Raw genomic sequence first — 128,934 nt, forward strand, 5'->3', positions numbered from 1 at the left:
AGTCCTGTTCCCTTGCCCCCACATCCAGTCCTGTTCCCTTGCCCCCACATCCAGTCCTGTTCCCTTGCCCCCACATCCAGTCCTGTTGCCTTGCCCCCACATCCAGTCCTGTTGCCTTGTCACGTCCAGTCCTCACCTGGATTCGGAGTCCGAGTCCGAGTCAAGACCCAGGATCCGGGTCTCTGTCCAGTCTCTGGCTCGGAGTCCTTGTCCAGGTTCCACTTTCCTACTCTAGTCCTAGCTCATGCACTGTCTCCTAGTCTTGTCCAGTGTCATTTCTTCCCCACTTCCCTTGCTTTCTTGATACACCGAGTCCTCTCCCTAGTAAACACAAAGTACACTGCAGATGCTGTGGTCAAATCAACATGTACAACACGCTGGAGGAACTCAGCAGGCCGGGCAGCATCTGTGGAAACGAGCAGTCAATGTTTTGGGCTGAGACCCTTCATCTGTCCTGACGAAGGGTCTCAGCCCACAATGTTGACTGCTCATTTCCACGGATGCTGCCTGACCTGCTGAGTTCCTCCAGCATGTTGTACGTGTTGACCTCTCCCTAGTACTTCAGTGTCTGTGTCTTGCATTTGGGTCCATTCCCAATGCCCCCTTATGACACAGACAAGTGTGAGGTTTTGCACTTTGGGAACACAAACCATGTGGGACCTACACAGTGAACGGTAGGGCACTGAGGAGTGCGGTTGACCAGAGGGATCTGGGAATACAGAATTTTTTGAAAGTGGCATCACAGGTAGGTAGAGTCGTGAAGAGAGTTTGTGGCACTGGTTTTCATAAATCAAAATATTGAATGTAGGATTGCGATGTTATGTTGAAGTTGTACAAGAAGTTGGTGGACTCAAATTTGTAGTACTGTGTGCAACTTTGGCCACCACCTACAGGAAAGATGTAAATAAGGTTGAAAGAGTACAGAAAAAAATGTACAAGGATGTTGCTGAGTCTAGAGGACCAGGGTTATAAGGAAAGATTGAATAGGTTAGGACTTTATTCAATGGAATGTAGAAGACTGAGGGGAGAGTTAATAAAGGTATACAAAATTATGAAGTGTATAGATGGGTAAATGCAATCAGGCTTTTTCCACTGAGGGTGGTTGGGGCTACAATTCGAGGTAATCGGTGCTACCCTCCTGTGTTCAAGTGGTGGAATGACAGGCTAGATTACGTGCATCAGTGCACTGTCAGGACACTGTAACATCAATTTCATGACATGTTGAGTGTCTTGGACTGTATACGTGTTTCCTTTTTGCATGAATATGCTTCTTCTCTTGCTATTTTGAATATGCTATTTTGTTTGTTTTTGCACCTTGGCCCCAAAGGAATGCTGTTTCATTTGTATCTGTTATGGTTAAATGATTTATTTATTTTTTTGATTTTGAGTGGGATGAGCTGTCAGGAGAACTGGTGGATGTGGGTTCAAATGCAAGATTTAAGAGAAATTTGGTTAAGTATATGGATTGCAGGGTTATGTAGGGCCATGGTGCGTGTCGATGAGACAGGGCAGAGCAAGCTTGGCACAGACTACAATGGACAAAGAGTCTGTTTCTGCGCTGTGTAACTTTAAAGCAAGAAGTGAATTTATCAAGCAGTTTTTATAACTTCAGGGTGTCTCGATGGGCTACAGTTAATTTATCTACGCCACTGTCCCAAAGAAATGAGACAATGATCAGGTAAACCATTTGGGGCTATCTGTTTTCTTCCAGAGGCCTCTCACCAGCTACAACAAATAATCTCATCACAATGTTAAGATTGCCTGTTAATAAAAAAGGCTGAAATAGTCCACTTCCCAGCAGGCCAATAAGAAATTAGCTTCATCAGTAAGTGAGCATTGGAAGGGTAACCACTCAACAGGTGAATTTTTAAATCACTCAAGACCTGATGAAAGGTCTCGGCCCGAAATGTCAACTGTAAACCTATTTCCATAAATGCTCCATGGCCTGCTGAGATCCTCCAGCATTTTATGTATATTATTTTGATTTCCAGCAGCTGCAGATTTTCTCTTGTTTTTTAAATCATTTATTTGAATTTCTATTATTCACTTGCACATTTACAACATATCCCAGATTTGAATATGACATTCTTTATTGGCCTTTCTTAAAGTCAAGCCTTCCATAAAATATAATTTGTCTTAAAGGTGAGATTTAGATAAGACAATCGAGTATGGAAATCAGAAAAATATGAATAGTCGAATCTTCAATCTGCTGTTCATCATGTTGGTGTGGTTGTGATTTTCAATGGATGAGCAGTCATGTTTGTAGCAGTAACTACAAAAATGATTCATAGCCTTCAAAGCATACGAAATGATCTGATATTGGAAAATGCACTGCATACGTGCAGTTTCTCCTTTCAATCTTCTCTTTCAGCTTATTTTCAAGATTCAAGATTATTTATTGTCATTCTCCAGTTCATGAATGTAAAGGAGAACAAAATAATTGTTACGCTGGATCCGATGCAGCATAAAAAACACAATAAAGAACACAACAGAAAAGTAGAAAAACACACAATGAATATAAATCCAAAAGCAATCTTATAAGTAACTGTTATATACATAGACTGACTGATGCACTCAAAGTGATACTAGGTGATGTGTATGTAATGGTGGTGTTTGGTAGAGGTGTTGATCAGCCAGACAACTTAAGGGAAGTGACTCTCTTGGAGCCTAGTGGTCCTGGTGTGGATGCTGCACAGTGCCTTCCCTGATAGGAGTGGGAAAAACAGTCCATAAGCAGAAGTGGGTAGGATCCTTCCTGATATTGCTGGCCTTTTCTCTGGCATCTTTCTGTATATATGGCCGTAGGTGGCGGGCTGACAAGTGCTGGTGATGCATTGGGTGGTTTTCATGGAAACCTGCTGCCAGTTTCTGTACACATAGTGATACAGAATGATTCACTGATTACTCATAGTTACCCATGCCTCACTGGCCTGGTACAGAAACAAAGCATATAGCTAAGTTAAGAATTTGGCCAACAGTACAAAGTCGAGGAATGTACAGTTCTAAATGCGCCATGATTATAAATAGGAACAGAAAATGTATCTTCTTAAGAATTGATTTTACATACTCGTTTGCATTGACCAAGGCTGGACGAGATGTAAGTGGAAATGGAATAGTGGACCTGGAGGTAGGAGAAGGGTGAGTGACAGCATCTGCCATCCCTTTGAAGGATGGCCAAATAAATGTACACAGCACTGCTCTGTTTGGTACTTATCAGCAGTGCATTGAATCTGTGAGCAGGCCTGCAGAATGCACTACTCTGAGTACATTACCCTGGGAAAACACATAGGTACCATGCCATCAGGTTGGATTCCCCATTCTGATATGTTTGTCTATGGCCTCCTCTACTGTCAAAATAAATCCAAACTCAGGTTGGAGGAACAACACCTTATATACCAACTGGGTAGCCTCCAACCTGATGGCATGAACATTGACTTCTCTAACTTCCGTTAATGCCCCTCCTCCCCTTCTTACCCCATCCCTGACATATTTACTTGTTTGCCTGTTCTCCATCTCCGCCTGGTGCTTCCTCCCCCCCTTTCTTTCTCCTGAGGCCTCCCGTCCCATGATCCTTTCCCTTCTCCAGCTCTGTATCACTTTCGCCAATCACCTTTCCAGCTCTTAGCTTCATCCCACCTCCTCTGGTCTTCTCCTATCATTTCACATTTCCCCCTCCCCCAACTACTTTCAAATCTCTTACTGTCTTTCCTTTCAGTTAGTTCTGACCAAGGGTCTCGGCCTGAAACGTCGACAGTGCTTCTCCTTATAGATGCTGCCTGGCCTGTTGTGTTCCACCAGCATTTTGTGTGTGTTGTTGTTTGAATTTCCAGCATCTGCAGATTTCCTCGTGTTTTGTAAATATCTTTTGGGTTGTCCGATGCACCACACACTGCAGAAGTCACTTCCCACTTGTGATAATTATATATAGGAATAGGAACCCACAGTAACTACATTCACAAACACTCAGGTGTTGACTAACACCATCAAATCACGGCAATTACACTGGATAAACCCACTTAGTAATTTACCACAGAAATTTTCGGAAATCTGATTTCAATGTTCTTATGGATTCAAATGGTTATTCATTCCTAACCATGCAATCTTTGAATAGTTTGCAACACAATGCTGTCTAGAAATATTATATCTAAAGAATGATAACATTTCTATTAAGTATTAGGCATATTTTGTAAATTAATACAAGACATATACTTAAATGCATCCCTGAATTTCCAAGGATACTTTAATATAATTACAACTCAAAAGCAGAATTGTATTTTTCCAAGGATATCAACCTCAATAGGCTGATGCATTAAGAAGAGAAAGGTTTTCTGCGGTTACATTTTCAAATATATGTTTAATGTGCATAAATAATGATTTGATTACTTCAAACTTTACTTTTCATAGCATACAGCAGTTAACATGGGAAAATATGTTGTACAGTTCAAACTTTTCCATGTAGTGGTTGTTTAGGCTGATTTTAGCTCGCTTATGATAGTTTAATTCTAAAGCATTTACACATGAAATTTTCAGGAAATTCACATCAAAAGTGAAAATGACATCGAAACTGAATTAATTGCAAGGTAAGTTAGACTGCGAAAATGCCAATGATGTAACATAAAATGCCAAGCTTTATATTTCTTGTACTTTATGCTTTCAAATAACATTACTATGATCACCCTATTGGCATTGTCATCTCACATTTGGAACAATAAAAATCAAATATGAAATCAATATTTCCACAGTCCAGTGAATCATTTCAAAAATGTGATTTATCCAGTGTTTAGATTTGCTGAAATCCTCGAGACAACGTTGATGAATTGACTATAACAAAACACGGCAATAAATATAACTAATTTAATGCTAGTTCAAGCCTAGCTTAAGAGTTGCATCGTATGAGCAACTGCTCCTTCTGTCTATTTGCCGATAATGTTTAGAGAGAAGATTTCAGTAAGTCGGTCAGTCTGCAGAGTGGCTGTCCAGTTTTCTGATTGTAGTCAGCATACTGTAGTCAGCATACATGTCTCAATATAAGTTTGTTTGTGAGTTTAACTTGCTAGCTATCCTCTAGTACGTTTGAAACAGACACTGTAAACTGATAATGTTGCTCTTAAATTTCAACTCAGTGAGAGGGTCACATATAAGAAAACATGTGAAAATGAGCTGAAAGACAGTGATATGTGAGATAAAATTAAGATGGTATCTGTGCTATCATGTGCCGTGTATGGTGGTGCCCTCTATACACTGAAACAGATACAATAAAGAGACCTGGCATTTTCAAACTTATCGAAGCACACTACATAATAAACACCAATTCAACCACTTAAGGGTAAACATTTGTATTTCCTATTAAAGTTAATATTAAAATTTGTAGGACAAACATTTGGCAACTTTATACATAATTTACAATAACTGTTTAAAAGCACAAGTAGGCATCAATGCCTATTCCAATCTAGGGCAGATGAGATAAATCTACATTGAGCATAAACTTCAAATTAAGTCATCGAAAAGAAGAAGAAATCTTGAATTTTGTAGCACAATGCATTTTCTTAAATCAGTATTTTTAACCTATACTATTTAGTCATTAATTGAAAGGTATGACCTGTGGAAAATAGTTTAAACAGAGCTATTTTGATCAGCTGGGATCACTCTGACTCAATAAATATTGCTGCAGTTTTCCATCCACTGATATAATTTCCTTCATTAGCAAAGTAATGGCTGAATTGCTGTTGCATTTGGACTTAAGTCATTCCATTGCTGACAGCCAGGTGTTGAACTGTCAAGGAACCCAAGTTTTGATTTTCCTTACCATTCTTCTCCATATCATTTTCTCTTTAAGAAGCTACTCAAAATTTTCCATTTACTGAACATTTGGTCTAATGTATGCTTCTTGAAATGGTGTCTTTTTGTCTAATAACATACTTGAAAATTGCTTTTGGATGTTTAAAGCAAGGAGGCAATGAAAATTATTATCTAGAGGTGGGGTTGGAAATTAAAAGGTTTTGAAGTTCTCCTTGATTTACCACAAGTCCTCACGCAATGACTCCCTTCTACACAGTGAATAGTATGTCTAGAACTTACAGGTTGTCTGTCCAACTTCTTCTCAAAATTCAACTGAATTTCTTTAAAACTTGGCTTAAAATCCATTTCTTTAACCACCTGTCCTGGCTTTTCCTGATGTGGCTCAGTGCTATAGTCAGATTGATAATACTATTTGATGAAGCCTTTTGAGTATTTTACCCAATAAACTTTGAATTTTGCATTTGCTACATTACAGTTTCAGGACGGGAACTGCTAAACTAGAGCAACATGTGGTGTATAATACTTTCCATAATATGCTTCAGGTGCCTAAAAACATATGGCACAGACATTTTTATCATGTTGTTTGGTGGGTTGAGGGTAACCTATTTATGGTGAACAGAAAACCATCTACCTTTGGACTGAATAATTATAACTTAGTGTCAATGTTCTCTCACTGAGATATGACTTCCAATCAGTATATTAATGACACTCTCCATTGACTAGATCATTTTCCTACATGTGCTTTGGAAGGATGGTAGAACTGATCCACCTTTAATGCTTTGCTTTAACAAACATGTTCAAGACAATTAATATCCAACTAAGAAAATAACAGGATATGAATACAACATTACACTAGAATGCTGCTATTTAAAAGGAACTTACATTAAAAACATTATGGAATATAAACACTTGAAATCCAAGTGCAAGTGTTTTCATTGCCACATGTAGGAATTAAGATACAGAGAGCCATTGTGAAGCCCAATCACCCAATTGGTATGACATGTCCAATGAATGATGAGCATTGAAAAGCAGAGATAAGGAGCTGATAAATTACAAAATGCTGAACAAGGTGGATTAAGGGCTATTATATCTTATTTTACCATTATAACAGCAGAGATTAAAAATGCTCATAGTTCATAGGATAAAACCAGCAAATTTCAAAAGGACAAGCAAATTAGTCAGTGCGACAGTATGGATCAGCCAAGGCATTTTGATGGTTGGCTAATTTCACACAGTATCTAGCACATACATAAGCTTTCTATGTATGTTTTTCATTGCTTCCATATGGTTTTTGATTTTATGTTAGGAAAAGAACCCAAATGGTTAAGGGATTTATAGTTCTAACGAGCAACAATAGTATATTCTTGTATTGCCTTCCATGAGCTTTGCCAGCTACTAGTCGCAGGTTGGATGTTTCTGTAGCATTAATCTGCAACAATACTATTTCATTTAAAAGAGGCTAGGTTCTGTGTATAAGCATGATAATTTGGTTTAATATAAATTAAGGAAAAGAAATTAATATTGACTTTGTTCCTTAATAACCATACTATTCCCAACTCACCTTTCAGGGTCCAATATTTTGAGTACTTAACAGAGTGCAATGAGATGGGACATCAGAACATTATGTTCCCTATGTAAATGAGTACATGCAAACTGAAGTCAAACAAATTAAACAAAACATTTTATAGTCTGCTTATAAAATACCAGAGTTCAAGGGATATAAAAAAAATCCCCAGCTATTTGTATGGCCGCAGAAATCTGGAAACCTTTGAGCGCAACAGTCGAATAAATGACCTGGGGAACATTTCCCTGGATTCTTGTGCTGTGTATTTAAAGTAATTCTGTGGATGAGCTAAAACGTCAAATAGGGCCTTGATGAGTTTCTTGTCCTATGGAAAAAAAATCAGAAGAGTCAATCTAAACCAAAATGCGTAGTCACAGACACAACAGCATTATACATCAAAACTGTATATGTACTTACATACTAAATATAACTAAGGTTTACACACTCTATGTATTTTCTTAAAGTAATATTTTTACATTTTGTAGCAAGTTTACCAAAAAAGTATTTTTTGGACAGAAAGTCTTCTCCAGCGACTGCTAACTAGAGACCGCGACAGAAACATGAACATGTGTGAATAGTGGGCGGAAAGAGGATCAGTAAAGGGCTGCCTTGCTAACCGTACTTGCTTCAGAGGAAATGAAAATAAACAGGATAGCTGAATTGTAGGGTGCATGATTTCCTTACATAAAATTTTGCAGCCCTTCACTGTGATAACAATTCAGATTGACTGCCTAGCTCATGGGCAGATGCATGGGTGAGTGGCTGCAGCTGGAAAATATAGGGTTAGCTCAGGGCACTTAATTGGTTTCAGGACTGCCATCGGTATGAATAGAATGAACTTTTAATGGGAATGCGATTGATGGAAGCTTTGTGTCTGGGTCCATTCACATTTGGGTTTGGGGGAAGGAACACACATACAAAATGCTGCAGGAACTCAGCAGATGAAGGCACTATCTATAGTAAAGAATAAACAGTCGACATTTCGGACCCATACCCTTCACCAGGACAGTGGCGGTTTTGGGCCGAGACCTTTCTTCTGTGCTGTTTATTCATTTTCATAGATGCTGCCTGACCTGCTGAGATCCTCCAGCATTCTCTGTGTGTTGCTTTCGATTTCCAGCACCTGCAGAATTTCTCGTGTTTATGATTTGGAAGAGGAAGCCTGTACAGAACCAGGATTACAAGGTGAAGGTGTTGAACACATCCACAATTAGGGTTCCACCTGTTTCCTCAGAAGTGCAGAATGACATGGATACATCAGCAGGAAGGAAGCTGAAATATTAGTAGAATTTTTTTTTGTTTATTTAGAATCATGATAACATGACCCTTCTGGCCCAATGAGTTTGTGCCACCCAATTATACCTACGTGACCAATTAACCTACCAACCAGTACATTTTTGGAACGTGAGAGGGCACCAGAGCACCTGGAGGAAAACCACATGTGTATAAGGAGAACATACAAACTCTTTACAATCAGCAGTTCTTCAGAAGTTTTCTGATGACACTGCCATAGTTGGATGCATCAACAAGGGAGATGAGGCGGAGTACAGGGCTACGGTGGGAATCTTCATCACATGGTGTGAGCAGAATCACTACACCTCCAAAATCTGTAAGATAGGAAACTTTTTTTTCTAATGTACCTTTAGTATTTCTTGATGATTCTCAGATGCGTACAAGCGACCATCTCGAACTATATCTTCAATCAGTTCTTGGTAATCCTCTAACAGAAGAAAAAAAGTATATAATGGTTTTGTGGACTACTGCTGCAAAACTGCCTTCTGAATGGAGATGATATGACTAAACCCCACAATATTTATTTTTCCTTTCACTTCCTTTTTTGTTTGGTCTTCATGTCCTTGCCTTGGGAAAGGATTTTAATTTCTTTCTCTAACTTTTCCTAATACAATCTTTTCTAAGTGAACTGTTCTCTGTCCTATTAACATTACATTTAAATTTATTCTAAGTAGTGATATATAACAAAATGATTTCATCCACAATCAAGTCTCCACAACTTAACAAAATCATAAATCTGAAAAAGAAACAATGGAACAAAAATGAATCAGTGATCTTATCCTTGGCTTTTATCCCATGGTCCTTGCTAGAAGTGGAAATATACAAAACTGGTTCATGGCAGGTTAATCGTCTCAATTTTGCTGGGAAATGCATCTAGTTCCATTAAGAAAATACAGCAGGTTGCTGTTTGCCTACCAACAAGTCTGGAGATTCCATGCAAATGCAGGCAAATGCCAAAGTCCCAAACTTATTCACCAGAGGCTAGTGCAATTTTTTTCTAAAGTTCTATCCTTGATCATCCCAAAGAGTTGTGCAATAAAACAGGATGTTGCTGTATCCTCAACATTTAAGATGAGAGTTTGGCTCTCAAACCCTGTGCCAATTTCAATTGGAGCAACATGCTGTATGTGCGACTATCAATTTCAATAGGGACATCATTGCTACACGGGAAGGTATTCAATGTTTTTTTGCTGTTTGTTGAATGTTTTAGGTATTAAAAAGTATTCTTACTGGCTAATTTTATTTTTCAATAATATTATAATAATATTTTAGAAAACCTATTTCATTTAAAATAATATTTAAATGATTCTGAATGTCAAAGACATGCAGGCACTTTAAAAATTTTATGCCATCCGGTGACAAAGCTTTGTCAATACTTGCAGCAGTCCATGGACCTTCATAGAGTTTCTCCATTGTGACCTTACAATTGCAGACTTCGTGCCAGGTTGCAGAACTTGCCTGAACATCCTTCCCCTGGGAGAAGGGTGGTGTGCCTGCGCCAGCACAAACCAGGCAGATGATACCATGTCTGCCGTGTTTGTAAGTCAACACTTAAAATATAAATCTCATAGTTTAGCCTAAGATCACTTGGCAATAGTGTTGAACAATGTCCTATGCTGTGGAACTGTATCCTATTAGGTTCACAAAATTGATGAGAAGTTTAATTTTGTTTAACAGGTAGAAGTGCTGTGCCACTGATATACACATCATCAAGTAGGCAAAGTGACAAGATCTATAGACTTGTTATTAGTAGAGATGTATGAGGAATATAATATGAAGTAGAAAGATGAATTGGACAGTTATTATAAAATAGGCCGCTGTATTTACCATCATATGTAACGTATGGAACCTGAAATCCTTTGCCACTATTCCCTTCATTGGACTTGAACTGAATCCATAATTTCCTTGATCTTGAGGTAAATGCAATGGGCCGCTCATATGTCTGACATGTTTCATAGGTTGTCACTGAATTAGACAAAGCTGATCAATAACACAAGAACACATTTAGTCAGAGACATACTGTACATAAGTTTTTGATCTCAAATCAAATATTATTCATATTGCCACAGCAAGTAGCAGTAGATTCATTAATTATCATTACAAAGGGTAGGTCTGCAATACTTTAAACTTTATAGCCACTATTTGCTGCATGGTTTAATACGAAACTCATTTGCAGCTAACATTTATATTTTCAATTCTATACCACTGAACTTTTGTTGTAATGCATTTAAAGCACATCACTTATTAAATTCATGTGACATTGTCCCTCAGGTAATAATTACACACACAAGAATTGAACTCCTCGATAAAGTACGTATTTACTGGAGATGCAAAGTTATAGAATTTCCTTGAAATTTGAAGTAGAATACATTTTAAAACTGAAGTCATAATCATATATAAATTGTGTAGACCATCATATCTCAAGGAAATAGAGTAAATTAGTAAATTGATTTATTATTTAGAACAGTGAGAAACTTGCATACTGTACATTCAGATCAATTCATTACAAATGTGCATTGAGATAGCACAAACTAAACCAATAACAGAGTTCAAAATAAAGTGTTACCATTACAGAGAATGCGCAGTGCAAGTAAACAATAAAGTGCAGAACGAGGTAGATTGTGAGCTCAAGAGTCCAACTCTTCAGTTGTTTAATAAGAGTGGAATAAAAGCTGAGTGCATCCAGAGATGTCATTAACACAAACTCAACAACCTTCCACTGAAATGAAGAGGGAAGCTTGAGATCTGGTCCCACTGTGTGTCAGCCATATTTCCCAGAGACCTCAATGGAGAAATGCACTGCATGGGATAGTACTGACCAGTATGGACCAGGAAGATTTTGAAGTTGATATTTGGTTTTTGCTTACATCTCAAGCTGAGTGAATACTGATGGCCTCAGCATCTGCAAGCCAGTTTTAGACTCCTGAAGGAAATACTAAACTCCATTGTGGCAAGGGATTTCCAGGAGGACAGAACAGACAATTCAAAGATAATTTAATCTTCTTGAATAATATTCTGTCCTTACCAATTCTGAGAATCCCTGGCCCATGACCTCTCAAAATTGGGAAGGAGCATTCAGAGAGGCACTGTGTTGGATTTTTCAATGACTTGAACACAAGGGAGGTGAGGTATGGATAACATAACCGAACTGCCCTGCTAAGCACCAACTCATCCGCTTGTTTCAGGTAAAGATCCTGTTAAGGACTCTTCAGCTACCTCACTATCCAGAGAACCAGATTGTAAACTGGGATCCTCAATTCTGCTGGAAGAAAGAGGAAGAAAATAGAAAGAAGGAAGAAATAAGACAAAGGAAGAAAGAAGATGGAAAAGGAAGAAAAACAACAAGGAAGGAGGAAGAAAGAAGAAAAACTAACTGACCTCAGTGGCAGGGGAAAATGAGGGAGGGATGAGTGAGGGAAAAGGGAGATTGCTAATGGATATAAATTGCTCAACATTTCCACTTCTCTACATAGGCAGTAACCTTTGCAGCCTATGTAGGTGTAGGCCTCCATTAGTCTCGATAGACCATGGATTTGCGTCTTGGAAAGTTTTCAGGGCTCAAGCCTGGGCAGGGTTTTTTTATGGAAGACCAGCAGTTTCCCAAGCTGCAAGTCTCCCCTCTCCATGCCACTGATGTTGTCCAAGTGAAGGGCATTACCGCCTATGTATCTGTACTTTGGTATATAGAGTACATTATTTGACTCCAGACTTTCATCATCAGCTTCTGCAGTACGAAATTATAAATTAGGATTTGACATTACAACCTGGAATTTGCTCAAAAGTCAGTCGTGATGACTGGGCCCGGCCTGAAACATCAACTGTTTATTCTTTTCCAAAGATGCTGCATGACCTGCTGAGTTCCTCCAGCATTTTGTGCGGGTTGCTCAAAAGTATTGATTATTTAATCAATCTATCAGCTTGTTATTAAATGTTCAATTGTGTAACATATAAGAATAAAAACATGTTGAACTGTTCTTACTCACAGCTCTTTCTCATGACTAAGTAGTCTCCACACTCATCATCAATTGGCAGGAATATTTCTGGTACGACAATGAGAATACGCCGCTTTGGAGGTGGACTTAAATTCCAGGTGCACTCAACGTTAGCAGGGTAGTCACCAGGGTAATTTGGAGACTCAATATATCCAGTATAATCTCCAAGTTCTCCGCCGCATTGTCTGTCTGATGCACAATAACCACAAAGAGTTTAAATAAGTGACTCACAAAGAAGGCATCTCAAAACAGAGTTGGCAAGGGTTCTACAATATCGGCACATCCATAAGCAAAGATCATCAAATCTGATCATCAGCCCATTCCTCCCATCCACCATCTGAATTGTTCAAAAAAGTGCATCACACTGCTGATTACTCAGCTCGAGCCAGCATTATCTTTAACTGTTTCCATGTACATTGCTTTTTTTGCATATTCCCTGTCATTTTTACCTACCCCCTCTCCATAATCTTCTTTAGTTCTATAACCCTCTAAAATAAATGCCCCTTAATGCTCGTCTCTTGCCCATTTCTGAATTTAAGTTAACACCTGTGCCTTTAATTATCATGAATCCTGAAATCCCCCACCAAAACTTCTTTAATTCACTTTCTCATCAAATTAATCTATTTGATCGATGAAATGGGGCTTTTCTATACCTGATTTATGGATTAAATTTAAAATTTGAGAGAGTTCAATATATGGGCACAATATGTTCTTCACCGGTTTCCTATGCCACTTTACAAACTGCTGACTAGTGTAGCCATAAGCTGAACGAAGTATGTGTTGTGCCCGGTTTATAATGTATTTGTTGGTTTTGGCATCAGGACGTTGACAAGTTGCCCAGTCGCTCATTCACCTACAGTATTCAGAGTCCCTGAGGCCAACATAACGCAGGAGCCACGAGAAGTTGGTGTCCATTAGGCAGTGCATTACCACATGGGACTGGGCGACAGGCAGCGTGAGAGCAATGATGAACTGTCCACGGCTGCCATCATAGATGGCAACTTGCATTTGTAAAGTACCATGTTAACAACACACCAACCTGCTTCACAAGAGAACTATTGAACAATGAGTGTGATTGGAGCAGAAGTTTGTTCACAGAGACAGATTTTAAGGATAATTTTGTAGTAGAGGAGGGGATTTCAAATGATGAGAGGTTTGAGGTGGCAGTTCCAAACTTGGAAAAGGACACAAAACACAGTGATAGTCACAATGTTAAAGTTCATTTTATGACAATGGTGCATTTAGAAAATCCCTGAAGAACTCTCTTTCTTCACTTCGAAGGACGGAAAATATTAACTACTGATTATTGGTGAATAGAACTCCAATATTTGCTTCCAGCATACCATCACACCATAAATGCTCTCTGACCCACCTGGACGTTGTACCAAAGCATATGCAAGAGACAGTAGATGACTGTAATTCTGTAATATCGAAAGCACCTACTTTTACACTGAGTAATATTAGTTGATCCATCAAAATCTGTGGTGGTATTTCCAGGACAAGCAATGCAGTGATTTTGCCCAAACTCTGGCTGGTACAACCCCAATGGACATCGAATGCATTTGTGTGCATTTGTATCATAAAAATGGCCAGCCGAACACTGAACTGTGAAAAGATAACAGAAAATCCAAATAATTATGAGATGCAAAAATGTTATTTATTTAGCCAGGCCCTTTGAGCCACATCACCCCAGCAACTCTCGCCAAACCTGATAAACCCTAACCTAACTATGGGACAATTTACAATGACTAACTAACCTACCGAGTATGTCTTTGGACTGTGGGAGGAAACCAGAGCACCCAGGGAAAACCCATGCATTTTACGGGGAGAATGTACAGACGGCGATGGAATTGACCTCCTAACTCCAGAGCACCCTGAACTGTAATAGCTTTGCGCTAACCACTGCGATATTGTGGCACCCTGAATTACTTAGTGTTCCACCAGACACAAAGTCTGTCAGCAGTCTGGGAGAACCCACTGCCAAATCCACTTGGCTGTCTGAGGACATCACAGTCAGCTTTTGTTCAGGGTAAAATCTCAGTCTATTTCCCACTCCCCTGCAAGCTCATTTTCCAACAGCTTCATAAAGTTATCTACCTTGACAAATTAACACTTCCCCATCTTCCAGCTGGGTACATGCATCAAATATAACCAACAATTCGATGACAAACTCTGCCATCTTCATCAGGAATGACGTCTAGTCCAATGGTGCTTCTACCCCTGTAGTCCATCCCTCCTGACTTACCTTTAGTTTCACAATCCTGAAATGTTGCTGATCCTTCATGTTTAGTAGTTAGACCTCCTCCACAGGAAAAGCAAGAAGTTCGTCCAATTTCTGGCTGATATGTTCCTAAAGGACATGGTTGGCATGGCCTGAACCCATCCAATGAAAATTCTCCTTCCTGACACTGTCCTGAAAGCAATTTCAAAAGTAAACTATTTCAGGAGTTTAAAAGAGAAAGCAACAGCAATTTATGCAGATTTTATAAGAAGCTCCTAATCTAACTACATGCCATCTATAAATAAATAAATTGGGCTCATGCTAATTTTACAACTTGATTGTTTGGTGAAAATATTTTATAAAAAACTTAATTCGCAAAAAAGCTCGTCTGCAGTAAAAATAATTCCTATTTCAAGTACACTTCAATTCCAAAACCTATATACAAAGGAAGTAAGGGTGAACTTCAGCTAGCCAATGATGAAAGATGTTAATGGAGATTTTTGCTTACAATGGTGAATTTGCTTACAATGGTCAATTGCTCAGCCATTGCAACCACTATACTGTGTACAGTCAAATTAAGAGGGACTAGTACACACTTTGCCTGCCTATTTCAAACAATAATCCTCTTTTAATATAATAAAGCAGGAAAATCAATTTTCAAACAGAGTTGGTATTGTTATTCTGCTGATTATCTATTGTCCTGATTTAATTTTTAATGGTGATTTCTAAAGGGTAATATTATTTACATTAAAATACAATCACAAAAAGTAGGTGCAGCAGTGCCAAATAGAATTCAGCCTAGACATTTTGGGTGTTTAAAATGGGGTGGACAGATACAATAAAAGAAAGGGCACCAAGGAAAACTGATGAACAGAAAGGCATAGAGATCCAAGTCAATGCGTCCTGCTGAAAGGTTTTGGCCTGAAACAATGACTGTACTCTTTTCCTCGATGCTGCCTGGCCTGCTGAATTCCAACATGTTGCTCGAGATCCAACATTCCTCTGTAAGTGTCCACGTAGGTGGATAGAATAGTGAAGAAGTTGTATGGCATGCTTGGCTTCGTAGGTCGGAAGAATGAATAGAAGAGTTGGGACATTTTGTTGCAATTTTACAAATCACTGGTTAAACCACACTTGGAGTACTGTCAGCAGTCTGCTTGCCACATTATAGGAAGGTATTGGAATTGGTTCATTATTGTCACATGTGCACAGTAGAGACAGTGAAGAGCTTTGACTGCGAGTCATCCAAACAGTGTATTCCATATATAAACAGTAACAACAAACAACGTAGAATGTAGTGTTATGGTTACAGAGGAAGTGCAGTACAGACGGACCAGTAAGGTGCAAATAAAGGATGTAATTGTCTTAGAGAAGACCCAGCAGGATGCTGCCTGGATTGGAAGATTCAGTTACAAGAAGGCAATGGATAAGTTGGTCTTATTTTCCCTGGAGCGAAGGAGGCTGAGTACTAATATGATTTAAAACTTTATGAGAGTCATCCTTTCTCCATAACAGAGGTATCAAAAACAAGAAGGCATTGTTTTAAATGAAAGGTAGGGGATTAAAGGGGATCTGAGGGCAAGAATTTTTGTTCAGAGTGGATGATATCCGAAACCCTCTGCCAGAGTCGGTGGTGGATTCAGATACAATCACTGTGTTATTTAAACAGAAGGATATGGTTCTAAAATGGGCAAATACTCTCGGTGTAGCTGGGCAAAAGATTAGCATGGACACGGTGGGCCAATGGGTCTGTTTCTGTGTTGTACAATTTTATGGCTCTATGAGGTAAAGGTTTACTATGGTAAGAAGGGAACACAGACAAGTTCACTGACAGATTTTGAAAGGCCTTGACAAAGTGAATGCGGAGAGGATGTTTCCTATGGTGGGACAGCGTAAGACCAGAGGACACAGCCTTAGAGTAAAGGCGCAGGCATCCTTTCAGAATGGAGATGAGAAGGGTTTTTTTTTTAGCCAGAGAGTGATAAATCTATGGAATTCTTTGCCAGAGACAGCTGTGGAGGCCAAGTCTTTATGTATATTTAAGGCAGAGGTTGATCAATTCTTGATTGGTCAAGGCAGGAAGGGATAAGGGGAAAAGGCAGGAGATTAGAGCTGAGAGGAAAAATGGATAGGCCATGATGAAATGGTGGAGCAGACTCAATGGGCCAAATGGCCTAATTCTGCTCCTATATGTTATGGTCTGATAGATCATCCATGAGTTCAATAAATGACAGAACAGGATTAAGAACTGATGGTATATACATGCTCTAATTCTGATGTTTGGATGTTCATAATTCCTGAATATATATTTTGTTCTTTTGAACCTCAGCAGTTCACAGGCAGACTGCTAGATGGGGCACTTCACTATACACAACACCCAGAGTCTGGTCTCATGGGCAACCATTTTCCCCAATAAACCCACACCAGTCAAAGCTGGAACATAAGAAAAAAATTTTAAAAATCCACGGCTCCATTTCCAGTCTTCCAAGTAAGTGTACTGGAGGAAAAGACCACAAAAAATATAAATTACTAAAGAAAAATTTGCAATAATCTGTATATTCAAAAATAGCTACATGCATATATAATTTTGTTTTATATCCAAATTTGTCAAAATGAATGATAAAGCAATTGTTCTTATAGCACTGATAATTCCATCACCTTTATAGGAACGAACTATCATATCTGCTAACAAATAACCTAAAAGCCTTATTTAATGCTTACACCTAATTTATTTCCTCAAATGCTTGAAAATAACGCTTTGTAGTTTTTTATTTATTTGAGCAGCACCTGTGTGGAAGCAGTGACCATCTCCATATCAGTCCAATGCAGTACAGCAGCGAACTAACAAATACACAAGCACTATGATAGGACCTTCAACTTCAGCCTTGCAATCTCAGACTGTTGTCAAGCTAACTCTAGAACCTGATGCTCAGATGTGCTGTGAGAGTTTCACACAACTCCAGCTCTCTCGCTGCAAAGATTGCTGAGGCAGATACGTTGTAATATCATGGAGTAGAGATCAGCTTTCCTCTCTCATGATGTCACCATTCCTGATTGTCCCATTGCCATTTAATGCTGTTGCCTGTCAGTAGTTAGACCAGATTCCTGCCACTGATGGAGAGGTGTTTCAGTGTGAACCAGGGCTTTAAATTTGTTTCAATTATCCAGAGAACCAAGCAAAGCAAAATATGTAAACACAACAGAAAAGTTAAAATTTTAAAAATTCAGAAAATTACAGATCAATGGAGAGAGAAATAAAACTGGCAAAAATTATTATAAAATTAATTGAATCATTAAATGTATTAATTCAAGACGCAATCTTTTCTTTTGTTTAAATATATTTTCACAAAATGAATGTTTACTTAGGACAAAAGTTAAATCTTAGAAAGCGGTAAGGAAACTCCACAGTTCAAAGTTCGAAGTAAATGTATTATCAACGTACATATTTGTCACCATATACAATCCTGAGATTCATTTTCTTGTGAGCATACTCAATAAAGATCCAAGATGGCGGCACGACACAGCTTGCAGCAGCCACTCCGGAGCTGATTATCTGTTATTTGTGAAGTGGGGTGCTGTGCACAATCATAATCGATTGAAAATGGATGTGGGAGCACGGAGGAACATCGGGAAATCTCCAGGAAGACCTTCTTCGTTGCTGCTGCTGCTGTGAGGTCCAGGACTCTGCTGGGAAGAACAGGCCCCCAGTCCTCGGGGTCGCGTTGCCGATGGCCGTTGGCGGTGCCATCTTAGTACGCTCGGCAGAGGATGGTGCTCGGAGAAGCTGTGCCAGAGGGGATGGTCATCGGCTCGGAGGTTTGACGGACTCAGAGTCCACTGCAGTCAGGTCGTTTTCGGTGGGTGCTGCGTCTGCGAGGCTGAGTCAGGCGGCACCGTGGAAGTCCATAGCGGGGGTATTCCCTTCTGCCACTGGTGTGGGATGGCAAGTCTGTCGGGACCCTGGGGACTTGTGAAAACTGTGTGTTGATTTCTTTTGAACTTATAGTCTTTTAACATCTTTGGACTATTTTTACTGTGCCCATAGTCTGTTTTTTTTAATCAATTATGCTATTGTTTGCACTGTTGTAACAATATGTTGTAACTATGTGGTTTTGTGCAGGTCTTGTAGCTTTAGTTTTTGGTCTTGTTTGGTGAATTTGGAGCTCCTTTCTGGGGAACGCGCTAAGGCGGTAGCGCGATATTAATACGCAACAGCCTCTCCGGACTCTGGATTGGGGATTGCCAAACGTTATGTGGATTTTCTGGTGTAGTCTGTTTTGTCATATGCTTTTGTGATATCATTCTGGAGAAACGTTGTCTCATTTTTTAACTGCATTGCATTTGTGGTTTCTAAATGACAATAAACCGAATCTGAATCTGAATAAATCTATAGAATCATAACCATAACAGAATCAATGAAAATCAGTGAAACTGGGGTATTCAACCAGAGTGCAAAAGACAACAAACTGCAAATAGAAAAAGAAGAAATAATAATCATAATAAATAAACAAACAATAAATATTCAGAACATGCAAACAAGATTTAACAATCCAATAATATGGCAAATAAGTAGAGCAGCTGTGTAAAACCACAAATTAAAAGCAGGGTTGACAACTGTTAAGAGTAACCGATATTTCTGAAGGTGGCTCAAAAAAACCTTAAATGATCAACACTATCTCAGCCAAGCATTTATATTCAGAAAAATTCCCTGGGAGCAGCTCCTCACTTGAGTTTGGAGACTGATGCTGGAAGTTACGTTTTTATGTTTAGGGACCAGTTTCTGGCACGTCACACAGGAGATATTCTTCAAGTGTGACACTTTGTCATGACTTTGGTAGCAAATTCAGTTAATAGTGAGTGGGAGATGACAAAACGGATAAGGGTAATCCTTATCATCCGACTCTGTCATCAAACAAGCCAAATCTGGAAGTAGTCACATGAAGCTACAGTACCTGAGAGTTAATGCCAGATATAATTATCCTCTCACGTGCAGGGGCTCAGGGGCCAACTGAACAGTACTGCACAACTGACTGAAAATGGCAGATAAATTGTCTTGTAATGATCCCTTTGTTCAGCAGGGCAGCACAGAGCACATTTCAAAAGTAACTCTCTAAAAATAATTTGTGTCATTATGTTTCTGTTCTATCTTTCACAGACACTGTAGGCTATGCATGACAAGCCAGTCAACTCACTTTTGGCATCAAGCAGCTCGTTCGTGTGTGCTGTCCAGAAAAAAAAGTCAGGATAAGTTTACATCCTTGACAAACTTGTAGATCACAATCGTGATTCAAACCAATTCCATGGCGTTGACTATGCTGACTGTGTCACAATGACATTGTATTATTTGTATTTCAGTTCAATTGACAACGTTTTATTTACTTATTGTTTGATTGAGACACAGTGTGTAATAGGCCCTACCAGCCCTTTAAGACATGCTGTCCAGTAATCCCCAATTTAATCCTAGCCTAATCATGGAACAATTTACAATGGCCAATAACCTACAAAACCAATATGTCTTTGGACTGTGGGAGGAAACCAGAGAACCAAGAGGAAGCCCATGCGGTCATGGGGGAACATAGAAACTCCTTACAGGCAGCAGTGGGAAGTGAACCCCCATCACCTCTGCTGTAAAGTGTTGCACTAATCACTATGTTACTGTCCTGCCCCATTTATGGCAAGCCCTGCACCCTGAGAGCTTCTGGAGAGACTAACCCAACAAACAATCCAGAAATTCTCAACAGTGGGCCAAAATCACAGGGATGTGCACACTTAAAATATGTCTGCTTGGAAACAGTAAAAGCGTCCATCCAATATCAAGTTTCAAAAGAAAATCTCAGTTAATTGTCTACATCTGCCAATTCTGGAAATCCGTGGAGTTCTCTGCTCAATGAAGCAGCGGAGGCTACCTCAGTAAATATATTTAAGACAATGTTGGATAAATTTTGCATAGTAGGGGAATTAAGGGTTATGGGGAAAAGGCAGGTAGGTGGAGATGTCCATGTTCAGATCAGCCAGGATCGTATTGAATGGCAGAGCAGGCTGGCTTACTGCTGCTCCTATTTCTTATGTTCTTATGGTGCGGGACGTGGGAAAGAAGAGGAAGGCTGAGGGAAGTATAAATGAAGCCAAAGGAAATACAGGAGAAAATGTAACTAAACAATGACATTGATCGGGAAGTAGAAGAGAATTCTAGAATAATGGCTTAACTTTAGTTTACATCCTGAAAAGTGAGCTCAGTATCATGTACAGTATATTATCTGCAGAACTCAAGAAGAATTGCTTAAGAACAGTGGCTGGTTTTAAGTTTTATTCATCTGCACATAAAATACAGCAGCAAGAGTGGCATTCACTGCTCATCTCTAAATGAGAAAGTAATGGCAACTGGTTCACTTGAACCAATGCAGTCCTTGTAGTGGAGATGTTGCCACAGTGTTGTTGGATAAGGAATTCCAGTGACTCAGTGATGATGGCTGATGATCAAGCTGAATGGTGCATGAAGAGAAGCTAGCAGTCTTGTTCCCATGTGTATGCTGCTTCTATCCACCTACATAGTGGATAGGAGCCCTTGGTGATTTACAGCACCAGGCGAGCCCCTGGTGATTTACTGCAATGCAGTTTGTAGTTATTGCACCTTGGAAGCAGACTGCTTTGTCCTGTATTGTACTGAGAATGTCAGATGTTGCTGCCATTATAGTCATCCAGGCAAGTTCACTGTATTCCCTAATGTTCCTAGCTTCTGTTCTGTTGGTGATGAGCACAGAACTGTGATGTCATGAGGTGATTCCGTCAGTGTAGGATGACCTTTCCTTGTCCCGTCATGTCTGTGTGAATATTTCAGTTCATTTCTGGTAAATAGCAGCTCACAAGAGACTGGTTCTGCATTTCCGCTTAATGTTAAGTGCAGCACATTAATCTTCTATCCTTTTGAAAATATTTCTTGCCTTACATGGCATGACACATCTGTCACTTGCCACACATCACCCTACAGTGATATTTTGTCCAGGTCTTTCTGCAGACTGTCTCTATTATTTGGAGAACAGCTAACAAATGTAAGCTTTACAGAAAAGGCAATGGATGAAGTAAATGAAGGTGGAACAGCCCAGGTCTCTGTTCCATGGAATTCCTCCAATAACATTCTGGGGGCTGTCACGACCAAACTTCATCCTCCTGAGTAGCTTACCGACTTTTGGGAGGATTATACATCAATTACCAATGATTTCAGTTTTACCAATTCCTTGATGTCGAGGACTATCAACTCACTTCGCTTTGGCACTGTTTAGACTTTGTCCATATTTAGACCAAGGAGGTGATGAGAGTCAGGAGTTGTGTGGTTCTTGTGGAATCAAACTTGGCACTGGTGAAAGGTTTTGTTGAGTTGATAATGCCTTCCATCACTTTGCTAACAAATGTGTTCGGAATGACAGGGCAAGTAATTAGCTAGATTGTATGTGTTCAGCTTTTTGACAGCAGGGCATATTTAGTGTCCTCAACGTGAGCATGAATCATTGTCTCCAGTAGTTCTGTACAATGACTAATCCTTTCAATACTATCGCTGACAGATGCATTAATTAGAGTCGGGCATGAGCACAGGTATACATCCAGCATGTTTACAATACATTGTAAAGTTAGGATCTGAAATTTAATTTATGTGAACTATTGACACTAACGTTCAACAGGTATGAGGGAGAGAGCAGAATTGGAGCTGATGCCGTTGAACAATTTGAATTCAAGACATCATTGTCAGGATGTTGTACCTGGATAGCACTCGGAACTGCTTTCTCAGTATACAGCAAGTCCCGCAATATATTTTTTATTTCAACAAACTGACAAAATTGAAATGTTTAGGAGCAAGACAACATTCGAGTCTTCCATCTTTGCGTATGCACTGATGGAAACCCTGAAGTTGCTGGCATTTATTTGAGGATAAGCCGGTGTCTGTCCACCATAAATATTTTCCATGTGAAAAAGTGCTGCTGTACCACAAGCACCACACAAAATGCTGGAGGAACTCAACAGGGCAGGCAGCGTCTATGGAGAGGAATAAACTGTCAACATTTCAGGCTGAGACCCTTCATCAGGATTGGAAAGGAAGGGAGAAGTCTGGCTTCTTCCCCATTTCCTTTCCAATCCTGATGAAGTCTCTAGGCCTAAACTGTCAACTGTTTATTCCTCTTCATAGATGCTCTCTGATCTGCTGAATTCCTCTAGCAATTTGTGTGGTGCTACTCTGGATTTCCAGCATATGCAGAATCTCTTGTGTTTATGCACCACAGTAGACACATTAAGCAAATGTCCTCCTTCTGCATTGCATATTTCAATGATTCCACATCATATTAGTATTTCTGATGTCTTGGTTGAAGAGTTAATATTTTCTGGAAGAGGTCCTGTGAAAGCTTTAGCATTAACTGAATATGAAGAAAGGCTATTGGTGCAAAGATTCATTGAAAAATGACACTGCCTCCAATGGAGCACTTGCTTGGCATTGCGATAAGCTGCCTAGAATGTGTATTTATTTCATGGGGCCAACACACAACATCCCAAATGACAAAGCTCATACTTACTTCCAAAGACGAAATATTTGAAAGAAAGGCTGCTTGCATTTTATGGAAGTTACAGGATCTCATTTTACCTTTCGGTCTACAAGAGGTCTGCTGCAAATGGTAATATTTTAATTGTAACACCATATTTCATAACCATGCAAGTTATTTATCACATTGCCTCACCTCCACATTCTGAAACATTACGAGCACCAGTTGACCTTTGGCTTCCTTGACTTTCAGGGTTTGGGCAGGGCTCACATGAAAGCTGTCCTTCTTCGTCTTGATAGGTACCAGCAGGACATAATATACACCTCTCCTGTTCACCATCGTAGTACGTGCCGGCGCTACAACTAACTAGCAACAGAAGGTTGAAGAAACAGTCTTTACTGATGGATGAAAACATATTTTTAAGTTTTAACAGTATAAGAGTATACCTCATCCTGACTGGTTGAAAATCATAAAAATAGTTTTTATGGAGATATGTTAAAGCACTGTTGGAAGGTAACTTTAGCAGAGCGAAAGCCACCAGAAAAAGTAGTTCCAAACAGATTTAAATCAGCTTTATGTAGAACGTCAAGCACACTTCTGAACTTCCACGCTGATTCTAAATGTTTTTTTAATCTCAATTTAATATTAATGTACAGTATACGTCATTGCTGAATGTTAAACAATAGTGATACACTTCCACAGATTTATTCAATTTGTGTTAGTTTTGCTTGAACGTTTCCATTTGTATAATATCAAGAGAATGTTTTATCTTATTGTATGTAACCAGCAAACTTATTCTCACAGTCCCACTCTCATGTGAACTAGATGGCTGTGTGCTGCTCAATACAATTTTGTCTCTGTATTTATAAATTTATTTTAAACTAGCCAGAATTAATTTTATTTTCATCATTCCATACAATGAAAACATTTGAACAGGATTTGACTTTATCCCCCTCATAGATTTGGTAAGACCAAAAAAGCACAAGAGTGTCTCTTCCATCTCATGCGACTGAAGAAGTTCCGCATGGGCCCCCAAATCCTCAAGACCTTCCACAAGGGCACTATTGAGAGCATCCTGACTGGCTGTATCACTGCCTGGTACAGGAACTGCGCCAACCTTAATCACTGGGCACTGCAGAGAGTGGTATGGACAGCCCAGCACATCTGTGGATGTGAACTTCCCTCCACTAAGGACATTTACAGCAGCAGGTGCAGAAGGAAGGTCTGGAAGGTCATCGGGGACTCCCGTCACCCCAACCATAAACTGTTTCAGCTGTAAACGGTACCGCAGCGTTAAAGCCAGGACCAACAGGCTAAGGGACAGCTTCTTTCTACAAGCCATTAGACTTTTAAATTCACATGTCTGTACATTGCAATAGAGTCATAATGGAAGGATTTCTACTCCCTCACGTTGTGGGATGGATGTAAGATTTAAATAAATTCAAATACCTTGAATGTGTTATTATCAATGCAACTGCACATCACTGTTATTCCACATAATAATCACCATTCAGCAGATATAATGCATTTGCATGTGTACACTAAGCTCTGTTTTACAGTGACAAGATGTGAAATCACAGGCACAAATAAGGATGCACAAATTCCTATGCACCCTGACAAATTGCCAAGCAGAAATCACCAAACATATTCGACACTTTTCCACATGGAGGAAAGAAAACCAAAAGATGAATCACTTCAATTAAAATTCATGATTGCTGATTCAAGCAACAGTCATGGAAACCAATCGGGAAATCATCTCTGTGATATTTCACTCATCCAGGCTGCTTCCCATATGCTTCAAATCAGCCTCCATCATCCCCGTTCCAAAGAATTCTACACCTTCAGATCTGAACAACTGCTGCCTGATGGCACTGATGATAATCATTGGCTGGTAATTGCACACATCAAAACTCCATTTCTGCCATAGCGGACACTGACCAGTATGCTTACTGACAGAACTGCTCTACAACAGACACCATAGCAACTGTCATGTAACTTGCCCTGACACACAGAGAAAACAGGGACACTTATGTCAGAATGCTGTTTCTGGATTTCAATTTGGCAATCAACACTATTGTCCCACAAGTCTTGGTGACTAAACTCCTACTCAACAGTTTAAATATACCACTGTACAACTGTGTGTGGAACTTCCTAACAAACAAACCTCAGGATGCACAACCACTCCTCCCTCCCCATCACAAGTGCTCCCCAGGGCACTGCGCTGAACCCACTCCTCACACATGACCAAACTCCTGATCAATCACATAGCCAATCATCGCCAACAGCGATGAGAAAGCCTACAGAGAGGAGGTGGAAGAACACGAGGCCTGGTGTTGGGAAAATAACCTCTTCCTCAATGTCAACAAGACAGAGTAGGTCATCAACTTTGGGAAAACTCGCACCATTCACACCTTTCCTTACAACAGCAGCACAGCCGTGGAAACTGCGAGCAGCTTCCAACTCCTTGGAGTGCACATCACACACAACCTCTCACCGTCCAGTAAACAGCCTCGCCAGCACCTCAACTTCCTGAGGAGACAGAAGGGGGCTGGACAATGGACATCTACAGGTGCACATGGAGAGCACCCTAACATGCTGCATCATTGTATGGTGCAGAAAGTGCATTACAGCAGACAGGAAGGCTCAACTACAGGTAGTCAAAACTGCCCAAAGCATCACAAGCACCAGCCTACCCACCATCAAGGACCTATATACAGAAAGGTACCAGAAAAAAGGCCAGCAACATCATGAAGAATCCCATCTACCCAGCTCATGGAATTCGTCCCACTCCCATCAGGGAGGAGGCTAAGCAGCATTAACACCAGAACCACCAAACTCAAAAACTGTTACTTTCCCCAAGCAGTAAGGCTGATCAACACCTCCACTCACTGACCCACCCCTCCACACGATCATCACCACTATTTATCATTTCCTGTCAGAATCACCTTATATACAGTCACACCTGTGCCTAGCGCCACTTTATGGACATACAATTAATCTATATATAAATAAAAACAATCTTATGTATTTATATTTATAATGTGTTTTTATTATTGTGTTCTCTATCTTACTGTTTTTTTTGTTCTGCATTGGATCTGAAGTAAAAATTATTCTGTTCTCCTTTACACTTGTGTACTGGAAATGAGATTAAACTATCTTGAATATTGAAAACAGTTGTACCTGGTGATCAGGTAGGACTTTGAAAACCTGTGCCAACTAACTGTCAGGAGTATTCAGGGACATTCTCAGTCACTCACTGCTGCAGTCAAAGTTTGCCACCTGCTTCAAAAGGGTGACAATTTGACCAGTGTTCAAGAAGAGCAGATGAGCTGCCTCAATGACTATCACTCAGTAGCACTCATATCTACTGTGATGAAGTGTTTTGAGAGGTTAGGCACAGCTAGAATCAACTCCTGCCTAGGTAAGGCCCTAGACCACTGCAATTTGCCTATCACCACAATACGTCTACAGCAGATGCAATCTCACTGTCTCTCCACTCAGCCTTGGATCACCTGGACAATAGCAATTACTTATGTCAGGCTGCTGATTATTGACTACAGCTCAGTGTTCAACACAATCGCACCCTCAGTTCTCATCAAAAAACTCCAAAACCTGGCCCTCTGTACCTCCCTCTGCAACTGGATCCCTGTCTTCAGCATCAGGAGACTAGTCTGTACAGGTTGTAAATAACATCTCCTTCTTGCTGACAATCAACACTGGCACTCCTCAAGGATATGTGCTCTGCTCTACTTTCTTCACCTATGACTGTGTGGCTAGGCACAGCTCAAACACTATCTCTAAATTTGCTGATGATACAACTGCTGTTGGAAGAATTTCAGATGGTGATGAGGAGGCGTACAAGAGCGAGATGGATCAGTTGGATGAGAGGTGTTACAACAACAACCTTGCACGCAACATCAGTAAGACCAAGAAATTGATGGTGCAATTTAGGAAGGGGAAGTTGACGGAACACACACCAGTCAGCGAGGGATCAGAAGTGGAAATGGCGAGCAGTTTCAAATTCCTGGCTGTCAACATTTCTGAGGATCTAACCTGGGCCCAACATATGGCACACAGAGTCTTTCAAATATTTGGGCATCATTATGTCAAAAGATTTGGCAAAATTATCAGAATGTAATTATCAGCCTTTATATAAAAAAATTAAGGAAGAGCAAACACGAGGAAATCTGCAGATGCTGGAAGTTCAAACAACAACACACACAAAATGCTGGTGGAACACAGCAGGCCAGGCAGCATCTATAGGAGAAGCACTGTCTACGTTTCAGGACGAGACCCTTCGTCAGGAAGATGTGGCAAGATGGAGCCTGATTCCTTTTTTCAGTCTCAGTTCAAGGATTGAGTCTATTAAAATGAATATACTGCCCAGACTGTTATATCTCTTTCAGACCCTACCAATAGAGATTAATCAAAATCAATTCAATGAATGGAACAAGATGCTATCAAGGTATATTTGGCGGGGTAAAAGGCCTAGAGTTCATCTCAAAACTTTGCAATTAGCGAAGGAAAAGGGGGAATGGGGCCTACCTTCTCTTAGAGATTATTATTTTGCAGCATAGTTGAGAGCTGTGATATGTTGGTGCAACCCATCATATGACGCTCAATGGAAAAACATTGAGGAGCGGGTACTTCCCATCCCCATACAAGCAATTTTGGCTGATAACAACCTGCAAAGGTACATAAATACTATTGATAACCCATGGGTGAAATTGACTCTTAAAATATGGAAAACTACTATAAAAGAATATAATCTAGAGGGAGATATTGCAATTCTTAAATGGTGTGCATACAACTCTGATTTTACACCAAATAAATTGGATGCTAGATTTAAGGACTGGACAGCTAAAGGAATAACGGTTCTTTGCAACATAATGAAAGAAGGAACACTGTTCAGTTTTGAAATGCTTAAAGAGAAACACTTATTAGAAAAACAAGATTTTTATCAGTATTTACAGATGCGACAATATGTTAATAAGATGCTTAAAAATGTAACCAAGGCAAATACATGCTTGATAGAGCTCTTTAGAAAAGCATATAATTCAGATAATGTTAGTAGAATCATTTCAAGCATGTATAAGGGGTTGTCAAATCTTAAAACACATTCGATTTCATATATTAAAACAAAATGGGAGAAGGAGGGAGGGATAATTATATCTGAGGAAGAATGGACAACAATATGGAGATATCAATGGAAGTGTACCAGTTCACAGAAATGGAGGGAGTTTGGATGGAAAAATTTGATAAGCTATTTTATTACACCCTCTCAGAAATCCCATTATGATAGTAACCTCCCTGTTTGCTGAAGAAATTGTGGAAATTAAAATGCAAATCATTATCATATTTTTTGGGACTGCCCTGTTATCAAAAACTATTGGAGGGGGATACACAAGGCCCTACAAGACATCTTTAAATGTGAAATACCCTTAGAAAGTAAGACCATATATTTTGGATATATACCTCAAGAATGGTTGAAAAGAGATAAATATTTAATGAATATACTGTTGGTGGCTGGTAAAAAGACTCCTACTAGGAAATGGTTATCACAGGAAAGCCCAACTTTAAATACATGGATGGAAATTACAATGGACATTTACAAAATGGAGAAGATAACAGCATCTGTTAATCATAAGATGGAACAATTTGATTCATACTGGGAAAATGGTTTAACTACATAATGCCTCATAGGCCTGATTTTATTCTCACAAATCAATGAATCTGTTGTAAAAAAAAGATCACTCCCTACTTGTACATAGTTCTTTCCTTTTGCTTGTTTTTTCTTTCCACTCTTTTCTATAAGTGTATACCCCAGATAAATACTTTGTGGAGATTTGTGATTTATATGATTATATGATATATATGTACAATGTCAGAAATACATCTTATGGAAATGTTTTTTGATGAACTTCAATAAAAAAATAAATTACAAAAAAAAACCTGGGCGCAACATATTGATAGAATTACAAAGAAGGCACGACAGTGAATATATTTCATTAGGAGTTTGTCACCAAAAACTCTCACAAATTTCTATTGATGTACTGTGGGTAACATTCTAACTGGATGCATCACTGTCTGGTGTGGAGGGGCCACTGCACTGGATTGGGGAAAAGCTTGCAGAAAGTTGTAAACTTGTCCAGTTCCGTTGTGGGCACTGGCCTTCACAGCATCTAGGACACCTCCAAGAGGCAATGTATCAAAAAGACAGCATCCATCATTAAGGACCCCCAACACCCTGGACACGCCCTCTTCTCATTTCCACCATCAAGCAGAAAGTCCATGAGCCTGAAGGTAAACACCCAACATTTCAGAAAGAGTTCCTTCCCCTCTGCCATCAGATTTCTGAATGGACATTGAACTCATAACCACTTCCTCAGTATTCTTCACTCTTTTTCTACACTAATTAATTTATTTTTATATACTTAATGTAACTTATAGTTTATTATTATGCATTGCAATGTACCACTGCCGCAAAACAACAAATTTCACAACATATGCTAGAGATATTAAACCTGACTGATTCGGATTCAGCTGCAGGTTGAACTAAATAAATCCACAACTGGTTTATTTATTTTGTGTCATGCCTCCTTTTCATCATTGTCAATCAACAATGCCCTGGGATATGCAATACATCCCATGATAATATATTGTGTTTCATTGACTCCCTATGCAAAGTCTCACTCTATCAAATTCTTCCTTCTCAAGTGCCTTCACATTTTCCCACATTATACTCTGTCAATTTCTTGCTCATTTGTTTAACCCATCTATATTCTTTTTCAACCTCCTCAAACCTGCTAATCCATGTATTTATGTGTTGTTTACAAATTTGCCTGTTGTCTATTTCATCAAATTCATCCAATTCAATAACACAAATTTCAGTGGCTGAGATCCGTGTAGCACGATACTAATTAATGATTGTCAATCTGAAAATAGCCTCATTTGTCCCAAATGTTTTCTGTTTCGAAAGGGGCATGCCCTTTTCTCACTGTTACCATCAGGTAGGAAGTACAGAAGCCTGAAGGCACACACTCAGTGATTCAGGAACAGCTTCTTCCCCTCTGCCATCCGATTCCTAAATAGACATTGAAGCTTTGGACACTACCTCACTTTTTTTAATATACTGTATTTCTGTTTTTGCACCTTTTTTTAATCTATTCAATATACATAATTGATTTACTTGTTTGTTTATTATTATTATGTTTTATTTTATTTATTTCTTTTTCTCTGCTAGATTACATATTGCTTTGAACTGCTGCTGCTGCTAAGTTGAGAAAGTTCACGTCACATGCCGATGACAGTAAACCTGATTCTGATTCTGAGTTAGCCAACCCCATTTCTGTGACAGCATAGTAGTTAACACAATACTATTACAGCTTGGAGTGTCGAAATTTGGAGTTCAATTCCAAAGTCATCTGTAAGTAGTTTGTGAACACATCTTGTTTCCTCCAGGTTAGTTTCCAAACCGGTTAATAGGTTAATTGTTCATTGTAAATTGTCCCGTGCTTAGGTTAGGATTAACTAGGTGGATTGCTGGGCAGTGCAGCTTGGTAGGACAGAAGGGCCCGTTGTGTGCTTGTCACTATATTAAGTCCCTGTTTCTTTGTGCAGTAAACTTTTATGCTACACCTCATCAAACACTCTTTGCAGTTAATAAACTAAAACACTCCACAGAGTGTGTAAGTGTTTCAGATTTCAGAATTTTTCAGATTTTGGAATATATAATGAGAGAGCTTAGGATGAATTTGTGTGTCATCTTTGTCTTACTTCTGTTTCACACATTTGTACTAATGCAGCCGTACATCATCTTATATTTTTATCAGCAATGATCTTATCACCACAAATCTTTAAAAATTTAATGCCGTACTTTTCTCAAATTTCTGCAACCAGCGTGCTAAGTATTCATAATATTTGCTTGTTTCATGATCAGCATACTGTTAAGTGGCACCTGTTCACTACAATGTGACTGAAGCCCCCCTTTCAATATATAATCAAGATTTTCATTTTTCGCTTTAGAAGTGTTTTTCTATTTTTCATTAACTTCTGTTCTGGTCACTTCTCAGAATTGTCTATGGTGCACAGGGACTTGAGCATCACTTGGGAAACCTCCCAGTACCTTGTGGAATTCCCCATTTGTGACGTCATGTCAGTGCTCAAAAATGTTCCGATTTCAGATTTTGGAATTTTGGATAAGGGGTACTCAACCTGTATAAAAAGTGTTTTTATGTTAACCTGACTTCCATCACTGACACTCACCACTGAAACAAATATGTACATTGCCTTTTACAAATTAAAATAAACATTACTTTTGACAATTTTATGTCTTGTTTGCACTCTGGTGCAATTTTTAAAAAGTTCTTCCTGCCATTTAGTTAATACCGTAATAAGACCTTCATTACCATATACGGTATTAAACAGTGAGAAATAAAATGAATTGCCTCTCTGGCAGTTCTGTTCCTCAGAGTGCGTTCCTCAGATTTTGAACTAAGGAAACATAATACTTTAAAGTGTTGCTGTTCTGTAATGGGTGGGTTGAGAGTCCCATAGTCATATCAAAACTGATGAATACCCATTGATGCACCATCAATAATTCTCTCTGAGACGTGAAGTCAAGATATCGGCTTTTATTGACTGGAAGAAAGAACAAGCAGTAGTTGACCACCATACTACATCCTGGAGAAAGAGGCCGGGCTCAGGCCTCAATTGCTTTTATACTGGGGTCTGTGGGAGGAGCCACAGGAGCAGCCAGCAGGGGGCGTGTCCAGACAGGTATATGTAGTTCACCACACGGGGTCAGTGGGAGGAGCCACAGGAGCAGCCAGCAGGGGGCGTGTCCAGACAGGTATATGTAGTTCACCACAGCCAGCAGGGGGCGTGTCCAGACAGGTATATGTAGTTCACCACAGCCAGCAGGGGGCGTGTCCAGACAGGTATATGTAGTTCACCACAGCCAGCAGGGGGCGTGTCCAGACAGGTATATGTAGTTCACCTCACGGGGTCTGTGGGAGGAGCCACAGGAGCAGCCAGCAGGGGGCGTGTCCAGACAGGTATATGTAGTTCACCACACCCATGCCACTAACATGTTTGTATTTACCGCAGAGAATGCTTCCACAGAGATTTTGATCCTTCTTTTAGCATTGCTACTTCTTTGTTTCCTTTACAAACTTGCTTTATTGATGCCCCAGTTACTAGAGACAACCTGTAAAGGGAAATCCTGAAGAAGGGTCTTGGCCCAAAATGTCAACTGTTTATTCATTTGCACATTTGCTGCATTTTGTGTGTGTTGCTGCAAAGGGTGTGTTATAATCTATCTTCTGCCATCCTGAATGGTTGGAAAATTAACTTTTAATTCTCAAGCAAGAAGGACCTTTTCAAAATTATGTACATTTCCTTTCACATTATTCATGTTAAAAATTTCATCCTCTCTTCTAATTCTTCAAACGGTGGTTTGCTGAGACATAAAATTGAATGTATTTTATAACATACTTAAAGATAGCAAAACTAAAGTTTAAGGGAAGGTATTTTCCACTGTTTCTGCCAGCCAGCTAATAACTTAGATAAAGACTCTTGTGTAACACTCATTAGGGGATGAACTAATCAAGAGGTCACGGCCTCATACTTTACTCCTACATTTTGAGCAGGAATCACAACCAAAGCAACAGAAACAAGGCAAAATGACAACCAGCTGATGCAGAGAAATGCACACGGTCACTCAATCTCAGCGATTCATACACTGGGTATCCACTTGCACCACACATCAACCAGTGTGACTATCAGCCATTTAAGACTTTAGCATGCTACTAACAAGAATATATTACTTTGTTTTCCAACCACTTACAAGGTTTACCAAGCACGAGAACAAGAGCTTAAACTGGAGGCAGGGATGGTCTCTATTTTCTCCAACATAAAAATAAAAATAAGTTGTTAAGTGATAAATTATTTATGAATAGAAATAAATAAATCTATTACATTTACTTTTGGAAAAAGTATACTAATAAATGTGACAATTACAATGAACTGCGATGATTTGAAGAAATAAGGCATTGCAGTATTTGTGGGCACATTTGTACCTTATGGAATTGAACCAACATCAGAAGGCCTCTATAATCGGTTAGTTACAGTAACTCAGATAAACAAAATGGATGAAAAACAGGCGCACTCAAAAGGCGAGTTCTTGGGCATTAATAGCATCTTAAGTAAAAGCAAGGACACTTTGCAAAACAGTCATAAGTGAAGATCTGAAGCCAAACATGAATCATCTTATTGAAAACTCACCCTAAGTGGTTTTAAATTTAGTTGCTGATGGAATGACATGTGATCTCTGATTTTAAAAAAAACATTCACAGCAAAATATACCAGCCAAATCTGGTGCTCTAATGGAAAGAGATATTTTAAAACTGATACGTTGAAATTCTTCCTAAAAATTTCTAGAACTGATGCTTATTAACATTCAGTGTTTAACTTTTACTAATTACACATCTCAGGATTTTTAATACTCAAGCTCAATAACCTGTCTACATTTCCTATTCTCTGTTCTAGCCTTAACTGAATTTGGAAGCCTGATCTTGCTTGTCCAGGTTGTTCAGATATTGAGCCGCGTAGGTGGAGAGGCAAGTTGATTCAGAATTAACTCTGCACTTCTACAAGGGAAGATGGGAGAACATGCAACGTTCCTCATTGAAGGAGCTTGAAGTTCCTGGGCATCAACATTCCCGAGGATCTATCCTGGGCCCATACACTGATGCAATCAGAGAAACATGCCAGTGAGTTTGAGGAGATTTGGTGTGTCACCAAAGATGAGAAGCAAATTTCTACAGAGGTACCATTTTGTCAGGTTGCATCACAGCCTAGGATAGAGGTTCCATTACACAGGATCAAAAAAGGCTGCAGAGGCCTGTAGCCTCAGCCAACTCCCTCATGTGCACAAGCCAGTCCACTATTGTGGACATCTTCAAAAACATCATCCACCATTAAGGACCTTCAACATCCAGGAAATGCCCTCTTCTCATTACTACTGCCGGGGGAGTGGAAGGGTGGGAGTGTACAGGAGCTCGAAGATCCACAATCAACATTTTAGGAACAGCTTCTTCCCCTCAGACATCAGATTCCTGAACAGTTCATAAGCACTCCTGTTTTGCACTTTTTTTTCATTTGCAGCTTATGTTAATGTAATGCCACAGAACAACAAACTTCACTCCATACAATATGTCAGTGATTTTGATTCTAAACCGACCATACTTCACTCAGATGACAAATGCTACAACGCTAAATGATGAAGGACCCTGTTGGACACTGATTGCCACAGGCCTGCTGCCCCAGTTTTGGTGGCGAGACAGGCAGCAAGGCAGCAGTGTCGCCTCGGCTGTAGAGAAGACAAGGCCTCAATCCTCAGGCTTGCGTTGTAGAATGGCATCCGGGCTCCATTGGGGGGGTGGCCTCTTCTGGGGCTGTCCTCCAGTGTCGGATCGATGGAAGAACAGGCTGGACTACTGGAAACCATCAAATTGCGGGACTTGTCGCTCAGGGACTTGGACTAAAGATGTGTTTTCTTTCATGACTATGTTCTTTTTTCCTCCTTTCTCATTATTTTGAATGCGTCTATATGTTTTTGCAACCTGGCCCGAGAGAAACGCTGTCACATTCGGCTGTATCCATGTATGGCTTGAATGACAATTCAACTTGATTTGATTTGACGCACAGAGAAAGTCCCATACACAAAGTTCATCTGGAAAATTTCAGAAGGCAGCTAAGCCCTTCCCCCAACTTACAGCAGCTGCCGAGATTTTTCAGATATAACTGGTATGCAGGAAATATTCAAAGCTAATAAATATGAAGTAAATGACCTCTCAACAATCAGAATCAGAATCAGGTATAATTTCACTGGCATAAGTTGTGAAATTTGTAGTTTTTCAGCAGCAACACATAATAACAATAAACTATAAATTACAGTAAGTATATATTAAAAAATTAAATTAACTAACTAGAACAAAAAGAAAGGAGAAAAAAGTGATTCATTGTTCATTTGGAAACATAATGGTGGAGGGAAGGAAGCTCCTTCTGAAACTTTGAGTGTGTCTCTTCAGACTGCTGCACCTCCTCTTTGTTGGTAGCAATAAGAAGAGGGTGTGTCCTGGGTAATGGGGGTCCTTAATGATGGATGTTGCCTTTTCTGCACTGCCTTTTGAAGGTGTCCTGGTTGCTGGGGAGGCCAGTGCCCACGATAGAGCAGGCAGAGCTGACAACTTACTGCAGCTTTTTCTGATCCTGTGCCATGACCCCTCCACACCAGACAGTGATGCTGCCAGTTAGAATGCTACCCATAGTACATCTGTGGAAGTTTGCAAGAGTCTTTGGTGACAAACTCCTAATAAGATATACCCGCTGTCGTGCCTTCTTTGTAATTGTATCAATACATTGGGCCCAGGATAGATCTTCAGAGCTGTTGGCATCCAGGAACTTGAAACTACTCATCCTTTCCACTACTGATCCTTTGATGAGGACTGATGTATGCTCCCTTGACTTCCCCTACCTGATGTCCACAATCAACTCCATGGTCTTACTGATGCAAGGTTGCTGCTCTGACACAACCACCCAGCAACAACGATTAAAACTATTTGAAAAGTTTCTAAAACTGTGATAGAAAACAAACATTTTGAAATACTTTTAAGTTACATTTTATCTCTTTCTTTCCTTCAGCCCAGCAATCCTCGTTCAAATGAATCAAATGAGCCGAGCACATTACTATCACATTATTGCCAACATCCAGCAAATCCATGCTTTGAGTTCAATTTATCACATTATTGTTTTGCAATTTGGTCCAAAGTACATTAGTGTATCTATGAAACTTACAGATGTAATAATTTATTATTATACTAGCCTGCTATTTGCGAGCAATTACTGAGTTGGAACCCCATCTCGATGTTTGTCCGTGTTTCTGCCTGGTTACTGCCCTGCACACTTTTCCGTTGTGTTCTTGACTGCTATTAAATGAAAATGGCTACCTCACTAACGTATGGAACTCAGAAGTCAGATCATCTCATACTTTGTGCTAGCTATGAAGTTATCAAAAGGAGTTAGGAATACCTATCAGAAGTGGTGTTATTGGGCCCCGTTATCAGTGGTGAATGATATGATGTATAAGGGAAGCTGAAACAACATTAGATGTGAGTAGGATTGATACCCAATGCTCGTTAAAGAGACGGAGTCAAAGGGAACTGTTTTCACCTTATTGCTTCTTTAGGTAGTTTTTGTTTCCAGGTGCAAGGAACAATCAGTTCTTGAGAGTATTCTTACCACTGCTGGGAAATAGATGGGCATTCACTCAGGAATTTCAAGCAGAGAACATTGTATCCAAACATCTATTTTTCACAGACTTGATACAAGCAAGCTTTTGAACATATAATGAACCAGCACCACCTACCTACTGCCCGTTACACCACTGGCATTTAGGGCAGCAACGAAGGTCCTCCATCTCCGGCTCCCTTCATTATTTCAGTAGCTCCGTTTTTACTGCTGTCAGTCATGAAAGTCCCGGATGGAGACTGAGGGATACCATCACACAGAAGAATTCCTCTTCGCTGTTTCCTTAACAGTTTTGTTTTACCATTCAGGTTTGTTAGCCCTGAGCTGAAACCCCAAACCTGGTGGACCACTCTTAGTCTGGCCTCTACCCTTTGACCTGTTTGGCAATGGGCGACTCTACCAAGAGCCAAAACATAAAGGCCTGACTCCAACCGACATAGCTCTCCAGGTCATTGAGGCACGCAAGCCTCCAAATCCCATGACACTTGTGGTCCTCTCAGAAGGAAGCAGCACCACCAAAAGTCCAGAAATCCTGAGTACCTACTTTTCTGAATGTGCAATATCCTAGTTTTGATTAAAGGACTCATATAGACTCATAGGACTCATCACATTTAGGTAAAAAAAAAGGAAATTCTGATCAGCATTTAGACTCAACAAGGAATGATGAATGTCAGAAACTACAGAGGTACTCAGGCTTTCAGAACTGATGCTAATGCTGCTTCACCGTTTGTTCAGAAGCTTGCATTTTTTCAAGCCTATGAACTATAATTTTTTCAATCTAAGAACAAAAATTTCTGGAGTGGCCAGTGCAGAAGGACTGAAACTGGAACTTAAGGTCTTTGTACCCACCACATCTGTTATTCTGAGAAACCTGGCCTGGCGCACATGACTCCTGCAAATCCGTTGCTTTTGCTGTTTTCTTAGCCACCTCATACTCTGTTCCAGCTACGCGGAGGTAGAACTGCTCCCTGTTGATTGATTTCCTCAGTGTTCTTGTCGTTTTTCGAAGCCTTTTCTCAGTTTTTCGTCGTATGCACCCAAAATCACAGGTTTCTACAAGAGAATACAAAGATACTCAATAATAAGTCTACCAAACAACTGTCAAGAATCCCAAGAAATAATATGGTTCTATTTCACCACTATATCATAAATAATTTGGACATGCTTTAATAAGATAACAAATTCATTCAAAATACTAGGTACAAATACAAGACAGCCAACACCATAGGAAACAGTTGAACACAGCACGAGAATGGAGGTGTTTCCTTCAGATGTGTGAAGATATTGATAATTGAATTATGTTTTTGAACACTGCCTCAAAATAGGTATATGTGTAACTTTTATTCCGATGTAGGATGAGATCATTGGTTGAATGAATTTTAGTTGATTGGAATTTACTTCTTCCACTCTGAAGGGTCCACCTCCCAACAAAAAAGGGCAGTGACTTCTAAAAACAGGAGATACTTTTGATAGGGAGAACAGCAAAAGGAAAGAGATGAGAAAAATTAAATAATTCTCGTAAGAAGACTTGTAAATGCACCTTCTGCATTCTTCAAACCAACCTGTCACCTCCTCTGGTTTCATTTCAACTTCAAAAACAGCAGAAATGACTGAGCCCTCATTTCTCATTTCCTTGTGATTCCACTGGTCATGACTTTTCTTGGAGGAACTGCACTTCACATTTACAAAATTCAGCTGACAGTTCTTTGTACTAGGAATGTTAGACTTCTCTGTATATTGACATAGGGAAAAAGTGGATAATTAGTAAAGAGTCATAAATTCATTAAGGCACAGATGATGATCCAAGTCCACATCATTTCTGCAGAGCAGTCCAGTCAATTCCATTAACCTTAGCAGTTTAATGCCTTAAGTGCTATTCCGATTTCCTTTCATATTCATTGACCAAATCCATTTTTTTACCACTTTCACAAGCAGCAAGTTCTAGTTCGTTACCACTACTCTAGAACAATTCGTCACATTTCCCTGTGACAGTTGCCTAAACCTATGGCCAGCCCTTGTACCCCTTGCTCTTGGAATTTTTCTCTCTATCGGTCTAATTAAATCTGTCATAATCTCTCCTCTACTCTAATGTAATCAACCTCTATTGTGGGAGATTTTGACCAGGCCAACTTGAAGAAGTCTCAGAACAACTACCACCAACACATCACCTATGGAATCAGTGGAGACAACACAATCAATCACTGTTATACCACCATGAAGAATGCTTACTGTGCCATTTCACACTCACACTTTGGAGAGTCCAATCAGGTTGTACTTCTACTCCCATCATATAGGCAGAGACTATAGACCTCAGACTCAGTGGTGAGGTCCAAGAAGATATGGTCAAGGGAGCCGGAGGAGTACATAAAGGACCGCTTTGAGTCAGTGGACTGGACAATATTCAGGGATTCATCTTCAAGTGTGAATGAATACACCACAGTTATCACTAACTTCATCAAGACCTGTGTGGATGAGTGTGTGTCTTCGAGAACACACCAGACCAAACCAAAATCTATGGATGAACCAGGAGATTTGCAGTCTGCTGAGGGCTAGATCTGTGGCATTCAAGACCAGTGATCCAGAACTAAACAAGAAGTCCAGATACGACATAGGCTATTTTAAGAGTGATTCATACATCCCAAGTCTCTCATTCCTAAACCAACATGGCTGGATTTCTTCTGCACGTTCTAAAAAACATTGAGATTGTTCCGAAAGTGTGGTGACCAGAACTGGACACCATCTTGTAGTTGTGGCCCAAACAGAGTTTTAACATGATTCAATATAACATCCTACTTTTGTAATCAATACCCTTAGTTATGAAGCCCAATCACTGAGCTTCGTAAATGGAGGTATTGAGTACTGTACTCTCAGCTAAGTCTGGTCCTGTTCTCGCTCAATATCTACTTTCATCTTTTCCAGGAGAGATCCGGTTAGCACAGAATCAAAGTTGTACATTACAAGAGGAGGCCATTTGGTCCATCACATCTATGCCACCAGCTGTACCCATATGCAATAATCCAGCTTTAGATCAATGGCTTTCTAAACCTTGGCAATCCAAGTAATTGCCCAGATGTTTCTGAAATACAGTGAGAGTATCTGCCTCCACAACTCGTTATACAGCATTTTATAGAAGCCAACCAAAAACTCCCCCTCAGATTTCCTCTAAATCTTCTTCCATTCAGTTTAAACTTTTGTTCTCTTATCTTAGACACCCCTCCTCCATGAGAAAAAAAGATTTTTGTTATCTACAGTATCTATCCCCTCATAATTTGAAATATCTCTATCAGATCACCCCTCAGCCTTCTCCCCTCCAGGGAAAACAAATTCAGCCTATCCGGTCTCCACTTTAGAAACAAATCATTTCTGGATTTCCCCATTCATTCTCATTCATTCTCATTCATTCTCTCTCTCTCTCTCTCTCTCTCACAGACCAACTTAGGCTAGCTGAGGTTATCTGATTTAATGTAGCTACAACCTCTCTTGCTAATTTAAAATTCTTGCCCTTGTTTCCCAACTCCATCCCAAACTATCCCATAATCTCCTCAAGGCTTCCACCCCCTGGAGATGCCCATGATCCTCCAGTTTGCAACCCAGAGTTAATTACTGCATCAGCTGTTGTTTCAGCCTCCAAGGTCCTAAAGTCTGGAGTCCCCTCCCATAACCTCTTCACAAACATAGCACAACCAAGCATTTAAATTTTGAGTACAATGAGGTTTAATTTGAGGATCAGTTAGCGAGGACACTGAAGAAAGGCATGCAGCATCACATAATAATACTTCCACTTTGATACCTTCATTTTTTTCTCTCAAGAAAGGAAATGTGATTTTCTCTTTTGATTCATTATGCTCAGGACAAAATCAGAAATTTTACAAACGGAGCAGGAACAACTACTTCCTTGCTTGATCTTTAATAAGATAGCTGCAGTAAAACTTAAAATAATTCAGTGCCCGTTGAACTGAAGCACATACGGTACCTGTAGAGACCTGCTGCAGACTATCCTTAAGCTTCTCTTTGATTCCTCTCAATTCACATCTTCCCGTGTTAAGTTTAAAAGTTGCTGTTGTCTTTATTGTTGGCAGCTTTGTGATGTTCAGTCCTGGAAGGCAAAGAAAAACGTTGCCTCATTATTCAGGTAAGTACAGTCAGAAATATTACTATTCAACAGTAAGACTTTGAATCCTTGGATCTACTGAATAACAAAACATCACACATCAACATTTCAGTTAATGAAATTGCTCTTTGTACTGGAAGGCAAAAAATCACTTTAGGTTTTGTGCATTACTCCATTGTCTGAGAATGTTTAAATAATTATTAATAATGATGCCCATCAGGCGTTGAATTGTCACACCAGAAAGCAAAGTCATTATCAAACAAGGACCTGAGAATTCATGGTAGCCTCTCAAGTGTTAATTATTGTCAAAGAACATGTTTGAAGATTTAAACAATTATAACAATAATTTATGTTAGTCTCTTTTTCTCTTTCATCTCCCTCATCCTCCCCCTTCCCCCAGTACTTTACATTATTTTAGTTTCTGTACTCGGTTTAACAATGAATTAAACATTTTAAACTTGTTGGGAAGCAGAATTATGAATGATAACAGCATGGTTGCGAAGGAGCTAACCAGATGTCGGTGACGTGATGACTATGGAAACAGCAGGAAAGGGGAAGGACTTGTGGGTACAGGTAATGTTTCAGGATCAGTTGTCAAGACAGTTGCAGAGGAATGGATGAGATCAAGGATTGGAGCCAACAGACATGAGGGTTAGGGATGGCAATGGACAAAAAACAAACTTTAAATAGGCTAAAGGAAGAGCCTTCCTGAGGAAGGTCAATGTCAGGCCGTAGAAGTCAGGAATGTGCTGACAACTGCACTGAGGCCAGCCTGACAGTATTTCACAGTCTATGGGCTGCCTATCCAGGATCCAGTCCAGCGTGAGGGAGTGGCCCTGCTTCTGACCACCGTCCTGTGACACCTCCTTTGAGGTGAAATATTTGGACGGTTGTTATGATCAGACTCTTATCATATCATATGGCCACATTTAGGTTGGCCGACGACACCACTGTCGTAGGCCAAATCAAAAGAGGTGACAAATCTCCATATAGGAGTGAGACTGAAAATCTGGCTGAGTGGTGCCACATCAACATCCTCTCACTCAATGTCAGCGAGACTTCAGGAGGAGGAAACTGAAGGTCCATGAGCCAGTCCTCATCGGGGGATCAGAGATGGACAGGGTCAGAAATTTTAATTCCTCGGTGTTGTCAGTTCAGAGAACCTGTACTGGGTCAAGTCGTAAGTGCCATTACAAACGAAGCACAGCAGTACCTCTACTTCCTTAGAAGTTTGCAAAGATTCTGCATGTCAACTTTGCACAACTTTGACAAACTTTGACAAACTTCTATAGATGTGTGGTGGAGAGCATATTGACTGGTTGCATCACGGCCTGGTATGGAAACAATAATGCCCTTGAACAGAAAAGCCTACAAGAAGTAATACATTCAGCCCAGTCCATCACAAGTAAAGCCTTCCCCACCATTGAGCACATTTACAAGGAGCACTGTCGCAGGAAAGCAACATCCATCATCAGGAGCCCCACCGCCCAGGCTATGCCCTCTTCTCACTGCTGCCATCAAGCAGAAGGTACAGGAGCCTTAGCACCCACATCACCAGGTGCAAGAAGAGTTATTACCCACCTCCATTGGGCTCTCAAACCAGAGGGAATAACTTCACAATTTATTACATCACTGAACTGTTTCCTAACCTACGGACTCACTTTCAAGGACTCTATCCAAATGGTGAAAGGCCTTGATAGAGTGGATGCGGAGAGCATGTTTCCTAAGGTGGGAGAGTCTAAGACCAGTGGGCACAGCCTCAGAATAGAGGGACGTCCTTTTAGAATGGAGATGAGGAGGAATTTCTTTAGGCAGGGAGTGGTGATTCTGCGGAATTCTTTGCCACAGGCAGCTGTGGAGGTCAAGTCTTTATGTGTATTTAAGGCAGAGTTTGATAGATTCTTGATTGGGCAAGGCATGAGGGATACGGGAAGAAGGTGGGAGATTAGGGCTGAGGGGAAAATTGGATCAGCCATGATGAAATGGTCTAATTCTTCTCCTATATCTTAAGGTTTGACGGACTCTTCATTTCATGTTCTTGATATTTATTGTTTAATTTTTTTTCTTTCTATTTGTATGCAGTTTGTTGTCCTTTGCACACAGGTTGTTTGTCTATCCTGTTGAGTGCAGTCTTTCACTAATTCTATTGTGTTCCTTGTATTTACTGTGATTGCCTGAAAGCACGTGAATCTCAGGGTGGTGTATGGTGATAAATATATAGACTCTGAAAATAAATTTATTTTGAACTTTTGAACTGTTGTGATGGACCCCCTGATCAAACAACTTGTCAAAACTCATTACCTAAGATTCCACAGAAAAAAAACAGCATTAAAAAAGGATATCAGAGGCAGACAGCTTATTTATAATGGAGTTACTTCTACTCTAATTAACCTTGGCTTTTATTTTATATTGAAAGACCTGTGTTGATAGATGAAAAGAATGGAAACTCAGAGGCAACAAAGCACAAATGCAGATTTCATTCTCCTTTTCCATCTGGAGGCATTGTGGATGTTTCACATCTTTTTCTGAATATTAAATTTTCTCTTTATATCCTCAAGAGCAAAATAATCATTAGCTGATGGTAGCTAAATTCCATTGACCACATTTCAGAGGTCCTACTAAAATGGTGATAAGCTAGTACTTTTTTTGTTAGTCAGTCTAACATCTGAGTTGTACTAATCACGAAACAGAACAGAAGGTTGAGAACTGTTGAGAGAAGCACATACAGACCAGGATTTGAAAGAAACCTTTATTTAGATAGCATTACATTGCAGGTACTATTGTCTGGTTATTCTGAAAAGCAGCTTTCTACCCATTGTCTCATTTGCTCCTGCCCCACTGAACTCATTTCTGCTTACCTTGACACTGTTTTGTCCCCCTTTGTTCAATCCCTTCCCACCTATGTTCGTGACACTTCTCATGCTTTGAATTTTTTCAATGATTTTAAGTTCCCTGGCCCCCACTGCCTTATTTTCACCATGGACGTCCAATCCCTATATACCTCCATCCCCCACCAGGAAGGTTTCAAAGCCCTCCGCTTCTCTTTGGATTCCAGACCTAACCAATTCCCCTCTACCACCACTCTCCTCCGTCTAGTGGAATTAGTTCTTACTCTCAATAATTTATCCTTTGGCTCCTCCCACTTCCTCCAAACCAAAGATGTTGCCATGGGCACCCATATGGTTCCCAGCTATGCCTGCCTTTTTGTTGGCTTTGTGGAACAGTCCATGTTCCAAGTCTATACGGGTATCCATCCCCCTCTTTTCCTTCACTACATCAACGACTGCATTGGCGCTGCCTCCTGCACGCATGCTGAGCTCGTCGACTTCATTAACTTTGCCTCCAGCTTTCACCCTGCCCTCAAATTTACCTGGTCCATTTCTGACACCTCTCTCCCCTTTCTTGATCTTTCTGTCTCCATCTCTGGTGACGGCCTATCTACTGATATCTACTATAAGCCTACAGACTCTCATAGCTACCTGGACTATTCCTCTTCCCACCCTGTCTCTTGCAAAAATGCTATCCCCTTCTCACAATTCCTCCATCTCCACCGCATCTGCTCTCAGGATGAGGCTTTTCATTCCAGGACAAAGGAGATGTCTTCCCTTTTTAAACAAAGGGGCTTCCCTTCCTCCAACATCAACTCTGCTCTCAAACGCATCTCTCCCATTTCCCGCACATCTGTCCTCACCCCGTCCACCCGGCACACCACTCGGGATAGGGTTCCCCTTGTCCTCACCTACCACCCCACCAGCCTCCAGGTCCAACGTATAATTCTCCGTAACTTCCGCCACCTCCAAAGGGATCCCACTACCAAGCACATCTTTCCCTCCCCCACCTTTCTGCTTTCCGCAGGGATCGCTCCCTACGTGCCTCCCTTGTCTATTCATCCCCCACCCCCAACCCTTTCCACCAATCTCCCTCCTGGCACTTATCCTTGTAAGCAGAACAAGTGCTACACCTGTCCTTACACTTCCTCCCTCACCACCATTCAGGGCCCCAGACAGTCCTTCCAGGTGAGGCGACACTTCACCTGTGAGTCAGCTGGTGTGGTATACTGCGTCCGGTGCTCCTGGTGTGGCCTTTTATATATTGGTGAGACCGTTTCGCTGAACACCTACGCTCTGTCCGCCAGAGAAAGCAGGATCTCTCAGTGGCTACACATTCTAATTCCACGTCTCATTCCCATTCTGATATGTCTATCCATGGCCTCCTCTATTGTCAAGATGAAGCCACACTCAGGTTGGAGGAACAACACCTTATATTCCATCTGGGTTGCCTCCAATCTGATGGCATGAACATTGACATCTCTAACTTCCGTTAATGCCCCTTCTCCCCTTCTTACCCCATCCCTGATTTATTTATTTCCCCCTCCCCTTTTTTATCTCTCTCTATCCATCACTCTTTGCCTCTTCTCCGTCTCCCTCCGGTGCTCCCCTCCCCCTTTCTTTCTCCCTAGGCCTCTCATCCCATGATCCTTTCCCTTCTCCAGCTGTTTATCTCTTTTGCCAATCACCTTTCCGGCTCTCAGCTTCACCCCAGCCCCTCTGGTCTTCTCCTATCATTTCGCAATTCCCCCTCCCCCTCCTACTTTCAAATCTTACTATCCTTCCTTTCAGTTAGTCCTGACGAAGGGTCTTGGCCCGAAACGTCAACAGTGCTTCTCCTTATAGATGCTGCCTGGCCTGCTGCGTTCCACCAGCACTTTGCGTGTGTTGCTTGAATTTCAGGTTCAGTTACATTCAGGCTTAAAGTAAAAGCCTATGTTCTTGATGTTTTAGCTTTCTTTCAATGAATCAGAATCAGGTTTATTATCACTGGCATGTGATGTGAAATTTGTTAACTTAGCAGCAGCAGTTCAAAGCAATACATAATCTAGCAAAGGAAAAAAAATTAATAAATGAAATAAAACATAATTAAGAAGTAAATCAATTACGTATATTGAATAGATTTTTTTTAAAGGTGCAAAAACAGAAATACTGTATATTAAAAAAAAGTGAGGCAGTGTCCAAAGCTTCAATGTCCATTTAGGAATTAAATGATGGTATTAAATGATACAAATCAAATAGTGATAACTCCATACATAACTTCTAGACACCAACCCCATATCTGTCATTGTGAATCCAGATTTAAGTCATTTTATAAGCTGTCATTGTGATTTGAATATTCACAATGTAAACATGCGAGGGAACTCAGTAAATATCAGACATGCACACATTGCAGTGTGAAGATCAACTAGAACAGCAACTCCTGCATGATTCACACTAGCTGACAATGAGCAACCCTGACAGGACACATCATAGCGATGTGAAAAACTGATCTACTCCATCAAGTGTGAGTGCCAATCATTCTGGTGACATTGTACCTGTGTTTGCAAATGCTGGTCAAAGAATCTGGATGTTGCACTAAGATATGATGACAAGCTCCAATTCTAAACTTCAATGAAAAATAAATATTTTGGAGTTTCAGACTAAGCAGTAGCTGGCATTTTAAGTAAACTTACATATGAAGTACTTTAACTTGCATTGTATATAGGTGTGTTGTACTGGAATTAAATTAGGTGCCAAAGGCTAATTATCAGTTTCTAATGGACGTTCAGCACTGTCGCAATTCAAATCCATTATCAACAATACTTTCAGGTAGAAATGTAATTACCATCTATATTAGCAATATTAGAAAAATGTTCAATTCAACATTTTAGGAAAGTGACGTATTCTACTGAATTTGTGATCATTGTGCTGCAGCAGCCAATGGACTGAATGGTACAGCATCAGCATGTCCATTAATGCTGTAGTGGCAAAAGGGGAAATAAAGCAGGATTGGAACAACACAGATTAGCAAATCTCCCAATGGTCTAGATGGAATCTGGAGCACAACTACAATATCCAGATGCTTGGGTGGAGCTCTACATTACATGGCTTCTCCCTTCACAACTAGTTCTTGAGTACTGCAAGTGGACGTGATCTCAATCGGTGACCCCACATCAATACAGCCATATGTAAATTCCACAAGTCAATTTCAAGACAACTACTGCAAGTTGTGATTACTTTCTCCAGGTAGAAAAAAATAAGCATGAAAGCAACTGACTCTAAGTTTGTTCTTCAGCTGTCATTAAACATATTGTCAAGATATAAAATGCAATATTAATATTATTAATTTCAAATTTACAAGTGCCATTTTTCCCCCACACTACCAAATCCAATTTCTCCCTGTCTCTAATACCTCAGGAGTTTGCTGATCTTCCGGGTGATTCCACCTGATCAGAGGGCCTTACCGCTGATCATCATAGTCAAGTCTTATAACAAGCAACACCAAAACACAATTTCAAAGAAACAAGCGGCAGCCATGTGGAAATCTCCCGCTCACTTACCTGCACAGTGCGTAACATTTTTGATATTCTGCCCAAGGTGCTGACATTGAGAAGACATGCCACATCTAAATGTGTAAGAATCCTCGGACTCTGCCAAACACATTCAAAATAAGTTAGTTCAACCAATAAAACTTTCATTGATGAGAATAATAATTTAATAACTTCAGACCAAAAGAAGATCATTCACTGCTATGTCAAATTTAAAAATAGAGAAAAAAAACTGTAATCTCTCAGCGGGTCAAAGAAACAGTTAATATCCAGGTCTGTGATTCTCAGTGCCGTTGAAACACCTTGACTCTGAAATGTTAATGATGAGCAATCAGTCATAACTCACTGGAATTACCCTAAAAGGAGTGGGACACAATAAACGGTTCATGTTTAAAAATCTTATGCAGATGCGGGCTTGAATCCACTGATGCCAGCTGAGGACCAGTCCCTAGACTTCCATGCACTCCCACATTGTGCTGTCCACTAACTTAACACGTACTTGATAAATCAGCTTTATTTGGTTAGGTCAAGATGCTTAGAATTTGTACTGACTACATCATATTTCCTATAAAACATAGACTCAAATTCTCAGTAGTAACTACAATTGTGTAGTTCGGCACAAAATTTTGCATTTGCTACTTATACTGACATCTGAATCCACTGAGATCATTTCAGGTGCAAAAGTTTGCAAGTTAGGTCACAGTTTAAATTCTTAATAAAATTAATTTGCATAACTACACACAAGAAATATTTAACAAACTAGAAATGTTATAGAAAATAATTTTGTATATTCATTTAAAATAGCTTATTTACATATTTGCTATTTGCAACCTTGGTTAGTTTTATTCATCCACTTTGTTAGAAACTCTGTATTTGTCAATAACTCTGGGTATAACCTCATTTTATAATCACTGAAAATATCCTAATAGATCTATAATGAATCTTGTATAAGTATATTCTGGCCAGTTTCATGGTAAATTGAATGACTTCTGAACGTTAGAAAATACTTAAAACATGTTTGAGCCCTTTAGAAATGACGAGGAATATGAAGAGGATTCCCTGATCAGCACTAAAAGCAGATTTTACAATTTTGACATGAGTCCTTAATGGTAGAGCTTGTTCCAACAAAACTGGAATAAAAGATTGCACAACATTAGTTTAGTTAGTTATGCTTGCATTGTGCTGATATTCCTGGTATTCCAAGTGGAAACTCTACCCTTCATCTGTAATTCTGTTTAATGCCTCAGAGTCACATTCTGCAAGTAGAGTATTCCTCAGGTTTCTGCATGGTGCAGTGTGAAACCTTAAAGTTTACTTTATTGAACATTTGTAGTAATTAGAACCCAATTTAAGAATAGAAGTTCAAATATGTGGCATTAAAGCTTTATTTAACACCTATTGAAGAAACTCACCAGCAGCAAAATGCACATTTGACAGGCAGCTCAAAGAGCACATATCAGCTCCGCCTCTTTTACTGCAGTTAAGCAGGGCTTTGGCTGACACTTTCGATGGTAGGAGCTTCTCTGCTTCTAAAGAGGATAAAAAGATGACACACTCATGGGGGAAAAAAAAGATAATTGCATGGTTAAGACAATTGCCTTTTAAAATAACATTACACTGCCTCCAATTTACAATCAAATCCCATGACCATGACAAGTGGTAAAACTTATTTTGTGTTAACCGTCTTCCATTGCCAGTAAAAAGTCAAAAAGAAGCAAAGATAAACTTGAATTGACAAAAGAGTAACTGATGCAACACACTGAGGGAAAATGTGAAAGAGAGAGAGAAATCGCTCAGACTGACCATTGCGATATGAAATGATCATAAAGGAATCAGAGAAAAGTATCTCCTGTTTCTACATGCTATTATTGGCAATTAAAAATTACATTCAATGCAAACAGAAAAACTGAAGATCCATGAACTGAAGGAACTGATCTGATATTCATCGAGTAAATATCCTATTGAGGTTTCTAATGACACTTAAAAGATTTGACAAACAAAGGGCCGTAGAAGTAATCAGTTCCATATGGTTTCTTACCAACACAGTCTTTCTTATTCCAATGTAATTTATAACCTGGTTGACAATGGCACTCGTAACTTCCCACTGTGTTTACACATCTGTGTTCACAGCCCCCATTGTTGATGCTGCACTCATCAACATCTAAAAAGAATTCAACCAAAAACAAAAAAGATACATACAATTACAAAAAAAGTTTTTGCCAACTTTCTTCGTAGCTCGGAGTAAATCTAGTCACAGTGGTAAGACATGCAATATATATGGGAATAGGATTGTCTAATTGGCCTCAGCATTCCTGATCGAGGGAGGAGCATCTGATCAGTTCATGGTCTTGCAAACCAATGTTTTCTTCTCTGTTGATGACTTGACAAGAAGCAGTTTTGCTGTGGAAATACCTTCAGAGAAAAGCTGTCCCATCTCATACCTGAAGTTGGGTACATGAGCAAGGCAACTGTGGGCTGTCTGATTGTTGCAAAGAAGTAACTCAGACGACCGGAGAGAAAAGAACTGGGGAAAAGTTAACGAATAATTGTTATATATAAAGTAACACTGCAAACTGATAAATCTAACTAGTAGTGTTCTGGAAGTGGTGGAGGTGCAGGACAATTCAGAAGCTCAGCTAAAGAGAGAACAGAAAACCTGATATCACTGTCATGCAGGTGGGTGAGTGACAGAGGAATAGTGGTGTTTTGCCTTTGTGTGCTAAGGCCACAGGACAAATTGTACCAAGTCTTCCAAGCATGTAACAACATACAACATGAACAAGATTATTATTTAGATCAAAAACTATAAATAACTCACTGGATAATAACACCTAAAAACTTTAAAATTAAATAAGTATTTTATTTAAAATAGAAGGTATGATGGAAATCATGATGCTTCATCATTTCTGTTGTATCTTGCATTTTTTAGTAATTAACTATGGTGACAGGCTTAAAAAGAGCTTGGCGCCTTTTAGAATGCTTCTTTGGGCAGCAATCGTAACAATCTCTTGGGCATTTGGCAGAGGACAGTAAAAGAAGTGAGATGTAAACAGAGTGGCCATTGCTGGAGAGGACAGTGTTAGAGAGGGCAGACTTTGGCTCCACAGGTTTGGATGAGAACAGGCACAGGCTAGAACTTCAGCTTGGGAGGCTAGAAACTTTACAATTGTAGGCAGGATGGTAGCTAAGACAGTGGAATGCTCCTCCTGAAAATGTGGAATTGCAAGGGTACTTAATAGTTTTTCCTGGTGACTACATCTGCAGGAGGTGCACCCTACTTCAGCTCCTGACAAGGTCCAGGAAGTGGAGTTGGAGCTGGATGCACTCAGGATCATCCAGGAGGCTGAAAACCTCATAGATGAGACTATTACAGAGATGGTCACACCCAGAGTGCAGGCTTCAAAGAGATGTGTGGCCAACAGGCAAAGTAAGGGGAGTAAGCAGCTAGTGCAGGGTTCCCTCTGTGACCATTCCCCTCAGCAATGAGTATATCCCTTTGGATACTTCTGGGAAGGATGACCTACCAGGGCACAGCAGCAGCAGCTAGACCAGTGGCACTGTGGCCAGCTCAGAGGCTCAGCATGAAAGGGTAAAGTCAGGCAGAGTCAGAGTGATAGGAGACTCAATATTTAGGGGGATGGAGAGCAGATTCTGTATCCGCGAAAGAGAAGCCAAGATGGTACATTGCCTCCCAGGAGTTAGGGACCAGGACGTCTCAGAGCAGATAGTGTGAATGTGGGGAAGGTGTTTCCTATAGAGGGTGAGTCTAAGACCAAAGTTCAAAGTATAATTTATTATCAGAGTACATATATGTCACCACATACATCCCTGAGATTCTTTTCCTGCAGGCATGCTTAACATATCTATAGAACAGTAACTGTGAACAGGATCAATGGGCAACAAACTGTGCAAATGTAAATATAAATAAATGGCAATAAATAAACAAATGAGCATGAAGTGACAAGATAAAGAGTCCTGAGAGTGAGACATTGGTAGTGGGAAGACCAGAAGTAGAATGAGTGCAATTATCAGAATCAGAATCAGGCTTAATATCATTGGCATACATCGTGAAGTTTTAAACACAAGAGATTCTGCAGAAGCAGGAGATCCAGAGGAACACACACAAAATGCTGGAAGAACTCAACAGGTCAGGCAGCATCTATGGAAATGAAAAGTCAACATTTCAGGCCAAGACCCTTCATCAGGACCTGATGAGGCGACTTAGCCCAAAATGTTGACTTCTTGTTCAAGTTATGTAAGATTTCTGGTACGATAGCAGTGTGCTCAGATGCAGCGGCCAATCTGGGTCCAGGCAAAGGTGTATGTGTTCAACCTGTACGTCCTTTTTATGATCGCAAGGTCACTGCTGGATAATAAGAACATCAGGACTACCCTATCAGAGAATTGTTGTTGTCTTGTTGCTTGGACTTGTGGTGTGCTGTTGTTGTGCCGAGACAGAGAGCGCGTGGTTGTCTTAGTGTTTTATTGGGTGTTTGCTGGACAGTGGTAATGTAGAATACTGCAGGTGCGGTTCACTGATTCATTAGTGAGACTGATGGCGGGGTCGGGGCGGAGATAGTGGAATTTCCTCGGTAATGCTGGGGGACTGCCTGTTGCAGATGCCTAGGGAAGAGATGCCGAAAGTGACATGGGAGAGAGCAGAGGCATAGTGGATCCACTGGAGTCCATGCTTGTTGGGGTCCAGCCCCTCCTGTCGGTGCTGCCCTCTGGCGTCTGCCCGGTGCTGCCCTCCGGTGTCCGCTCCATGCTGCCCTCCAGCATTCGCTCGGTGCTGCCCTACAGTGTCCACTCAGTGAACACCAGGACATTTTACCATAAGTTTATAGCCATGCCACTCAGAGACTTGGGCTATATTATTTATTTTCATCTTTCTGACTGCATGTTTTCTGAAATCATAACCAAAAGTGCTATTTGTGCTATGTCCTATGTGCAGTGATTTGCACCTTGGCCCCGGAGGAACGCTGTTTCATTTTGCTGTACTCATGGTTGGCTGAATGAGAATTAAGCTTGAACTTGTGAAGAGTAATAGGGTAATTTCAATCACATTATGAACATATATTCTACCCAGTTTTATGTCAGTCTACCAGCAGCCACTCTATTCTACACCTCACTGCTCTATCACCTTTTTTATTCTTCATCTTGCTCGATTTCCATTCTATGAGCCAGACAAACGGGGGTCAACAGACAATCATCATTTTCTCTGGTCAGACCAAAGAGCATTTCTGTCACATTGACAACTACTTAAGCTACTTGTTTTCTCCACCCATCTATCTCTCTGAGATTTTAAAAAAATTCCTCACTCTTCTAATTCAGAAGAAATATCAACCAGCCGAAATATTAACTTTTTCTTTCCACAGATGCTGATGGCCTGCTAGGCATCTCAGCAATTTCTGTATTTTTAAAATTTCATCTTATTGGTAAACATTACTTCCTAGTTTGTGCCAATTGTTATTTTTATGGTAAAAAATAATCAATTAAAAATCTAAACTCTGAAGAATGCCTCGTGAAATGTTCACATCAACTTACCTCCACAATGCGTTAGCCCATACAAGGTATATCCTTTCTTACAAATGCACTCAAAATATCCTGGGTAGTTAACACAAATGTGATCACATGCTCTGTCAAAGAAGCATTCGTCAATATCTGCAAATGGCAATGGACGCATTTTATCAGTTAAAATCAAATCAATTATAATCTACTAAACAATAGAAAAAATCCATCTCATCATAGGGTATGTTTATTATTTGCATTATAGGACATTGACCAGTGCCAACCATCCCATCCTAAATGCTAGCTGGGTGGATTGTTGGGAATTAGTCCCAACACCAAGGAAAAGCCTATTATCAATCTTCAAATCACTGTCAGGTGGTCTGAGCTGTAATATATTTATACATGTCTGTTCAACTTCTTTTGTTTTAGTCTAGCTTTAAGTTCCAACAGGAATGTATCAAACACTCAAATGGAAGAGGAAGTTAAAAGCAATGACACTAAGATTTATCTTGATTGCAATGCACCAGGTAGATGAATAACAAAACAAAAATTTACATATGGGATACATTTAAAGCATTTTTATGTGGTCAGATTATTTCTTAGCTAAACTTAAAAAACAGACTAAAGTAGAATTAGATAATATTTCAAAACAAATTAAAGATTTAGATAATATCTATGTGACTTCCCCTAATATTGACTTATTTAAAAGAAGGGTGGAACTTCAACCACAATATAACCTATTATTAATTCATCCAATTGAAGGTTATTTGCTTAAGTTAAAGAGCCAATTTTATATGTTTGGAGATAAAAATAACAATCTACTTGCATCTCAATTAAAATTGGCTGGAGCCAAAAGGCAAATTTTGAAAATTCGTAGAAAGGATGGTACCCTGGCTTTGGAATATGAAGAAATTAATAAGATTTTTCAAGATTTTTATACTGAACTTTATAAATCTCGATGCCCAATAGATTCTTCTGAAATGAATGCCTTTTTACGAAAGATTGCTTTTCCTAAAATTTCTGCTGAGGATCAAAAAACTCTTGATGCCCAAATTACTGAATCTGAAATTCATAAAGCTTTTTTTTCCAATGCAATCTGGTAAGGCCCCTGGACTTGATGATTATCCTGTAGAATTTTATAAAACATTTGGAAAATTGCTTTCTCCATATATGTTGGAGATGTTTAAAGATTCTTTTGTGAAAAGGGATTTATCCTCTACTTTTTATGAGGCTTCTATTTCTTTAATTCTCAAAAAGGATAAAGATCCTACTGATTGTGCCTTATACAGACCTAGTTCATTATTGAATGTTGATGCTAAGATTCTGTCAAAGATAATGGCCAATTGGTTGGAGAGTATTTTGGGTAAAATCATTTTTAAAGATCAAACCAGCTTTATAAAGGGTCGTTATTATTTTTCAAATGTTCAGAGACTATTTAACATTATATACTTGCCCTCTTCTAAAACTCCACAATGTGTTGTATCTTTGGATGCTGAAAAAACATTTGATCGAGTCAAATGGAAATATTTATTTAATGTTTTAGAAAAATCTGGTTTTGGGATTAATTTTAATAATTGGATTAAAACGATATATAAAGCTCCTATTGCTACTGTTGTCACTAATGACTATAGGTCTCCTTTTTTTCAGCTATCACGGGGGACAAGACAAGATTGTCCATTAAGTCCTTTGCTATTTAATTTAATATGAGAACCCCTTGCTATTGCTCTTTGTGAAGCCAAAAATATTCATGGGATTTTTGTGAATGAGACCATGCACAAGATCTCTCTTTACACTGATGATTTATTGGTATATATATCTAAGCCTGAAGAATCTATTCCTGCTTTGCTAAAATTATTTGACAAATTTGGAGATTTTTTTCAGATATAAAAAATTAATTTTAGTAAAAGTGAATTGCTTCCTTTAAATGAATCTGTCTCTATATATGATAATATTCCTTTTAAAGTTATGGATTCTTTTAGATATTTAGGTGTCATAATTACTAAAACATATAACAATCTTTATAAAGTCAATTTTCCTCCCTTAGTGGACTCTATGAAGATAGATAGATCACTTAGTAGATGGAGCCCACTTACATTTTCACTTGTTGGCCATATTCATGTAGTTAAAATGATGATTTTACCAAAATATTTATATTTATTTCAGAATGTTCCTGTTTTTTTGACTAAAAATATTTTAAATCGCGTTGATTCTATTATTCTATCTTTTATTTGGGATAATAAAAGATCAAAATTAGTAAATGTCGTTTACAAAAGTTGAAGAAGGATGGAGGTCTTGCTTTGCTTAATCTAGGAATGTATTATTGGGCTGTTAATTTGCGATACATGTCCTTTTGGTTATATTGGGTTGATAGAAATGATCGGTCAATTTGGGTAGACCTGGAACTGAGAGCTGTGAAACAGTTCTATTTAACCTTGTTATTAGGAGTTGCTCTATCTATGCAATTAGCTAAGATTGCTCATTTAAACCTATATCTTATGGTTAAGCACTCTTTACAAATTTGGCTCCAGTTACACAATTTTTTTAATCTTAAAAAATTTAAACTTTGCAGTTTAATTTATCACAATTACTTTTTTAAACCTTCCCTGAGCAATCCAATTTTTTTTTACTTTGGAAAAATAAAGGTATTAATTTTTTTTGGATTTATTTAAAGAAGGCAGATTGATAACTTTTGAACAATTAGTCGATAAATACTCTCTCTCATATCCACACTTTTTACAATACTTTCAAGTTAGACACTTTTTCCAAAAATTATTTAAGTAATTTTCCTTACATATTGGAGGCTGACTTGTTAGATACTATTAAGAATATGAACCACTCAATGAGAGGTTCTATTGGAAGAATTTATAATTTATTATTACAATGGGGTAAGTGTCCGTTACTTAAGATTAAACAGGATTGGGAGGAGGAACTCAATTTGACTTTTATATGGGAGGATTGGACACGGATTCTGAAGTTGGTTAACTCCTTTTCGATCTGTGCTAGTCATTCACTGACTCAATTTAAAATTGCACATCATTACCATTTGACAAAAGGAGAGACTTTCTAAAATATTTCCCAATGTTGACAAGTATTGTGATAGATGTAAAACTGAAATAGCTACACTGACACATATGTTCTGGTCATGTTCTATACTAAAGCAGTTTTGGAAGTCAGTCTTTTGACAATTTCTAAAGCACTCAGAATCAACTTACAACCTAATAAATTGACTGTGCTTTTTGGAATAATTCCTCAAAATATCCATGGTATTTCTGTGTCTGACCAACGCGTTATTGCATTTGTTACGTTGATAGCTAGGAGGGCCATTTTGTTGAAATGGAAGGATATATCAGCTCCTACTTTGTCACAACGGTTCTCTCAAGTGATGCTGTGTCTCAGTTTGGAGAAAATTAGAAGTCAAACCTTTGAACCTTTATTTGATTTTGAGAAGAAATGGGGCTCATTTGCTCGTTATTATCATTTGAGTTAACTGATAGATTTTCTCCATGATCTAACTGTAAGTTTTTTTTGATATATTTTTCTTTCTTGTTGGTGATTTGATGTTTATTTTTAGAAGCTTTCTGTATGACGCATGGCTCTGGGGTTGTACCCCCAATGGGCTTCTTTTTTCTCTCACTTTTTTTGCTTAATATGGTTTTTTTTATTCACAAAAATTTTCCATCTTTAAGATAATTTCTTTTTTTGAGGCATTGTAAATGTTGTTACTTCGATGTACTTGTGTTATTTTTGAATAATAATAATAAAAAGATTTGAAAAGAAAAATTTACTAAAAAATAGGTATAATCAAACAGTTGTCAAAGTAAGTTAGGTAGATAAGATTGAACAACAAAACACTGTTGGGTTAATTATTGCTTCTTGAAATGCAATTTCATAAAGTCAAATAAGAAGGTAGGTCATTCAACATTTCACTTCAATACTTGCAGTTCCACAAAAGACTTTAAACCTTGTGATGCCTGGCTTGAATGTAATAACTTAAGCTTATCCATGACCATACATATATTGTGGTCTGAGAGATCAGCAAACAATCAGAAAACAATTAAGTGACGTTGGTCTTTGATTGGAGTACGTGGCAAGTAATATGGAATTAGCTGCCTACTTTACGAGTCTGATTTTAATTTCTATTTATAGAAAACATAATTTGAAATCAAATCTTTATTAACAGACTTAAAGGGATAAATAAATTTATGCTAATATTTCAACTCACTTCTTTTAAAGCAAAAAAAGAAAAAAAAGAAAATTGTCTTCTATTGTCTTTTGGAATAATTCACAAAGTAAAAACCCATAAAATGGTTGAAATATCTAACTTGTTGCATATTTCTTGGCTACTTAGGTTGCATTTCCAGCCAGTTAGATTGGTCCAGCAGTGAACACCACCACTTTTTAAAATTTACACTTTATTTATCAACTTACCATGTGCACTTTGTTGCCACTTTACCTCCTGTACCTAATAAAGGGTCCACTGAGTGTGTGTTCATGATCTCCTGCTACTGTAGCTCATCCACTTCAAGGTTTAATGTGTTGTGCATTCAGAGATGCTCTTCTTACACACTGCTGTTGTAAGGAGTGGTTATTTGAATTACTGTTGCCTTCCTTTCAGCTTGAACTGGTCTGGCCATTCACCTCTGACCTCTCTCATTAACACGGTGTATTCACCCAGAGAACTGCTGCTTGCTTTAATGCATGATTGGCTGATTAGATTTTTGCATTAATGAACAGGTGTAAAGTGGCCCCTAAGTGTATTGCTTTAAGTTTAGTTTTGTTTAGATATTCATGTGTTTGCTGATGAGTTGCAAAGATGAAGCGCTCAGCAGCTACTTTTCAAGACAGGACAAGGTAGGATAACGGAACAAAGAAAAACTGAACCCAATTTTGTCTTTTAAAGTTTATGCATGAAGCTTTAAAGCAATATATACCTTTACTTATTTGCAACATAAATTGCATGGAGACCTCAACACATGACAATACTCCTGAGAAGTGTTATGGTAAACAAGAAAATCCAGGAAACTGATCATTTAAACCAACCTTGGCAGGTTCTTTCATCTGTTAAAAGCTTGTAGCCTTTCTTGCAATTGCAGTCAAAACTGCCAATAGTATTCTTACAGAAGTGATCACAATCACCATTATTGATCAGGCATTCATCAATATCTGGAAGATAAATGAAGACTATTCATTACTTTTACAATTAATTGTTTTATCCAAACATCTGAGGAGAATGATATGAAGGGTGAGAAGCTTTTTATTAAAGCCAAAAACTCAAGGTGGGATCTAACATCCATGCTTAACCTAATAGGTTTTCATGAGATAAATGAACAATGTGATAACTAGAGAACATGAATAATTTATCAATAATACACATTGCATGAAAACTGAAGAAAGCCAAACTAAATACTCCACTAACTCATGTGAAAGTCCACCCGTCCACGAGCTATGTACTCACAATCTATGTAAGTCCCTTCTATGGGCTGCACTTATCTTAGCAGTTACAGACCTACCCTACTCAGGCAGCAAAGTCAGTCACCAGAAGCCCATAACACATAGGAGCAGAATTAGGCCATCTGGCCCATTGAGTCTGCTCCACCATTCAATCATGGCTGACTCTTTTTTTTAAATTTCTTCCTCAACCCCAGTTCTCGGCCTTCTGACCATAACCTTTGATGTCATGTCCAATCAAGAGCCTATCAATCTCTGCCTTAAATACATCCAACGACCTGGCCTCCACAGCTGCATGTGGCAACAAATTCCACAAATTCACCAACCTTTCACTAAAGAAATTTCTCTGCACCTCCGTTTTGAAAGGGCACCCCCTAACCTGAGGCTGTCCCCTCTTGTCCTAGACTCTCCCACCATGGGAAACATCCTTTCCACATCTACTCTGTCTAGGCCTTTCAACATTTAAAAGGTTTCAATGAGATCATCCTTCTGAATTCCAGTGAGTACAGACCCAGAGCTGTCAAACATTCCTCGTATGATAGCCCTTTCATTCCTGGAATCATCCTTATGAACCTCCTCTGGACCCTCTCAAATGCCAGCACATCTTTTTTAAGATGAAGGGCCCAAAACTGTTCACAATACTCAAAGTGAGACCTCACCAGTGGCTTATAAAGCCTCAGCATCACGTCCTTACTCTTGTATTCACCTGACAGGACCAGGACAACAGATGTGAGAATGTCACCAGCTTCAAATTATGTCAAAGTCACACAGTAACCTGACTTAGAAATGCATCACCTGTTTTTCAGGTTGTGTCTCCCTCCCTTACAACACTATGCAGGATCACAAGACCTTGGCTCAATATCACCTCCTCAAGGGCAATTCAGAATGGATAATAAACTCTGACATCACCAGCCACGATTACATACAGGCCATCTCCACATTACAAGTGTTGGTGGCATTCCCAAATTTTCTATAACACGAAATGCATCACCAGCACATGGGGTGAGAAACGGAAGTTGAAACTGAGTTATTTACCTTTTGCCACATAAATTCTGTGTGAGTGAATTTTATTCTCTATATACCTCAAATTCATGATTTGTAAATTCTGTAAATGTGAATTTCTGTAATCTGAATATCCATAACACAAGTTACCTACATTGTTACCTGTAAGTGAACTACATATACCTGTCTGGACACACCCCCCCCCCCCCAACTGACTGCTTCTGTGGCTCCTCCCACTGACCGTGGCTCCTCCCACAGACCCCGGTATAAAGGCGATTGGAGACACAGCCCCGGCCTCAGTCTCCAGGATGTAGTGTGGTGGTCACTTGCTGCTTGTTCTTTCTTCCAGCCAATAAAAGCCTATATCTTGCCTCACATCTCCGAGAGTTATTGATGGAGCATCAATTTTATTAGCTGGAAGTTTTAGAACATGGAGAGTATTTTACGTCCGGAAAAATTTGACTTGGACCCTCAAGCTCCAGAAGCAGCTCTTGCCTTTGAACTCTGGCTTGCATGCTTCCAATCATACTTGAAAGAGATTCCCGTGACTGAGCCTGCCACAATGTACAAAGTCCTCCTTTCCAGAGTCAGTCCGAAAGTATTCTCCCTTATCAGAGACCTGCCGACCTACAAAGGGCACTGGACGCCCTCAAAAGACAGTACCTGCGGCCGGTGAACACCGTCTAAGCAAAACATCGCTTGGTGATGCGGCAGCAGCGAACCAGCAAGTCGAGCAGGGAGTTTCTCCAAGCCCTACAGACACTCGTGCGGGCCTGTGACTGCAAGGGACTGACGGCGGAACAACATGCGGAGCTCCTGGTACGAGACGCCTTCGTCACGGGGATCAGGTCAGTGTACGTGCACCAGCGGCTGCTGGAAAATGCCGATCTTACCTTATGCTCGGCGATCGAGATGGCCGACATGCTGGAGGCTGCTCTACACAATGCTGACGCTGTTCAGCTGCGCGATCCCCCAGCGGTTCCGTGGACACCGCAGACCCCGCCACCCGCAAGCGAATCGACCTCGGCTGCTGCCAGTCACGAGTCCACGCAGTGTTACTTCTGTGGACTCGAAAAGCACCCCCAAAAACGCTGCCCGGCCCGAGAAGTGACCTGCTCCAGCTGCAGAAAGAAGGGCCATTTTGCCAAGGTCTGTAAGTCTAAACCACGAGCGGGGTCTGGCAGCATCACGTGTGAGGCATGGGGGCCGCCATCTTGCCTGCCCGCCTCGTGCGAGACATGGGGGCAGCGATCTTTGTCGGCGCCACCTTGTCCCGCCCCCGACCCACCGGTGCTTAATGGGCACCAAGACGGCGGTTCAACTCTGGCCTCCGTAACCCTTGACCAAAGCGCCCCACACCAGCTTGCTAGGTGAGTGATGGACATCCTGGTGGAGGGGCACAGGACTAGCTGCCTGTTTGACATGGGCAGCACTGAGAGTTTTATTAACCCGAACACGGAGCAATGCTGCGGACTTGTGACACGGCCGGTAAGCCAGAGGGTCACCATGGCTTCTGGATCGCATTCCACAGACATCCTGGGGTGGGTTGTGTAGCGACATTGGTGGTGCAGGGCACAGAATATTGGGACTTTGCGCTACTGGTCATGCCTCAACTGTGCGCGCCTGTGCTATTGGGACTGGACTTCCAGAGCCACCTCAAAAGTGTGACTATGGCATATGTCGGGCCCCTCCCACCACTCACTGTCAGGAATCCTCAGTTTTGTGGGACTTTGTCATATACCCCGCTACTGACCACACACACACACCGACCCATGGCAGGAGGTCCTCCCTGAGGCACTCCACTCTATCCCCTCCTTGTTATGCACGTCCACCAATGCCACCCCTCACGACCGCCTATTCTCTTTTCCCAGGAAGTCTGCCACCGGGACCACCCTACCGGCTTGGCTGATATTCCCCAGGGCCAGTGCTGCTCCGGAAACATGCGCGGACCAATAAATATTCCCTGCTGGTCGAGAGGGTTCACCTTCTACATGCGAACCCCCAGTATGCCTACGTGGTCTTACCTGATGGGCGGGAGGACACGGTCTCCATCCGTGACCTAGCGCTTGCAGGAGCAACAGACCACTACCCCGAACACTCCACGGTAACTATGAACCCTGTACCCGAGGTGACACCGCACACACCGAGCCCTACACAGACTCCTCATGACACTCCTGTACCAGGCGCCTTGCACACGCATGAGGGATCACTGACACCTAGTGGGCTGACACCTCCAGTTAGGCCGGAATCAGCACAACCACTGTCTCCGGTGCAATCACCACCGGCACCTGTGCAATCACAGCCGGTGCTACGTAGATCGCAGTGACAGATTCGACCACCTGATAGACTTAACCTGTAAATATACCTGTAAGAAACTTCACCCCATGGGGACTCTCTTTTAAAACAAACGGGGGGTGAATGTGGTGAACTACATATACCTGTCTGGACATGCCCCCCCCCACCCCGCTGTCTGCTCCTGTGGCTCCTCCCACGGACCCCGGTATAAAGGCGATTGGAGATACAGCCCCGGCCTCAGTCTCCAGGATGTAGTGTGGTGGTCACTTGCTGCTTGTTCTTTCTTCCAGCCAATAAAAGCCTATATCTCGCCTCACGTCTCCGAGAGTTATTGATGGTGCATCAATAAATGCCTCCAGAACTACAGAATTTACCATGTTAATGAAAACATCAAAATTGTCACTAGATTAGTTGGACATGACCTAACCTTCACAGATCCATCCTGACTCTCTGATGAAGTATTAAAAATACAAGTTGGTTTTTTTTTGGTCTCTCTGTGGTAGTAGATTCAGTAACTTTCTAAAGGTAGATAGATAGATAGGTTAGTTTTATTTATCACATGTACATTGGAACATCAAAACATACAGTGAAATGTGCCTTTTGCATCAAATCGGTGAGGATTGTGCTGGGTAGCCTGAAAGTGTTGCTACACATCCAATGACAATGTAGCATGCCCAAAAATTACTAACCCTAACCATTCATCTTTGGAATGTGAGTGGGAAACAGGAGCTACTGCAGGAAATCCACACGGGGAGAACGTACAAATTCCTTACAGTCAACACCGGGGGTCAAAACCTGATTTTACAGCTGGCTGCTGTAAAGCACTGAACTAAGAGCTATTCTACTGTGCCGCCCACAATTGATAATTTATTTCTAGTAATCCATCTTTTTTTTTGTTTTTTTTCAGTAGTACATTAAAATTTTTCTAATCCAGAAGGCGCAATTCATAAATCAATCTTTTCTCACACCTCTTAAACCTTAAAACCAGCAGATTGGTAAAACTAGTTGATTGTATTTTAAGTCTAACTATATTCTCCAGTATCATGTTCGCATTCTGTAATTAAGCAATGGTCACAAATAAAAAAAATTATTTTACACACAGAGGGTAGTTTGAAAGCAATGGTGGAGTATGAAACAGAATAAACTTCAACTAGATGACGTTTCAAAAAGGAAGTAAAGAGAGCAGCTCAGAACAGAGAAATCAGTTTGTGTAATGGTTTTGGAACGGACAGGTAGATACAGAGGGCTCAGTAAGTCATTCTAAGAATTGTTATGATGTGGGTGACCATTATAATCTGGACCCTTTGCAAATACAATGTAAAGAACTGTACATTCACACTTAGTACAGTCTCCGATGAATGTATTGATGTACTGCAAAGCTAATTAGCATGCAAACTTAATTTAACCAATATATGAAAATATAACTGAACAGCCAGGGCAAACATCACCATCAAAAATTGAATTAGAAAATATAAATCTATTACAGCCTAAATTAGAAATACAACTATATTGTAATTGTCCAATTATTAGGTTACATTTCAACTGATTAAAAATTATGACAAACCTTTACAAGTTTTCCCATCTGGTTGCAGTGTGAATCCAACAGGACAGCTGCACCTAACACCAGTAGACGTGTCTTTACAGGTACGATCACATCCTCCATTATTAATAGCACATGTCTCTGTAAACAGCAGGAAAGTCACTTGCTACCAGTGGCTATTCTTGTATTTCTATTACTTGAACATTAAAAAGATCAGTGAATTTACAGCCAAGTATAGTGAATGAACTCAAAAACAACTGATGACAAACTCACAATGGTTTTGAATTGTACTTATTTTAATGGAAAACGATCTGCAGAATTAAATCACACAATCACAGAAACAGACCTTATAGAGTCAAAGATCATATACATAGAACTGTTGCTTCAGTTCCTGACAAGCAGCCTCCTGTTAACATGTGGAGGATAGATATCCTACGATGCATGCCTTACGAGATGTAGTCAAATATGGTCCTTTATTCAATGACTTTATCAAGTTTCTATTTTAAAACATCTCTCTTACTCTTTGTAGTCATGAATTTTATATTCTCACCATCTCAGGATAAGGGCACTTCTTCTCAATTTTCTGTACGATTCATTAATGGTTACCGTATATTTATACCACATTACTCTGATCTTTCCAGAAAGAGGAGATACTCTCTATCCTTTTGAATCTTTTCATAAGTTTAAGTATCTCTATCAGATCACTTGTGAAAAACATCACTCCAGCTACTTGAATCTTTCCGAATGCCGTTATTCTAATAAATTCTTCCTGTATTTTCTCCAGTATTTTGGTCCTTTGTAGAATGTGAAGGCTAACACTGCAGTTTAGTAATGTTCCTGATGGAGTTTAACATAACTAAAAAGCCAGGAAGTTACATTACTCAGAAACAAAGAGCTTTCCATGTCTCTTTTTATTTCCTTATTAAACAGTTTCACTCCCTTTTGTAATTTGTAAATATGTACTCCTGGTCACTGTGCTCACCACTTACATACATTTTCCAAAATTTAAATCCTAAAGTTAGAGTTCATTTACCAGCTACAATCTAGATCTGGTCGATTAGTAGTACTTTCCTCTACTTTGCTGCAGTTACTATTTTCTGCAAATTCAGTATCTCCCACAATTGTTGAAATTGTACTATTGACTCTCAAATCCCAATCATTTATTAAAATGATAAAGAATGGCAGGGCCAATATTCCCCCCTTTCAATGTAACACCTTTACTCCAAACCTACAAACAACCTGCTGAAAGAACTCAGTGGGTCAAGTAGCATCTCTAAGACGAAAAGAGTTGACAACTTCAGGGATCAAGCCCAGCATCGGGGTTTCAACTTAAAGCATCAACTATTTCTCCCCTCCCGGAGCTGCTGCTTGTCCCACTGAGTTCTTCCAGCAGATTGTTCATTCTCCAGATTCCGGCATCTGCAGTCTCTTGTGTCTCTTTTATTCCTACCCTGTTTTGTTTTCGCTTTGTTGCTAGCTGGCTACTTGTTGCCCAACACGTTCTGAGTTTTCTGAATCTGCTTTGTGTTACCTTATTGAAACAACCTTTGAAATCTAAGAATATTACATGAACATTATCCGCATGTTTTATTAATTTAATTAGGATTGTCAAGCAACACATTTTCTTTTGGGATTCATGCCGTCACTGTGCACTGTGCACTGGATTCCAGATAGTTTAAATTATATTTCAAGGGACAAGTCCCTTTCCTATATCTGTTTTCCTTAATGCCTTAATCACATAAGAATCCTTGGCCACTTCCCATCTTAACTATTTTTATACCTTTTATTAATTTTTCATCTCATGTTATGATTATCACCTTAGTCTACCTGTTAAAGGATATTAAATAATATTATTGCCAATACTTCTTAATTTATTTTGTGTAGCAAAGCTTCCAGCTTTAATTTCATTAATTGATCTCTTGAAAATACTTCCCTTTTAGACATTACTGAGGAAATAATATTTTATTAATTTATTAGCATTTTAATATGTTTTTATTACATCGATTGCTGAAGTTTTTAATTTTAAAAATATTTGCCTTTACTTAAAGCTTTCCAATGAAAATAGAAAGTGTTATAAAGTCTATCATTGTGGCAAGCTATCAACAGCAACAGACTGCTCCTGGGTGAGAGCTCTGGAGATGTTACCTGAGGCCACTCTGCCTCAGAACTGTTTGGAGAGGTGGTAGTTCAGCCCTCTCCATCCAGTGAAAGTACAGGTGAGTAAAGTGTGTGAGCACCTAGCATCAGCTAGAGCTGGAAAGACTCCTGTCCCATTAATGTGAATTATTTACATTTTAGAATTGGAAAATCACAGCATCCAGTGACGTGGGCTTCCCAAAGTAAAGGTGGTGTTAACAGATCATGGGCAATTTCATTCTGGTGACTTATAGGCATAATGGATTGAGGTTACTGTCCAAGCTCATAATATTAGTCTGCAGAGTGTGGAGAGTTTTAGCATTTGTATCAGGGAGCTGCAAGCTCTCTCTTTATCTCTATCGATCTATCTATTTATTATTATAGTTTGCTCAGCCTGCATTGTATTGCTGCCACAAAAGAACACATTTTATGACTTATATCAGTGACAATAAATGGGATTGTGATCCTGAATACACCAAATAATATCTAGTGCATTGCTTAAGTTATAGTCTGAAAGTTCAGAGGTTCCCTTGCAGCAGATTGCAGTACAAGGACAATGTACTATAAATAATAAAATCTGATAGAACCTAGGATTTCATGTCTTCAGGGAATAAGCCACAAGGTGACAAGATTTTAGGTTAGAGAAACAAAACTGATCTTAGATCTTAGGTTAAAGAAAAACAAAACTGTTAGAATAGTCATTCACAAAACAACTTACAGGAATCTGAGGTGGGCTACAGTTAAATTATTCTTCCTGTTAAAACAAATAAAAAATTTATGGAGGGAGTGGACTTAACAAAATGAGTTAACAAACTGAAGGGGATATTTTCTTTGGCAGGCCCATTTTCCTGAATAAATTAGGTACAAAAAATAAATAAAAGCTGATGGGTTGGAGAACATTTCCATAATGAAATATGTGTTACCTCAGTAATATGTACATGGCAGGTGAAACATCCCTTCGATTTGTAATATTTGCTGTGCACAGGCAGGAATGATAAATGGACTACAAATTCAGTGCAAGTGCCCATCCTATTTGAATGGAGGAGCATACCATCTGCCTTAGGCAGCAATAATAATAACAAGGCAGTTTAAAAGAAGTATTTTAAAAATCATGAGTTTTCCTTAACGCCAGCAGCATATTCACAAAGAGATGGCCAGCAGCATCTTGCATTTGTATTTGCAGGGTACCTGTATGCACGTGACTGTACCATCGGCTGATGGGAACAATACCCCTAAACCACACAAATATTTCAATTGCCTGTGTCTTTAAATTTCAACTTCATCCCAGAATTTTCAAATTTTCACACATTACTTGCAAAGAATATTAATCCATGGATTTACTTAATTGTAAATTAGATTATGCAAATATTGCATTTTAAAGACAATGATAATTATTGTTGATGGAGGGCAAATTATAAATCTGTGCAATCATTTACTGTGAACAATCAGATCAGCTAAAATCTATTGAACTGTGATGCAGGCCCTTGGGTCACCTGGACTACACCTGCTCCTATTTCTCAAGCATCTAGTTCAATTAAGTTATCTGAAAGCAATTGCAATTAAATTATAGAATGGTATAAGATGGCATAGAGGAAGAAGTATGGTGTGACCTATGTTTCATGCTCCCTACTCTGCCAGGCTCTTGATCTCAGCAACTCTGTTGTAGGGGAAAAAAATGAAAGAGGGACTACTCATGTAGATATTAATTGCTATTTGTATGTCCAATGAACAGGCAAGGGAGCATATATTTTACAGCAAAATGTAAGCTAATTACACTTTGTGGCTTGCTCATGAATATTTTAAGCATCTTAAGAATTAATTTAGCAAAGACGGAGCTGTCCATTATCTAACTTTAAAATTCTGTCATCATTCTTCCAAGTTTTCCTTACATTGGTGCTGATTCCAGCTGGAGTGGAGTTTAACAGGTGCATCCAGTAATTCATCCTAGAGCTTCAAGGCTGGGCTTGGAGCTATGCATGTTGGTGGGGTCACGGAGAGCACCAAAAGTCAGTCACCTGAACCTGATCTACCATTTTACCCTTTTCTTTTGCCAGAAACAACAGTGCTAATTATTGATCAAGTGAATAAATAAAACTCAAAAAGGACTAGGAATGAAAACTTGGGCCTTTCTAGTCTGTACTCATAGAAAATGGCAAGCTTATCGTGATATCTTTTTAACTTTCCATCACTTTTACAGCATATTTGATAAGAGTTTGATATTTCAAGGAAGTTGATAGGGAAGTAACAATGTTTATTATTAGTAACCATTGCCAGAAGCTGCACTAATAAGCACATAAGTGTTTAGTATGAGTTAATACAACTATGGTTAAAATCAGAAAGAAGACCATGCATACTAAACCAAGTGAGACAGGCAAGGTGTTTGGGTTCGGCTAGGAAAGGTAGACTTGCAATGAAAAGATAAAGAGCATAAAGAAACTATCAGTGCACTAGAAGCTTGTACTTTTTACCCATTAGCAGTCGGCGTTTCACCAGCTTGTCCACATCAGTTACTGACGTGGCATTGTATTCAGAGTTCTCAATTGCAGCCTCAGCCTTTTCTATAATACAAGTAAGCACAAAATATATTGCAAATGGTCAAACCAAAGCAGAAAAAACCTTGCTTTTTCTCTCTTGAATAAGTTGTAGAAAGGCACCTGAACAAATGCTTTCTCTTTATTGAGGTAACAACAACTGGTATTTATGGCATTAACAACAGAAAAGTACTGGTAATGTATGAAAACATAGTGAGATTGAAATCTTTGTCAAACCAATCTGCTGTGCATTTCCATCATTTTCCATTTTTATTTTAGTTTTCCAAATTTACTTTCTATCATCTGCAGTTTACACCATCACATTAATTCCTTGAGTAGAAAGCTTCACTTTACTTGGAAGAATAAGCAAGAGTGTAAATGAGAGCATCAAAATCATATGCAAAACAAAATCTTAATTCAGAAACAAACAGAATAAGCATTCAAAAGCAACAAAAAGTGCAACTGAAATTTATGTTTGCAAGCTAAGAAGCAATCCAGTACCAAAAATTAGGAAAAAGCAAATTAAGATACATGCTATGAGGTTAATGTGTAATTTAGTGGTGGTAATCAATGCAAATTTTAAAGTCACAATAATAGATATATATATATAGCCACTTTGACATGCCTTCAAAAAGCCTAAAAGCAGTTCTTTTATCTCTCAGTATGATTAAAAGCAGTCACCTTTCAAAGCAAGTATGCAATTTGCTCATTTCCAGGATAGAAAGCGTAATAAGAAGGGCAAAAATAAACTACAACTAACATATACTTCTTCCAAAAATATATATTTCTATTAGCCTTAGTGGAATCAAATTAACAGATTGTGTAAAATATTTCTATTCATCCATTTGATTAGTTCATTCATGCAATAGATTTAAGCTGACATAATCTCTGTTCTATGTTCTGGATTGTATGCCTCTCCCAAATTCAGCTAAGAGAGTCCCAGCTCCTTGTACAAACAGCTGGGATGGTATAAAATGATGATGGGGCATGGCTGCAATAGAGATCATTATGGCATGTGTTTTGATCATCTATAAATACAATAAGCAGGTTATGAGTCATGGCTGAAGAAAATATCTTAAAAAGAAAAAATGGAAATCGCAGGGATGAGGATTAGAAAGTCTTGAAGAGGACAGGCAGTTACCAGTTTGTGAAAATTCCCAATCTTTCTGTTGCATTTGCATCATCAGCATTTGTAAGTAAATGAGTCTTTAAAATATGTTTAATAAAAGATGGGCAGTTTAAAATACTTTTTAAGTGTTTCAATTTCTTGCAGATCATTTACACAACATACCAGAAGTGCACAACAAGCAAAGCAGCAATAGTGAAAAGACAGAAATTTCTTGTATTGTTTATCCAAACTTACCAGTAAAAATTTGGTCAGAATTTTAATTTGAACACATTCTACCTATCATAATCTGCTCCTTCTCTTTTCAAATATTGGTTGTCTGTCAGAAAATTTTAACTTTCAAAAAAAATTTCAGGTTTTCTGTGATCATTTTTAGTAATCATCACAACCCCAGAATAACAGAATTTTTCATATTCTAACTGCAAAATGAAATTGCCCAAAATTCGCTTATCTATTGTTAGTTTTATTGAACTGATGTGAAATTCTAAGATGAACAAATTTAACTTAACTTGGATAAAACAGTGCATTATTCAGATTTCTAGCATTGTCAGATTTCCATTGCTGACTGTTGTACGTATTCATGTACAATGGGAACAATTCAGACATCATCCTGAACAAAATGTACTGTATCAACTGGTTACCGTGACAACACCAAACTCTCTTCCATTCAATAACATTTTTGATATAGTTAGTTCTATTCTTACACCGATAGCAGTTCATATTTTTCATAAGCATTTTAGTGTTTTGAATTTGTAATTAAATTGTTGAAAAGCACTGCACAAACAATGTCTCAATAGCCAGAACCAAGGTAATGTTGCAAGCAGCAGATCTTGTTTCTCAGATCGAGAAGCATATATGACAATATTCTCTAGAGACAACGTAAGCTAACATATTTCAATCACGCTGCAATTCTGCAAACAGCTCAGAATGAGAAGATTTGATTTAATTATGCAATTCAAAGAACAGAAATCTGACTAACATTTCCATTAACATTACTGCGTTAAGATTCTAGGCAAAATTTTATCTTTAGTCACTAAAACCATAGAGACATATCGCTCTATACAACAGAAACAGGCCGTTTGGCCCATCTAGTCCATCCATGGCAACCTGTGTTTCTGCCTAGTTCCATCTACCTGCAACCAGATCATAGCCTCTCATCCATGTACCTACCCAAAGTTCTCCTAAATGTTACAACTGAACCAGCATCTACCACACCCGCTGACATGTTATTCCACACTTGCACCAGCCTCTGAGTGAAGGAGTTCTCCATTTCACCTTAAATCTATCTGGTTCTATATGCATGTACATTAAGTGATGTATGTTATTATCCGTTTCCATTGAGTTTAACATGCCACTGCATTGAATACTTTAGAAACTGAAGTAAAGGTTTAGCTTTTCTTTAAATTAAAGATGAAGACATAATTGATGAATAAGCCTGTGTGCCTGAATTAATAAACTTATGAAAAATAAAAGTCTCTAAAAACCCTTTTCCAATATGTTTGAGGCATTTGAGCTCGGTCATAACACTACATATGGTTGTATTTATAGTTCCTACTTGATTAAGAGACCGTAAACCTTCCAGCACTGTAATCAGACAAGAATAACCCATTGTAGGGAGCAACAGACATGAAATTCTGGAGGAACTCAGCAAATCCGGCCGGATCTACGGATGGGGCCATTCTCTTCGGCCAAAACGTTGATTGTTTACTCCCCTCCATAGATGTTGCTTAACTTGTTGAGACCCTTCAGCAATTTTGTGAGTTGCTCAAGATTTCCAGTACTTGCAGTCTTCTGTGTATACGCATTGCAGAGATGTGCTTAAACGTATACTTTGTCATTAACTTTTAAACAGTTCAATGCATGTGGTAGGAAGACTTGTTCACTTACCAATACAGGTTTTCCCATTAGACAGTAAGGCATACTTTTGATGGCAGCCACAAACAGGTCCATCATCTGTATCATCACAGGTATGATGACACCCACCATTTCCATGATTGCATGTTACTAAGAAAAAATTACACACATCTAAAAGAAACCGCTGATGAAATTTATAAATAATTAAGGGCAAGCAATACAGATTGCAGCTGTCTGCCAAGCCATACAAGTTCAGTTAAAATTACTGGCACAGCAAATACTTTCAGAGATGCTGAAACTTCAGTTTGTGCTGTGAGACCGTTCAGGACATTCCCTTGTGCAGATAACTTAAGCTTTAAACATTCATTTCAAGGGCATGCAAATATGTCTGGTGCAACTGCTACATTCCAAATCATCTCTCCAGGCACACACTGGGATAACTTTGTAATCCACAGTCTAGCATTATTAGAACAAGAATAAGAAGTTTAGCTTTGATTAAGTAATACACTTTGTATTGGGCATTTCAGGCTGGGACAGTTAAGGGAAGAATATAATGAGGAATAAGGAGTGGTTTGATTTTTGTGAGTGTTTTCAATATTCAAAAAGAATGCATAATAGAACAGAAAAATGAAAGGAATTTACATACATATGCATCCTCTCTGATTCCTGGCTAGTTCAAAACCAGGCCTACATTTACATGCTACTCCTCCTTTTGGTGTCTCTCTACAGATATGGGCACATCCATGGTCTTTGTTCATGCAGCTCATTCCCCCTGAAGCAGAATGATAGATCAAAAGTAGAATCCATTAAAAACAAATCTTTATACAAGGACAAAATTGGATTCATCTAAAACAAACTCAGATAAAAGCAATTTAAAATGTGTCAACCCACAATAATCTGTAGAGTTAGGTTATTTGCGTTTTGTTTAAAATTGGTTACATTAGAGCAATCTAAGCGAGTGTCAACACTGACACAGTGGTGGACCTGTGATTCAGAAGACTGAGGGGCTAAGCTTTACTTCAGGCCTTGAACACATAATAGAAGACCTGATGAAGAGCATCAGCCCGATGTGCCTTTTCCATAGATGCTGCCGTGACTGCTGTTCCGCCAGTATTTTGTTGAGCTGCTTTGAACACATAATCATGACTGACGTTCCGTTTGGGTTGCTCTTTCAGTGAGATATGGACCTGGACCAAGGTCCCTCTGTACACTACTACTGCTGAAGATCCTACCAATGACTGTATACTTTCCCCTTCCATTTACCCTCCCAAAGCATAACATTTCACACTTGGCAGATTAAACTTCACCTGCCATTTCTCCATCCATAACAATAATTTATCTACATCTTCTTGTATCCTTTGATGATCTTCTTCACTGTCTGCAACTCTATCATGAAGTCCTAGGACTGATCCCTGCAGAACTACACTGTTCACAGACCTCCAGCTGGAATAACACCCTTCCACCACTACCTCTCTCTATGTGAAAGACAGTTCTAATCCAAACTACCAATTTACCATGGATCCTTTGCACCTTAATCTTCCTGAGGGACCTTGTCAAAAGCCTTACTAAAATCCATTAGACAACATCCACTTCTATACATTCAGAAATCACCATGGTCACCACCAGAAAAAATCAAATTTGTAAACCAACCTGCCTCACACAATGCCATGCCGACTGTCCCTAATTAGCTAAATGTGAGTAAATGGTAGTTAAGGCACTGAAATGCTCCTCCTGCAAGATGTGGGATTTCAGGGTACCTAACAGTCTTCCTGATGATGATGTCTACAGGAAGTGCCCCCACCTTCAGCTCCTGACTGACAAGGTCCAGGAACCGGAGCTGGAGCTGGATGCACACAGGATCATCTGGGAGACTGAAAACCTCATAGATTAGACTTTTAATGAGTGGTCACACCCAGAGTACAGGCTTTAGATAGGAGATGGGGTGACCACTAGAAGAAGTAAAGGGAGTAAGCAGTTAGTCCAGTGTTCCCCTATGGCTATTCCCTTCAGCAACAAGCACACCGCTTTGGACATTTAAGATGACCTTTCAGGGCACAGCCACAGAAGCCAGGCCAGTAGCATTTGGCCAGCTCTGAGGCTCAAAAGGGAAGGGAAAAGTCAGGCAGTGCAATAGTATAGGAGACTCGATAGAGGGGCAAACAGAAGATTCTGTGGTTGGGAAAAAGATGATAGGATAGTATGTTGGTGCTAGGATCCAAGAAGTCTCAGAGTAGCTGCAGAAGATTCTGAGGAAGGAGGGTGAGCAGAGAAAGTTTGGGGCAATGTTACAATAGTTATAGTGGATTTCAATATGCAGATAGATTGGGAAAATCAGGTTGGATCCCAAGAGAGAGAACTTGAAGAATACCTACAAAGTGGCTTTCTAGAGCAGAGTGTGGTTGAGCTCTCTAGCAGAAAGGCAATTCTGGATTGGGTGTTGTATAATGAACCAGATTTGATCAGGGAGCTTATGGTAAAGGAACTCTTATGAGTCAGTGATCATAATAATGACAGAATTCACCATGCAGCTTGAGAGAGAGAAAGTAAAGTCAGATATATCAGTATTACAGAGGAGTAAAGGGAATTGCAGAAGCACGAGAGAGGAGCTGGCCAAAGTTGATTGGAAGGGAACACTAGTAGGGATGACAGCAGAACAGCAAGGGCTGGAGTTTCTAGAGGAAATTCAGAAGGTGCAGGATAGATACATCCCAAAAATAAAAAAGTATTCTAAAGAGAGGATGAGTCAACTGTGGCTGACAAATGAAATCAAAGACTGCATAAAAGTAAAAGAGAGGACATATAATATAGCAAAAATTAGTGCAAAGTTAGAGGATTAGGAAATTTTTAAAAACAACAGAAGGCACCTTAAAAAGCTGTAAGGAGAGAAAAGATTAATATGAAGGTCAGCTAGTCAAAATATTAAAGTTTTTCAGATATATAAGACGTAAAAGAGAGACGAAAGCAAATATCAGACCTCTGGAATATGATGCTGAAGAGGTAGTAATGGGGGACAAAGAAATGACAGAGGAACTTCATAAGTATTTTGCATCAGTCTTCACTGTGGAAGACAATAGCAGGATGCCAGAAATTCAAGAGTGCCAGGGCAGAAGTGAGTGTAATTGCTATTACTAAGGAGAAGGTGGTTGAGAAGCAGAAAGGCCTGAAGGAAGTTAAGTCCACCTGGGCCAGATGGACTACAGGCCAGGGATTTGAAAGAGGTAGTTGAAGAGATCGTGGAGGTATTAGTAACGATCTTTCAAGAATCTCTATATTCTGGAATGATTCCAGAGGATTGGAAAGTTGAAAATATCCCTCCACTCTTTAAGAAGGGAGGAAGGCAGAAGAAAGAAAATTATAGGTCCATAGCTCATAAGTAGCTTGAAATCAACCTGGCTAAAAAAGCAAACAAGATTGGCACCCAGTCCACTGCCCTCAACAATCATTCCCTCTACCAGCATCACAGTGTTTGCAGTATGTAACATGCAGAAAATGTATAGCTACTGATCCGGAGCTAATCAAATGTACCTTGCAACTGCTACTACCTCAAGGAACAAGGTAGAAGTTATAGGGGGACATCACCACCCTCAGATTCCTCTCTGAGTCAACCGACATGACTCTAAGATCAGTTGTTGCCTTTTCATCAAAAACCCAGAATTTTCTACTCAAGCGCCTTCAGCAGAAGGCCCATACACAGCCAACCATCTCCACCTTCTCATGAGCATTGAGGAATTAGAAGTAAATTAATCCAAATTGGAATTGAATTGGTTTGTTATTATCACATGTAACAAGATGCAGTGAAAAAAATGTCTTGCATACCATTCATAGAGATCACATCATTACACTTACAACTATAATACAAAAATTAATAGTGATGGGTGTGGAATAAAGTGTAGAACTGTTGTTTTTCTTGTAGTTTAACATTCCCTATGCATACTTGTAATTTTTATATAATCACCTATATTTGTGTAATAGTTCAGTGAATTTTCAGTGATCGTTGTATAGCTGATTCTGTACTTTGAGAAGTTTCCCTTCAGCTAGTCAAGCTAGTTTTTAATATAATCATGACACTGTTGTTTTTTGTTCTTTGTTGTCTCCCTTCCTTACAGTAGAATACATTGATTTCAGTTATTTCTTTGTTATGAACACCTAATGAAATGGTTGTAACCACCAAGTTTAAAGCCCCGTTCTTGACTTCTGAAAAGCAACTGGATCGTAACATTTTCAGATTCAACACCGAATAAAAATCTTTCTTACACCACGAATAGTCAGGATCCGGAACTACCAACATTTCTTTCACATTCACATCTCCATCGGAGATAATGTGAATGTGAGAGAAGAGGGTCATGTTGGTGTTAGAGTAAATGGGTTGCATTCACATAGGGCCAGCACAAATCAAAAGGCCGTGGCTGTGATACCTGTCATACGTGAAGGTGTTGTATAGTAAAAATGGATGGTTCCTAGGAGTCCCTTTTCAGTTATGGCTTATAAACCTAACTAGACTCCCAATTTTATAGTGAGACACATCTACAAGGACACCCCGACAAATTTTCCATTTTCTACATTTATCACTTACCATGTTGCCATTAATGTGGTAATGCCAGTTACAATTACCATTTACCACATGCAATGTCATATTTACAAAATTTATAAATAAGTGCTACTTTTATGTAAAAGGTTATGTGACCAACTAGGTTCCACCTGTGTTTACATTCCACAGGAATCTCCTCCAATCCAGCTTCATTTTGACTTTCAGCATAACCTTTAATTCCCCTCTGTCTCTATCAGGATGTAAGATACCCAAGGGTACAGAAAGAGGACAATAAGCAGAGGAATAACAATATGCATGGGATGGATTTTAGACAGAATGGCAAGGAATTCCATGACTAGGAAAATCTTTTTGTGATTACTGGTTTGGTTTTAGCTCCTAAAAATCCCTAAAGTTCACAACCATCCATGCCCCAGAATATGACATCTAACTCCTCTATGGAGTTGAATTAATATGTAGAGGCTCATTCTCAACACAGTAAATACCCTTGCCCATCTGCTGAGATGGAGAATAGAGAGATCAATCTTTATTTGATTATATTTAAATTTTAATTCTGTGTACTAATCCCCTTAGCACCTTCTGCATTCTCATTGACTAATCAAATTCAGGAACACCAAAACATTTGCGCTGAGGTGACGACTTTCCAAAGACCACAGGCTAAAGTCACTGCCAGATCTTTGTGTAGTCAATACACTCATGCACAGATCCTGCTGGGTGTTTACAGTGACATTAAATTGTATATAGTTTGCTAAAAATACTACGGTGTAAGGAAGGCTAGCAAGAACACTAATGCAGGCCTTTACAGAATGTTAAGCCCTCATCTGGTGTTAAATAAAATACTTCCCTATGAATGGGCTGCTGCCAAGGAGTATAGGGAGACGTTTCCACCAGTACTGATCTGAACCCCAATACTTTAATGCCAATGTCCTCACTTCTCATTCCACTGATCACCTCACTACTATCATCAAAATCCTGCTGAGCCTCTCTCCACACATGCCAATCTGAAGCATTTGGCCACCCAAGATTTGTTTGCAAAAAAATTCAGAGAACTGACACAGGTAACAGAGTAACAAATTTTTATTCTCAATATGCTTCCAGTTCCAAAGCTAATTTCAGCTTTACTTTACTTTTTCTAGCATGGAGATTATAAATTTCAGGTATAACGTAGAAACATCAGTTTATTCAAAATAACAACTGATTTTACACCAAGAATAATATGAATCAAATTTATACTGATTCAAATAATAGTCTTCAAAATGGACTACTTTTCTAAGGTTGATACTCTCTTACTCAGTAAGCATGCAAATTATATTGAAAATAAATTGACACCATAAAATTTTAAAGAGTAGCTCAATAGGATAGCCTATGAGAAACAGCAAATGAAGAGTTTAACTAAGAGGAAAAAATAACATAATTTCCTTTTTTCATATTTCACTTGTTCCTTGAAATTTCTGCAAACTAAAACACAAAACTAGCAGGAGTAGTGAAGAATAAAAATCTAAAAGTATCATTAAACTTACTTGAAATAAAATAGTGTTTTTGAATATAGTTACAGCAGACATAACTGTGAATTAGCAAGAATTACTTCTTTTGTTTATCATCATAAATCTGAAAAACATGTTCAAGAATTCTTTGAGTGGTTGGCAAAGTGCACAATAAAAGCCTATGTGGTTCATTGATGACAGGTTCAATCTAGTGTGACTTCTCTAGTTACAGTTAACTTGCTAAGTAAAGTATACTTAGCAGTTGTCATTTTAGTAATGTGACAAAGAGTGGGAGGGATTAATCTGGCAAAAAGCCCGGCAAAAGTTAAAGAAGCTTGTTTTCGCAAGTGGATATTTGCACAATGCTAAAACAGCGCTTTTCCTAAGAATGATCGACTCAGGGTCTACATAACACCATGCTGTACCAGTGCACTGAGCGCTAGATGAGTGTGTACTTTACCAAACCTATAAATCTTCCTGAAGTGAAAACGTAAAGACGATTTTTGCTGAAACACTGATGCAGACATGATACTGTTTTTGATGCAGCAAAAGAAAATATAATTGCCCACAAAAATATTACAGGAGATTCTTGTTGAATATTCATCTCCAGAACTCATAGTTTTGTCATTTTAAGGATTAAAGCAGAATTATGTCGACTATCTTTGCTCTTTGCTAGGTTTCGGTTTACTGGGCTTAAACATCAGGCAATATTACCTCTTGCTCTCTACAGATTCACACATTATTCATACCTGACAGAGTCTGGGGAAAAAAGACTCCAATTGCCATAGCAACATGCTTCACTAATGGGTCCACAGAATTTGAAATGCACAATCTTAAGATAATAAAAAAGCCATGTTAAGCCCTAAGAGCCAGGTCCATCACTCAGAGTGATAAGTGCTCCAGGGCGCTCCAGCAGGGATCTTTTGTTCCGGCTCAGTTAAAGGTCTATGAGTTTGACAGCAATGCCAAAATGAATAGTGAGGGATGGATGGACCTCTTTTCAGCCAGAAATGCAACTGCTGCAATAGAATACATTTATTGTGCACGATAAAATTCTCAAAATTTTATGCAATCAAAAATTTTAATATAGATAGATAAATAAATGCCAATGTAGGCACATACCAGAGTGAGCATCACAAAACCATTTTTTTTTTCATTATTGTATCAACTTCTAAAATAATTTTCGAATTGTGTGACTCCTGTGGCATGGATTTAGACCGGATATACTTCAAAATCTATGATTAAAATAGCAACTCGTCTTTTAAAAACTCTGCTCCTTTCAAAAGTAGTTTCTAGGTATTTTCAATATTGCCCTGTTAGCAAGATATTCTTGTTTAAACCTTGAGCAAACTATTTGGCTTTTGTGGTGGAAAAGACAGACTAGCAGAATTTTCCCCCTAAAAATACCTAACACAGTGCAATAAAAATTATTATTATTATTAATTAGATTTTTTGTGCTATATCATAAGTGAGATAGAATTGTTTTTTGATTATACATCAAGAATCAAAATCACTGAGGTGAATTTAGCTGGATTTCAATAGCTCAGATAAGTGAAAGGGAAATCTGGACTATCCAAGTGCAGCTTGATTCCCCTGACTCGGGCTGGATGCAAAAAGTAGAACTAGTTGACCCTCTGCACCTCAGAACATGCCTGAGCAAGGCTGCAGCAGCAAGTAGACCTCAGCAATGCACTATTGAGGCCCTGCCTGGAATACCCAATGATGGGGACAAGATTGGGGAAAGCAGATGGCCTTCCATTGACGCCTGTCATGGTTTTATGACAGTTTTGAACTGTCTCCTTTTTTCTTGGAAATTCTTCTCTCCCTCTCTTTCGTATTGTTCTCTCTCTTTCAATTAATACCATGAAAACCCTCGACTGAAACACATCTGACCTCTGCAGTTTTCAATGTTACAAGTTTTGCTTCATTGTTTTTGCTACTTTCCGCACTTCATGGCGCATCAGGCGGCAACCTTGCTGTTTCTTTAGCATTTTTACCTGTTTTTTTTAAATGAGTTGCTAGCTCAACGCTCAACTCAGCGTGGACGGAAATCATGCAAGGGACAGTCCAGATCTGATCTCTGGACCATTCACTTTGAAGCCTGGTGCTGATGTCACTACATCACCAGCCAGCAGTTCACATCATTGGAGTTTTCTTTTAACCAGCCAGTGGACATGATCACAAAGTCTATATTCCTTTATTATATCAGCACTGGTTTACCAATTATTAATGAAAATTAAATTAAGGCAGACTATTTCCTTAGCTTCTTTTAGACCACCTTCACTGAAATCACTATTGTATCTTCCTGCCTTTAAACCAAAGGATAGTTTGTGACTTGTTCTGTGCAAAATAGTTGATCTCAGCTGGATGATACAGATCTCTCCTGATCTGAGTTGAGGATTAATCGTCCATGGTTCCTTAACTGTGGCCAGCTTGAAAGTAGTGCATGAAAACAGGTTGGATTTTGGCTCAAATATCTTCCTGCTGCCTCATTACCCTAACTAGCTTCATCAAAGGAAAAGGACAGAGAAAATAAGAAGGTGGAAGAATGAAAATTTGAAGATAAAAACTTGACTGCAGAATCACTTCCATGGAATACCTCAAACAGCCTTAGGAAGATTAATTGTGCCAGCAATTAAGGTCTCCAAATTTGGAAAACTAATAGCATGACAGAATTTTAAATACGCTCACCAAACAGGTAGGATGTCTAAATGCGTGCGTGATACAATAACCCAGGTAAGAAGCTCCCAGGATTTGGATTGCCTCAGTCCATTGCAATCGTCCAAAATGTTACCAACGTTCTGATAAGAACCACTATTGGAGGCTACCAAAATCAGATGTTTTACAGACACACTTAAGGCCGTAACAGGATCTAAATTTTGAGCCTGAATGTGCTGACTGACTGTTGGTATTCATTGCTCCAGTCATCTCAGACTTAAACACATGGTGTGGCCAAACATTGATGTCCGTGATGAGTTGGAGATCAGACACATGTTGGTGCATCATTGAGTCCTGTACAGGGCCATGCTGAGAAAAGGTGCTGGCTGCACTTTCCTCCCAACCCCACAGCTTTTTGCCAGGTTTGATGTAAGAACCACAGCATTAAACCTTTGAAGGGAATTGCCAATCCAAAGGAAAATAATTCCTGCGGATAAGTACTTGAGTTATTTTATGTTGATTTAATGGTTTTACTTACTTCTTCTTTTAACGTGTTTTATGGTGTTTTTTTTTTACTACTTATATCTATTTCATTAGCTTTCAAATATATCTGACCAGTTAATGGCTCTCTCAAGTCCTCACATCTTCATCATAGCAAACTAGCTACCATGACATTCAGGTGAATCAACCTCCAGGAACATGCCCAGTGTGTTAACAATCAATATTAACTGGAGGACTCATTCCAACAGAGAGATCTGGATCTACTTGTGCATACTCTGTTGAAAATGGAAGGCCAGCTGAAATATTGGCTGGAAAAGCATACAGGATCCCAGGCTTCAGAATCTTGGATATAAATCTTTGGTCTGGCCAAGTACTAATTCAATAATATGAGAAATTAGGGATGAGAGAAGTACATTTAGCAAGCAATTTCCATCCTTCTCCATCTTAAAAACAAGTCCTTGCTTTCTGCACTCTGTTGGATCAAAAATATCTGATTAAACTAATTCAATGGCTTTTAAGTTTCAGATGCATTCTGAAAAGTTCATTTGTACAAATGGTTCCAATTTAATTTCCAATTCCCTTGGCTCATATTCACTTCCCCTAATTATTTTAAATCAGCTCTAAATGTTCTTATTCTTCTGTTTATGCTCTAAAATAACTCTTTTAATATATAATCTTTGCAGCTAACTAACAAAATATGCACGAGGTTGTGTGTCACTCTTTTCACATTCTAAGTTGCACTTTTACAGCAACTTGCTTTTGATTTATGGAGACTGGTTTCATTAGGTTTAATGCATAAAATAACAAATGGAAATTTAATTATTTAACATAGTGTTACAGAAAATTTTAAACCATATTTTCTTCCAGAATCCAAATTAACATTAATGTAAAATAAGTTTGTCTTTTCGCATATAGTCTATAGTAATCAAAGTTATACACAAGTGTTTTGGCTCATTAAGTGCTTCATTGTGGGCCATCAATATTGGGCTCTTAAATATGTGCTTTCAGTATCTACCTATAGATCTATTTTCAACAGCAATTTTTACATTCAAGATGTGTAACATCCATTCATTCTTTCATCAGGCAAGACACCTAAACCCATCTAATAATTATGGTCACTGGATTTGAAAATTTAAAGCTACTTGAAACCTCACCAACATTAGGAGTGGGTGATGGTGCACGTTTAGATCTTAGACTAACTCTGTCCTAATTTGAGATAGTGAATCGTATATATTGGTCAATTTTCATTGCCCTTCACATTCACAGATGATGTTTCTACTGATCTCAGCTGGGGTTGATATGGTCATATTGATAATCATTTCAGCAAGTTTGATTCAACCTAGTGTAAATTTTAATGTATGGTTACAAGGAGTGCATGTACCTAAAAGATCATAAAGATTATATATGCAATTAATTGCAAAATGAGTTTGCTGCACAGTCCAATATTTGTACACAGAACTGCTCCATTCGTATACAATGGAAAGGAAAAGTTAATAATGGAATTGGAATCATGGGTCAACCAGTTTGACATTACCATATGTCAATTATAGAACTGTAACACCAACTGCCTGTTTCCCTCCATATCTGCTGCCTGACCTGCTAAATTCCGTCAGTGCCTGGTGTATTGCTGCAGATTCTAACATCGATAGTCTATGACTCTATTGCTCTTCCTTCTGATGATCAGCTCCCTTGCAGTAAAAGAATAATAGTGGGCACAGAAAATTAAGAGAAGGCAGAAGATGCTGGAGTTTCTGTTTACTAGCTGCCCCTGCTGACACGTAACCTTCTTGTCCCTATGTATATGTCCCCCACCTCAATAAACTTCTCTTGGGATGAGCTGGTCCACTTCATGAGCATCTCAACCACCCTGTTCCCTAAAATCTATGGAAAGAGATGTTACATTTAGGAAAAATGTGCAGAGTTATAGGGGACAACACCAGTTGTCCACTATAGGGGACTCACCAGTGGTGGGATAAGTAGCAATGAAACGGCAAGAACAATTTTATGGTATATGTTTAGGACAGAAAAAAAAAAGTGAATAGGTGTTTTGCTTTGAAGTGTGGAGGCGAGAGTTGTGGAGATTTTGGAAGAACCACTTACAGTATGTATCAGATAATATTGTGAATTAAATTGAATTGGATTATTATTTTCACATGCACAAAAGTACAATGAAAAAGGAGGAGGCAGAGCTAAGTAGTTATGGAGACCAATGGCGACTCCTTTGCTTGCATCTTCAAAAACAGTTCTATTTCCATCTTTAATATCTCTCTTTTTCCCCTTCAGGGTTCTTTTGAAGACCCTGACCTGGAGTTACACACTGACTATGGTTCTTTGTGGGAATGGGACCCGCTGTCAGGGGTCCACAAACGGCCGCTATTTGGCATGCCAAAAGCCTGGCCTAAGATATCGCCACAGATTCAGAAGCCTGGCATCTCGAGGAACTGGAGATGGGCAGATCAAGGGTCGGTGTCACCACAGGAGACCCGTGTGTCATTGAGGGAGTCGGAACATCTGCTGCGCCTGGGGACCCGGGGTCTTTGCGATCTTCAGGCACAGAGCTCGAGAAAAGAGACGTAATGGACTTTTAACATCGTAAACCTGCGAGTTGTTTGTCATGTCTCCCCGCTGGTTGGAAAATGGAGTCACCTCTTTCTTCCTTATTAGGAGAGAGAGAGAGCCTGCAGCATTTCGAATTATCGGGTGAACAATGTAATCTTTGAGGTAGCTGCAGGTGTGTGTCTTTGCTATTGCCTTGCTCGGGCTTAAGTGCTGGTAGCGGGTGTGCTTTATTTTTGCCAGTGGGGGAGGGGGATTGTTGCTCTCTGCCATTTACGTGCAGGAGGGGGGAGCTGGGGAGTACTTTGTGGGTCTAACATTTAACTGCCTTTTATTTTTAGGGCACTCCTCTGTTTTCGTGGATGGTTACGAAGAAAAAGCATTTCAGGATGTATATTGTATACATTTCTCTGACATTAAATTGTACCTTTGAAACCTTTGAAAACTTTAAAAAGACTAACTTTATTTATCACATGTACATTGAAACATCAAAACAGATGATGAAGTTCATTGTTTGCGCCGACAACCATCTCAGTCCGAGGATGTGCTGGGGCAGCCCACAAGCATCAGCTAGCACTAACGTAACTTACTCTCCCTAACTCATGGTTTGGAGTATGGGAGAAAACTGTCACATTTACAGGAAGACCATGGTTTAGCATGCCAACTATTCAGATCATTTCATGACACCAGTACACTGAGGTAGTACAGGGGAAGAACAATATCATTAAAAGTTTAGAAATCATGAGCTCAGTAGTAATGTATCAAAGAAATGGAAGGAGGGGTTTATAGGAGAGGCGAGTTGTAAGCACAGAGAAATGAATAGAAAAAGCAGACTGGAGGAGGGTGTAGAGGATTACAGTTGACTTGGTCTGTAAGTGGGAGGAAATACAAAGTCAAAGTTGCTTTTATTGTCGTATGCATGTTATCACCTGTAAGGAGTTTGTACATTCTTTCTGACCGCATGTGTTTCCCCAATGGTGTACCTGGAAGGGTCCTAAAACCCTGGGCCAACAAACAACTGTAGTGTTCAAGGACATTTTCAATCTCTCATTGCTGCAGTCAAAGGTTCCCACCTGCTTCAAAAGGACATCAATCATCTCAGTGCCCAAGAAGAGCAGGGTGAGCTGCCTCAACAACTATTGTCCAGTAGCACTTCTACCGTGATGAAGTGCTTTGAGAGGTTGAAATTAACCCCAGCTTGAGCAAGGACCTGGACCTACTGCAATTTACCTTTTGCCACAATAGGTCTACAGTGGATGCAATCTCACTAGCTCTCCACTCGGCTTTTGACCACCACAATACCTATGTCAGGCTACTGTTTATTGATTGTAGATCAGCATACAACATCATCACATTTTCAGTACTAATCAACAAGCTTCAAAACCTGGGCCTCTGTACCTCCCTCTGCAATTGGATTTTTGACTTCCTCGGCAAAAGAGCTCAGACATTGTGGATTGGAAATAACGACTCCTCCTTGCTGACAATCAACACAGGCATACCTCAAGGATGCTTAGCCCACTGTAGTTAACTCTCTCGGTTCATGACTGTTTTGCTAGGCACAACTCAAATGTCATTTATGATTTCATCAATGATACAACTGATGTTGGCAGAATCTCAAGTGGTGATGAAGAATGAAATAAATTGGCAATAACCACCAGTCAATGACTTAGTCAACGTCACTAAGGACAAGGAATTAATTGTGGACTTCAAGAAGGAGAAGTAGGGAGAATACACACTAGTCCTCATCGAGGGATCAGCCGTGGAAAGGGTGAACAGTTTCAAGTTCTTGGATGTCAACATCTCTAATGATCTATCCTGGGCCCAACATATTGATCCAATTACAAAGAAGACATTACAATGGCTATATTTCACCAGGAGTTTGAAATTTGGTTGGTCACGAAAGACTCTTACCAAATTTCTACAGATGTACCGTGCCAAGGATTCTAATTGGTTGCATTGCTGTCTGGTATGGAGATGCCAATGCACAAGATTAGAAAAAGCTGCAGAGGCTTGTAAACTCAGCTACCTCCTTCATGGGCACTAGCCTCCCTACCTTCAAGGTCACATCAATAGGCAATCTCAGGAAGATGGGATCCATCATTAAGGACCCCCACCACCCAGGAAATGTCCTCTTCTTATTGCTACCATCAGAGGAGAGCTACAGGAGCCTGACACTCACTCAAATTAGTAACCGCTTCATCCCTTCTGCCACCCAATTTCTGAAGAGTCCATGAATCCATGAACACTAATGTTTAATATATTTCTTATTGTAACTTTATAGTAATATAAGGGTTAATAAGTTGTGGGCATTCTATGTTGGTGCCAGAAGCATGGTGACATTTGCAGGCTATCTCCAGCACATATTTAAACTGACATAAATTACTTTTTTCATTGTATGTTTTGATGTAACAGATCAAACTAATATTTAAACCTTTGTACAGAAGTCATGTATGCCCAGATGTAAAGAAAAGCTTACTTGCAGCATCATTGGCACGTAGCATAAGACACACAATATTTTTATGACGGTTCAGAGGAATGTACCAGTTATTTATTGATTGGGCTGAGTCTGTCTCTCTCTGCAGCTTCGTATGGTCCTGCACATTCAAATAGCTGGACCAGTCATTGATGCAACCATAGAACCATAGAACACTACAGCACAGTACAGGCCCTTCAGCCCTCCATGTTGTGCCAACCCATATAATCCTTAAAAAAAGTACTAAACCCACATTACCCCATAACCTTCCATTTTTCTTTCATCCATGTGCCTGTCCAAGAGGCTCTTAAATACCCCTAATGTTTTAGCCTCCACCACCATCCCTGGCAAGTCGTTCCAGGCACTCACGACCCTGTGTAAAAAACCCTGATGTCTAAACCCTAAACTTCCCTCCCTTAATTTTGTACATATGCCCTCTGGTGTTTGCTATTGGTGCCCTGGGAAACAGGTACTAACTATCCATCCTATCTATGCCTCTCATAATCTTGTAGACCTCTATCAAGTCCCCTCTCATTCTTCTACGCTCCAAAGAGAAAAGTCCCAGTTCTGCTAATCTTGCTTCATATGACTTGTTCTCCAATCCAGGCAACATCCTGGTAAATCTCCTCTGCACCCTCTCCATAGCTTCCACATCCTTCCTATAATGAGGTGACCAGAATTGAACACAATACTCTAAGTGCAGTCTCACCAGAGATTTGTAGAGTTACAACATGACCTCTCTACTCTTGAACTCAATCCCCCTGTTAATGAAGCCTAGCATCCCATAGGCCTTCTTAACTACCCTATCAACCTGAGCAGCAACCTTGAGGGATGTATGGATTTGAACCCCAAGGTTCCTCTGTTCATCCAAACTCCTAAGTAACTGACCATTAATCCTGTACTCAGTCTTCTGGTTTGTCCTTCCAAAATGCATCACCTCACACTTGTCCGGATTGAGCTCTATCTAACCAGTCAGGATACTTTCAATGGTGCATTGGTAGAAGTTTGTAAGAATGCCTGAGGACATGTCTTTTGTGTATCTAATGTTTCAGAAATATTTCAGTAATCTTGTATACATACATATGTTTTGATTAACCATTCTTGTTTGTTTAAATAATTTATTATGGGTTATATGTATAAATACGCCTTCACGCTACTATGCGATCTGTGCGCACCTCACTTAAAGTAAACTCAAAGTTAGACCCACATTTCAGACCCCGGGTCTTCCTTTGAATTAGTTTTAACGTTTTAAAGTTACACAACATAACATTGGCAACGAAGTATTTCTAAAATGAACCCAAAATGGCTCCCAGCCTGTTCATGCGTGCCGAGACATTCAAACTTTAAAAAATGCAGCTAGGAACATCGAGTGAAATACGCAGCCCAGCATGTGTAGACTGTCGAGTTTTAAAAAAAGCATCGTGTCTTCGGAAGGGAAGACATTATCAACTTTTAAAAGAAGTCAGAAAATGGAAGAATTCAGGGATTCATAAAAAGAATGGAAGGATTCATGGGTTCATAAAGAGTGAGTATTGAGTGATAATAATCATTTAAAAATATCAGAAATTCAAATTCAGATTCAGTTTTATTGTCATTTATAAACCACAAATACAATGCAGTTAAAAAATGAGACAACATTCTCCGGAATGTTATCATGAAAAAGCACAAAACAGACCATACAAGAAAAACCACATAATGTTTGGTAATCCCCAATCCAGAGTCTGGAGAGACTTTGCATATCGATATCGATATCGCGCTACCGTCTTAGCACCGGAAAGGAACTACAAACCCATCAGACAAACCTAAAGCTACAAGACATACACAAAACCACATAGATTACATGTAGTTATAGTTAACATATAGTTTCAACAGTGCAGACAATACCATAATTGATAAAAGACTAACTGACAAAGACCACATAATTATAACACATAGTTTCAACAGTGCAAAGCAATACTGTAATCTGATAAAGAGCAGTCCATGCATGATTTAAAAGAAAGTCTCACAGTCCCGACAGCCCATCATCTCACGCAGACGGTAGAAGGAAGAAAAACTCTTCCTGCCATGAACCTCCAGCGCCACAGCTTGCCGATACAGCACTCTGGGAGCTCCGACCACAGCCAACTCCGAGTCCGTCCGAAAACTTCGAGCCTCCGACCAGCCCTCCGACACCGAGCACCATCTCTGCTGAGCGCTTCGACCCCGGCACCGGCCGCCAAGCAACAGGCAAAGCCGAGGATTCGGGGCCTTCCTCCCGGAGATTTCTCCAATCGCACAGTAGCAGCGGCAGCGAAACGGGCATTTCAAAAGTTTCACCAGATGTTCCTCCATGTTTCTCACGTCCGTCTCCATTAAATCAGGATTGTGCACAGCCCCTACTTACAGATAACAGATATTCATTCCTGGAGTGGCCGCTGCGTGCTGCGTCACGCTGCCATCTTGGAAGTGCAGACTGGTTACATCAGAAAGATTGACGAATTTAATTTCACAACAGTAACCTGGCTCATGTCTACTGAGCTTTTGGAACAGTATTTCGAAGCAAATGAAATAAACAATGGGAAACGAGTACCAATTTTGCTAAGTGCATTGGGGTTAAAGGCAAACAACTTACTTCAAAGTTTGACTGCTCTATCCGAACTATCTGAAATGAGCTTTGCTGATATTGTCAAAGTAATGCAGGAACACTTAAAACCAAAGCCATTATTGATTGCAGAATGCTTTAGGTTTCATAAACGGAATCAAAAAGAAAGGCATCCATTTTGGTGCATATGGCTGAAGTGAAGAGATTGTCTGAGCATTGTCAGTTCAGTAATGCTCTTAATGATACACTGAGAGATCATTTAGCTTGTAGAATCTTCCAAGAAAGCATTCAAAACTGGCTCATAACAGAATCACAACTTACATTTAAAAGAGCAGTTGAAATTGCTGTTTCAGTGGAAACTGCCAACAAAGACACAATTGAATTGCAGTCGGGAATGAAAGACAGTGTGAAAAAATTGTGATGTCCAAACAGAAACTGGCAAGGCCGAACAAACTGTGTTATTGTTGTGGCAGGGTCTCACATCCACCAGATCAATGCAGATTTAAATGTGAAACTTCCAGAAAATGCAACAAAGGACACATACCTGTACAAGGAGCATGCCAAGGGAAGAAAAAGGCTAAAACATCAAGTTACAGTTTCAAAAAGAGCACTCATTTGTATGCTATTGATGAAAACTCTGATAATGATCAGAGATAATAATGATGTGGGAGTGTGTAGCCTTGAGATTTATAGTGTGAAAATTAACAATAACCAAGCAACATGGCCTGTGCCAGAAGCGAATGGCAAATTAACTAAATTGGAATAAGGTACTGGTTCGGCAGTTACAGTCATTCCACAAAATGAGTTTGATCAGAATTTCAAACATACTAAACTGAAGCCTCCAGTTATCCAACTAAGAACTTCTACTGGAGAAAAGATAACACTTGTGGAATGACATTTGTAACTCTGAAATATAAGCTTAGTTTGGCTTGTTGGTTTTTTGTATGTGGTAAAACAAGAGGACCAGCATTGTGGGAAGTTGATTGACTGGGATAACTAAAACTTGATTCGATCCACCAATCATTTGCATGCAACATCCCTTGCAATAAAGTCAACCGAAAGCAAATTAAGGAAGGTATCTGATGATGCCATAACAGTCTCCATGTCGAACACCGTGAATCATCATCCAACAGAGGACAAACAACTGTTGGTGCCAACCTCTGTGCCTCTGGTTAGAAAGCATATTGGACCAAGGAGGGACTATGTTGCTTAAAGGAATCATATAAGCAGGGTCCAACTTCAACAATTTTTGTAGGCAACGTACTTGACAAAGCTTCTGACATATTAATCAAGCAGTTACTTGCGAAATGTGGTTTGGTTTTAAGCTGGAAGAGAGTTCAAGGAGCTTCAGGAAAGTTGCAGGCATTCAGCTCCGTGAGTGCTATAAAGAACCAGAATTTACTTCCATGCATTAAGGTTATTGCATGAACTTCAAGTGGGAGACATAAAGCTGCTTGTAATAGTAGATGCAAAGACCAAAGCCTAACTGGATGAACAGAAAGCCAAAGAAAAAGGAATCAATGGAGATACAAAAATTGATGATTCATCAGATGATGTTATGGATGCTGAAACCAAGAGGAGAGATCAGATTGTAAAGGGAGCAATTGTAAGATTAATAAGAGAATACTCTGGTGAACTCCCTAATAATCAAGTTGCACAAACTAGAAGAAGAAAAAGGAAGAAAAAAGGTGTCCAGAGCTGTCAGGAACACTTCCTGGAGTCTCAGAATCAGCTCCTACAACCGGCACAGAGGAGGCCCCAGAACCTGAGATTGTTTCACAGCCACAAGCCTCTCCTGCCAAGCAGAGCGATCCCCCTTGTCAGGAAAAGCATTATCCCACAAGAGTAAGAAATCCTCCACAGCGATTAAATCTTTGAACCTGAATGGGATAATTGAAAAATTGACTACGTTGTGGATGTCTGTTTCTGCTAGTTGTATTATATAGTATATTGCGCATCTAGTTGAGATGCATTTTCTATTGAATTGAAGTAGAAAAGCAGGGAGGAGTGTTGTGTATTTAATGTTTCAGTAATATTTGAGTAATCTTGTGTGTGTATATATGTATCGCTTGATTAAGCATTCTTATTTAATTAACTCATCATGGGTTACGTATATAAATACGTGAATTGCATATGTCATCACACTACCACTTGATACATGCACCTTGCTTAAAGTAAACTCAAAGTTAGACCTGCATTTCAGACTCCCAAGTCTTCCTTTGAATGTTTTGAAGTTGCAAAACATAACAAAACCATACGTCCTTAACCTTCAAAGAAAGTAAAGAAAGACGCAAAGAGGCTGCTAATCAGAGTCTCCTCACACTCAGAGAAAAAAGCAGAGAGCCAGTGGATCCAGGAGTCCCACAGTAAGGGATTTATTTCCCATGGTAGGGGATTCTAGGACACGAGGGCACGACTTCAGGATTGAAGGACTTCCATTTAGAACTGAGATGCAGAGGAATTACCTTCGTCAGAAGGTGGTAAATCTGTGGAATTTGTTGCCACGAGCAGTTGTGGAGGCTAAGTCATTGAGTGTATTTAAGGCATTTATAGAGAGATTCTTGATTAGCCGGGGCATCAAAGGATATGGGGTAAAAGCAGGGGAGTGGGGATGACCGGAAGAATTGGATCAGCCCATGATTGAATGGCAGAGCAAACTTGATGGAATGAATGGCCAACTTCTGCTCCTACATCTTATGGTCTTATGGAATCATGCCAAGGGGCTGAGCATTGATTTTGTCCCTGGAGCTTAGAAGAAGTGTGCATTCTAGCTTATTAGACTATTAAAACTGAAACATTATATTTACTAGTTTTGTCTGAAAATCAAAATGATCTGGAATTTTTAGAAACTTTCTATATTCAATGTAACAGTATTTCATGGGTTGTGTCAATGTTGCTAACATAGGCCAGCCTGTCCTATAGAGGAAGTTTTCCACAATTGTTCAACAGGTCCCAAGCACTTAATACAGGTAATGAGATACTAATACCACTCAGGTAACTGATAATAGAGTTGATTGTGTTTGTTAAATGGAGCTGATGAGAAAAAACACTGGGAAAAATAGCTTAATTTGAGAGTTTGTACAAGGCATAGATAAACAACATGCAGCAGAATAACAGATTAGAGCTTTCAAATCAGCATCATGTTCCTACTGATTTAAAATGTCATTGTGTGTTTAGACCAGTATGAATCTACTGTGAGAAAACGAATTGAGAAACTAGAAGAATACAATATTAATTAGGTGACTTCCTAATGTATAGAAAATTCCTTCCAGCAAAATTTTAAAATTTAGAATATTGCTGAAAAGAATTGCAGAACCTTGAAAACCAACAGAATCTAGTCTGCTTTTACATATTTTCTCTTCACAACCTTCCCAACCTAATCTCATTGTTGTAACCCAATCCCCATTCATCCCCCACCCCTCACCTACACTCACACCCTCATCCAAATCAGTTATATCCCTTCAAATACATTATGAAGCACTCAGCATGGAAAATAGGAGTCAAATCATTTCAATTTTGACGAAGGGTCTCCGACCTGAAGCACTCTTTTTTTTTCTTTCCACAGATGCTGCGTTACCTACTGAGTTTCCACCATTTTTCCAATTTCCATAGCAACAACTGGAGTTTTTCTATTGTTTTTCATTTACTATCAAATTCCATCATCAAAGATCTTCACCACCCAGGTCATGCTCTTTTCTCGCTGCTGCCATCGGATAGAGAATACAAGAGGCTCAGGATTCGCACTACCAGGTTCAAGAACAGTTACTACCCCTCAACCATCAGGCTCTTGAACAAAAGGGGATAATTACACTCATATAAGGACTCTTTTACCATGTCATTTCATGCTAATTATTTACCGCTATTTATTTATTATCTGCATTTTGCTTATAGTTACAGTTCCTGATGTTTACACTTTACAGATCCTGGTTACAGTTATTGTTCTATAGATTTGCTAAGTATGCCTGCAGCAAAAGAAAAAAATCTAAGAATTGCATGTGGTGACATGTATGTACACGGATAACAAAATTTTATTTTGAACTTTGAAATTCATCAGTCAACCAGGTGTTATGTTTGCAGCCCCCTCCTTTGTGAGAATCGCAAGAGCACTAGTTGAGGGAGGGGGGGTCAGTAGACCCAGGAAATGAGAGAGAGATGTGCCGAATGCCTCGTTCCCCCCAGCGTTGCAAAATGACGCTGTCTCCTGGAGACATTGTCTCCTGGAGACCACGGTTGTGGATTGGGGACTATGCTACGTGCAAGCCCTCGGGCAAAGTGGGCTGGTTGAGAGAGAGATTGCATCATCCCAACCTGATTGACATCTGAGACCCCGTGAGGAAGTATAAAAGAGGGTCTGGGGGAACAACCCCTTTAGACGCACCAGAAGAAACGCTAACGATCCCGTAGTAGCGGGAAGCCATTGGAAGGAAGCCACGTGCATTCGGTTCCCCTTTTGCTTGGGAGCCGGTGGCCGGTACCACAGAACCGATGTTCTTGAACTAACAACGGGGAACCAACTTTCCCGATTCAACAGATTTGCTTCATAAAAGACCCAGGCAAGTTTCTTTTCTCACAAATCTCTCTCTCTCTCCAACGTGAAAACCCAGCGGTCCCCAAAGGCTGAAGCCTGCAGGAACTGAGTGACTTTTATATTTCCATCGGACAATATATTATCCCCTAGACAAAAGATCGAGCTGTTTCTTATTGATGGTTATTATTAGACCCGCGCTTTTAGGTTGAGTAGTGACGACGTATATTATCTGAGTGTTTGTATTAATCTTACTTTTGTGCCTCTTTATAAATAAAGACTTTAAAAAATAGTACCAGACTTCAACGGACCTCTCTATCTTTGCTGGTAAGTGATCCAGTTATGGGATTTCGTAACACAGGTAAGTAGAGCTATGGCAGTTGGAATTTAATCCTCATTAGCATATGTTGATAAACTTTAAGAGGACTAATAAGGAAAAAACATACATGATGAATGTGTTGATGAAGAGCCTTGACCCGAAACTATTTATTCCTTTCTGTAGATGCTGCCTGACCTGCTGCATTTTGGATATGTGTTACTCTGAATTCCTAACATCTACAGAATCTCTTGTGTTGATACACAATGTATGTTTGGGTTTTCGGAATACTGGGCAACAGAAAGTGCACAAGTGCAGAGATCCCTGGGAGGAGGAGGACTGGTCAGTGAGGTGTTGAAGGAGGCAATCGGGATACTTGGTTACCTCTTACTTGTATATAAGAGAAGGGAACTTTATAAAGCCTCTGTTTAATCAGCAGCTGGAGTGTGCATGTAGTCTTGAATATAGGAATGATTGCAGAGAAGATTCACCAGGATATTGCATAGGATGTAACATTTTCAGAGATTGAGGAGGAGGCTGAGGTGGGAACCTGGATGAAGTATACAAAATAATGAGGGATGTAGACAGGGTAAATAGTAAGAATAGGCCTTAAAATTTAAGGTAAATGTTAAGAGGTTCAGAAAGAACCTGAGGAAGTTTTTTTTATCACCCGGGGATAGTTCAAAACTGGACCACACTGCCTGAGCAGGTGGTGAAGGCCGAGACACAACATTTAAGATTAACCTAGAACAGTCCTAAATCAGTAGAGCTAGAAATCTACAAAACAAGTCCTGGTAAATGGGATTAGTACAGGCGGGCATTTGATAGATCAGCAGATGAGAATCAGAAGTGGAAATGCTATCTGATTTTTCTCTCCATTCACCTTGAAACCAATTGCAACCCACTAATGCTGAACATAGGCTGAACCCAGCATGCTTCACATCTCTGTACTTCAACGCCACATCAGAAGCTGCATTTAGCAACTTGGGATTTTACTGAAAACTTCCAATACTTTTTGATCAAATGAAACGTTGTATCTTTTATTTACTTTCTGTCAAACTATTTTTCAGTCAATTGATATTGTTTACTTCCTGAATTAACCCTCAACTTACAGGTAAATATTTATACACCAATCTTGCTCTTACGTCCATATTATTCATATTTAGGTTACATGGCAGACAACTGCTAAGTCCAATAGAAATAAGTCTGTTGAAAACCTGTGCCAACCAAATGGTAGGCATGTTCAAGGATATCTTCAATCCCTCTCTCTACTCCAGCTGAAGGTTCCCACCAGCTACAAAAGGGCGACAATCATACCAGGGTTCAAAAAGAGCAGGATGAGCTGCCTGAATGACTATGCACAGTCACTCTCACAACTATTGAGATAAAGTTCTTTGAGAGGTTGGTCATGGCTAGAATTATCTCCTGCCTAAGCAGGGACCTGGACCTCCAGCAATTTGCCTATGGCCACAATAGGTCTAGAATGGATGCAATCTCACTGACTCTCCATTCAGCCTTGGTCAACCTGGACAACAACAATACCTACTTTTATTTATTGATTACTGCCTAGCATTCAACACAATGACCCACTCAGTACTAATCAATAAGCTTCAAAACCTGGGCCACTGTACTTCTCTCTGCAAATAACATCTCGTCTTCACTGATAATCAACACAAGCACATGTCAAGTGTGCGTGCTTAGCCTGCCGCTCGACCCTCTCTACTCTCATAACTGTGTGGCTAGGCACAGTGCAAATGCCATCTTTAAATTCACAATGACACAAGTATTGTTGGCAGAATCTCAGATGGTGACGAGGAAACCTCTAGAAACGAGATGGCTCAGCTGGTGAAGTGGTGTTACAACAACCCTGCACTCAAGGTCAGAAAGACCAGGAAATTGATTGTGGACTCAGTAAGGAGAAGGCAAGGGAACACACACCAGTCCTCATCAAGGGATCAGCAGAGGAAAGGATGTGAGATTTCAAGTTCCTGAGTTTTGACATCGCAGAGGATTTATCCTGGGCCTGACATATCAATGCAATCATGAAGGAAAAGCAGTGGCTACACTTCGTTAGGAATTTGAGGAGATTTGGTATGTCACCAAAAACTCTTTACCAAATTTCTACAGATTTACAGTGGAGAGCATTCTAATCGATCGTATCACCATCTGGTATGGAGAGGTCACTGCACAGGATCAGAAAAAGAGGCAAAGAGTTGTAACAGCTCCATCATGAGCGCTACCTCCCCACCATGAAGGAAATCTTCAAAACACAATGCCTCAAAAAGGTGGCGTCCATCATTAAGGATCTCCACCACCCAGGACATCTCCTCTTCTCATGACCACCATCAAAGAGGAGGTACAGGAGCCTGAAGACATACAGTCAGTGTTTTAGGAACAGCTTCTTACCCCCGCCATAAGACTTCAAAGTTCAAAGTAAAATTTATTATCAGGGTACATACATGTCACCATATACAATAATGAGATTCTTTTTCCTGTGGGCATATTTAGCAAATCTACAGAACAATAACTGTATACAGAATCAATGAACAACAAACTGCAAATGCAAATATAAATAAATAGCAAAAAATAGCGAGAGAATGAAATAACAAGATAAAAATCCTTAAAGTGGAAAAGGTCAGTATCTTTAAATTCCAAGATCTGTTCAGGACCAGCATGTAAATGCCATCACAAAAAAAGCAAGACAACGCCTCTACTCTCTTAGAAGTTTGGACAGGTTCAGCATGTCACGAAACATTGACAAACTACTATAGATGTATGGTAGAGAGTCTCCTAACTGGTTGCATCATGATTTGGTGTGGAAATGTTAATGCCCAAAAATGGAAAACTGAGGTGGTGATCATCTCTAAGTTACAGGAGTGTGGTGAACTACATATACCTGTCTGGACACGCCCCCTGCTGACTGCTCCTGTGGCTCCTCCCACTGACTCCTGTATAAAGGCGATTGGAGGCACTGCTCCTCCCTCAGTCTCCAGGATGTTGTGTGGTGGTCTCTTGCTACTAATCGTGGTCTCCTGCAGCTAATAAAAGCCTATCACTTGCCTCCCGTCTCCGAGAGTTATTGATGGTGCATCAAGGAGGCAGGTGGCTGGGTGACTGTCAGGAGAGGGAAAGGGAATGGCCAGCCAGTACAGAGTACCCCTGTGGCCATTCCACTTTGGATATGGTTGGGGGTGGGGGTTGCGACCTAACTGGGGAAGCCACACTGTGATCAGGTCTGGCACTGTGGCTCAGAAAGGAAGAGGGAAGAAGAGGACTGCAGTAGTGATAGGGGCTTGCATAGTTAGAGGAGTAGACACAAGATTCTGTGGATGCAATAGAGACTCTCGGAGTCCTGCCGAAGGGTTTCGGCCCGAAACATTGACTGTACTCTTTTCCATAGATGCTGCCTGGCTGCTGAGTTCCTCCAGCATTTTGTGTGTGTTGCTCGGATTTCCGGCATCTGTTCTCTTGTTTGTGATGGTATGTTGCCTCCCAGGTACTGCGTTTAAGGAGATCTTAGATCAGGTCCGCAGCATTCTAAAGAGGGAGAGTGAGCAGCCAGGAAGTTTTGGTACATGTTGGCAACAATGGCTTAAGTAGGAAAAGGGAGGAGGTTCTGAAGAGAGAACTTAGAGAGCCAGATGGAAAACTGAAGAGCAAGTCTTCTAAGATAGTAACCTCTGGGTTGCTGCCTGTGCCATGCCCCAGTGAGTGTAAGAAAAGGTCGATTTGGCAGATGAATGCGTGGCTGAGGAACTGGTGCAGGGGGCAAAGTTTCAGATATGATCTGCACAAAAGGGACGGGTTACACCTGAACCCTGAGGGGGACCAATATCCTTGCAGGCAAGTTTACTAGATCTGTTGGGGAAGGTTTGAACTAATTTGGCAGGGGGATGGGAAACTGAATTATGCAATTAAAGATGGGGCAGTTGGTACACACGCAGAAGCAGTGTGTAGTGAGACTGTGAGGAAGGGTAGGCAGATGATAGGCTAAAATTGCATTCAGTGGAATAAGACGCAGCATAATGGGGACAAAATCAAAAAAAGTGACAAATACAGGACTGAAGGTGTTATATTTGAATGCAAGAACTACATGAAGGCTGTTCAGCCCCTGTTCTACTGACTTTACACTTACGACTGCTCCAATGCCATATTCAAGTTTGCTGACTCTCATAGGCCGAATCAAAGGTGGTGATGAGTTAGCACCTAGCAGGGAGATTGGAAATCCAGTTGAGTGGTACCATAACAACAACCTCTTACTCAATGTTAGGAAGAGCAAGAGTTGATTATTGATTTCAATAGAGGAAAACCAGTGGTCTACAAGCCAGTTCTCATCAGAGGATCAGAGGTGGAGAGGGTCAGCAACTTTAAATTCCTTGGCGTTATTATTTTTGGAAGAACTGTCCTGGGCACAGCACGTAAGTGCAATTATGAAGAAAGCATATCTGTGTTTCTACTTCCTTAGGAGTTTGCAGAGATCTGGAATGTCATCTAAAACTTTGACAAACATCTATAGATGTATAGTGGAGAGTATATCACAGCCTGGTATGGAAACACCAATGTCCTAGAATGGAAAATCCTACAGAAAGTAGTGGATACAGTCCAGTCCATCACAGGTAAAGTCTTCCCCACCACTGAACACATCTAAACGAAACACTGTCACAGGAAAGCAGCATCCATCATTAGGGATCCTCACCACAAAGGACATGATCTCTTCTTGTTGCTGCCATCAGGAAGAAGGTAGAGGAGCCTGGGGATTCACATCACTAGGTTCATTTACAGTTACTATCCCACAACCATCAGGTTATTGAACCAAAGGGGATAACCTCACTTGCCCAATCATTGAAAAGTTTCCCACAACCAATGAACTCACTTTCCAGGACACTCATCTCATTTTCTCCATATTTATTGCTTATTTATTTATTATTATTGTTTCTTTATTTTTGAATTTGCATATTTTTTTGTCTTCTGTTGAATGCCCAAGTTGGTGAGGTCTTTCAGTGTTTCTGTTATGGTTATTATTCTATAGATTTATTGAGTATCCCCACAAGAAAATGAATCTCAGGATTGTATATGGAGACAGATATGTACTTTGATAATAAATTTACTTCAAACTTTGAAGTATACAAAATAAGGTAGATGATCTTGTAGCACTGTTAGAGATTGGCAAGTATGACATTGCGAGCATCACTGAGTTGTGGCTGAAGGAAGATTATAGCTTAGAGCTTAATATCCAAGAATACACGTTGTATCAGAAGGACAAACAGGTAGGCAAATGAAGTGGCGCGAAATCAAATCCTTAGAAAGAGGTGACATACGATCGGAAGATGTAGAATCGTTATGGGTAGAGTTAAAAAGCTGCAAGGGTAAAAAGACATAGGAGTTATGTACAGACATTTAAACAGTAGCCAGAACATTGGGTACAAATAATGTAGGGAGAGAGAAAATGCACGTCAAAAGGGTAATGTTACAATAGTCACAGGGGATTTCAATACGCAAGTTGATTGGGAAAATCAGGCTAGTGCTGATTTTGGAGCTCAAGAGTGAGAATCTGTAGAATGCCTATGAGATGGGTTTTTTTAGAGCACCTTGTTGGTTGAGCCCACTGGGGGGATCAGCAACTCTGGATTGGCTGTTGTGTAATGAACCAGATTTCATTAGGGATCTTAAGGCAAAGGAACTCTTAGGAGTCAGTGATCATAATATGACAGAATTCACCCAGCAATTTGAGAGGGAGAAGCATGAGGCATGAGAAAGGAGCTGGCCGAAGTTGAATGGAAGGGGACACTAGCAGGGATGACGGCAGAGCACCAATGGCTGGAGTGTCTGGGAGCAATTCAGAAGACACAGGATAGATACATCCCAAAGAAGTGGTAGTATTCTAAAGGCAGGATGGCAAAACTGTGGCTGACAAGAGAAGTTAAAGCCAGCATAAAAGTAAAATAGAGGGCATATAATAGAGCAAAAATTAGTGGGAAGTTGGTTAATTGGGAAGCTTTTAAAAACCAACAGAAGGCAACTAAAAAAGCTGCGAGGAGCAAAAAGATGAAATATGAAGGTATGCTAGCCAATAATATCAAAGAGGATACCAGAATTTTTTTTCAGATATATAAAGAGTAAAAGAGAGCTGAGAGTGGATATCAGACTGCTGGAAAATTATGCTGAAGAGGTAATAATGGGGGATATGGAAACATCAGATGAACAGAATAAGTATTTTGCATCTGTCTTCACTGTAGAAGACACCAGTAGTATGCCAGATGTTCAAGAATGCCATGATCAAATGGCAGAGCAGATTTGATGAGGCAAATGGCCCAATTCTGTTCCAATGTCTTATTGTCTTATGGAAAGGACTACAGAAAGTGGTGGATACAGCCCAGTCTGTCACAGGCAAGCCCATCCCCACTACTGAATACACTTACACGGAGCACTGCCTCAAGAAAGCAGCATCCATCATTAAAGACCTTCACCATCCAGGCCATGCTCTCTTCTCACTACTATCATCGGGAGGAAGTACACAGCCTAAGGTCCTATACAACCAGCATGGTCAAATTCACCACATCTATGATCAGATTCTACCCTTTTCCATAGATGCTGCCTGGCCTGCTGAGTTCCTCCAGCATTTTGTGTGTATTACTTTCATTTCCAGCATCCACAGATTTTCTCTTGTTTAACATAATTTGTAAAAATATATACAATGTCTCGAGAGAACCAGCCAGGCAAAGGAACTTTCTATTACCCTCTACGTTAATCAGAATTCCTATCAACTTTGTGATAAATTCAGGAAAATCAAGTTCTGCACAATAATCAATTATAAGATTTTTAAAAATGAATATTGCTACAAAACTTAACAAGGAAATAATTTGTATAACAGAAAGAGAAATCAGGAAGATTAACTGTACACAATGCACAAGTGGGAACATAGCAAACATACCTTCCGAACGGTGAATACAAGTATGCTGGTTGTCACTCAGAAAGAATCCTTCTTTACACTGACATTCGTAACTACCCACTGTATTTAGACAAGTGTGTTGGCAGCCACTATTGTTAAAACTGCACTCATCAACATCTACAAGGAGACAAAATAAGTTATGTTATTAATTTGTAATTGATTAATAATTCAGAGGATGCAGTAAACATAGCATTCAATTAGGATTCTTGTTGAATTGGAAAATGCAGAAAATAGTGACATTTTCTCTTCAGAGCTAACAACATACGTTATTCTACAATATAAGAAAACAAGGAAGTAGGAGTTGCAGTAGGCCACATGGTTCCTCGGGCTAGTCTGCCATTTAATACCACCATGGTAGGTCCATTCAGTAACTTATCTCCATATGTGATACAGGCCAATGAGAAAGAAACTCATAACCACAATCATTTCTAGAGTTTGGATTTGTATCATAAATAAAGAACAGAGTGTCAATGATCACACATCCTACCACAGAAATAGACCAGATTTGATGGTATATAATATTATGCACTCTCTTTAGAAAAACTTCATCATTTGAAATCTCCAAAACCAAGGGAAAATCTGAGAGCAACTAGTGAAAACTGAACAGTAAAGAGCTAATCACTTCCACAGTTATCATCAGACTCCTCAATGTTTTTTGTCTAGTAGTTGGATGCTTGGACTTAGTGTCACTTTGACCACATGACATTTATAACTTTGAATCATAGTCTGCTCTATCCCAGTTCCCTGACACCTGTTGTTTCAGAGATAAACCTGTTTGGTCACAAGAGGCATTCATGGAGACACAAAATGTATCCTTATGTAAACAGTTAAAATAAATTTTTGCATTATTTATCTAATTTGTTTTGATCCTTTTGTATTGGAACAATAGTAGCTGTGCTCTAGGAATAAGATGTCAAGGTCAGCTCTGAAGAATATGAAAATTACATGAGCCAAAAAGAGCCAGCTGAATAGAAGCAGTTGTTTGAACTTGGACTTTCAAAGAAGTGAATGACACTGGCCTATAAAGGTCTGCTGAATGAATCTGCCCCTCATGTATCCACCAAGCCCTGCTACTTCATGTGCCTTCTGTTTTCAGAGGGTCTGTTCTACAACATCAACAAGCTTCTTGGAGTAGGTGATGCACCTGCCACCTGTCCTTTATAAAATGGCACCAAGTAGGTCTTTCTAAGTAGTTTTAATCCTGTACAAATAGTTTCAGGGGTTCAATAATTTGGTTTTCTATACTTGTTTTAAATGGTATAGTTCAGACAGCCATTTAAAACTAAGGTAACAACAGGAAAGACATTTCGATTTGGATAGGGAAAAAGCTAAAGTGCTTGAAACTGTTTACAGATAGATCCTTATCGGATGTTACATATGTGTTCTACATAAGATGGTCCTGTAGCGGTGTGCTACACGCAGCGCTAAAATAACAACACGGAATCGGTAAACTGCAATTAAAGATGATTTTATTCGAACTTCACAGCCTTGCTTTAAAGCCTCTCTCATCCCGCCCTCCCCGGGCGCGGATGCTCCAAGAGACACGTACTCACAAACCCCCGCAGGCTTTTTCCCTTTGTTGTGGACCTGGCCTTTGTGCCTGCACGCTGGCTATTTGTGAGCCGGTTCGAGTGCGCTAGGAAGTGGGTCACCACATAACCCCCACCCCAGAACCGGCGATACACCCCCAAATGTCCACAGTCTGGGCTGGTCCCTGTTTGGGAGGTCGGCCTCTGCACCGCGGTGCTGGAAACTCGACCGGTTGCGCCAGGTCCACATGGGCTGGTTTGAGTCAGTCCACCGTGAAAACCTCCTCTCCCCCCACAATGTCCAGCACGAATGTGGACCCATTGTTCCGGAGCACCGTAAACAGCCCCTCGTAGGGCCGTTGCAGCGGTGGCCGATGCCCGCACCTTTGTACAAACACAAACTTACAGTTCTGCAGGTCTTGGGGTATGCAGGTCGGGTTCTGCCCATGCTGTGAAGTGGGTATGTGGGCCAGGTCACCGAGCCTCTCGCGTAGTCTGCCCAGGACTGCTGCGGGTTCTTCCTCTTGCCCCCTTGGGGCTGGTATGAACTCCCCGGGGATGACCAGGGGTGCGCCGTACACCAACTCAGCCAACGAGGTGTGCAGATCGTCTTTGGGCGCCGTGCGGATGCCGAGTAGGACCCAGGGAAGCTCGTCCGCCCAGTTAGCTCCTCTCAGACGGGCCATGAGAGCCGACTTTAGGTGACGGTGGAAACGCTCCACTAGCCTGTTCAACTGTGGGTGGTAGGCAGTTGTGTGGTGCAGCTGAGTCCCCAAAAGGTTGGCCATAGCTGACCACAGGCTGGAGGTGAACTGGGCGCCTCTGTCGGAGGTAATGTGGGCCGGGACACCAAAGCAGGACACCCAGGTGGTGATCAGTGCCCGGGCGCAAGATTCGGAGGTGGTGTCGGTGAGCGGGATCGCCTCTGGCCATCTTGTGAACCGGGTCCACGATAGTCACGAGGTGCCGCACTCCTCGCGACACTGGCAGGGGGCCCACGATATCCACATGAATGTGGTCAAAACGCTGGTGGGTGGGGTGGAACTGCTGCGGCAGAGTTTTGGTGTGCCGCTGCACCTTGGCCATCTGGCAGTGCATGCACGTTCTGGCCCATTCACTGACCTGCTTGTGGAATCCGTGCCAAACAAATCTGCTGGAGACCATCCGGACGGTTGTCCGGATGGAGGGATGCGCCAAGTTATGAATGGAGTCGAAAACGCGGCGCCGCCATGCTGTCGGGACGACGGGACGGGGCTGGCCGGTGGTGACATCACAGAGTAGGGTCCTCTCACCTGGGCCCACGGGGAGGTCCTGGAGCTGCAAACCGGAGACTGCGGTTCTGTAACTCCGGATCTCCTCGTCTGCCTGCTGTGCCTCTGCCAGCACCTCAAAGTCTACCCCTTGGGAAAGGGCATGAATGTTAGGGCGAGAGACCGCATCCGCCACGACATTGTTCTTACCTGAGACGTGCCGGACATCCGTCATGTATTCAGAGATGTAGAACAGATGGCGCTGCTGGCGGGACGACCAGGGATCGGACACCTTTGTGAACGTAAAAGTGAGCGGTTTGTGGTCCGTGAGCGCGGTGAAAAGGCTACCTTCTAAGAAGTACCTGAAATGCCGGATTGCCAGGTAGAGCGCCAACAGTTCCCGGTCGAAAGCACTGTATTTGAGCTCGGGTGGCCGCAGGTGTTTACTGAAAAACGCCAGGGGTTGCCAGCGACCCATGGTGAGCTGCTCCAGTACCCCACCGACTGCCATGTTAGATGCGTCCACTGCGAGGGCGGTAGGGACGTCCATTCTGGGGTGCACTAGCATCACGGCGTTCGCCAAGGCTTCCTTCGTTTGAATGAAAGCGGCGGCGGACTCCTCGTCCCAGGTAATGTCCTTGACCTTACCCGACATCAAGGCAAACAGGGGGCGCATGATTCAGGCAGCTGAAGGGAGGAAGCGGTGGTAGAAATTGACCATACCTACGAATTCCTAAAGGCCTTTGATCGTGGTGGGTCGGGGGAAGTGGCGGACTGCATCTACCTTAGCGGGCAGAGGGGTAGCCCCGTCTTTAGTAATCCTGTGACCCAGGAAGTCAATGGTGTCGAGCCCGAACTGGCTTTTGGCTGGGTTGATTGTTAGACCATATTCACTCAGCCAGGCATAGAGTTGACGGAGGTGGGACAGATGCTCCTGACGACTGCAGCTGGAAATGAGGATGTCGTCCAAATAGATGAATGCGAAGTCCAGGTCGCGTCCCACCACGTCCATTAACCGCTGGAACGTCTGTGCGGCATTCTTCAGGCCGAACGGCATGTGGAGGAACTCAAAAAGGCCGAATGGGGTGATGAGAGCTGTTTTGGGGACGTCGTCAGGATGCATCGGGATTTGATGGTATCTTCGGACAAGGTCTACCTTGGAGAAGATCCGTGCGCCGTGCAGGTTTGCTGCAAAGTCCTGAATGTGCGGCACAGGGTAGTGGTCCGGTGTGGTAGCCTCGTTCAGCCTGCGGTAGTCGCCGCACGGTCTCCAGCCTCCCGTCGCTTTGGGCACCATGTGCAGGGGGGAGGCCCATGGGCTGTCGGACCGCCGGATGATCCCCAATTCCTCCATCCTCTGGAACTCCTCCTTCACCAGTCGGAGCTTGTCCGGGGGAAGCCGCCGAGCGCGGGCATGGAGGGGTGGTCCCTGGGTCGGGATGTGGTGCTGTACGACGTGACGGGGCATGGCTGCCGTGAACTGCGGTGCCAGAACCGATGGGAAATCAGCCAGGACTCTGGTGAAGTCGTTGTCGGACAGCGTAATGGAGTCGAGGTGAGGGGCTGGCAACTGGGCTGCACCCAGGGAGAACGTCTGAAAGGTCTCGGCGTGGACCAGTCTCTTCCTTGGCAGGTCGACCAGTAGGCTGTGAGCCCGCAAAAAATCCGCACCCAGAAGCGGTTGGGCTACGGCAGCCAGTGTGAAGTCCCACGTGAACCGGCTGCAGCCGAACTGTAGCCGCACCGTACGGGTGCCGTAGGTCCTTACTGTGCTGCTGTTCGTGGCCCTCAGGGTGGGACCCGGTGCCCTGTTGCGGGTGTCGTAACTCATCAGAGGTAAGACACTGATCTCGGCACCGGTGTCGACCAAAATACGGCGTCCCGACCGCCGGTCCCACACATACAGGAGGCTATCCCGATGGCCAGCCGCCGTAGCCATCAGCGGCGGCTGGCCCTGGCGTTTCCCAGGAACTTGCAGGGCGGGCTACAGTGGCGGGCTTCTGCGCCCCACCGCTGGTGGTAGAAGCACCATTGTTCATTGGGCTCCTCACCCCTGCCTCTGGGGTTAGCGGGCTCTGCGGCCGGGCCTGGACTGGTTTGCTGCTGGGAGCGTGGCCTGGTGATCTGTGCGATAGACACCCCACTCACCTTTTTGGCGTTCCACAGCAAGTCCGCCCGGGCTGCCACCTTCCGGGGGTCACTGAAATCCGCGTCGGACAGCAGCAGGCGTATGTCCTCGGGCAGGAATGCCTGCTCAACCATGAGGCAGGGTGTGTGTCCTTCGGCCAGAGACAACATCTCATTCATTAAAGCCGATGGAGGTCTGTCTCCCAAGCCATCCAGGTGCAGTAAACGGGCAGCCCGCTCGCGCCGTGAGAGTCCGAAAGTCCTGAGGAGCAGGGCTTTGAATTCCGTGTACTTGCCGTCTGCCGGGGGCGACTGTACGAACACCGCGACCTGGGCCGCTGTGTCCTGGTCGAGGGAGCTCACCATGTAGTAGTAACGTGTGTCCTCCAAGGTTATCTGCCGAACGTGGAATTGGGCTTCTGCTTGCTGGAACCATAGGTGAGGTCGCAGCGTCCAGAAGCTTGGCAGTTTCAACGAAACCGCATGAACAGATGCGATGTCGGTCATCTCCGGCCCAAAAATTGTTTGGACAGTCTGGGTCACCAATGGTAGCGGTGTGCTACACGCAGCGCTAAAATAACGACACGGAGTGGGTAAACTGCAATTAAAGATGATTTTATTCGAACTTCACAGCCTTGCTTTAAAGCCTCCCTCATCCCTCCCTCCCTGGGAGCGGATGCTGTAAGGGACACGTACTCACAAACCCCCGCAGGCTTGCGGACCTGGCCTTTGTGCCTGCGCGCTGGCTATTTGTGAGCCAGTACGAGTGCGCTAGGAAGTGGGTCGCCACAGTCCAATCAAAAGTATCATGAACCACAGGGTTGCTGAGAAGTCTCAACCAGCAGTCAGCTCTGTTGTTGGAGCACAGCTAAGGGTCAACACTGCCAAAATATAGAAACAAATACATGATTCCATTTCTCAGGCCACTTTGTGAATCAGTGTTCATCGCCATCTCAGGGAACAAATATTATAATGAGGTGGGGAGAGGGAACTAATATCTTGGCCAGTTGGGAGTGATAAATGACACCAACACTTCAGAAATTTAGCAGTTTACAAATGTAATGAATGGAAGCCCTTTCTAACAGAACTACCTGGGCAAAGAAAGACATTTCCGACAGGTGAAGTCAAGAGTATGACAAAATCAATAAATTGCCAAAAGCCCCTGTGGATCTGCAGCATTAATGTGAGCTGGGATTATCTTCCCTCCCACAGTGAGTCCTGGGCCCTATGGCAGCAGCAGCAGCTGAGTCCTCTGGAGCCTCATAAATGAAGTGCAGACTTCTCAAATGCATTGCAGGAAGAGTTACAGTCTCTTCACTCACTTATAGGAAATATCTGGTTCTCCCCTTGCTGCCTGATTAATCTGGTTTGCTTGGCACAGGAAAGCTCTAAATTTCTCTTCCTTTAGAACATGTACTGTGTTAAGTTAGGTTCCTGCTGTGTAGCTTTCAGATTCCAACAACCACACTGAAAGAGATTTCTTTCCAAATTTAGAAGTTTCTCAAATATGTTAGAGGAAGTTATTTTGAAAATAGAACAAATCACAATATATGGCATATCTTCAATTAAAGAAAACAATATTCTTTAAGTTAAAAACTTTGTACTCTCTAATGGGACCATACTGGGCCTGAACACCTCCCTCTGCAACTGGATCCTAGACTTCTTGACTGGGAGACCTCAGTCAGTCCGGATTGGGAGCAGAATCTCCATCTCCCGGGGCCACCCAGGGTTGAATGCTTAGTCCACTGCTGTTCACTCTGCTGACCCATGACTGTGCTGCAACACACAGCTCGAACCACATCATCAAGTTCACCGATGACACGACTATGGTGAGTCTCATCAGCATGAACGACGAGTCAGCATACAGAGAGGAGGTGCAGCAGCTAACGGACTGGTGCAGAGCCAACAATCTGTCTCCGAATGTGAACAAAACAAAAGAGATGGTTGTTGACTTCAGGAGGGCACAGAGCGACCACTCCCCACTGAACTTTGATGGCTCCTCGGTAGAGATCATTAAGAGCACCAAATTTCTTGGTGTTCACCTGACGGAGAATCTCACCTGGTCCCTCAACACCAGCTCCATAGCAAAGAAAGTCCAGCAGCATCTCTACTTTTTGCGAAGGCTGAGGAAAGTCCATCTCCCACCCCCCCATCCTCATCACATTCTACAGGGGTTGTATTGAGAGCGTCCTGAGCAGCTGCATCACTGCCTGGTACAGAAATTGCACCATCTCGGATTGCAAGACCCTGCAGCGGATAGTGAGGTCAGCTGAGATCATCAGGGTCTCTCTTCCCGCCATCACGGACATTTACAGTATACGCTGCATCCCTAAAGCAAACAGCATCGTGAAGGACCCCATGCACCCCTCATACAATCTCTTCTCCTTCCTGCTGTCTGGGAAAAGGCTCCGGAGCATTCGGGCTCTCACGACCAGACTATGTAATAGTTTGTTCCCCCAAGCTATCAGACTCCTCAATACCCAAAGCCTGGGACTGACACCTTGCCCTATTGTCCTGTTTATTATTTATTGTAATGCCTGCACTGTTTTGTGCACTTTATGCAGTCCTGGGTAGGTCTGTAGTCTAGTGTAGTTGTTTTGTGGGGTTTTTTTTAACGTAGTTCAGTCTAGTTTTTGTAATGTGTCATGTAAACCATGGTCCTGAAAAACGTCTCATTTTTACTATGTACTGTACCAGCAGTTATGGTCGAAATTACAATAAAAGTGACTTGACTTGATTTGACATATGAACATATTTACAAAGGTGTGCAAGAATCAAATTTGGGGCAAATAATCTCATCCTATCTTCTGTCAGTGATTCCTCAGAGATTATTTGTTCTATGAGACCTGCACTTTTCCTGTGGGTGCCTGGGTTCTAATAGATTATGCTAAGCATAGTGTCAGTTCAACTCCTTCAAGTGGAAATCAGAAGAATAACCATTATTCTCAATTACAACTCTGGAAATAAAATTACATTATAAAGATTTTCATTCTCAAGCTATACTCTGTAAACAAATGAATTTGATGGTCTGTATATTGCATACAGTTTTGGTCACCAGTACAGGAAAGATGTAATTATAACTGAATAGGGTCCAGAGGAGATTCACAAGGAAGCCAGGACTGGAAGATTGTAACAATGACGAATCATTGACTTGGCTGAGGTTGTTGTTTTGTTTGCAAGAGGAAAGATTAGAAGGCTTTTTTTGGAATGGAGGAAAACAAAGACAAATAGAAGTAGAATGGGCTACTTCACCCACCATTGGACTCTGGATGATCTTTGACCTCAGCAATACTTCCTTTATGCACTGCAAATCTCTTGATTCTCTTTACATCGAAACAATCACTGACATCTGTCACCAATATAGCAGTGACTAGGGATGCGTAGCTGCCTTGCAGATAGAATTCGCTGCACGCTCAGTGAAGAGGTATTTATTCTTATTTCAACCCTGATTGGTCTACACTTCAGATTTATGAGAAAAACAAAATTTCAACATGTCAGGTTGAAACCCAGCATCAGAAAGGCTGCAAGGGCCAGACCAGAAACAGTGATAATACCTTTCCCTCTACACTGGCTCCATAACCCGCTCAATTCCTCCTGCAGTTTGTTTTTGCTCCAGAGTCCAGAATCTGCAGTATCTTGTATCTCTGTTTACTTTTAAGCTGCAACTCCAGATACACCAACAGGGCAATCAGCATGCCTGCTTCCACTCCACTGAGCCCCGTGAGGGCAAGTTTCCACCAACTCACCTCTCATTCTTCTAACCTCTCTGAGCAGCAACCCATTGTGCCTAATCTCTCCTCACGGGACCACCTTGCCATCCAGGAGACTCAAAGCAGATTTAATGGAGGTGGTGAAAATTACAAGATAAATAACTGGAATGGACTGGTTTCCCTTAGCAGGGGAGTGGGGGGGGGGAGGGTCAAAATCCGGGGCAGATAGATTCAAAGTAATTGGGAAAAGCATTGAAGGATATGAGAAAGGAAATACACCCAGGGGATAGAAGAGGTCTGGAAATCTCCGCCTGACAAAGTGGATAGAATGATCCCTCTCTCCTGTTGGAGGACGGGGCCAGAGCAAGGTTTAATCACTGCTGTTTATAGATTAGGACTCTAATCCAGGTTTATGATGTGTTCCGGTTCTGGTCGCTCCTTTTGTGTTGCTACTTCTGGGCGATTTCTGAATTGCGGAGCCCTGCAGGTAATGAACACTGAGCTGAGCTGAAAACACACCTTTTGATTTTGTGTCTTATATCCTGTGTTTCTGCTCTTTTTGTTGTTGTTGTCATTTGTGTGATTTTTTTTGTACTCCGGGGGAGGGCGGCTTTGATGTTTTTCTTTGAATGGGTTGGTCCTGTGTTTTTGAATTTGAACAGATTTGAACCATACATAGTATTTGGACATATACAGCATTAACTGAAGGGCCACAGACGTACTGCTGGAAGGTGGGATTGGGCTGTAGTGCTCTTTGTTGGCTAGCATGCACATGAAGGGCTGAATGTCTTCTTTCTGTAAACTTTCAATAGCTCCATTATTCATCAACTGTCATTTAATTATGATATAACAAGACGGTTCTCCAATTTTCAATTTAAAAAAGCATTCTGTACAGTTAATTATCAAAACAGATGAAGTGCACAATTCAGCTCTCCCACTCGTTCCTGAACAATACAAGACAAAGCAGAGCCAGAGGCAGCCAAGTGGATGATTAGTTGAGGGAGGTCAGTCAGGCAGATGATGATGGGGGAGGGCAGAGCAGGCAGAAGATTGGCATCAGGATCCTGAAAACATTAGCAGCAAGGGGGTGGATGTGCGGCAGAGAGCAGCAATTGTGGATAGTTTCTCCAGATGCAAAGGAATGCCACGTAGGAGGAAACAGTTGTTCTACACAAACAGAGATGGTGCAAATGATCAGTCTGCTATCCTGGATGACAAAGGACTCTGAAAGTGTGAGGTCAAGCACTCTGGTAAGGGCAACCATAAGGCCTAAATAGTCCAAATGGAAAGAGACTCCAAATGAAAAAGGTCTAGAAAGATCAGAGGGTTTTTGTGCATGAATTACTAAAAGTTAGCAGGCAGGTGCAACCAGTCGTCAAGGTTGGAAATTAGGGTTTAGATGGGATTTGGGGTTTAGAAAAAGGCAAATTTTGATACAATTTTACAAAGTATCAGTGGGGCCACTCCTAGAGACTGCACACACTTTTGGCCACCTTATCTAAGAAAAAGTATAGTAGTATTGAAGACAGTTCAAATTAGATTCACCGGGCTAATTCCTGGAATGAGATTACTTCCTCATGGGGAAACCACAGTCTTTATGGATCAGAAATAACACCTCCTCCTCACTGACAATCAACACTGGCACACCTCAAGGATGCGTGCTTAGCCCACTGCTCTATTCTCACTACACCCGTGACTGGGCAGCTAGGCACAGCCCAAAAGGCATCAATAAATTTGCCAATGACTCAACTTTTGTTGTCAAAATTTCAGATGGTGACAAGACAACGTACAGGAGCAAGATTGATCTGCTGGTTGAGTGGTGTCACAGCAACAACCTTGCACTCAGCATTAGTAAGACCAATGAATTGATTGTGGACTTTAGGAACAGGAAGTCAAGGAACGCGCACCGTCTTCATCGAGGGATTATCAAAGGAATGGGTGAACAGTTTCAAATTCCTGGCCGTCAACACCTCTAAGGATCTACCCTAAGCCCAAAATATTGATGCAATGACAAGAAAGGCACGATAGCAACTATATTTCATTTGGAGTTTGAGGAGAATTGGTATGTCACCAAAGACACTCACAGATTTCTACAAATGTACCATGGAGAGCATTCTAACTGATTGTATCACTGTCTGGTGTGGAGGGGCCACAGAACAGAATTGGAGAAAGCTGCAGAAAGTTGTAAACTCAGCCTGCTCCATTATGATCCTTCCCAACATTCAGGGCATCCGCAAAAGGCGATGTCTCAAAAAGCCGTCATCCACTATTAAGAACCCCCATCACCCAGGACATTCCTTCTTTCCATCAAAGAGGCGGTACAGGAGCCTGAAGACACAAACTCGACATTTCAAAAACAGCTTCTCCCCCTTCACCATCATATTTCTGAATGGACAATGAACCCATGAACACTCCATCACTATTACTTTTCCTTTCTTTCTACAGTACTTAATTATATATTTTATATACGTACTTGTAATTTATAGTTTTTATCATTATGTATTGGAATGTACTGCTGCTACTAAACAACATATGCCAGTGATATTAAAGCTGATTCTGATTCCAATTCTGGTATGAGCAGATCACTCCCTCGCACGGAGTTGAAATGCACCATGTGGTAACCTATATCTCTTCTTCTGGTGCAGATACATACCTCACCCCCTTTACTACAAAAACAACGCTGTGAAGAAGGGTGAAGAGAACTGAGACTTGGAGTTCAACAACAAACACAGTTCTGGGCCTTGCGGTTGGAGCCGACATGGAGAAGCCGAAGTTGCAGCAGCTCATAATACTGCTGTCTACCCAAACTCCTGACTCAGAAAATAGATTCCCCCACCTACCTTACAAGATTAACTCCCTCCTTTGCCTCTTGAGCACCATGCCCACCTATGAGACCTGTACTCCTTGGATTACCCTTGGTTAGCTGAATAAGGCAAGAGCTTTCCATGGGTTACTCAGGACATCTGTGGGCCTTGTAGCAACCCGGAGCACATTGTAGTCAGGACTGCACAGCCAAGCACCTCCCAGTCTCCACCCAGCTACAGAACTCCCCTGCCACTCGTTTCCAACTTATCACTTGCAGCCTATTTAAACCCAGCTCACATCCACACTCCTTGTTCACCCACTGGAACAGCTAGCCTCACCCAGTTGCTCCTAACCTTCAATTACATTGTTCATTGTTGCGATTAGTGTCTGTTCTGTATATCTGTGCAGTTTTATGGCTCCTGGTTTCTTTTGCAAAAAATTTTGCAATTTATTAGTAAAGCATCGTTTACTGCTAAATGATCTCTGCCTCTCTGCTTTTGGGTCAAGCCTCCTCGACAATCCCGGAGAGAATTGACCCAGCAGAGTTTGCTCATCTAAAGGAAGTTGTCTGCTGACACATGTCCACAATCACCAGGAGACCACTGGCCACATGCTCACCTCTCTCAACCAACTAGCTGTCTCACTACAGAAACCCCGCACCAGTCAGCCTCCTCCCAGAGCCCAAGTGCTTCGACAGATCCCCAACCAGATGCTGCAGCTTCCTGTGCCAGTGTCAGAGCTCCCGCCAGCTCTGTCTTCTACGGACCGAGCCAAGATCACCGTCTCTCTCTCTCTCGTATTCAGCTGGGCCACCGTGAACGGGGACAGTAAAACTACCATTTGCAATGAATATGAGGAATTCACTGCTAGGTTTTCGACCTTCCTAGAAGTGGAAGGGAGTAGCAGATCAGATATTTCACCTGCATGAAGGCTGACCCTCACAGCTGACTGCAGCTGCAATGTGGAAGTGCAGCTGGCCCAACACCAACACGGCTTTTGAGAGCTCTTGAAAGACCAGCTGTCTACCCGGGAGATGCCCACCAACCTCGAAAGCTTCACCTCGCTGGTCCTCTGAATTGACAAAGTCTTATGGGCTGCCCCTTCAGATCACCAGTCAGAAATCCAGCCCAGTTCTCAAAACCATTTCAGTCTACAAGACCCCCATCATCAATGCCTCCAGAAACCATGCAGTTTGTGGGGAGGGCTTGTTTAAACCGCCAAGAGCATGAGCATCAGTGGAGAACCAACGTGCGTTTCCTCCGGGGAAAACAGCACCATCAGGTAGAGACGAAGGGCTTTCTATCTGGTAAGTTCCTCCCAGCCTCTCGTTCCAGCTCCATAGCCTGACTCGTTCTCGCTGTCCTCCTCCACAACCTGATGCTCTAAGTACACAGGAGGCGCCAGTGGATTCTGGCACAGTAGTCAACTTTCTGGACTGGATCTCAGAGATGCAGCTTGGGCTCCTTACCAAGCCTATGTCTCACCCTTTCTGCATCACAGCCATTGACAGGGTCTGGGATGGTCAGAGCACGTACATGAGCATCAGAGATCACCACAAATCCATCCAATTCTGCCTACTGACTCACCCTGGCTCTCCACTCTCAACCCTCACCACCTGCTCATCCGGATCACTGCTGAGTTGGAGACCCATCTGCCTGCATCCTCAGCTGACGTCACCCCATAAATCCGTGGAGACGGAAGAAACTCTCAATCTCACCAAACTCCTGCAGGAATACTGTGACTTAGCCATTACCTTTTTTTAAAAAAAGGCATGTCAGCAGCCTGCCACGTCACAAACCACACCTCCCCAAAGTTGTCTGTTCTTCCTCTCCCCTCCTGAGACGCAAGCTAAGAAAGACCACATTGTCGAAGTGTTACAGCACAGCTTCATTCAACCATCCCAGTCCTCAGCTGATGCAGGAATCTTCTTTGTCAAAAAAGATGGGGGTCTTCGGCCTTCCATTGACTACCATGGACTCAACAAAATAGCCACTAAGAACCGCTACCCTCTCCCCTTAATAAGTACCAAATTCGAAGCACTCTGCAGGGCCCAGAACTTCACCAAACCGGATCTAAAGAGCGTGCACCACTTGATCCACATCTGTTAGGGGATAAGTGGAAGACGATGCTCTTAACACCCACTGGACACTATGAAGACCCGATGATACCTTTCAGACTTTCCAACAGTCCAGCCATATCTCAAGCTCTCACCGACGAGATCCTCTGAGACATGCTTCACAGGAATGTGTTCATCTACCGCAATGACATACTCATCCTTTCCAAGGACCCCCAGGGCCGTGGCTGTCACATCCATTCAATGCAAGTTCGACACTCCAATCATTTCCTTCCTGGGTTACTTTCTTTCACCCCATGGCATAACAGTGGACCCAGACAAAGTGCCTGCCATTGTTGAAAGGCCCAGACCTGCTTCCTCAGACAGCTACAGCATTTCTTGGGCTTCTCCACCCTTTCATCAGGAACTACAGCCAAAATGCTGTTCCTCTAACTTCCCTTACCAAATTACCTACTTGATGGATAACCTGTTCTGCTGCTACAGACCTTGCTTTCGAGGAGCTCGAGAGACGCCTTACCAGCGCTCCTATTCCCCGCCATCCAAACCCCCCTGCAATGTTGGTGGTAGCAGTGGACACATCGAACATGGGCAGCAGGGCAATCTTCTCCCAGCAAGCAGTGAACAGGAAGACATGCTCTTGTGCCTTCTTCTTGCACAAGTTCAACTCTACACAACAGCGTTCTGGAGTAGGAGACAGGGAACTACTCGCTATTAAATGTGCCATTAGAGCAATGGAGACATTGGCTGATGGGAAACACCAAGCCCTCCTGTTGTGGACTGGCCACCACTACAACAGACCCACCAACTCACCCCACTTTGAGGTACATTTTATGTATTGCACTGTACTGCTGACCTAAAGCAATGAATTCACAAGCTAAATCAGTGACTCAACTGCTAAATCATTTCCGCTGCTCTACTCTTGGGTCAAGCCTCCTCTATAATTCCTGACAACGGTAGCTTAGGAAAAGGACATCTAAACGCAGAAGAAGGTTGTGGGAGAAGGAAAGGAATTGGGATTAATGTATAGATGCCAATATGATTTTGGTTATTTTCTAATGTGTAATTTTTTGTTATCATGAACAATTCTGAACACATTTGTTCATTCATTGTGTGCCCTGTTCCATGACCGTGATTATGCTTGGCAAATTTTTCTACAGAAGTGGTTTGCCATTGCCTTCTTCTGGTCAGTGTCTTTACAAGATGGGTGACCCCAGCCATCATCAATACTCTTCAGAGATTGCCTGGTTGGCGTCAGTGGTCGCATAACCAGGACTTATTATATTCACTAGTTGCTCAAAAGACAATACACCACTTGCTTCCATGGCTTCACATGACCATGACCGGGGAGCTAAGCAGGTGCTACATCTCGCCCCAGGGAGACCTGCAGGATAGAGGAGGGAAGCAGCGTCCTGCACCTCCTTTGGTAGAAACGTATCTCCACCCTGCCACCCGATCTGAACACATTAGCACTATTCAAACAGGTTTAGTGAAAATTGCATTCTTCATTATTCAAAGATAAGTGACACTTCTGATACACCATTCTATAGCCTTCATCTACGTCAGATGACCATCCTCTGCTGTTTGTGTCAGCACTGTTCAGATACAACTGGAAATATTAATTTTGCTTTTCTCTCTGCGAATGCTGCCTGATATAATGAATATGTCCTGCATTTGCTGCTTTTAATTCAATTTTCCAACATCAGTACTGTTCTATATTTCACAGATCCAGCATTGTTTTGCCCTCTTTCTCTCCCCTTCACCCTTCGTATTTATAACTCTTCCAGTCAGATAAGCCACAACTAACAAACTGTCTTCACTTTCTCTCAGCCAGTACTGCCACCACTTCTTACTTAACGTTTCTAGTTTGTTACTCTTTAATAAAAATACACAATTAATTTGCCTTGGCAAATTGATAGAACTTGGTTTTGAAAGAGATTCCCACAAAAAGGGTCTACATGCTTAACACCTTGATGAATTATGGAAAGACCTTTATGTTATAAAATCAAGTCAGTGCTGATTTATCTCAAAGTGTTCTGTGCATCTCTGATCAGGCAATCCCAAAGTATGGTGGTTATGGAAGAAATGTGATAACTAAACAGTCCAGTCTTCCTGCATTAACTAGACATTGTCAGAGTGAAACCAATTATCCAAACCATCTTAAAAGCAATGTTGGTCAGAAGGTAGGGGTGACAAACTAAAGTAGGAAAGGGGGCAAAAATTGAAATAAACATAAATGTTTGAGTAATATTAAACTTCTAATTAACAGTTTTATTATCGCCCTTCACTTAATCAGATATCAGGCATTTACTTTCTGAATCAAATAGGAAACACATTTCCCGAAACCAGTTTCCTTTTTACTGCCTTGAGATGATGCAGGCATTCTTCTGCATACCAGGCTGACACGTTTCAGAACGTGACAAACAGGCACAGAGCATGGTCATCAGTAATCTGTCACTTCATTCTTAAAGTTGTATCTGTTAGGTCATGAGCCAAATGAGCTACAGAATCTCCTTGCGTGAAATAGCAAGACTTTTCTACCTTACACCAATCCTCGCAACACATTTCATGTCATGAAAGACAGATGATTTCATGAGCAACATTCCCAGTGCACTTGGACTATGTTTCTGCCTAAGAGAACACATGACTAAAAATCACAACTTGACAGAATTCTTTCTTTTAAATGTTTCATTCTTAAAGAGTATAAGTTGACAAACATACTTGGAATAATTTTCACTTCTCCTCAGTAGCTTGAAGTCTGAATGATAAGTAAAAGCATGGAATTTGAAAGACCATTTATAAAGTGCATCTTAAGAAATGATAATGAAAATCTTGCTTTTTTTCATGAAACAAAGGCAAGCCTTTAGCATCGAAGGTCTGTTTAAGTTAACAGGAATGGAGCACAGCACAACTTCTTTTGAAAGTATTCTTCACAAGAGACGATGAAGCAAAAGAATCCATTGTGTTTTTGTGGGTTGCCAGGCAGTTCAGTCACCTCTCTAGAATTTCACATTCCAATTGAAAACAAAATGCAGCTGAGGTCTTAGAATTTTCTTCTGATAGTTAAAATCCAAAGGGAGAATCTAAATGGGGTGTCACAATATGTGTATAAGTGTTTTTTTATATGATCCTGTGATCCATTCGCTGAATTCAGCACTGAAGTCTTACAAATAAGTTGAAGGAACTTCCACTTAAAGTGTTATTTATTAAAACCAAAAAAATGGTGATCCCGTGCATATGAACATTTCTACTTAACCCAGCTTTTACTTAAGAAGATGCATAAGTTAATTTTGTATAGGACATCTAACTTTTGTGCAACTGACAAACTCTAACCAGAAGTAATTCTAAGTGTTTGTATTATATATTATTTTATAATCTGAACACTAAGACCCTTTACATGCTCAGATCAAGTGATTATTGTACACTGAAGTTACATATCTTCCTTATGCAAACATAAGCTGATAATTTCCTCCTACCTAAACAATTATGTCCATCATGTGCCAACATGAAACCATCATAGCAAGTGCAACGATAGTTTCCTGGAATGTTGATGCATTCATGAACGCAGCCTCCGTTGTATTCTCTGTGGCATTCATCAATGTCTAGGAGAAGGAACACAAAACAGAATGATGGATGCTTTCTGTTAAAAAGAGACACTGACACTGCCAAAAATCACAAATTGTTACAAAGCCATTTAAATCCATACTAGTCTCATTTAGAATCTATAGGTTCACACAGTCACATCTTAAAAATAAATATTTAATATTAAACTAGATGCTGAACATGATGGAAGTAAATAAACAACTTAATGTGACAATGTGAAACAAGCTACTGTTCTAAACTGGTTTCAACAAAGACATATTTGAGATAAAAGAAGCCCACAATCCGTTCAGTCAATTATTTCCCTTTGTCTTCTGAGATTATATACTTCTAGCGTCAAGAATCTTGCTGATGCCAGGGTTTTTAAAATATCAAAATGAGTATTTTCTTTACCACTATTTATTACACAAACTATGATTCTTTACACACACACAACCTCCTGTATCTAATAAAGTGTCTACTCATTGTATGTTCATGGTTTTCTGCTGCTGTAGCCCATCCACTTCAAGGTTCGACATGTTGTGTAATGCGTGGTTATTTGAGTTACTGTCAGCTTGAACCAGTCTGGCCATTCTCCTCTGTCCTCTCTCACTAACAAGGCATTCTCACCCACAGAACTGCCACTCACTGAATTTTTTTTGTCTTTCACACCATTTTTGGTTAACTCTAGAAACTGTTGTGCATGGAAATCCAGGGAAATCAGCAGTTTCTGAGATACTCAAACCACCCCATCAGGCACCAACAATCATTCCATGGTGAAAACCACTTAGATCACATTTCTTCCACCTTTTGATGTTTGGTTTGAACAACAACTGAACCTCTTGACCATCTCTGCATGCTTTTATACATTGAGTGCTGCCACATCATTGGCTGATTAGAGATTTGCATTAACAAGCAGGTGTACAAGTGTACCCAATAAAGTGGCCACTGAGTGTGGGACACATCAGAACCAATATATTTTGGCCAATTAAGAAGCTGCCCCAATTAGCCAAAGTTTTATGGAAATAGTTAAAAAGGTATAGAATACAAACTATTGTTTAATTGAGTAACAAATTATATATTTAAATGAAGGAGAACAAATTAGAACATCAATACTACTATGGTACTATAAAACTGTAATAGTTTCTAACTGTTATTGATGAAGGAATTCACCGGTGTACCTGTATGCTACCATATTCTTTTAATTGACTAGAATCTATAACTATAAATGAACAAAATCAGCACAGACATCTAGTATGATTAATGAAGTGTCTTGATACTATGCCATCAACGATCGCATCCTCTAAATCTTCACTTTCATTGCAACATTCAAGACAATTGTCGATACCTCCAAATTATATGTAGTTCCTAACTTGTTGAAGTAGAGAAATTATGTCACTTTCACTCCCAACCGTTTCTGGCATCTGAGTACTTGAAACCACAGTGAACAAAACAGTTTTGAATTGTTTTATTGCTTATTTCTCATCAATGACAAAAATCACTGCTCTTTGAATAACAGTGTGCGCTATGGATAGTATTTTAAAACTCTTCGCTCTAAGCACGGTGTAGAGTCTAACAGCCACACAAGTGCACTGATGCGAGCTAGAAACTGTCTGGCAACAGTCTCCTGCCTAAATAAGCAGCATAGTGTCCCAAATATGCAAAGAGAATCCCAGCTTAGTTTAGTTTGTGTTCTTTAAGAGTTGTCCCAAGTAAGTGGCTGTCCCAATTAACTAACACACACACACACACACACACACACACACACAGTCTCTGGATTTGGGGAGTGACATTTTTTCAAGGGAATACAGATCAGGAATTCCATATCAGAACTTTTGCCTAGTAGAAACTCATTGATTGGCATCCCATCCACCACTACAGCCCTGTGGTCACAATGCATAGCATCCGCAAAACCCAAACCTTACAACCATTTCTCTATACAAGAGCACTAACTTATTAAGGAAATCATTAACTACAAGTTTCCCCTCCAAGTCATGCATGTCTGACTTGAAAATTTATTTCAATTCCTTCATTGTCACTGGCTCTGAACATCAGGACTCCTCGCTGATCCACCTCCCCAAAGAGTACGGCAGGTCTGCACTATCACAGGATTGTGGCCACTCAAAAAGATGGCTTCCCACACCCTCTTGGGTCAGCTGGGAATGGCCGTGAATGATGCTCATTTCCCCAGCATAAATGAAATAAATTTTCAGAGTACAGGCAGGATATCTACAGGATGTGAGTAGTTCCACTGCACTTGGCCTCTCTATTCACACATCAACAGTGCCCAGTTGAACTGGGAGGGGTATGGGAGATATATTTACCACCTTTGAACTGGACTGCTGCCTGATTCCATCATTTTACAGGATACAGTGAACACTGCCCAGAACCCTGGTTCGGTTATGAAACAGAAATTGAGTCAAAATGCCCTGTAGTTTTTACAAGTTATCAGATATACTCAGTGTCAAAGGGTTTATTTTTAACATAATGTGAACATTCCCCATAGAAATTAATTAATTATTCTATTATTCTGCTTTGCAAGAGAAATGCTAAAAATTACAACCCAAAACACAATGTGGACTAGACAGACATCCCCTTTTTATTTAATATTCAGTCAACATGTCAAACTAGAGCATTTTAGGCTTGAGTATATCTTGGGAATGCTTGCATCATTTTTACCTTAGAAAATTGCAAACAAAAAAAATTATACTCTCGTAAAGATAAGGAGAAAGAAGTAAAGATAAAGATAAAAGTTCCCTAATTCTGGTTCAGTAAGAAAACTCTGGTAGAATTAGATAATAATCACCTTCGCACTGCTTTCCATTTCCCTTATAGCCTGCCTTGCATGAGCACTTATACGACATCTGTGTATTCTGACAGACTGCATTGACATGGCAGACATCAGTTCCTTCTGTGCACTCATCAATGTCTGTAAAACAAACAGGAGGGACAGAATAACAAAGCTGAGGAAAGCTCCAGGGGGACAGTAATTACACGTCAGCTTCACATTTCCATCCAACAGTATCTTGGTTGTGCATTCAAACATGAAAATAATCACTTGGGCTACTTATCAATAATCTCAAAACTATAAAGCAAGGTTTAAAGATCTGGAAATTCATTCACTTGGGGAAAAAAAGGCAATCTCAAAGACAACAAAATATCTTGGAGTAAAGGCTTCTAAGAAATGCACAGATTCATACCACACAGCAGCTGTGCATTTGGAGAATGTCAACAATCAAAAACAAGTAAAAACTTTGAATCTGAAAATAAAATTCTCTGAAAGCACCAACAATCCAACAACATAAAGTTGAATAATAAGTAGCTTTTGGTAACTGGAATAAGATCACCGAGGATATTTTTTTAACTATGGAAGCACAGTCAAAGCACTGCTAACTATTCTGGGGAGTTCACAGCATACTGAGTTGCAATCAAATTAATTCCACAAACAAAAATGCAAACAGAAAAAATGTTCATCCCTATTATCAAACCTGCAACATATCTATCATTAAAATCTACTAAATGACATTCTTGCTTAATACTAAAGCAAATGACATTCGCAGACACAGACATACGCAGATGTAATTAAATCTTCCGTATTATATGTATACAAAACCATGTATAGCACATAAGTTTTTAATTGGCTACTCCAGTCTTTACATTTCTCAATGCAACACACCAGCTGTACATTCCACTTTATGTCAAACTCAAACACTATACATGCTTTAATGGCAAAAAAACAATACTAAGAAATGTAATGATATTTTGTAAACAGGAGTACTGTAATACTTTGTTCCTTTTCACCAGATATTATTTCAGAAACATTTAATCCAACGTACCTTGCAATAATAACCACTGTTTAAAAAAGGTGATTACAAAACTACTTTTCAACTAATTCACAATTTGATAAAATATTTCAATATTTACAAATTAACAAATCATTATACAGCAGCATTCTAAGAATTAAATTTAGATCTACCTGTTTTAATAAATGGACAAAACAGTGAAGACTTAATTGACATTTAACTGTTGGAATAATAATTCTCCTCATTCACAAGCAGAGAAGCAAAAGCACATCTGTCCTTGTTGAGGAGTGAAGCAAAGCAGGGATCTCATACCAGTGCCTGCAAACTTACCTCGAATTCCAGCACTTGCAGAGCTTTCACAACTGCTTAACAAGAGCAAAAACAAACAAAAGTGCCACACCAAACAAACAGCCCCCATGATGATATGATCCGATCCTCAGTGTCTCTTTGCAAAGACACGTTTGAACTGAGAAATCGGGTTGTCCTGACTGGCTGATGAACTCACCAGGATTGTTTGCTATGCCTGCCCTTTAGCCTGTGACGTCATTAGGGTAACGAATTGATCCCAGGATCTGGTCTGAATAACTTCACCACTAATTAGAATACCTAAATTAATTACCTACCACTAGACCTGTCAGCACTGTACTGATAATTGCCTCTGTATTGCAGAGTCTGTACATCTAGTTCCAGTGCTCCTTCTAGTTCATCTGTATTCCCCTCTCCATGTAAACAGACATTTTCTGCTTTCGTTCTCCTTCAGAAACAATTCTCTGTATAATCATACTTGCACTAGACATTTCAAGCTTTATCTTCTTCCTACTTACTCTTGTCACCCTCATCCATCTCATTTTTATTCTCACTTCGTCCCTTTCTCTTATCTGTCTATTCTCACCCACATTCTACATAAACGTCTTCTCACACTTTCCTTCAACTCTTTTACTAATTGTCACCTGACACAAAATTGGTTTCGCTCTATGACAGTTCCAGTAGGTGGTTCAAATCTAAACTTCAAATGCTGTAGGTCAAAAAATTGTCCAATTATCAAAAAATTCTAAAACTGGAAACAAGTGACAGTGGATTCAAAGAGACGAGCATTCCAGCACTAATCAATCACAACTGAATAAATGGTTCAGCCTTGATCACACGTTTCATTAAATGGAACCAAGCAACTAATGATTTACGGCACAAATCAGATAACCAATGAAATGCAAATCACTAAGTTGTTGGTCAATTTGTTCTAAGGTTAATCTCACAAAAACACTTTATGCTTAACTGCTTCAGATTTTCAGTAAATTGTGCTTATCTCATCAGACGCCTTTTAAACTCACCACAAAAGGATATGTCTTCTAATTAACAGTATGTGTACATTTTAATTGTTTTATTGATTACCAAATCAATCCACTTGCTCAGAAAACAGAAGACTCTGACTGTGCATTCTCATTTCTTCACAATGTAAATTACTAGTGACTTTGAATATCAGATTTTAGTGTCAAAAATAAAATTCACTTTACCATTCCTTTTTTGTCTTTGTCAATAAAATATAATTCTCTTTTTCACTCGTTTAGTCCCTTTTTTCCTTTTAACTCTCAAAATCTCACTGGTGGATTTAATGCTTGTCCCGTTATTTACCAAGCCCCAAATCATCCAACTTTTTCATTACCAGGATACACATTCATCAAAAATATTTGATGAACAAGATGTATAAACTTATGCGGCAAGAGATCAAGCAAGATAAACATTTCAGTAAAACCATGGTAAATAATTGCTTTCAATAACGCATTTCCATTTATAATACCTGCACTCTGTTTTCTTGGTAGCTATTGCACTTCTATCGGGTGGCAGGGTGGAAATATGTCTCTACCAACAGAGGTGTAAGACGCGGTTTCCCTGTTAGCCTGTAGGTCACCCTGGGGCAAGGTGTAGCGCCTGCTTAGGTCCCCGATCAGGGTCAAGTGAAGCCATGCGAGCAGGTGGTGTATTGTCATATGAGCAACTGGTGCATATCACAAGCCTGGGGAATGCGACCACTGATGCCAGGCAGAAATCGCTGAAGAGTACTGATAATGGCAGGGGTCTTGTAAAGACACTGCCTAGTAGAAGGGAATGGCAAACCACTTCTGTAGAAAAATTTGCCCAGAACAATCATGGTCATGGAAAGACCATGATCACCCATGTCATAATGATGAGGAGGATCGCACTTTATTCTGAAATTGTATCACCTCAGTGCACCGTGTAACAATTGGATCTGTATGAACAGAATACAGAACAAGGTTCTCATTGTACCTTGGTACATGAAGTAATAATATACCAATACTAATTCCCTAATGCATAGTATAATAAGCAGCACTGTAAACAAATTGCTTTACATCATAGGGGGGATTATTTGAAGAATATTTGATTGTGTTTCTATAATTATTTCATACTAAAAAGAGAATTTTCCCACCCCACTCTCCCAATCCCATTCCTGGTCAACAAATTGTGATCTAAAAAATGGCATAAGCATAGAGTTGCCTCATAACTAACGAACATTCACACATAAAGGCTTTGGCCTCAAATGCCACAAATAGGACATAGTTTCCTGTAAACACAATTGTTCCCATAAAAAGAGCAACCTTTAACTGTTGGTTTCAATTTTTCAATTTATTCCTTGTACAGAGTTGGTATCATTCTTTGTGGAAATTCATGTTTGATGCTAATTCCAGCCTGAAGTCCATCTGGCCAACAGGTGGAAGAAATGACTGCACTGTACCAGAACTTTATACCTGTAACGTTTCCCAGATGTTGTGTCAGGTATTCTGCTAACCAGGAAGATTGACACTCAGGGTCAAAATTCTTCCAACTCCAAGCCATCTCACAAATGTCACTGTATTTCTTTATGAACACTGAATAATCAAATAAATAGCTTTTAGCTTCCAACATGCAAAGAAACTTTTACAACAGAAATGGGTTTTAAAATTCCCAAGAAAAAATATACTGAAGTAAAATCGAAATTCAAGCTCTATCAATGTTTCCTCTTAATTATGAATTATCTAGTATAATGCCTGGAGCTGTAACATGTTTGCTTCTAGAAACCAAAATTTCAATTATAAATCAACATCACCAGATCAAACACAGGTATCCGAGTCTTCAATCTGTTTTCCTAAACCTTCTCACCAAAGGGAAAGTGTCCCATAGTGAAAACAACCCTTGATCCATATGATATTCCTCATGACACAACAGCAAAAATTTTAGACATTATTTGATGCAATATGGTTTCCTTAACCTAAATTAGAAATGTGCTTTGTAGAGACAGCTCTACATTCATGTCAGCTTTAAATAAGACCTTTCACCTACAAAAATATGTCTGCTCTAAAGGAACATGTGGCTTTCCTTTAAAGAGAATGCTTCATCTAAGAAAGAATTTTAAAAGCAGGGGTTGTGGCATTAATCCTTGCTTCTGATGGTTTGTAAGTAACCTGTGGGTTTCAACAACTGTGAAGCGATTAAATCTTGCACTCTCACTTAAATGCATTTTGAAACAGTGCAGAGCTGGGAATTGTTAGAGGTCTAGCACCCACTCCCTCTGATTGCTTTTAATTAACATTGCACTGAATTTTCACTTATCTGAGTAATTGAAACACACATTTGCATCCATCCTTCTTCCACTGTTGGCCAAGCGGAGGCGGAAATTGCACATTATCAGATTTATTCAATGAAGACAAAAATGTTGAACTCACCACTAGGATCCAGATTTGACGACAGGCCTATGCTGCCAGCTGAAAAAGCAGTGAAGACCCAGTAAGTGACCAGACACTCAGAGGTTGGAGCAGGAACTTTGGTTACAATTGTTGGAAAACGTAAAAGCATCTGGTGTAAGATCAGACTCATCTCATCACACCAACCCCCATCCAGCGTTGTTGAAGAAGCTACGGACTCATTGTTAAGACTCACTGACTTAGATGGGCTCTTGAGTACCGAGCTGGTGGGTGGGGGGGGGGGGGGGTCACTGAGACAACAGAGTGAAACTGGAGGAATTCTGAAATAGTAAATAATGCTTCCATGCAGAAAGAGAGTGTAGGAAACTCTGAAACATCTTAACATAAAGTGCAGTCAGAAAATCAAGAGACAATTTCAATTACTGTTAAACAATATAATGCAATAATAATAATAATAATAGTCGAAGTCTGTAATGCACACATCAATCAATTCCCAACATATTGATGCAATTATGAAGAAGGCAGGCTGGCAGCTATATTTCATTAGGGGAGTGAGGAGACTTGGTATGTCACCAAAGACTCCAGCAATTTTCTACAGATGTGACATGGAGAGCATTCTTACTGGTTGCATCACCACCTGGTATGGAGGGGACAATGAACAAGATCTGGAAAAGCTGCAGAAGGTTGTAAACTCAGCCAGCTCCATCATGGGCACCGGCCTCCCCACCATTGAGGACATCCTCAAAAGGAAGGTAGAATCCATCACCATCACCCAGGACATGTCCTCTTCTCATCGCTACTATCAGGGAGGAGATACAGGAGCATGAAGACACACACTCAGTGCTTCAGAAACAACTTCTTCCCCTCCACCATTAGATTTCTGAACCCATGGACACCACCTCAGCTTTTGCTCTTGTTTTGCACTACGCTTTAATGTTGCAGCATAATATTTTAATGTATTGCACTACAAATTTCACAACATACCTCGGTGATAATAAACCCAATTCTGATTCAAAGCTGAGCTCAGTGGCATAAGACATTATTTACCCAAAAGAGAAAAATACAGGTCAACTAGTTTTGCATAGCCGTACACGCCGTTTATAAAAAAATAGAGTGACAGAGCACCACAACAACTCGTCCATGCTGACCAAATTGCCTACTGAAGTTAGTCCCATTTGCCTTCACTTGGCCCATATACTTCTAAAGCTTTCCTATCCACATATTGGTCTAAATATCTCTTAAACACTAATTGGATCCATCTCTTTCATTGCCTCTGGCAATTTGTTCCAAATACCCACTCCTCTCTAGGTGAAAAATTGCCTCTTAAGCTTCCATCATCTTAAATCTATTACCTCTAGTTTTAGACTCCCCTACCTTGGAAAAAAGAGTGAGACCATTCACCATACCTACATCATTGGTGATGCATTTCAAGACATCGTCATTCTCTTTCCCAAATTTCCTGGTTTCCGTCACCTTCTCCTTGATAAATACTGACGAGAAATATTTATTTAAGACATTACCACCTCTTGTGGCTCCACACATAGATGACCCCAGTCCTCAAGGAAACCCATTCTCTCCCTAGTTACCCTTCAGTTCTTATTACACTTGCAGAATTTCTTAGGATTTTCCATCATATTATTTACTTAATCTATCTCATGCACTCATTCTTCCTTTCTGATTTCCCTCAGGTGTACGACTACATCCCATATATTCTTCAAAGGTTCAGAAGTCCAGAGATTCAAAGGTTAATTTATTATCAAACCATGTATCCACACACAACTCTGAAATTTGCCTTCTCCAGATAGCCACAAAACAAAGGCAGAACATGAAAGTCATTCCGAGAGAAACATCAAACCCAACCCCTTGTACAAAAAAGAATGGCATCCTGACCATCAAACCCCCCCCAAAAAACCCTCCCCGCACAGAAAGGAACAGAAACATCAACCCCTCCCCCACACAAAAACTAACAGAACAAACCCCCAAACATACTCCAACATACCCAAACAGAAAAGGAACACACGATTAAAAAAACACAGAATATAAAAACATTAAGTCTGAAAGAGTCCACAGTCCATAAACACAGATTCACGATACCATCCTACAATATCACTGACAAAGAGAGTGTCACCACACAAGACAGAAAGGCCTTATTGATTTTACTTCATTTGATCGCAGCTACCCTTACCTGACATACTGTATGTCTCCTTCTATTTCCTGACTAAAGCCTTCACCACTCAGGGGTTCCAATCCTGTCAGCTTTGACCTTCGCTTTAACTGGAACATGTCAGCCCTAAATTCTCCTTCTCTCCCTAAAAACTTCCGACTTACCAAATGCCCCTTTTACCAACAAATAGCCACTCACAAACAACATTGCAAGTTCCTATTTAACGCGATCAAGATTAGCCTTGCCCAATGTAAGACTTTAACTTGTGTGTAAAAACATTCGGATAGTGTGGAGAGAGGGGGAGAGAGAGACTGAAGCAGGTCACTGATTTTAATGAGAACTGTTGCAGAATTTAAAGGGAAAAAAGAACAATAAACACTGGCCAAGGGGCCGTTAACCAAAACTCTCAAACTGAAAGTTTAATGCCAAAACCATGGCTAGAGGCAATAACTAAATACCAAATGAATACCGCTCCTTTACAGCATCTGCCAAAATGATAGTCCTCTTTCCCAGACGAGGACAAGGATAAGCGGGGAGTGCAAATGTTGCTGTGGTTTCGGTCAACTCTCCACAAGACTATAAAGAAGGTAATTAAATTCCACCATAATGAAACAGTAATTAGCTCATGAGTACAATTGCTGAACCTGTTGCACAGCCCGTCCACGAGTGCACGTAGATCCCACAGCAGAATACATGGCTGTGACATTGTGGACAAGTCCCTTTTTACATAACTATTATAAAACATAACAGAGATATGGTCACTGGTCCCAAAATGACCCCACTGACATTTGCCCTGTCTCATTTCCCAGTAAGAGGTCCAGTGTTGCCCATTCTCTGATATTTCTTGAGAAAACTTTCCTGAACATACTTAACAAATTCTGTGCTTATCCTTTGTACTTTGACAGATGAGTCAATATCAGTGAAGTTAAAATCACCTACTTTTACAACCCTTTAGCTATCTGATCTCCCTACACATTTGCTCCTCTAATATTCACTAACCATTAGGGGGCCTCTTGTGCAATTGCATCAAAGAGTTCACCCCCTTTCTTTTCACAAGTTCTACTCACTGGATATCCCCCTGGAATATCCTCTCCAAGCACTGCCATGGTTTCTCCCTAACCAAAAACACAACACGCTGTCCTCTCTCACTTCCAAGTCAATCATGCTTGCAGCATCTGTAGCCCAAAACACTGAGCCATTCTTGCCATGCCTCAGCAAAGTTTCTATATCCCAGTCCGATGTACTTATCTCTCCTGAAAGAAATATAGTTCAACTATTCCATTTGTCTTTTCCCTTTGTTTGTGGGTGTCATGACAAGGACATTATTTAAATGGGGAGAGAATTCAAAGTTCTGAGATGCAACGGGACTTGGGCGTCCTCATGCAGGATACTCTTAAGGTTAATCTCCAGGTTGAGTCGGTGGTGAAGACGGCAAATGCAATGTTGGCATTCATTTCTAGAGGAATAGAGCATAGGAGCAGGGATGTGATGTTGAGGCTCTGTAAGGCACTTGTAAGACCTCACTTGGAATACTGTGTGCAATTTTGGGCTCCTTATTTAAGAAAGGATGTGCTGACGTTGGAGAGAGTTCAGAGAAGATTCACTAGAATGATTCTGGGAATGAGAGGGTTAACATATGAGGAACGTTTGACCGCTTTTGGACTGTACTCCTTGGAGTTTAGAAGAATGAGGGGGGACCTCATAGAAACATTTCAAATGTTGAAAGGCATGGAACAGAGTAGATGTGGCGGAGTTGTTTCCCATGGTGAGGGAGTCTAGTACAAGAGGGCATGACTTAAGGATTGAAGGGCGCCCATTTAGAACAGACATGCAAAGAATTTTTTTTTTAGCCAGAGGGTGCTAAATCTGTGGAATTTGTTGCCACGGGTGGCAGTGGAGGCCAAGTCATTGAGTGTATTTAAGGCAGAGATTGATAGGTATCTGAGTAGTAGGGCATCAAAGGTTATGGTGAGAAGGCGGGGGAATGGGACTAAATGGGAGAATGGATCAGCTCATGATAAAATGGTGGAGCAGAATTGATGGGCCGAATGGCCGACTTCTGCTCCTTTGTCTTATGGTCTTATGGACACATGCTTATTATCCCTGTGTAAAAAAAACTTGTCTTGCACAATTCCTTTAAACTTTCCTCCTTTCACCTTAAATGCATGTACTCTAGAATTTGACATTTCTTCCAGGGAAAATGATTCTGACCAGCTGCCCTATGGTCTCATATTACTGATGCTTAATACTACCTTACCTTAATTTGAAATGTCTATTTAAAAAAATGGAAATTTCAATATATCCAAAATTAGTCACTTTTTGATTATAACAGCATTTCACATATTAATCCCCAAACCAGCAAAGGAATTGTTCCCACCCACACTAATCCTTCTCACGCTGTGCCCATGGCTGTTTCTTAATTACATTCAATTCTTTTATACAGAATTCTGTCTCTTTTCATAAAACCTCAAACTTTGATGATGAATTTTAACACATACACTATTTCTACCTGACGTACTTCTTAAAGTGTCGATCACGATGCTACTCGGCTCATATGATCTCATTCCCCCATTTTTCACCATCGGTTGTATTAATTCATCTTGGTGCTGAGTTCACATGTTACGTCAGCCTGTTAGAGAAGTTACATTTAGTGCTGTTGCTTATATTGTAAGTATTGTTGATACAATCCTCTGCTTTATCACCTCTGGGGCAAGCCAGAGTTGGATTGTATACCACTTCATTTCTTGACCCATCTCAGTCTGTTGGTGCACAATTTGGGGCCTTTAGCATTATTGACTTTGGCCAGATTCCAGGTTCCTGTTTCCACTTTCAACAGGTCACGTTGTAATTTAACATGGTTGTCGCACACTTGGCTCCCTTTCATTTATGTGTGAGTCATTGTTTGAGGACATATTTTACTTGGAAAACTTCTCTTGAACTTCTACCATTCAGTAGCCTAACTGGTTACTTCCTACCCGTATCAGGTGGTGTG

General features: G+C 40.6%; 1 protein-coding gene across 1 annotated transcript; it reads right to left on the reverse strand.

The window, feature by feature from the left end:
* Positions 1–4,240: 4,240 nt before the first annotated feature.
* scube2 (signal peptide, CUB domain, EGF-like 2) lies at positions 4,241–120,533 on the reverse strand. Its single transcript, XM_059975849.1, has 23 exons — positions 120,414–120,533; positions 119,087–119,209; positions 116,178–116,303; positions 99,192–99,326; positions 71,267–71,392; positions 70,654–70,770; positions 67,578–67,667; positions 62,998–63,114; positions 57,729–57,851; positions 52,725–52,841; positions 49,216–49,338; positions 48,590–48,706; positions 47,190–47,279; positions 40,682–40,804; positions 38,271–38,438; positions 37,558–37,761; positions 23,593–23,763; positions 14,894–15,061; positions 14,092–14,253; positions 12,640–12,837; positions 10,484–10,636; positions 9,004–9,083; positions 4,241–7,688 (listed from the first exon to the last, which is right to left on the reverse strand). Exons 1-23 carry the CDS (start codon positions 120,499–120,501, stop codon positions 7,536–7,538), a joined length of 3,072 nt encoding a protein of 1,023 aa, XP_059831832.1. The 5' UTR covers positions 120,502–120,533; the 3' UTR covers positions 4,241–7,535.
* Between the last annotated feature and the right edge of the window lie 8,401 nt (positions 120,534–128,934).

Source organism: Hypanus sabinus, chromosome 7 (assembly GCF_030144855.1).
Source record: "Hypanus sabinus isolate sHypSab1 chromosome 7, sHypSab1.hap1, whole genome shotgun sequence".
Lineage (NCBI taxonomy): Eukaryota > Metazoa > Chordata > Chondrichthyes > Myliobatiformes > Dasyatidae > Hypanus > Hypanus sabinus.

Excerpts from the sequence above, each read along its gene's own strand:
- scube2 (XM_059975849.1), bottom strand. The coding sequence starts at position 120,501 with ATGGGGGCTGTTTGTTTGGTGTGGCACTTTTGTTTGTTTTTGCTCTTG. Across the intron at positions 116,304-119,086 it reads AAATGGAAAGCAGTGCGAAG|ACATTGATGAATGCCACAGA; the intron begins GTGATTATTATC and ends TCCTTCTCCTAG. Across the intron at positions 14,254-14,893 it reads TCAGGATTGTGAAACTAAAG|TTCAGTGTTCGGCTGGCCAT; the intron begins GTAAGTCAGGAG and ends ATCTTTTCACAG.